The following is a 126,742-nucleotide window of genomic DNA, read 5'->3' as shown; positions in this document are numbered from 1 at the left end:
TGCGAGTCATGTCGTAGGTCATGCATAGGCATAACTTGGTGGGGGCAAGGGGGCACTCCCCCCATTTTCAGGTTTGTTTATTAAAATTTACAAGTTAGGGGACCTGAGGAGCAAAGTAAGAAAAAGTAATATTTGTGATTTCGCGAGCATCACAGTTATTTAGCCAATAATCCTGAATGCTGTTTTAATTGGATGGAAAACTTTTCGTTCAAGTCTCTTTCCACAAACTTAAGGCACAGTTTTGATTTTACCCCCTCAAAATTAGGCCCGGTTTGATTCTTCTCCCTCAAAATTATACCCCAGTTAATTCTGCCCCTTCAAAATTAGGCCTAAGTTTAATTCTGCCCCTCAAAATTAGGCCCAGTTTGATTCTGCCTCCCAAGTTACGCCCATGTGTAGGTGCAAGTGTTCAGACTGTTTTTCAGAGGAGCATAGGGTTGTGTAATGGAATATTGTCCAGGTGGTTTCTCGTGGGGAAAAATGTTCCAAATAGTGTTAACAAGTGCTTAGTGCACATTTTTTCAATAAAACTTTTTCATAATGACAGTGTGTGTATTAAAATGAAAATAATTTAGGGCTAAAAAAATTACCCCGCACAAGTCCTAACATAGGCCATGCATATGCAAGTGAATTGAATTCAAAATGTTGGGTACGTCAGCACTTAGGCTGTTTGCACCAATCACATGATATCTAAAATATAACTAATAACTAGAGCCCGGAAGTTCAGGCATTTATTTTCATTAAAATAGGCAGGCAAAAAGGCATTTATAATGTGGAAAATAGGCACTAAAAATGAAAAAAAGGCAAAATAAACCAAAAAAAGGCACATTTAGAAGTCGCTTACTTTTATCTATAATTTCTTGCAAAATGTTAAAAACTAAATTGGGAAGAGCATTTCAATTTTCTCCGTCTTGATTGCACATAACTACAAGGTGCTTTTTAAATTCTCAACATTCATTGATAGTTGTCTGTCAGAGAGAATGTTCTTCATAATAGAAAATGATCTTTCTACTTCGACAGAAGTTATTGGAGCATACATAAAACAAGCTAATGTAGCTGGACTCATTTCGGTAACAGCATTTTCACCTTTTAGAATATCACAAATTGTTTTCAATTGTTTCAAGTCCTCATTTGCACTCACTACCCATTTGCACTTTTCCGCAACAGCTGACCCCTTTTCTCCTGGCACTACCATCATCTGCTGCACAGATTCCTCGAAGATTTTCATGGATGCTATAATTGTAATTGTCTCTGGCAATGCACCATAATGTGCAAAAATAAACTTGAATAGCACAGGAGTTCTTTCACTTCACGAATTGAAGCCGCTTCATTTTCTGGAAGAGCATCGATCACCTCACTGATTTTTTCAAGGTTGTTAGCATAATATATAGCTGCTGATATCCAGGTTCCCCATCTCGTCAAGACTGGTTGCTGAGGTAAACTAAGCTCAATCGCAACTTCCTGAAATCTTCGGGTTCGAGAGGAAGATTTCAGAAATATCTTCTTTGTGTTCGAAATCAACCTGTCCACTTCAGCAGTCAATCATGTACAAGAAATGTTAACCGAAAGGCAATATCCTAACTCAGCATGAAATACTTTTTTCTCACACTTTTCTCCTTCAGCAATGTTGAAACATGCGTGAGTTCAATATTACTTAAATAAGGTAAAAATTATTCACATAATAAACGGAAGAAAAATAAATGCCAACAACGTTTTTTGGAAGAAAAATAATTTATATACACATTTTTTTTAAAAAAATTGTCAAATTTCATTGAAAAAGGCTAAAAAGGCATTATAATTAAAAATTGGCAGTGGGGTCCCAAATAGGCAAAATAGGCAAAATAAAAAGGCTTCCAAAACATTCGAAACAACATAAGAAATGTATATCCGGAAAAATTTTATCAATATATGCAGTAGATAAAAAGAGGCATTTTGCCAAACTTCCGGGCTATACTAATAACACAACTGTAATGTCGGAGACTAAAATATTCTGACTTCAATTAAAAACTGAGGCTATAAAGGGGCACTCAGCACAAACAAGGACAAGGATTATACTGGTCATAGTTGGTTGATTTTGTATTTTAAGTCCACTTTATGCACAGTAAGGCTAATCGGGACTGGACCTACAGTTTAAAGGGGGATCCGAACCACTATGTACCTCCACCAGGTATCAAACCCAGGACCCCTTGATTACAAGGCGGCGACGCTACCACCATGCCATCAGGGAGGCTATACTGGCCATAGGTCCAGATGCCAGACGTCTGCAAAATGCAGTCCAGGATGTACTATGTGGAAGTAAGGTTGACAATTTGGTGTACTACGTGGAAGGTCACCCCTTACACCCCTCAGGGTTAAAGAACAGAGAGTAATGTGATCTTATTGCCATAATTTGTTTACTTGCTCAATGTGGAAGAAAGTTCTGTACCAGAAAATGCACTACTGTGCCTTTATTTCCCAAACATAAATGAGTTACACTATTAGTTGATCCAGTCGGTATACAATTGTTGACTTTGAGTGCTTGACTCATTACCTTACCTCTGAAGGTTCTATGTTTGAATCTCTAGCAGAGCACAGGTATTCCAATGTATTCATTGCTCATTTAAACTAATCATCATCCATTGTTATTATCACACGCTAGAAAAGTAATCAAGAGGAAAAGCAATTTAAAACTTATGTTTGGCCCGTGCTTGTTGAACATTGACCTTTTTATCAGAAGCATCTCAGTGTTGTCAATACAGTTGAACCTGAGTTATACGTATGCCAAGGTGAAGACCAAATAATATATATAACTGAGAATTACTCACAAATCAGATTTAGATACCATGTCATATCATTATTACAATACAGTAACTGTATCTATTTTGAGGAACAGGTTAATTCTGTCATAAAGTTGTAAATTAACAAATCTGAAAGTTTGATTCTTAAATACACCACCTTTGTCAATTCATTACTGAAATACTTATAGTAGACACTATAATTTTCCTACCTACTTTTTAAAAACTCATTTAAAAAAGCATTTCTTTTACTAATAACTGTGCATAGAGTGAAATAAGCGATGCCTAAATCTGCAGCTATTTCAGTTTTAGTATTTTGTGGAATAGCGTCCACTAACCGTATAAATTTTACTTTCTGGTCAAGCATGTAACTTTTCCTCTTTCTGTTTTCCATGGCCGAACAGTAGCAACTGAAAACCATAACTTCTGTGACATTGTTGTATCTTGGTTACTTACGAATCAACTGTACTTTATGAACATTAGTACGTATAAAAACCAAATTACAAATAGATGCACTACGTACAAATAAGGTTTAATTAACACATTTTTAAATTATATTTTGCCGGGACCTACATTAATTTACATATAAAACAGAATTAGGCAGAACCGAGTTACGTATAAAGCAGTCTCAACTGTATCTGCTGTGTGGTGGCATGCCACATCACAGATAAGCTACATGGAAATGCAGAAATGTATGCACAGCACACTATAAAACAAGCTTGCTTCTTCGATAAAACATTAAAAAGTGAGAATTAACATAAAAAGTGGCAACAGCATGTGCATAAGTAATGCTTTCTTGGTTTCGATGCACCCATTGCTGGCAATTTACTCACAGAAACTGCTGAGTCATCACCAGAACGGGAAAGGTCACTGGTTGGACGAAAGGTGGTTTATAATTGTATGAAACATTTACGAACAATCACCCCACTTACCTTAACAAAGAACTAGGCAATGTAACTCCAATTTATAATAATTTACAGGAGAGAGGTAATAATGTATTAAAAAGAGCTAGTGAACTGGAGATGAATGACTCCACCTTACTACATATGTGTCATATCTGACTCCAAATACAAAACGGAAAATGCATTTTTGGAGTTATGTTCTTCTGGTTCTCACATAAAATTACTCCCTCAATGTTAGAGACATACATAAATATTTAAAAAATATATTTTTAGCATATATTGATAACTGATGCAACAAAAAAAACAATCAAACATTTAACAAATATATTTATTAGTGCATAACAAACTGTTTTTATCTCAAAGCACATTGCATCTCGCAGTTTAAAAGTGAAAAGCAATGGGACAAACACATTGACGAAAGGTACCACAGACATTTGAAAGCTTTAGGCATCATTTGAAGTTCTTCTGTGAATACTGGCATAGAATTCATGTAAAGAACAATGACTCAATGCAAGAAAACTCAAGCCAATGGATAGATTTTTGTGTAAGATTGTGATGCACATGTATACACATAAACGTTTTGCCGACATCAGTATAAAATTTACCAATACTGAAAGCCATTAGTTTACAGTTCGGACTAAGGTGTCGGAGAGTGCAAAGTGGTTGACTTTCGATCTCATCCTAGAAATTTCCTGGGTTCGAGTCCTGGAATGGCCATGAGTGTTCTTTCTGAGTGTTGCTTCATCAGTTCAGAAGTGGTAGAAATGAAACATAAAATAAAAAAATATGGCCAATATTTCATGAAAAATCTACTTAATGAATGTATCATGGGAAAGTATCACTTTTCCCTTGGGAAACAAAATTGTACATTAAAACATTTATTTTACAAAACCACAATATACACAAAGTATAACTATAAATCAAAAAGAACTACAGTAAAACCTCGTTAATCTGGACTAATGGGGGGGGGGGTAAGTTGACCGGTTAAACGAAAGTCCGGAATAACTGAAATAACCTAAAATAACAGTAGAAAGTGCATTAAAACTCTGTTTATAGCAACAAAACACATTTATTATGGTGTATTTAAAGGGCATAGGCCTAAATACACTATACAGTACAAAGTCTGCAGGAAACAGAATTTCATCAGAGGTTGACTGCATTTTCTTTGAGAAGTTCTCTTGTTGACTTCTAGCCACATTTAAAACCTTGCATTCTGCTTTTATTCTTTATTTCTTTGCCTTTTGCCTGTCTGAATTAAACATAGTCCGGTTTATCAGGGGGTCCGGATTAATGAGGTTTTACTGTATAACAAATTGACACAAAACTGTGTGCTCAAAATCAGGTGGGTTAAATTAGATGGAATTTAACAAAAAAAAAAAAAAAAAAAAAAAAAAAAAAAAAAAAAAAAGGTTTAATGACAAAATACTGATCAACTACCAGTTGAATTTGAAACTCTCGGTTTTTAAGGTCCTCACACACACTGCTCCAATAATAGTGAAGATGGTGTTTTTAAAAACCCAGTATGAACAATTTCTTCCACCATGATATTGTATGGCTACCACCATTTCATAATTATTTATGTTCTACTTGAATATGACTATCTTATTGCTGGTTTCAACCCATTTCTTCTCTGGAGAAAAGAAACGTGTGCATTCCTTTCTCAAGTTGGTAAAAACACGAGTGCATTCTGGAGGTTTCCCACCCCTATTATCTAGCACAGTGGTTTCCCAACCCTATTATCCTGAAGACTGACAACATAATATGGTAGCGCCAATATGTAACCCTTACCCATATACTTAGAACCATTTATTTGAATTTGAAACCGGAAATATTTACTTCATGGTAAGCTTTCCACATATTCCAACACAGATTGTGCCTGTAAAAGAAAAAAAAAGTTTTATCCCTTAAAGTTACCTCAGGATGCAACAACTTTACAATGCCACTTTATTATGCAAGATGTTGTTACTACTTGCACCTGTATGCATGTAATTTTTTTTTAGTTATTAATTGATAACATCATATTGCTTAAAGCTGATGATTTTCAAATAATGAATTTCCTCATTTCCTCAAGATCATCTCTGGTCTATGCTCATAGGCACAGTGATTAAAGGGTAATGGGTAGTCACTGCTCTCTTTTGGGCTCATTTTTCTCTTCCTCAGTTCGAATCCTGGCCTGGGGATGGATGTTTCTGAGTGTCCATTCGTCATTTTCATCATATCATCACTCATCCCCATCTTTGCAAATTAGTCAAAAGTGGCACAAAAGGTGAAGTAAAATAAATCAAATCAATCAATCAATATTTTTTTCTTGAAAAAAAAAAAAGAAATAGATACCTCTACTTAATTTCATAGCACAAACACAATTAAATTCTGTTTCATTCAATTTTTCGATTCTGGTGACTTCCTCCCTGCGGAATGCAAGCTAAGACACATCCAAGCATTAATCTACCCATTGTTCGACTATTGTGATAATGTTTACGGCCCTCAACTCTCGCAAAAACTCGGTAAAAGAATACAAATGGTGCAAAATGCGTGCTTCCGATACATTTTTCAAGCCAAAATATCCGATCATATTCTTCCATTCTTAAATAATAACCAGGTTCTTACCATGGCAAACAGAAGGAAGTTGCACTATCTCTGTTTCATATGCCGCATACTGACAGAAGGTAAACCGCAGTACCTGTTTGAGAAGATGCATTCCCGTAGGGAAATCCATCAGTATGTTACCCGTAAGCGGAACAACTTCAATTTACCCCATCACTCTACCAAAGCCTACAAATCATCTTTCTCCTTTTCAGCTTCCAAAGCATGGAATGCATTGCCTGCAAATATCGCAACCAATTAAATTTCAAAGGTAAAGTAAAAGATCTGCTGCTAATGGAACAATGGCAGAGTCGGGGCACATACTGAAGGTATCAAGTCACTCACTATATGGAATTGTATTATTATTACTATTGTCTTTTGTATTTCTAGTTACACTTTTTTTTGTATGCAAGTAATTCCTATGTATTCTTTTCTTTCTTCATTTTTTTGTATGTGTTTAGCTTACTGCTCCATATGCAGTTTATATCATCTCATATCTTATCATATTGACAAGGGTTAGGTGGCAGAGCAGCCCTTGGCTGAACCTCGCCCGCTGAATAAAGAAAATTTATTATTATTATTATTTATCATTCACAGAAGGTTGTCGATTCAATCCTGGTCTGCACAATGACATACTGGCAGCAAAGCTAATGTATCACTTGAATGTGAAATGGTGAAACTACAGTGCCACAATTAATTAATTAATCCCCTGGACGTGAACAATCTCCAGGTAAAGTGGAATGTAGCAGTTAGTGGATCCATCAAATGGCTGGACAGCAATTTTAATTCATAACTGGGAGAAGAGAGAAGACGTAGTAGATAAATACGGATAAACTAGTACTCACTTATCTGTGAAACTGTTTTTCTCCCCCTTTGTTCATTAATTTCAGTGGCCACTGCCACCATCCTCATTGGAACTTGTTGTACTGTTGCTTGGCGTGCTTCTATTGATCGTAGTTCTCTGGCTGCCACTAGGTGCGCTGCTGTTAATTGTACGTCTGCTATTTCCTGGTGCTAACTGTTGTAGTCCTACATGAGCAAAACATCGATAGCAGACAGGCACACCACACTTGGATTCCCCTACTACAACAGTTAGCGCCGGGAAATAGCAGACGACACGGATGCAGATGTACAGTTAACAGCAGCGCACCTAGTGGTAGCTGGAGAACTACGATCAATAGAAGCACACCAAGCAAAAGTACAAGTACTAACGAGGTTGGTGGCAGTGGGCACTGAAAGTAATAGAACAAAGGAAAAAAACAGTTTCACGGATAAAGTGAGTACTAGTTTCTCCGTATTTAGCAAATTTAAGTTACAAAACCATGAACATGGCTTTGTGAATTGTCTGCAGCGAACATGAAATAAAGTGACTTACTATCAATTTAAAGCCAGAACTGTAAATAGGTTTACTTGAGAAAGCAAGTAACATCAGGAAATGCACATTCGTGTATTCAGTTATGCTACATGCAACACCAGCACAGAGATTTTACACTGGTTCCATGCAAGGCTCGAAATGGAAATTTTCACGAAACGGAATGCTTTACTTTCATTAGCATAGTGTTGTATATATTTTTATTTATAATCTGAATTCGGTCTGCTCCGGTCCATTTTGAACCATGATTCCATGGATAAATTCACCTTCCACTGTTGTTACGTCATCACAAGAAAATAATCCATGTACCCAATCTCTTTCAAAAACAAAAAAAAAAACAAAAAAAAAACATTGTGCTGACTGAAATTCAATACCAGGGTTGCTACAATTTTTTGATTATGAAATTCCCTGACATTTCCAAGTTTTCCAGTCCAAAAATTAAATTTTCCAGACATGTTTTCATGATTTTTGCTTTTGAACCTTGTGTTTTTCAATTAAATATATAATCCGTTGATTATTATGAATATTCACTTTCACAACTTTTTTTTTAGCAAATTTCATTCTACGCACACACACAAGAACACGCAAAAATTCAAAGATTAAAATGTAAAATTACAATTGGCATCAAATATATTGTGTGCTACAATCACGTGCATCTAGCCTTCAGCCTAAGGTAACACAGGTACATTATTTCACCATAACAGATCTCCACAATATAAAAACAACAGAAAAAGTTCATAAACCATACACATTTTTTTTATTTTCTGGCAGAATTATAGTATCATAGAAAATGCAGCTTTTTTGTTGCTTATAGGAATTCTACACAAAATGCTAAGACTAAGATCTATAAAATAATAGACGATAACCTCATCTTCACCAACCTTTCCGATAATTATGATCATATTGTCAATGTATGTATATACTTTAGTTATCAATCAGATATCTGACCTGCAAATTTTACTTTGATATTCTTTCTAATATCTAGTATTATAAAAGTGAAAATTTATTAGAAATTCGAAGGAACCATAATTTTTCACAAGACTGAGAATCATAGGAATGAAAAAAACAAGTTTCTAAACTGAATCTTTTTTGGGAGTGGAATCACAAGAACTGAATCCAGAAGTGGATTGTGCCCTTTGCACTAAAAATGAATATTCATTAGATTAAACTATTCTGAGTGACATTTTGAAAAGTATGTTCAGCTTTGAAGAACAAAGCCATGGACATATAGTGAATAATGCAGGGAGGGGTAGTTCAGTCCACCTCCTCCTCAACATCATTCATTTGATGGGGGGAAGCAAAATATTTATGTTTGCAATGGTAGCCAAAAGGTATATTACAATTAATGAGTTAACTCCAAGAAATGAGTGTAAAACATATAAACCAAATCAGTGAGTGAGTGAGTTGTTGTTTTCAGTTCACTTTATGCACAGATAGGCTAATCGGGACTGGACCTACAGTTTAGTGGGATCCAAACCACTATGTGCCTCCACTGGGTATCAAACCCGGGACCCCTTGATTACAAGGCGATGATGCTACCACTGCACGATCGGGGAGGCCTATAAACCAAACCAGAACTTAATGTTTCAATATTTAATATTGTCTGATATGGAAATGTAAATTGATATTGGTTCATATACAGGGTGTACATATAAGAATATAGCAATTTCAACAATTTTCTATTTCTCAAAGTGATTGGGTATGAGAACCAATGACATTGGATGAAAGAAGAACTGTGAAAGGTTCTTTTAAAACATACATGCAAACTTGTACTTTCCCTCACTACATTACCGTCGAGAAGTGGTGACTCCCCAGCAGAAAGCATTCTGTATACTTGAGTTTGCAAAGTGTGATTAGGTGGTTACTGTGCAATTACAATTCAGAACAGACCCCCCATATAGCAACAACATCCGGCGATGGAATAAGCAGTTCCAGACGACGGGGTGCATCTGTAAAAGCAAAAGTTCACGATGTCCACGTGAGGCTGAGGAAAAGGTGGAAATACTAGAACATGTTATCAGCACAGTCCCTACGTGATTTCTTCCTTTGGGGATTTGTGCAAGACCATGTTTACGTGCCACCACCGACCAATCGGCCTCAATTGAGAAACACGAAATGGACTTCCGACTGGATGTATGGTGTGTCACCAAGGGATCACACATTGAACACTTGTAATCTAAGTTGCACAAACTTGGGCAGTTCTTCCTTCATCCAATGTAACATTTGTTCTCATTCCCCACTAAGAGTAATAAAAAAATGCTGAAACTGTTACATTCCATTATGTACACCCTGTATAATAACATTGCTTCTTTTGAGCTTCAAACAGATACTTACACTAACAAACCACATTGAATCAGGTCTGAAGATGAGTCTTCCAATAAATCCTATTTCTGAAGTTGGCGATATCGCATGAAGATGAAGATGTGAAACTGAATTGAATGGAGGCCAATGGAACCCAAATCTGTGTGAATAGAAAGTCATAATCAGATAGAAGTTACAACAGAAAAAGAAAAAAATATGCTTATGTATTGGGTTTATGTTATCCTCTCAGCTAGATCCGAGGGATCCGCTGACCAACGACAGGTGCGGTCCTCCATTGATATTGGGGGTTAGGCGTAGAGCTGACAACTCTGCACTGTAAAAAAGACATGTCAAGAATTGGCAACATGAGGCCATGGATGTTCCCAAGGTAAAATAGTCTCCCATTTGGATCTCCAGGTGGGGACTACTTTGGGAGGTCCCAGGAGCAAGGATAAGATCTACATTAGGAATAAGGATATTAAATTAGGCACCTGGAATGTTCTGAGCCTTTACCGGCCTGGGGCATTTCAGTGTACAGTTAATGAGATAGTTAAGTATAAATTAGATGTAGTAGCTGTCAGGAAGTTAGGCGGCCAGGAGAAGGGAATTGTAAAAGTGAATATTATACTTTTTTCTATGGTGGCACTGAAAATCATAATTTTGGAACAGGCTTCTTCATAAATAATAGAATTATCTCAGCTCTTAAAACAGTAGAATTTATTAATGATAGGATATCATATGCAGTTTTACAGGGTAGGTGGTGTAAAATTACAAGGGTTGGATAAAAAGTAATGGCAACACTGGTATAATTGCTACTTGACTGTATTGGCAGAGGAGCACGTGTTACATTCCTTCAATGTAATCGCCCCCCCCCCCATCTCTATGACCTTCTGCCACACGTATGGAAGGCATCGTACACCGTCAGCACGTCCATCTCTGTCGATGTCCCGCAGTGACCGCCCTATAGCACGTTATGATGGCTTCGCGCGTGTCGTAGTGCTTCCCGCCCAGTGGTTCCTTCATTTTGGCAAAAAGGTCTCATACCGGTGAATACGGCGGATGTTCCAGTACCTCCCACTACCAGTTATGCAGGAGCGCCGTCACAGTGTACGCAGTGTGACACTTTGCATTGTCAAGCAGGATGATTTGACACCGTACCAGAACGTGCCGTCGCTTCCTTCTTAATGCGAGACGAAGGTGGTGTTGCAAGAAGGTGCAGTAGTAGGCTGCGTTGACCGTCTGCCTAAGAGACGTTGTTCTTCTTGCCTAAACATATTGTTAGGGCGCTTGCACTCTCGTCCTCTGCTTCAGAGCACTGCTGTTTTTGACTGAAAAACATACAATCGCTCCCACTCACTATACTTCCTCGTCTGAAATTCCTTTATCAACCACGAAACGGTTGTGGCGATGTGACTCGCCCCTTTCACGGGACAGCAGTGTTGCCATTACTTTTTATCCAACCCTTGTATTTTAATAAACATACATGCACCAACGGAAGATAAAGATGATAATACTAAAGATGATTTTTATGCAGAGTTAGAACAGGTCCTTGATAAATTTTCTCAGTATGATATGAAAATTCTGTTAGGTGACTGTAATGCACAGATTGGCAAAGAAGAGACATTTAAACCTACGATTGGTAAAGAAAGTCTTCATGAATTAAGTAATGACAATGGTATCAGATTGATTACTTTTGCAATCTCGAAGAATTTAATTGTGAAAAGTACCACTTTTAAACATAAAGATATTCATAAATATACCTGGTCTTCTCCAGATGGTAAAACTCATAATCAGATGGATCATATTCTCATTGATAAGAGAAGGCACACTAGTATAATTGACGTTCATACACATAGAGGTGCTGACTGTGCCAGTGACCATTATTTAGTAATTGCTAAATTAAGAGAAAGACTCGCAGTGATAAATCATAAGCAACAAAATCTAAAAGTTCTAAAATTTAATACAGGAAAATTTACTGATGAAAGAATTAAGAAAGATTACCAAATTAAACTGTCAAATAGATTTGATGTTTTGCAGGATTTAAATGATGATGAAAATATAAATGAAACAGACGTAAATAAGAATTGGGAGCACATACGTAATGCAATAGAATCAGCAGCTAAAGAAAGTATAGGATACCACAAACCAAGAAAAAGTAAGCCATGGTTTGATAATGAATGTCATAATCTAATAGAAATATGAAATCAGGCTAGACTTAGGTGGTTAAATAACTCTGATGATACAAATCTAAGCAATTATAATAGAATAAAGCAAAAAGTTTACCGCATGTTTAAAAGTAAAAAAAAGAGTAATATAATTAAGCCTTGCTTCCATATTAAAAACACTAAGTTGCTGACCAAGGCAGTTTATTAAGATAAAAAACACTTAACGGGTAACGTTTCAACCCTGTATCAGGGTCTTCCTCAGAGGAAGAACTAATCTAAAATGAAGAAATATACTACACACAGAAAGATTACATACACATAGCAGGGTCACTAGCCACACAACAACAAATCAAGTTGACAGTTCTTATCTAGGAAGATTTCTCCAGAGGAATTAAACATATCACCTCCTGACAGTTGTTGACTAATGGGTCTACTACACTGACAGGTGATTGACAGGTCAAGATTAGTAAGAGTCTAGAACCACCTGTCTACAACTCACCCACCCTCCTGCCTTTTTGGATATGGATGAGCTCGAAATGGAACAGGAAGGAACATTAAATTTCTTGGATATTGATATGAAAAAGAAAAGAGGAATGTGGATTGTGGCTACGTGGTATCAAAAGAAGTGTTCGGCAGGAGTGTTCTGCCACAAAAGAAGTGATGTGGGTGATGGAACTAAACGTAATTTTATAAGGAACATGGAAGACCGAATAAAGAAGATATGCACAGACAAAGGGGAAGAAGAAACCAAGATTAATAGCCTGTGGTAACAACTAGAAGAGAATGGCTATGAAAAGAAAGACAGACACAACATCAACAGAAGAAGGAAAGAGATAAAAGAGAGAGGACAGGAAGAAAAGGAAGAAAAAAGAAAGAGAGAGATGGTTTGGTATAAGAAGTATGGGCGATGCCACAGAAAAGATATGCAAAGTGATGAGGAAAGATGGTATAAGAACTTACAGGAAGGGAGGATGCACTATTTTAAGTATAGCCAGCAAGAAGAAGGAAGAAAAGAGAGAGGAAGAAGAGGAAGGGGGTTATCTACGAGGTGAAGTGCAGAGGATATGAAAGTGTATATATAGGGGAGACTTAAAGACAGGTTAAAGCAACACATGGATGATGCGAGATTGAAGAGAGACAGGAATGCCATATTCAAACACACTAGAGAAACAGGACATGAAGTTGAATGGGATTCGGCTAGGCAAATAGGAAAAGAGAAGAGAGAACTAGTGAGAAAATGGAAGGAGGCCAAAGAAATAGAAAAGAAAGGAGAAGACATCATGAATTGGAATGGAGGACTCAAGATAAACAAGGAATGGAAGAGTGTGTTAGAGAAAGTTGAAAGGATGAAGAAAAGGAATGAAGGAAAAAGAAGTATGAACAAGGAAGAAAGAAGACCAGAGGAGGAGGTATTCATCCATATCCAAAAAGGCAGGAGGGGTGGGTGAGTGGTAGACAGGTGGTTCTAGACTCTTGCTAATCTTGACCTGTCAATCACCTGTCAGTGTAGTAGACCCATTAGTCAACAACTGTCAGGAGGTGATATGTATAATTCCTTTGCAGAAATCTTCCTAGATAAGGACTGTCAACTTGATTTGTTGTTGTGTGGCTAGTGACCCTGCTATGTGTATGTAATCTTTCTGTGTGTAGTATATTTCTTCATTTTAGATTAGTTCTTCCTCTGAGGAAGACCCTGATACAGGGTTGAAACGTTACCCATTAAGTGTTTTTTATCTTAATAAACTGCCTTGGTCAGCAACTTAGTGTTTTTAAAAAAAGAGATTACTTAAAAAGCAAAATTAACGAAATTGAAACAAACAGCAAAAACAAAAATATCAGAGATTTATATAAAGGTGTAAATTAATTTAGAAAGAGGTGGCAACCTAAAGTAAACTTGATAAACGATAAAAATCGTGATATTTTGGCTTACCCAAACGATATTCTAAATATATGGAAGAACTACTTTAATGACCTTTTAAATGTTCATGTAGGAGATAAATCAGAAGTAAATGAAGTACACACAGCAGAACCTTTAGTTCCAGAACCTAACTTCACTGAAGTTAAAGATGCTATTAAAAGGCTAAAGAATAACAAAGCACCTTGCATTGATTTAATACCAGCTGAGTTAATTAAATTTGGTGGAAATTCGTTAATATGTCAAATTCATAAATTAATTTGTTTAATATGGAATAAAGAAGAAATCCCTCAACAGTGGAACGAATCCATAATTGTTCCTGTGTTTAAAAAAGGTGATAAAATGAACTGCAATAATTACCGTGGAATTTCTCTACTCTCAACAACATATAAACTATTATCTAACTTCTTTTAACAAGAGTAACCCCATATGCTAATGAAATTATAGGTGATTATCAATGTGGATTTAAACATAACAGATCAACTACAGATCAAATTTTTCACATCAGACAGACACTTCAGGAAAAGTGGGAATATATTCAAAATGTCCATCAGCTATTCATTGATTTCAAAAAAGCATATGATTCGATCAAAAAAGATAAATTATATAATATATTAGTAGAGTTTGGAATACCTAAGAAGCCTGTTAATATGATAAAAGTATGCACCAGTAAAACAGAAAGTAAAATTCATGTGGGTGTTAATGTGTCTGATAAATTTACAATTCATGATGGGTTAAAACAAGGAGATGCATTATGTCCATTGCCCTTTAATTTTGCCTTAGAATATGCTGTTAGGGAGGTAAAAGAAACTAACGAAGGACTCAAATTAAATGGTATGACTCAGTAGTTAGCATATGCAGATGATGTAGACTTATTAGGAGATGATATAAATACAATTAAAAATAATGCTAAAATATTTTTCAAAGCAGCAAAAGAGATAGGTTTGGAAGTTAGCAAAGAGAAAACTAAATATATGCTCACAGGCAGAAACCAAGTGTTAGGTAATAATCAAAATCTAATTATTGATAACAACTCGTTTGAAACAGTTTCCAAATTCAAGTACTTAGGAGTAAAAATAATAAATGAAAATGATATTAAAGAAGAAATAAAAAGCAGGCTTAACTCAGGAAATGCATGTTACTTTTCTCTTCATAAACTTTAATCTTCTCCTTTAATATCTAAGAAACTAAAAGTTGAAATATACAAAACAGTAGTTTTGGCTGTAGTATTATATGGGTGTGAAACTTGGTCCCTTACATTGAAAGAGAAACATAAATTGAGAGTATTTGAAAATATGATCCTTAGGAAAATATTTGGACCTAAAAGGGATGAGGAGACAGGTGAGTGGAGAAGGTTACATAATTTAGAACTACATAATTTGTATTCATGTATTAGAATAATTAAATCAAGAAGACTTAAGTGGGCAGGCCATGTGGCACGAATGAAAGAGGAAAGAGGAGTTTACAGGATACTTGTTGGGAAACCTGATGGTAAGAGACATGTAGGAAGGCCAAGACGAACATGGAGGGACAACGTTGAGATGGACCTAAAGGAAATCGGTAGGGATGGAAAAGAGTATATGGATCTTGCTCAGGATAGGGGCAGATGGAAGATCTGCGTTGCTGCAGCTATGAACCTTTGGGTTTAAGAAGGCTAGAGAGTTAGTTGGTTATGTATTGGGTTTATACTTTTTTTTTACAATAATGCTCATTGCAATTATGGTCCTGAGGATTACTTAAAGACTAACTACAGGCACCACAAAATGACTTCGGACCTCATGTGAAATCTGGCATAGTAAGCAGTCCATCACTTTGTAGCCTTGTATCTAGTGTTGTTTTGTTTCGAACACAGAATTGTTTCTGCATGAACATATCTGGCAACAGTGTATTACTCCTGATAAGCGAGTTCATTTCATTTCGTATCGTTAGTTGACACAGGAAGAGTGACTTTCTGCTGTAGTGTGTGTGATAAATTGCTGTGTTTTCGTGTGGTGCACTTTGTGTTGGATATTTTCCTACTGTATTAGTGTTGGATATTTGGCCACTGTACAGGTGTATTTGAGATATGCCAGGAAAGTACTGTAGTAGTGTGGAAAAGGCCAGCCTTATTGCATGGCAAAGTGAAAATGTCCCGATAAAGACAATATGTACACAAACAGGTCGTGCAAAATAAACGATAAGGAAAGTACTGGCAGCTGCCGGAGGACTGCCTCCGACTGTCATTCCAAAGCACAAATTCGGTGGTGGGAGGCAAAGAAAAACAACCAAATCTACAGACGCTCTCCTAATGAGAGAAATATAGAAAAACCCTCAACTGACAGCATCAGAACTTAAAGAAATGCACCCGAGTCTGCTGGAAAACGTTACTGTTCACACGATCCAGCACCGTTTACAGAAAGACTTGGATTTGCCGTGTCATACTGCTGCTACGAAGCCACTACACACCACCTGCATGAAGAAAGACCATCTTGCTTATGCAAAGAAATATGCACACTGGACACCAGCACAGTGGAGGAAAATGATTTCAGATGAAAGCTCATTCCAGCTGTTCTGAATGGGAGCTGCTAAGGTTCGATGTCCATCATCTTCAGATCGATACGACCCAAAGTATACGGTTCCGACCGTTAGGCACTCCCAGTCTGTACTGGTGTAGGGGTATTTTTCAGGTGAAAAGGGTAGGGCAGATTTATATTTCTTACCGGAAAACGTGACGATGAACGTAGACTGATATATCAGTGATCTTAAGGACCATTTAGTGGATATGCTTCAGATCCACAAGTGTGATCTTTCCATGCATGATAACGCTCCTTGTCACACGGCCAAGAAGGTAAGGAAATGGCTTGAGGAACAACAGATAAAGATGTTAAAGTGGCCTGGGAAGAGCCCCGATCTCAACCCAATTGAAAATTGTTGGGATCGTATGAAGCAATTCCTGGGAAAGAAGAAGATTCAGAACCTACAGACCCTCCAAATAGAAATGAAGAAAATGTGGTGCATTGACATGGACTTAACTTACTTGCGAAGTCTTAGTGATTCCATGCCCAAGCGCATCCAAATGGTTCTCAAAAGTAAAGGCAACATGACTCCGTACTAATGTAAGTATTTTTTGCTGTATCTAATAGCTTAATAATAGCTTTTCACATGAATTTTCTGTACTTTTTGTGCTTTTGTTACGAGGTCTGAAGTCATTTTGCGGTGGGTGTACTTATATTTTTAGATTCTTTCTCTTTATGTGTCAGGATGTTTCAAACTAGAAATGCGATCAGACTTCATTAATGTATCAATTCTTACAGAATATTTAAAAGTTGATTATATTTAAAATAATACTCTTCCTTACGGATGCGACAGATTAATCGGTACTCTATCAGTATTGGCCGATATAGGCATATTGGTGTATCAGTTTATCGGTAAAATTACCAATTATTTTACCAATCCGATATATTTATAAATATCTTATTATTTAGTACAAAATTCTGCCATTTTGTTACAATTTTAATGGCTAATCTCCATGTTCTACTTTTTAAATAATTAAATTTGTAAACATGCAACTCCTTTTGCAGTGCAGTCACCTGGAAACAAACATTTATTAGGGAGGTAAATGAACCATTCAGGTTGTTCAAGGACCATTTCCAATTTTATATCACATCTGTAGAATATCGATTATTATCAGTATCGGTAAATTTTATACCTGTACTTTATTGGAATCAGCCAATATTTTTTTTTAAAAAAAAATCTGATATCATTGGGAAAGACAAGACATGTAGTGAATATTTTAATTTCAATATGTAAAATTGTTGTAATGTATTATGGATAGAACACATTATTGGCAGTCTAGTGATAATGGCTCATGTAGCCATATGCATTTGTCAGTAAAATTGCCCATAAACAAAACTAAAAGTAATTCAGGCACCACTCCTTTTTCTCAGGAGCCAGATTTTATTTTCAAATCAGGGCTAAGAAAGCCATGAATCCAACTAAGATAAAGCTATTTATTTTTAAACGTGACCTTACAACATTTAATTCATAAATATAATAATTATTCTGATTTAATGATACACAATACAGAAAACACTAACGGAAATTTACATAAGCAAACTCAAAATATTAAAAAAAAAATAATGTTTTGAACTGCTCAGTTCTTAGTCTGTTGAGGAATTATTTTATCCTTTTCCCAGCTCTCTTCCATCAAGCTTTGGGCATTACCCTAATCTCCTCCCTTGGGGCGTCGGCTGGAACCTGCCACCACTGGTAAATACAACAAAGTGCAGCCAAAAGGTGCTGCCACTGATGTAATCAAAACTTCCACAAAGGGGATCACAGTAATCCAACAAATCCAAGATTTGTTAGGTAACCCAAATTTATATCGGTACTTTCACTTCTTTAAACTTCGTATCTATTTACATATGAGTACATGTTTCATTTTATACATATGTTTATTAATTTATTATCTTTATATATTTTCATTATTATCTTATACCGTATTCTATTATTGTTCATCTTCCTAATTTACTTTGGCGCTAATTTACAGTGTCATTCAGGTATATTACAGCAATCTTCTGTCTTGCACGTCTTGTGCAGCCATCTCTGTTTAACATTCGTAATCACTCACACACATCAGACCCATGGGGTACGTAACAGCCTTCACGTCTGCGGGAGAAATGCCTATCCTTCCTTGAAGGTGACAGATAGGACTCATCAACCGTGTGCATAGTTACTCAATTATTTTTGTAACACATTTTATGGCACAGGGAAACTTATTTATTGAATGACCCTCGTACAAGTACTTTTCCCTAATTCACAAAATTGCAGTTTCAAAATATGCCAAAAAGTTTTACTAACTTAAGTACAAAATATTATTATTACATGTTAATTTATAAGTTTAACATGGTCCCTACCTTACATCATTCATATCTGCTCCTCGTTCTTCTAAAACTTTTTTCCCAAGTTCAATCATTTTCTCAACTGAAAAACCAAAGTTAAAACTGATTACAACAAACTGTCCATGGATTACACAAACATCATACCCTTCACTGTATTATACACAAAAATAAAAAGCCTCATGTTGACTGATGTTTCGGGGTATTGCATCCCCGTGGTCGGGTTACAGAAAAGGAAGAGATAAGAGGCCTGGCTGAATCTGGATTACCTGTTTTATCTTTACTCTTTTATTCTGACAATAAGGACGCAATACCATCCAAACAACAATCACACATTTGAAGTTATGCAAACAATAAGAATTTTCCACATGACTTGGTGGTGTGAGGTGATAGAATGGATGTCCTCAGATACATTACCAGAGCTCGAAAAATCCCGGTCGCCATGGCGACTAAAAATTTCAGCCTGGCGACTGTGATCTTTTGTTGTAATATGTACAAAATTTTGATGATTCTAAGTTCAAATTGCAGTACAGCGTAAGTTAGCAAATGATTTTTTTTTTTTATCAACGTGGTGAACATTCCAGAGAGTCAGTAATAATTTCTTACTCTTTGTCCCCCACCACCCCATTTCCTGTTTTCTCGAATGATTGAGCAATGTTTTGAATACCGTGATGCTCAGCTTCTTATACAGAGTGTTTCAAATGTTGCACAAACCAAACTTTGAAAATGTATATCATGAAAACTGTAAGAGATATTTACACCGGGTTTTCTGCATTATAAAGTCTCATCCATTGAGATATTATTCAATGCTTAAAATTATCAGTTTTCTCAATACAGAAAATTTAGATAAATTAATAACTGGCGGAAGGCAGCGTTAAAATTTTTCCACAAATGCACTTTTGAAAAAATTGAAGAAATTATTGAAGGGTCATAATTAGATGTCTGATGACTGATGCCATCTCAATCTGTCATTTGCGACCGATATTGGTCATGTGCAACATTTGATGGATTTTTTATTGGCGATTTTATGGGTTGAGTGAAAAAGTGTCATTTTTGGGACATATATGGCAATGCTAGCAGGTCGAAATATTTGATTGATTTATATTATTTTACTTCACGTTTTGTGCCTCTTTGCTAATTTGCGAAGATGGGGATGAGTGATGAAATTGATGAATGGACATTCACAAATTACCATGCCCAAGCAGGATTTGAACCCGGGACCCCTGGCATCGCAGCACGGTGTGCTAACCACTTAGCCACAGGGTCCGGCAGGTCGAAATATTGTCAACAGACGCACACCACATGTGCCTTAGTATTGGCTATACATTTACGTGAAAAATCATAAAGCAAGATTTTGTGCCGAAATTGGACTCTTGAGAGAATCCTAGTCTACCTCTGGCTACACTGAATTCTCTTCGCTCACTTTCGATGCTACTATAGGCCTGTTCTTTTAATTAATTCAGCATGGCATATTCTTTGGAGCAGCGCGTGTGCATTGCTGAAGAGTATTTTACTACTCACTCTTACACTCGAGTGCAAGAGGTTTTCCAAGAAAAAATCCCCGCTTCTGCTGTACCTCACAAAGCAACTGTTTTACAACTAGTCAAACACCAACAAATGATCCCACAAATTGTTAAGAGTTGGTATTATTATTGAAGAGTAGGCACACACAGAAGATGTACTACGTAGAAATGTTCAGCGAAAAATGCAGGCTCGACCAGGACTCGAACCTGGGTCCCTGGTATACCGTACGATTTCTCTAACCACTGAACTACTGAGCCGGCTGGGCCTCGCCTGATTTCTCGCTGTCGCTGATTTATGTGTGGAATCGTCTCTGTCAGTGCTACTGCAACGGGATCTGTTGCCTTTGAAACACAGTAGACTTCGACATTGCCTGGTTCCTCCCAGAGTAGAGATGTTAATGCATTTTTCGCATGCACGCAATGGCATGGTATATAAGAGACCCGTGTTCGAGTCCTGGTCGAATCTTCATTTTTCGCTGAAAATTTATGCGTTGGTATATATTGTTGAAAATCAATTCTCAGATGTTTTCAGCAAATTAACAATATTTTTTAAAATAATGTAATTTCTTTTATTTGGATACTTGCTAACATAAATTTATTAACCCAGTGATAGCGTACATGATTAGTTTAGTGCAGAAAACCTGGTGTAAATACCTCTTACGGTTTTCATGATATACATTGTGAAAGTTTGGGTTGTGCGAATTTTGAAACACTCTGTAGTATGCACAACTGCTAGTGGGTAGTTTCCTGGTGCCTGATTTGCAGAGGCACCTAGCTTTGAAAAAATTTTTTGGAGCACTGTACATTACACAATTAAAAATATGAATAAAGTGATTACATTTTATGAATAAAAACAGCAAGTTGTCCCGAAGCATATTCACGACTTTGTCAACTGCTCTTTCATATATATATATATATATATATATATATAGAGAGAGAGAGAGAGAGAGAGAGAGAGAGAGAGAGAGAGAGAGAGAGAGAGAGAGAGAGAGAGAGAGAGAGAGAGAGAGAGAGATAGAGAGAGAGAGAGAGAAAGAAAGAAAGAAAAAAGAAATCCCTCTCTCTATCTCTTTCTGAAAGAAAGAAGGAAAGAAAATTTCCATCTTTTCCAACTGTCTAGTAGGCACATCTCTATTTCTGTTCACTAATACCCTGCCCTCGTTCCGCACACACACACACATATACACAGGTTCGAATCCCAGCCTGGACATAGATCTTTGTGATTGTCTCGTCACTCACCTTCCCCATTGCAACTAGCTAAAAGTGGCACAAAAGGAACGCTAAATTATAAATATCCCAAACACATAATCACTATTTAATATTATAAACAGTCATATTTCACTGCATTTTAATTTTTCAAAATTTGTTTTTTTGTAGGCCTAATTCAAATGATCTGTTTATTTTATCCCTTAATCATTTTTGTTCCAAAATGTTTATTTCTTTTCATATAGCATATTATATCGTCGAAGCGAACAACTTTCAGTCCTAACAAAAAGTGCATGTTCCTCAAAACTGCCCTGAAAAACCCTCGGACTCTCTTACAAATCTCATATAATATGAAATCACTCAGACACATTTCGTATTTGTATTTATACATGACAAAAACATATAGGTATGAAAACTCACAAGAAACAGTATAGATTATTGACTAAATAATGGACAAATTTATATAAAATTTGTCGCAGGCAATCTCTGCACTCACTCGGACAACACACCTTCCATAGCAATGGTCTAGTTCTCAAACTGCAGTTTATATCACTAAAATGTGATCAGGTCACTCGTGACACACTAGAAGTCAGCTATGGAGCACCAAAGCTTAATATTTTAAGTACTGTTAAAATGGCACTTCATTAAAATTGAAATCAGCGTGGCGTTCAAATGCGACCAATCACAGGTTAAAAGAAAAAACATACTATGGATAAATTACATAATATGTTAAATCAGTTGTAATGCTTAATGTAGAAAAGAATCTTGTTTCTCTCCCACTGAAAATTTAAATACCTTACCAGAAGCTTTTAAATGTTAAAATGTGTAATCATGCATGATAGATATCACAGCAGACGATATAACTAGGGCTAAGATTTTGATGCCAATGCATCTTTTTTTTGGTAAGGCAGAAACATTGCATAAGTAGATAGGAAAGTGTTTTACAGGTAAGTTAATAAATTGGGATGTCTTTATTAGGGCATTTTTTGACCCTTTTTGGAGTAAAGGTCATTTGTTAAACTTTCAAGACCATTTAAGTCATTTTTCGGCCTTTTAAAAGACATATTATGCATTTTTCTATATTTTGGTGAAAGAAGGGGCATTTTACATGCAAATGTAATGCTTTGAAGGAGAGAGGTTCCCGACTCTCGTCTCATTGCCTTCAGCTCAGTTCTGAATGACTGTGTTTGAAGAAACAAAGAAATTCTGTGCAGTATTGTTGATACAAGTTGTTGTGTAACAATTCAGCTCAAACAATGTGATTTTCCCCTCTATCAGTAAATACATTGTCGCCAGATGGACTACTGTTAAAAAACAAGAGGTACAAAGTTTTGTGCTCTGTATTGGGCATTAGCACTCCATGAAATTGAAAGTGACTTAACAGCAAGTGTCTCAAGTGATATTGTTCATTTCAAGTACACTCCTCTTGTGTCGGTGGAAGTCGAGAGAAATTTTTCCATGTATGTACAAGGCTCTCTTGTCCGACAATCATTCACTTTTGAAAATTTGCATACGGTTTTCGTTGTGTACTGCAACTCAGTACTTAAAAGTGTAAAAGATGACTAAAAGTGAACTTTCTTACTTGTACGTACTACCATACGCAATGAACATGTGATAGATACTGTAACGTTAATTTGAATTTCTCTTCGTAGTTTATAAATTTGTGGTAACAGTTCGTTATATCGGAGACACATTTACATTGGCTATTTTGTGTTTCCCATGGTTCATACTTACCAATTGTGTATTACGGAACATAGTTCAAGATGCTATTATGATTTTTACACGAAAAAAACAAACACAATTTTTCACATACAGAGTGTTTTTTTTTATTTCTTTCATCGCTTCCGGAATACACAATATGGCGGGCACATCTTGACTCACGTTGTGGGTATGCAGTGTTTCAACCTTCTTCACCGAAAAATACCTACTATCGTGTTCGTCACCAGTGGAAATTATACATCATGCACGGGTAGCTGACGATAGCCCCACGAACCATTCACATATAGCCCCACAAACCATTATGTACGGTAGCTCACGGATTGCCCCACGAACCATTCACGGATAGCCCTACGAACCATTTCCATAAGGTTAGGTTAGGTTAGGTTAGGTTGGGTTAGGCAAGCATAGTAAAAAAAAAGAGTTTGAAACACTGACAGTGGTTTACGTCATCAAACGTGTGGAGCATGCAGTTCATGAACGGGAAGCATGGCAATTGTGTGTCGGTGGGATATTTCTCTTGAAAAATGTATGATTTGCCGGTCAAATAGATTCCACGATGAAAGAAAATACATCCACGAATGTTGGAAAGCTTGGAGAAACTCATTTCCGTAAGTAGTTTCTTCTGTAAAAATGAAGAAATGTGTCTCCGATATAACGAACTGTTACCAAATTTGTTCTACAAATCTTTCAGAATTTATAGGCCATTTTCTTGCATGTATTAGGTCATAAATGCATTTTTTAAAGGTCATTTTTTGTCAATTTTAAGGTCATCAAAATCCTAGCCCTAGATATAACTTTGGTGTGGATAATTAATACACGTGCTCTTACCTGTAGATTTCTGATCTTTTCTTAGTTGCTTGACATTTGGAATGTGTTCTTTTGTTATAATCAGGTAATGGTGTGTTGCTGCTGGCTTAATATCAGGAAACACAATAAAATCTTCATCCTGGTATAAAAAAAATATATATGTTTATAGCACAAAGAATTATTATGAATGAGCCAAATTTTAACTTCTTGCACATTACTATATCTACTGTTAAAAGTATTTTTTTCTAGCTATCTACCATAGTACATATTTATTGCAGTTTCATACAGACATAATTTATTATATGACCAATGATGTTATGGTAATCTCAGCCAGTAGGAAGAGTGATTAGCAGAATAATGGAACGCTTTCATTGGTTGAATTTCTTAGTTTTGTTTATTTGCTTGTTATTGATGTCTTCTGTGAAGTTTAAAAACACAATGAATATAAATTCACCAATAAAAGCTTTTTACTACTGTTAAGCAGTGCCTTAGGACTTGAATGTTAACTCCAGTAGCATATTTAAAGGAGATTGAAGGGACAGCAACTGGGTGAGTGAAAATTTAATGAATAGCATTCAAGCCTTGTCAAATAGTCACCCTTGGTTGAGGAGAATATGTGTGTGTGTGGGGGGGGGGGGAGACCTCTGAAGCAACTAATAAGCAAAAGGTTACTTTACATATGGATTCTAAATAAAATTTAACTGAAGGCCAAGTGGTTATTAATTGTGATTTTGCAGAAAAATATTTATTTATGCTGCAGGCTGAAGTTCAGTCATATCAATAGACTAGCATCCAAGCCATCCTGCACTCTTTTACTGTATAGCCAACTGTAAGTCCCCACCTAGTGGTTGCATGACCTTGTAGTTGGTGGTGGGGCTTGTGTACTCTGATGATCCACTAGGCTATACCAGCAGTAGCATAGCTACTGGTAGGGTCTCCCATGCTGGGCAGGCTAGTGCTAAGAGTCAGACTAAGAAGCAACCTACTGGTCAACGGCTCCAATGGCGGAAGAAGATGGATGGCCATCTCAACGGCGAAGGAGGCGGAAGAACCAGGAATCAGGAGGAGTAACACCTCTTTTTAAAAAAACCTTGGGCCAGCTGGCACCGGCTGGTAGTACCTTGTAAGGGCCCCTTGCCAGGGTTACGGTGAAGACCTCAACGGCAACTATGGCGGAGAAGGAGACCTTTGGAACGGCATAGCTGGCGGAAGAGGCACTCATTCTCATTGAGTATAAATATGAGAAAAAGCCACTGTCTTGTGGAGGAGGGATCCTAAAAGACTAGGGGAAAATACCCCGACAGAAAATTAGCCTGCTTGGAGGCTCAGGTGGCAGCCCCATCACCAAGATCGGGTGCTGTGGGCCAATAACCCGCACACTTTAAATCACACTATTAAAGAAACATCAACAAGAGGAAGCCGAACTGATTCTAAGACGACGACATTTGGCCTGAAAAGGACAACGAGAATTGGAATATGGAATGTAAGAACCCTGCGGGAGAGTGGAAAACTACGGCAGGCAGTGACCTGCATGAAGAGCTATTGTCTGAGCATCCTAGGTAGAAGTGAAGTCAGATGGCCAGAGTTTGGAGAGGTAAATACCCATGAAGGAGTTACATTCAGGATAATTGTGGCACATTTCAAAACCAATATCAGAAACATCGTTATGATACAGTGTTATACACCCACAGAAGTAGCAGAGCCTGAAGATAAACAAAAGTTTTATAGACAGTTCAATGAAACAATAAAGAAGCAAAAAAGGAAGGATATCATAATAATTGGAGGAAATTTAAATGCAAAGCTTGGGCAGGACAACGAAGGCCTTGAGCATGTCATGGGTAAACATGGTTTAGGAGAGCGAAATGAGAATGGACAACTTTTTGTGGACTTCTGTGCTAGCCACGAATTAGTTATTGGTGGTACTATATTTCCTCACAAGAAATGCCATAAGGTAATGTGGGTATCACCAGACCATAGAACAGAAAACCAGATAGACCACGTGGCAATTGGACGGAGGTGGCGACGTTCGCTACAGGATGTAAGAAACAAGAGAGGTGCGGACATTGGGAGTGATCATCATTTGGTAGTGGCTAACTTTAAATTGAAAATTCAAGCTCAGAAGAAGAGAATGGAACAGACAAGGAAGCGGTATGATGTTAGTAAGTTGAAGGATAAGAATCTCCAGGAAACCTTCAGGATTGAACTGAGAAATCAGTTCCAAGTATTGATCGATGAAAGTGAGCAGAATGAAACAATTGAAAGAGAATGGACAAAAATTCGATCTGCCTTCGCAGAAGTAAGTGAAAAGGTTCTGGGCTTTAAGGATAGGAGGAAAAAAGATTGGATGTCTCTGCAGACCTGGGAAAGGATTAATGAGCGAAAAGTAATTAAGGAGGCAATGAACTCAAGCAGGACAAGGGCAAGGAAGGCAGAATTGCAGACAAAGTATACAGAGAAGGATCGAGAAGTAAAGAGTAGTGTTCGTAGGGATCAAAGAAATTGGGTAGACAATCTGTCTCAGCAGGCGGAGGAAGCAGCAAAAAAGAGGAATCTTAAAGAACTATACAACATCACAAAAGTTCTGTCAAGGAAACAGATGCAGAGAAATCGACCAGTGAGAAGTAAAGATGGTACCCTCCTTACTAAATACTAAGGACAAACTGAAACGTTGGAAGGAGCACTTCTCTGCAACCCTTAATCGCTCTGTGGATGCTCAGATAGACCAGGATGAAGAGGAAGATGATAATGATGGTGATGTTGGCCCCAGTGTAAGAATTAGGACGGATGTTCCAACACTAAGAGAGATTAAACAGGCTCTGAAAGAGGTACGTAATTGTAAAGCAGCTGGTGTCGACAACATACCACCGGAAGTGATGAAAAATTATATAAACACCACAGCAAATATGTTGCAGCCCTTATTTGAGAAGATATGGATAGAGGGAGTGATGCCTAAGGACTGGAGGAGTGGCCTGTTGGTGAAGCTACCAAAAAAAGGGGATACATCAAAGTGTGACAACTGAGAGGTATAGCACTTCTCTCCATTCCGAGTAAGATCTTCACTAGAGTTATCCTAAACAGAATTAAGGAGCATGTTAACTTGAGACTCAGAAGAGAACAGGCAGGGTTTCGACCAAATTGCTCTTGTATTGATCAAATTAACAGCTTGCGGATAATTTTGGAGCAATGTATAGAATGGTCATCTCGCCTCTATGCAGTTTTCGTTGACTTCGAGAAAGCATTTGACTCGGTCAACAGAAATGCAATGTGGAAAGAAGTGAAACTATATGGAGTGCCCACAAAAATTCTTGATCTTATCCGAGAAACTTATCGTGATTATACATGAAGGCCGTGTATCTGAACCAATAGATGTGCAGTCTGGAGTGAGGCAAGGTTGTATATTAACACCTAAAATGTTCCTGATCGTGATCGATGCAGTGACGCGAAATGTAATAGGAGGGAAAAGACGTGGTATCCAATGGGGATTGAATAACAGACTAGAAGACCTTGATTTTGCAGACGATTTGTGCTTCTTATCTGAAGCACATGGTGATATGCAAACAAAACTAGCAGATCTGATAGAAAGTGCAAAAAAAGCAGGACTTGTGATTAACTACAAGAAGACCAAGGCACTGAGGATTAACTCCACAAAAACAGACCCGTTTAATATTGGCGAAGAGATTATTGAAAATGTGGATAGCTTTACTTACCTGGGTAGTGTGGTGGCAAAAGACGGAGGGGCTGCACAGGATGTTTCTCAACGAATCTAAAAAGCAAATGGTACCTTTGTGAGGCTCTATCCAGTATGGAAAAACAAGAAGATATCTATGAAGACCAAACTTCGTATTTTTCGAAGTAATGTTAAGTCTGTACTGTTATATGGGTCTGAGACATGGAAAGTAACAAAAACGATTACCTCTAAATTACAGACCTTCATCAATCACTGCCTGAGAAAAATTTTGAATATCTTTTGGCCAGAAGTGATTCAAAACCAAGAACTTTGGAGAAAATCTGGAGAAACCGAGGTGTCCATACAAATAAAGCGGCGAAAATGGAATTGGATAGGGCATACGTTGAGGAAGGAAAATGAGGCTGTCGAGAGAAAGGCACTAGATTGGAACCCGCAGGGAAGAAGGAAAAGAGGGAGGCCTAGACAGACATGAAGAAGATCTGTTCACGCTGAGGCCTTGGAGGAAGGAAAGAGTTGGAATGCAGTGAAGAGAATTGCCGCCAGTAGGATCAGGTGGAGATGCTTTGTTGATGCCCTATGTTCCACAGGAAACAACAGGAATTAAGTCAAGTAAGTCAACTGTAAGTGGGAGGGAAATCAAATGTCTATGCTATGTTTTCCTCTTAATAGGTCGTTCCTTAAGTCTTAACAAAACAAATGAATTCAACGAAGATAACTGAGCTTATGAACCTGGCAAAATCTTTTATTTTTACAAACTCAAGGAATACTCTCGGGAAAAGCTGAGCTGCAGTGTTTTGTTTATAGAAAGTTTCCACATGGTGTCTAGTGGAACGCATGTACTTTTGGCAGAAATAAACTCAGTAACAGTTTCATATACTGGAGACACATTTCTTCATTTTTACAGAAGAAACTACTTACGGAAATGAGTTTCTCTAAGGTTTCCAACGTTCGTGGAGGTATTTTGTTTCATCGTGGAATCTATTTGACTGGGAAATCATGTATTTTTCAAGAGAAATATCTCACCAATGCACAATTGCCATTGCTTTCCCTACGTGAACCGGATGCTGCATACGTTTGATGACGTAACCCCTGCCCATGTTTCCAACCCCTTTTTTTAAACTATGCTTGCCTTGCCTAACCTAACCTTATCGGAATGGTTCGTGGGGCTATCCGTCAGCTACCCGTGCATAATGCACGTGTGACGGACACGTGTAACATTTCAACCATTTCTGTCACTTTGAACCTTCAGTTCATTACACACTTCAAATTTGCTTTCACAATAATTTTTCATTCATTTAAGGAAGTGCACTTTAAAAAGTAGATTATTTGGGATAAAATCCTACATTAGGACATTTTATAAAAAAGCGGGACTGTCTCAGGAAAACCAGGATGAATGGGAACTCTAAGGGAGAATTCACACCGAAGAAGCCAACACTCAGTAATCAATGGAACCTTTCGAACCGAAGAGACACGGCAAGATGCACATGTCGCGTGTCGCTTACGTGCTTCTCGGACTGTGCCGTTTTCTCAATACCGTGCATCGTGTTGCTTCAGTTTGTTGTTCGCGCATGCGCACCGAATGCTTCATTCCAAGAGCTGTATTTAGACTCTAGAAGAGAGCCCAACCGGCATTATGTTTGATCATCTAATTTGTTGATATAATAAAGAATCGATATGTACAATGTTTTAAGTTTTAAACACAACGTTCATTTTGCTTTATCAAGTTTTTTGATGCAGTTATCTATCGGATGTAATTTGCCTTCAACATCGTGAAAAGAGGCCATGTTTTGGCCATTTACCTGACTGCTTTTATTTGAAAAAGTCAGCTTATGGAGGCACTTTAGTCCAAAATATATTAGTCAACATACTAAAGTACTGTAGTGCATTGATTTTCAACAGCCGGGTCGCGACCCGATACCATGCCCTCGTATCAACTATACTGAACACTGAAATGTTCTGCTGAAACTGGTTGACAACTATCATAATCCCAATATCATATTTAAGTTGTGAGTTTTCGTTTTTTAAGTCCATTTATGCACAAATAGACTAATCAGAACTGGATCTGCCCGGTGCCTCTCCGGTTATCGAACCCGGGATCATTTAATTACAAGGAGACGACGTTACTACTTTGTCTTCCATATTTTCATATTTGTCAACAATCCTACACACGTAATCAAACTATTATTACTCTTATGATTATGCTAGAATTTATTTATCAATATTTAATTTCATAGGTACACGTTAATTCATGCATAAAATCTTCAATACTGTAAAGATTTACGAGGAAAATTCTTCGGCTAAGGGCATTGAGTAAAAAAAAAATACTGTGACATGGTTTCACAAAGTTTGAGAACCATTTCTCTAGTGTTTAGGTATTCGCTTTATTCAGGCTGAAAAGTCTAGCGTATACAGTTTGAGGTCAGTGCATATTATTTCTCAGTTTTCTCGTGCACAACATGCCTCTCCCAAGTTTCACTAACTTGCACAAATTTTACAACGCAGTTTACAAGTAACAATGTCTCTTGTTACGTTATTTTCGGGTGACTAATAAACTCATTAATGCAATTATATCGGTACCATCCTGCAAACTGAGCAAAGAAACCTGTGTCGCTTGCCGCGTGCATCTTGTCTCTTCGGTGTGAAACACTCGTGTCGCGTGTTGCATGTAGCATGTTGCGGGTTTCTTCAGTGTGAATTCTCCTAACAGGGACCAGGCCACTAGATCCTATCTTGAGCCGCACCTGAACCATAAAAATGAGGAAATTACTATCCAGTAATCTAAAGTTGGGCCACAATGTCATAATTAATTTCAGCTACTTTCAATAATACTTTTGGTAAAAATCTGATATTCCCCGGACACCTATAACTTCTTCATTTTGTCAATTTTTGACATTTGTACTTACCTATCTGCTTCGCAGAACATTCTTTAAGGTGTCTTCACGTTTTTCGTCCTGGAATTTTTGTTTGAAATTTTTGAGTCCAAATTTCCCACCGATTCCGGGCTCCGCCCCTGGGGTAACTGACCTACCGCCCCCAACTGCTAATGCGGCCCTGCCTCCGCTCCGCTCCCTGGCTTTATCTATAGAGTCCCTGTTAAAGGCATGTTAGAAATTGGCCGGAGTCACCTGCCCCCAAATGAGCCCCAAACTTTTACATTTGAAGAAATCCGTTAAATCACACAAAACACCTTCCAGATGTTAGACAATGCTACAGGAACTTATTACCGTAAGTAATTTCTTCTGTAAAAATGAAGAAATCTGTCCGGGGAATATCAGATTAGTACCATAGTTTTTAATTTTGCCAAAAGGAGTAAGATAAGAACTTACTTTTGGTGAGTATAGTTAGGAAATTCTATGGACTGCAAACGTGATAGGACAGATTGTTTTTTTTTTAAAAAGCCACATATTTATTTTATGAATGACGCGTGTGATAATACTCCTTGATTAATTAACATGATATTAAAGTTATCGTAACCAGAACGCTCGGTAAAATTTTCGTATCCCCAAAACGTATTTCTTCAATTTTACAGGAGAAAGTACTTACCGAAATGGGTTTATTTATACTTTAGGAAGGTCTTGGAAGTTTGTTTTCACCTCGTTGAAATTTTTTTGCCGGTAAATCATGTAATTTTCGACATTAATGTCACTCCAATGCACGAAAGCTGTTCCCTTGATGTCCGTCTACTACATGAACCAAATATTTGCGAGCGTTTCATGACGTAACAACCGGTCAGTGTTTCCAAATACGCGGTTTTGTAACTGTGTAACAGTTCTAGAACGTAAATAAACGTGAGTTACTGTTCATCATTTCTGATTACGAACTTGCGACAACATGACGTGCACAGGATCAGTGGCGTGCTCAATGTGAGATTGATGGGGGCTATAACACCCCCTTTCGCCCAGTATCTCTAAGGCTATTTATGAATGGTTCGTGGGCTATTTATGTATGGTTCGTGGGGCTATCCGTGAATGGTTCGTGGGGCTATCCATGAATGGTTCGTGGGGCTATCCGTGAATGGTTTGTGGGGCTATTTATGAATGGTTCGTGGGGCTATCCGTGAATGGTTCGTGGGGCTATCCGTGAATCGTTCGTGGGGCTAGCGCCAATGGTTCGTGGGGCTATCCGAGAATGGTGTGTGGGGCTACGAATATTTTTTCGAAACCAATTTTTAACTATTGAAACCTTTGCGTGGCCCTACTAACCTATCCACGTGCCAATGGTTCGTGGGGCTAGCGCCAATGGTTTGTGGGGCTAGCGCCAATGGTTCGTGGGGCTATCTTTTTCACTATTGAAACCTTTGTGTGGCCCTACTAACCTATCCATGCGCCAATGGTTCGTGGGGCTATCTTTTTCACTATTGAAACCTTTGCGTGGCCCTACTAACCTATCCACGTGCCAATGGTTCGTGGGGCTAGCGCCAATGGTTCGTGGGGCTATCTTTTTCACTATTGAAACCTTTGCGTGGCCCTACTAACCTATCCACGTGCCAATGGTTCGTGGGGCTAGCGCCAATGGTTTGTGGGGCTAGCGCCAATGGTTCGTGGGGCTATCTTTTTCACTATTGAAACCTTTGCGTGGCCCTACTAACCTATCCACGTGCCAATGGTTCGTGGGGCTAGCACCAATGGTTCATTGGGCTATCTTTTTCACTATTGAAACCTTTGCGTGGCCGTACTAACCTATCCACGCGCCAATGGTTCGTGGGGCTATCTTTTTCACTATTGAAACCTTTGCGTGGCCCTACTAACCTATCCACGTGCCAATGGTTCGTGGGGCTAGCGCCAATGGTTCATGGGGCTATCTTTTTCACTATTGAAACCTTTGCGTGGCCCTACTAACCTATCCACGTGCCAATGGTTCGTGGGGCTAGCGCCAATGATTCGCAATTATTTCCAATTTCACACTTTGCACATTCCTTTCCTCTCTTCACCACCCCGTGTGCAACCAAAAACTCCACCGGATCCTCAACACCTGGCACCAATTTCACAACACACCCACCACACGACACCTATAACTTCCGAGTTTCGTCAATTTTTGACATTCGTACTTACGTATTCTCCATACTAGTACCTAGATATTTTGCTATGAAGAAGGTCGCAACACTGCATAACCACTGATCATGGACTACGCTAGTCAAGATTTCTCCGTCATATCGCGTGTAACACAAGCAAAAGCGAAGAAAATAAAAATACTCCATATTTCGAAAATTGAGATTATTTGCCTGCAAAAAACGAAACGCGAAATAGAAGAATCCTTACGAATGCAGAATATGTAAGTATCAATGTGAAAAATACGAAAATAAGGGAATTAGAGACGTTTGGTGGTTACCGAAATTTTAATGAACGCTCAAAACATCGGCTGATATAAACACTTGAATTATTCATATCCTTTGAATGTTTGCATTCGCGGGGGGGGGGGGGTTGCATTCTTGAATTAAGTGCAAAGCATTCACCTTATGCAGGATCGGATTCTCTTCTTTCCCGTCGTATATTCTGCAGAATACACACTTTTGTCTATCATGCTGCTTTCCATGTTTTGCTTTCGACACTTCACTTCCTTCGCACTTATCAACAGCTTCTGCCATTGGAATAAAAGAACGGTAACACTTGGTGCCGAAATCGTAAGTGAAAACAGAGTTCAATGCTGCTGCTGCTGGCTGTTTGAATATAGCTATTGCAAAAATTACGGATAAGACATTATAGTTCAACATTTATGGGTTGTTAATGTATATTACACACGGTGAATGCGTACAAATGAACAAATCAATTTCTTATCAACAACTTCACTAATCAATCACCAATAAAAAGAATTCTCCTTCACACAGTTTGCAAAAAAATGACGCACACGATATTCAATTGTTTCTTTTATCAGCTGTTTTTGAAATCACGCCGACAGTTGTTGTTTTGTTCGAGAACAAAAAGAAAAAACACCAGGCGTATAATAGGAAATGTTATTGATCTACAAAGCTTTGATTGAATGTTTGAATACATACATAGCGAATATTATACCTAATTTTTCATAATATTACGTGACAGCAGTGCAATCATCATGGCAGCTGAGGAGAGTGGTGAATATTATTTGGAATTATCATCTTCGCCAGTCAGATTTGAATCTGTTAGTAAAGTAACGAATGTGTTTTTCGATGACTGTAATGAACAGGTAATGCAGATTCTTATATAAGACGCATTTTTATATTCATAAAATTTTCATTAACAAATCATTATATAAAGATGACATTGATTAGTGAACCAGTCTGCGGACGTCGTGCCACTACAATCTTATTAAGTGTGTAAAATAGACATGCCGGCTGCGTCGTGAAATCCTCCACCCTTTATTTCTAGCACATTTCAATTTTTTTTTTTGTCCAAAAGGAAGTTTCTTCATTACTAATGTAGTATAGGGGTAACACCTCTGACTCGTTTATTTTGTTACTTTAAACGTTCCTACTTACCTATTCTGCATTGCGGAACATTCTAGAAGGTGTGAATAGGCTTTTCTCACGATATTTACAACAAATTTTGGTAACACTTTACTATACGAGACGGATTTCTTTAAATTTACAGGAGAAAGTACTTATGCAAATCATTTTCTGTAGCGTTGTTGATGTTCGGGAATGTAGTTTTGATCCATTTTAATGCGAATGCATGTGGTTTTCTACGAAAATCTATTTCCGACGCGCTATTGCTGCTGCTACAAGATGACGTGTCGAGGATGCATCGTGAAATTGTTGCCGGGTGTGGAAGATGGCATGGAATTTGTAATTCCGATGTTGTCCGTATATGCTAAATTGAACGAAAGGAGTGCTAATGGAACCTAACCTAACAGGCCTAACCTAACCTAGTAGGCATACCTCGTCCCCGTGACGGTTCGTGGGGCCATCGTATGTAAGAAATAGACATTATTTTCATTAGAAATCCATTATTTCACCTAAAGAAATGTTCCGCAATGCAGAATAGTACGTTAGCAATGTAAAAAATTGCGAAATAAATCATTGATAGGTGTCTCGGTATAGTAAAGTGTTACCCAAATTTTTGGTAACGGTGTGGTATAGTGAAAACACATTTCACTCGTTTATTTCCTAATTATTTACATTTGTACTTACCTGTTATGCATAGCGGAACATTTTTGGGTAACAGTTCGTTATATCGGAGACACTTTTCTTCAAATTTACAGGATAATCTACTTACGGAAATCAATTTCTGTAGCATTGTCGAAGTTCTTTGAGATATTTTCTTTCATCTTTCAATGTATTTCAGCCAGAAATCAATTTAAACGAAAACGTAATCACGCCGTTTTTTAACTATGTTTGCCTAACTTAACCTTCTGTGAATGGTCCGTGGGGCTCTTCGTGGATGGTTATACGATCCCAAATGGTTTTTGAGGCTATCCGTGAATGGTTTGTGGGGCTTGCACCATGACGTGCGTTCCGTAACACTTCGAGAAATGGCTTATTTTAGTGTAAAAAAATGTTTCTAATTGTGTGAAAACCTTAATGGCACCTTCAAATATGTTCCGCAATACACAATTGGTAAGTACGAACCATACAAAACACAAAATATTCGATTTTAAATTGTCTCCGATATAACGAACTGATACCCATTTCTGAACGTGGTATTTTGCTTTTTACACTGAAAAAAGCTTAATTTTTCACATTACAAGTATTTATTGTTTGATCGTTACACACAATATGGCAGGCAAATCTTGACTCATGTTGTCCAATCTCAGCTGATATGCAGTGTTTCCAAACTTATTAACCAAAAGAGCCGCACAAACTATTCACAGAAGGTTTTTAAGCGAACATTGATCCACAAACCATTCACGGAAGGTTAGATTAGGTTAAGCAAACAGAAAATTAAATTGAAAAAAAAAAAAAATCACATTGCAACCTTCACACGTCATCTTGTAAACCTACCGCGTGGTTGCTTCACTAACAGGGGGTTTCATAATGGAATGCACGGAACATTTGATTCACGTAGTCGACGTTAATGGTGGCAAGAGCTATCATCCATCGGAGATACATTTATGTCGAAAAATACATGATTTAATGGCCGAATAAGTTGAACAAAGGGAGAAAACACTTCCACGAGCTTCCAAAAGTCCACAGAAACTCAGTTCCGTAAGTAGTTTCTCCTGTAAATTTGAAGAAATGTGTTTTCACTATACCATACTGTTACCCAAATTTCCACATTATGAGTACTTCTTTCATGTCCTTGTTTGAGTTGCGTAACATACAATATGGCACGTACAGATTGACTACCGTAGTCGGTATGCAGTGTTTCCAACATTTCCAACCTACTTTACAGAAAAAATACCTACATTACTCGACGAACCATTCATGCATAGCCCCAAAAACCATTTCCGGTTAGGTTAGGGTAACACTTTCATATGGGTGTGACGGATTTCTTACTTTTTACAGGAGAAAGTACTTACGCAAATCATTTTCTGTAGTGTTGTGAAAGTTCGTGAATGTAGTTTTGTTCAATTTTAATGCGAATGCATGTTGTTTTCTGAGAAAATCTCTGTCCGACATGCTGTTGCTGCTACCGTCATTTGCTTTCCACGAGAGCACAATGTTCCGTGTGTTAGATGACGTAAACCCCATAGTCAGTGTTTCAAACCTCGCCATGTTTTCACTATAACATGACGTGTAGAGTATTTTTGATTTTTTTAAAAATTTCGATTCTGTAACACACATTATGGCGATAGCGTACTAGTTCATCGTGCATTGTGCGAGTGTTTTGTCGATTTATGCAGTGTTGCAAACTTGTTCACCAAAAAATACCTACTTTTGTGCCCGGATTTGAAATTATGCTAATACCTCGTAAACCATTGACGTTAGACTCACAAACAATTGACGTTAACCTCACAAACCATTCGTGTTAGCCCCACGAACCATTTCCGATAAGGTTAGGTTAGGCAAGCATAGTTAAAAGAAAGGGGTTGGAAACACTGACAGAGGGTTACGTCATCAAACGTATGCGGCATCTGGTTCACGTAGCGAAAGCAATGGCACTTGTGCATCGGTGAGATATTTCTCTTGAAAAATACATGATTTCCTGATCAAATAGATTCGACGATGAAAGAAAGTACCTTCACGAACGTTGGAAACCTTAGAGAAACTCATTTCCGTAAGTAGTTTCTTTTGTAAAAATGAAGAAATATGTGTCCAATGTACGGAACTGTTACCGAATTTTGTTACATTACAGCTTCAGAAGAGTCTCTGTATCTGTACACTAATGTTTTGTTTAGCAAATTGTGATTGCCAGGTTGTTTTGATAAAGTTGATTCAATTTTTTTTTCATAATACCAACACCACAAACAGATAAAAGTATTCAGGACATTATACTCTGTCCCAGGAATCTGTGGAGCAAGTCTGCACATAACGGTACAGAAGGAGAGAAAGTGAGTGGGCAGAGTAAACAGTGTGCGCTGCTGCAAACAGTTGTAGCTGTAGCCGTGTTTTCCTCTCTTAACATGTTTATTGGTTGAGCTCTCTTGAGTCACTACTTGCACAGACACTTGTTTGCATATGCATACTCCAGAGATTGCCGGCATAGAGTGTAGATTACCAGTTCCCTATGGGCACAACACCTGTTACTCGTTTATTTCATCATTTTTAACATTCGTACTTACCTATTCTGCATTGCGAAATATTCTTCAAGGTGGTATGCTTTCTTCACGAAAATAATTTCACATTAAGAGTAATTATTGTTCTTCCTTTTTTCCCTTCCGTAACATGCAAAAATGGCAGACACAGCTTGTGTAGCGTTGTGGAATTCAGTGTTTCCAACCTTCTTAACCAAAAAATGCCCCACATACCATTCATGCATAGTCCCAAACACCATTCACAGTAAGGTTAGGTTAGGTAAACATAGTTTTTCTTGTATGTACGCATTGCTTGCATTATAGAATTATTTTCCTGTAGTTTACGGTTATTACAAGCATAAGAAAACAGTTTTTCTTTGTGAAAAAAGGGTTTTAAAAAGATTAACGGGAAACACAGAGTTGAATGTCTGGGAAGCTTCGTTCATTTCAGAAGAACACTGGAATAAATTAAATAATGAAAATGGTAACATAGATCCAGTATGGAGTTTTCTCTTTCACAAATGGAGTAAGCCACCATCTTTAAAATTTAATGTAACTGAAAACATCAAGAGACTTTGTGAAAACAATGATGAATTTGAATTACCTGATGATATTTGGGATTCATAATTTTTAAAAAAATCTAAAATAAAAATAAAACAGACGGCTTTTTTCACAATTAAGTTGCTATATTACAACAATGTAACATTGACAACATCCATTATATAAAGGATTCTTTTTGTTTAAAAATTACGAGGGTCACTATTTATATTTTGAGTCTTGGCAACACTGATTGAAGTTAGGTGCGATTTGACGTTTGCACGGAATCGTCTGGCATTATTGACCATAACGTACTTCAAATGTTTTGTCAATAGCTTCATTTGTGTTGTTTATGTTGCCTTGGAGATTGCGCGACAACAATAAAATGGAATTAACTCGTGAACATTTTCGTGCGATGATTTTTTACGATTTTCGACATGGATTATCAAGACAAGAGTGCATCGATCAACTTACTTCCACATTTGGCGATGAAGCCCCATAATTTGCCACTGTGAAACGCTGGTATAACAAATTTAATCGTGGCCGCCATTCGCTCACCGACGAGATTTGCGAAGGTCTTCCAAAATCAGTTGTTGTTCAAGAAAACATTGATGCTGTGCAAAACCTAATACTGCAAGATCGTCATGTGACATACTGTGAGATTGAGGCAACCATAGGCATTAGTTCCACCAGCATATATAAAATATTACATGATCATTTAGCTGTGAGAAAGGTATGTTCTCGTTGGATCCCACACAATGTGACAAAAACTCAAAAAGACGCTCGCGTCAATTGGTGCAAACAAATGCTCAATAAATACAATCGTGGTGCTTCAAAAGACGTATATAAGATTGTAACAGGTGACGAATCATGGATATATGCATATGAACCAGAACGTAAACAGCAGTCGACTGTATGGGTGTTTCAAGATGAACCCAATCCAACAAAAGTTGTTCGCACTCGAAGCACATCGAAACAAATGGTTGCTTTTTTTTTTTTCAGGAAAACTGGTCATGTGGCAACTGTGCCTTTAGAGGAACGTAGAACGGTCAACTCTGAATGGTACACAACAATTTGTTTGCCAGAGGTCTTCGGTCAAATACGGAAAACAAACAAACGCCGTCCGATCATTCTTCATCAAGACAATGCCAGCTGTCACTCATCTCGTCTAACAACTGACTTTATGAACAGTCAAAATATCGAATTGATGGGTCATCCGCCGTTCAGTCCTGATTTGGCACCCAATGACTTCTTCTTGTTCCCGAATGTCAAGAATAAATTGCGTGGACAACGATTTTCGTCGGCGGAAGATGCCGTTGATGCGTTCAAAAACCATATTATGGAGGTGTCTCAAGAAGATTGGAAAAACTGCTTTGACAATTGGTTTGAATGAATGCAAAAGTGTATTGACCATAAAGGAGAATACTTCGAAAAACATTAAAGCAGTTTTCAATGCCAAATTCCTGTTTTTTCATTGTTAGGCTCAAAATATAAATAGTGACCCTCGTACTAACCATTGTTATAACTGTATCTTTAGTCAAAATGAAAATAAATGTCTCATGAAAGGAGCGTGTGTTCTCCTGAAACGTCACAAAGAAAAACTGTTTTCTTATGCTTGTAATAACCGTAAACTACAGGAAAATAATTAGGTAAACATAGTTATAAAAAAAGGGTTTGTAGTGGAACTCAACATCAGAAAATCACTGCATGATTGGAAACTCTGACAGGAGGTTACCTCATCAAACGTATAAAACGTCCGGTTCACGTAGAGGATGCATATAGAAGCAATGCCACAGAAACTCATTTCCATAAGTAGTTTCTTTGGTAGCAGTTTCGTAGATCGGAGACACATTAAAATCGGATATTTTTTGTTTTGCATGGTTCGTACTTGTCAATTGTGTATTGCGGAACATAGTTCAAGGTGCCATTATGCTTTTTACATGAAAAAAACAACACAATTTTTCACATAGAGAGTAATTTCTTTGACTCCTTTTTTCGCTTCCATATCACAGAATATGGCAGGCAAATCTTGACTACCGTAGTGGGCATCCTTCACCGAAAAATACCTACTATCATGTTCGTCACTTGTGCAAATTGTACATTATGCATGGGTAGCTGACGGATAGCCCCACGAACCATACACGGATAGCCCCATGAACCATTATGCACGGTAGCTGACCGATAGCCCACGAACCATTTCCGATAAGGTTAGGTTAGGTTTGGTTACGTTAGGAAAGTATAGTAAAACAAAGGGGGGGGGGAGGTTGAAACACTTGACAGGGGCTTACGTCATCAAACGTACGCAGCATCCAGTTGTCGTAGGGCAAGCAAATGAAAGGAATGGCAATTGTGCATTGGTGAGATATTTCTCTTGAAAAATACATGATTTCCCGGTTAAATATATTCCACGATGAAAGAAAATACCTCGACGAACGTTGTAAACCTTGGAAGAACTCATTTCCTTAAGTAGTTTCTTCTGTAAAATTGAAGAAATACGTTGTGCCCATATGGAACTGTTACCGAGTGTAGTATACCAGAACATTTTAAACTAAATATTTTGAAGACTAAAATCGCCCAGAATTTTATTCTTTAAAGTTGGCAAGCCTAGTGTAAAGGTATATTTTATTGTTTTTTGCAGCTGTTCTGTAGACTCGAAAAATGCTTTAACTTTTTTTAAAATAAGGCTGAGACTGGAGCAATGTGTAACTTGTTTAAAATAGATGTGACCATGGTAAAATGGAGAACTGAAACAACACTGTCACTAATTCAATATTTTTAAACAGATCACCATATGAATATGGTAGACCCAATTTTTGATTTTACATTTGCCCTTCAGATACCCATAAATTAAAACAACACAATTTTTTACCTCTATACATTCTTCAAAAACATATAATTGAGATTGGTTTTGTGAACCATTTGAGTGAGCATTAAACCTCCAAATTTCTCTGCTAATCATGTTGTTGTGTTCTCATGTCATTCTTTTTTTTTTGCTGGTGAATGAGATGGAAACAATAATGGTTGGGCACTATTAAGGAATTCATGTGCTGCGTATTTCAGGTTTTTGCTGTTCGATCTGGTGGGGCTACAGGAGTGGTTGTGAAAGGACCTACAGAGCATATGTCGACAAGTTTTCGTATGGATGATAAGGGACCTGTAATTTCCATTAAATTTTCTCCAGATCAGAGGGTGTTGGCCATTCAGAGATCAAAGACTTCCGTGGTAAGAAAGATTAGTCAATCTGTAAATAAAAAATGTGTTTTGAAATTCACCTATGGATGGTTCTTAGAGCTGTGTAAAACTATATTTGAAAGTATTTTGATTATACATTCTGTTCAAGTGGCTGGTGTATGAGGGATCACATTTTTTTAAATATAGTTCTTAATTTGAGAGGAATCAACCATCAAATTTGTTAGTGTATTAAAGTACATAACAAAACATAAAATGTAATTTCTTCAATCAATATTAATTTTTGTTAGTTATATTTTATACATGAAACCTTTCATTGACACTGAAATATATGTTTTTGCAGGAATTTGTTAATTTTTTAAATGAGTCAGATCCAGTGGAGTATTCACAAAGCTGTAAAGGCAAGAACACAGTAATCCTAGGCTTTGTGTGGACATCAGACAGTGAAATAGTTTTCATAACTGATCATGGAGTGGAGTTATTCCAGGTGAGTTGTAATGTAAATTTAGCTCATATGCATATATTATTGTTTTCGCAATACAATACCAAATTTTTTATATATTTTTTCTACATCCTTCTCATCTTCAGTATGGCTAGTAACACCGGAGTGCATGTATCACAGGAGTGAATTCCTGAAAAGATAGGCCATGTATTAAAGCTTAACATTTGTACTTGCTTTGCTGACAAAATCTTTACAGACAGATGAATCTAATACCAAAAATAAAATTGACATCCTTGAAAATCTTGTTCATTGAATTATATATTTACATTAGCTACAAAAAAGTGTGTCATTTTAAAATATTTTTCATAGTTTAAGTTTGAATTTTTTCATGTACTTGTATATAACACATTTCATTGATTGTGCACACAGATCATAATGTTAATCCCATTGTTAACAGTGGTTAATTGTTAACATGCCAATTGGCTCTAGTCACAGTCACATGAAGTCATCATTGCAATTAATCTGCAAAATTTGAAATGCACATACAAGTAAAAGAATTAAGATTAATAATTATGATAATCGAGTGGGTGCCTAATGAATTTTATTTCAAGAAAAGACAAAACATTTGTTTGCACAAATGTATTTAATTTCTCCACGTAGCTTAGTAGGTACATGGCCATAACACTGCCTGAAAACATAGCATGTCCTAGAATCTTACCTACAAGTAGAATAATTTTTTTTATCAAATTAAGAACTTAGATTTTAACATTGCATACCCACCTGTGAGTTAACAATTCACAAGACTTAGAACATCTTCATTGCTCTTTATTGATTTTATTTTGTGCAACAAAACTTTTTCTATCTATATTCATTATTACTAAGAGTTCATATTATACGAGGGGCGTACTACAGGGTGTCCCACGAATGGCGCAACTGGGAATTAAGAGTGGCGTTACTTTGTAACCGAAACCTGTACATACATAAGTCATGGTTGCCAGGAGTAGGTAAGTAACACTTTTTTCACCATAATTTTCATTTTCTTTTTTTCCTGTTTCCAGTATTTCCATGTCATAGACCATCACTAAACACACCTTTTGTTGCCTTCAAACATCAACAGTGTTGCCACTGTACCTCATAATTTTTTTAAAACACCCATTTGGACCGGTTCGCCTTTACGAGGCATTTCAGGATACGCGAAAACGATCGGTTTTCTTCTCTGAACTATAGATGGCGAAATAGTCCACCTACCCAAGGTGGAAATTGACGTGAAATTTCCGTACAAATGTTTGACATGCAATTTTCCATGCTTTGTGGAAAAAATACATTTACACTTTCACTTACATTTGGCAACACTGCACCCCGTTTGTTGTTTCTATGTTTAAAAATATCTACTTGGACAGGGCTAACATTTGGTGTATGACTTATGTATGTACAGGTTTCGGTTACAAAGTAACGCCACTCTTAATTCCCAGTTGTGCCGTTCGTGGGACACCCTGTATAATGATTTACACTTTTTTTTTTTCAGCTCCCATGGTCCACCATTCAAGAAGTGAGGACTGGCATATGAAGCTACGAGTCTAGTCTACAGATTGCAGGCAGCAGTGCCCAACAAGAATTTCCAGTGTTCACACAGCAGCACGTTCCATACATCATTGTCAACGGACTATTGGATAACATGGAAAGCGACTATAATGGTCAGCATTGGACAAGTTGGTTTCTATGGAGAGAGGGTGTGACCACAGCAGAGATTTACAGTCGAGAGTACGCGGGGTTTTGCAGGCCCTTGAACCCCATTTCAGCAATGGTCGTGGTAGATTCCCGACTGGTGTGGGAATGTGCGTTGTCGTGTTACAGGAGCACTCCTTTTGCCCATTTTCCTCGTCGTTTTTTCTGAACCCATCTGTCGAACACTTTCCCCATATTAAGGTGATCGTGCACGATTCGCTGCAGGGTGTTTCTGGACAGGTCCGTGGTTACCCCCATTTCAGAAAACGTGATTCACCTCTTCTCAAGAATGACTTGTTCAACTCGTGTAATGTTTCTTGGTGTTGTCACAGTCACTTTCCTTACAGAACTTGTCTCTTTTTCTGTTGACATGCATCCTGTTTTCCAGTCATCCACCCAATTGTAAACGGTTTTCCATGAAGGTGCATGTTCACCACACACTGCTGCCAATCGTCTGTAAATCTCTGCTGTGGTCACACCCTCTTTCCATAGAAACCAACTTGTCCAATGCTGGCCATTATAATCGCTTTCCATGTTGTCCAATAGTCCGCTGACAATGATGTACAGAACGTACTGCTGTGTGAACACCGGGAATCCTTTATGGGCACTGCTGCCTGCAATCGGTAGACTAGACTCGTAGCTTCTTACGCCAGTCCTCACTTCTCGAATGGTGGACCATGGGACGTGAAGAAAAAAAAAAGTGTAAATCATTATAGTATGCCCCTCGTATTTAGTGTCGCATTTCTGCCACTTTTAGATAATGATATGATGAAATTGATAAGGAACACTCAAAGAACACCCATATCTGGGATTCAAATCTGGGGCCCCTGGGGGTCGTAGCATGCTGTGCTAACCACTCTGCACTAACAGTTTATTACATTTACTATAGTTAGGAATTCAACATAAATTACTTTAACAAAAGTTTTAAAATTACCTTCTTCAATTTTCTATTCTAATACATTGTATAATTATAGGTCCTTCCAGAGAAAAGAATTCTTAAGGCTGTTAAAAACCACAGTATGGCACTAAATTGGTTTGTGTATTGTCCCCTGAGCAAGTTACTGTTACTTTCATCTGGAACACTAGGAAATGTAATGCAACCACTTCAATTTAAGCAAGGAAATTTCTATCGGTTATCAAAATTTGAGAGTAAGTATCAATTTTAAATTAATACAAAAGTGTACATACTTTGGGTGCATGTGAGACATGTTTACAGTTCAAGTTTGAATCTTATATGCCTTTTGCATAGTTATGGTATGATGATGGAAGCATTTGTATGGTGAGGAAGTCATGCCGGGTTCTATTCCTTGGAAATCCAGACAATTTAAATGTAGATCCAACATTATGAGAGAGCTGTTTGAGTAGTAGGTAGGGTCAGAAACTTTCGACCATGAATTTATGTGAGATTTCCAACTTTCGTCATTGAATTTATGGGAGATTCAGTTACGACAAATTTTACCTACTGTTAGTGGCATGGCATCAGTCCACCAAATATTTTTGGAATGGTTAATATTAAACAAAATAATTAATTTACATTTTATTTGGTATACGGATCAAAATCAAGAATTAAAATTTACAAATTTGCATGTTTCTTAGTCCTAATCCATGTGTATATATTCATTTCTGTTGCAAAACTACTGGTAAGCATCAATCATGTCCTGCAAAATATGATGTCACTTCCACCTGCCAAAGGTTAAACGTACAAGATCTTGAAGTTGACTTGAAGTTCTGTATGGCTTGCCGAACGTGGAATGAGTTGAAATTTCACGATCTTGGTTGTTAATGAAAAATTCGGAGAAATAGAATGTCTGGGAACCGGGAGGATCCAAAAAAATTAGCTCTAATACCCTATATACTGACCATGAATCTCACTGACAGGAAGCAGCTTAATTTTTTTTTTGCAAATAAACACCAAATTAACAGATGATGGTCCTTAATCCATTACATGCTGTATGATTAAACAATACATATCATAGTGTAAAAATTTAAAGATGGTAGGCAGAGTAGTATTTAAAGGGGCATGAGGGAGTATTCTCCCCTTCGGTGGTAATTTTGGGTACTTGAGGGGATACTATATAATATACGTATACCACATAATAGGAAATTTATTTCCTGACTTTCCTAATGCATTGTGTGACAAAAATTAATGCGAGTGGCAATAATGAATCTGAGCTGTATACATATGTCCTCTGCATGCTTTAAAGGCTTGTGCACACAGCAACTCCCTGTGTATATTGTTCTTATCAGTTACATTCATGAAGGAGTATACTAAATCTTAACCTGTATTGTCCTGAGCCTCGTTGAAGCTAACACCTTTTGAAGTGTGCACTTTTCAAACTTGCTTCAAAATACAAAAAAGATCGTAGCTCGAGAACTAATTGTCGTAGAGAGATGATATGGTTTTCTTTTCTTTCTTAAAGACAGGGCTTTTGGTGTAGGTAAAATACATACATTGTGCCTTCCAATAGTGCTAAGGGAAGAAGAAGAAGAAAATTGATTTTTTTTTAAGAAAATGGCATACTGCAATTTTTTAAATCTATCCCATATTATTACAGGGGATAACGAAGGGACTTTTTCAGACGGTGATTGTTAATAATAATAACAATGGATATATTGTTTTGTAATTTGTGTATGTCATACATTCATATGTATACTAAAGATCAAAATGGACAGAACTGAAATATAGTGTGAAGTTTTCAAGTAATGGTGTGTTAATTGGTGCCGTGCACTGTTTTGACCATCTGTCCTCAATGGGTATACAGGCTTGGTTGAAATGTTGGCCATCTGGCAATAGAAGGTTAATCAAGCAGATGATGAAATTTGTAACTAACTCACTATTATTTGTATCTGCAGTTGATTTGCCTGTAATTCCAAAACCTCCCAAACTATGTCTTCTGGAGAGAGATATCACATTATCTATCCTCTATGGACAGATTTGCATCATAGTGCTTCGTCATCAACCTCGAGGTGTAGGATCAACAGGGGCCGAAGTTGTAATTTATACACTGCAAAAGTAAGTATAGTATTATCGGCAGCGTGGGTGGGAAGTAAGAAGGCCTTTAAAAATCACTAAGTTTTGTAATTTTAATGCTATCATGATAAAATTTTGTATACTTGTACATCATGACATAGGTAAGGTAAAGTTCCCCCTGCATGTAGCACTGTGCCATGAAGGCACATTTAGGTGATGTGATCAACACTATGCTTTAATCTCCCCACCCCTCCCAGGGTTGCCCCCAGGTACCTATTGATTTAAGCCTGTGTGAGCCCCAGAGCCACTTTATGCAGGGACAAAGCCAGAAAAATTCCTACCTTAGTTCACCCCCTCCCTTTCCCCAGAAATCAAATTGGGGTTTTCTGCATGACAGTCAGATGCCCTACTGACAAGACCACTGTGGCTCTCTACATCATGACATAGGATTTGATAATTACCATATTTGCCGGTGTATAAGATACACTTTTTTGCCTTAAAAATAGGTCTGAAAAACAGGGTGCGTCTTATACACCGATACTCAGTTTCTGTATTACCTTCATTTTTGGAAATTTTCTACATTCTGAGTTACACCATTTTTTCTTTCTTCCTTGCGGTGTGTGACGAAGGAGTTTAAAATGTATTCTTTCCTAGTTAGATTAGGTAAGAAATTAAGAGTATCTGGTACGATTGTTTTGCTGCAAGTCAAAGTTTAAAAAAATATGCGTGGGTTCATTGACCCGAAACTCAAGCAGGGTTGCAGGTCGAAGTGAGGGTAAGAGCGAATCTATGTTTGTCTACTGATTGCCTCAGCGAGCAAGTTCCGGGCAAGTACTTTAAATCGCATTGTAAAGGGAAAACTTTGAATAGTCATGTGGGGGGCAGGGATGTGTAAACATATTTGTATTTGCGATGTACTTGTGATGAAATGCCGATTTCAATTGCAACAAAAACATTTAGGGGCAACGGGAAAACTAAATTTCCAACAGTGAGAAAAGTGGCTGCCGCAATTGATTGAGATCCTGATTCATAAGCACATCAACAATGAGGCGTATTTTGTACGACCTTGGTTTGTATCGACATAACGAAGCATTCGTAGACAACATTGTTACTTGGCTCCACCAATATATGTGCCAATAAAGCCATATCGCATTGCTGTGAAAGAAAAAACTTCAAGCATGTATTTAGCATCGGACCCCCACCCCCCGAAAGACTTAGCAAGTACTAAAATTAAATATTCAAAATATAATTGTTTAGCATTTGTTGTACAATCGATGGTTATACCCCGCTGAACTTATTGAAAGGCAATAATTTTACTCATACGGGTTCCAAAGATTCATACACACTACTACGTATGATAATATGCATGAAATGTTAATCACCAAATTTACTTCTCGTCAATTCCAATAGGCAATTAAAAGCGATCACAGTACAATTATTTTTGCCTATTACAATATGATCTAAGTCCTTTTTTTGGTATTCAATAAATATTCTATTCTCTGTCTATTTGGCATAAATTTCCTTGCCAAGGCTGTTGCTTTTACACAAATTTTGGCGATCTTATGTACACATAAGTTACATAATGGATAGATGTTGTTATATGTATATCTTTTACCATTTTTTACCTATTCATGTAATAACAACAATGCAATATTAATTAATTTACATATTCAATTAATATTATTTTAATTCAATATAATTATTCTAGTTATATTATTATTATTATTGAGAAACTTGGTTGCCCCCCCCTTCCCCATATGTATTTCTAGATACGAGCCTGTCACATTGGTATGCTTTTCATATAGGCTTAGAGTTCAGCTCTAATTGAAAAATGGAAGGTTTGTTCTTGTGTATGTAGGAAGCAAAGATGGTTTGTGGAAAGTTTTTGTTTGTTTTTTCATTCGAGAAAAGGCGTTGAGGCGGCGTTTTTAAACATGGTTTGTCGATATTCTACCCAAACTGCAACCAAATATCGTAATTGTCATGGATAATGGATTATCCGTTTCATTCTGTTCGCAATGAGAATGTATCAAACAATACTTCGAGAAAACAGTACATCAAGAGTGGCTTTCGTGGAAGACTGGCAAAGACAAAGTTTACTTTATGTCAGTATTTAGTTTATTAGACGTATTCAAAACATTAAAAGGCCATTAGTTTCTCAGTCCAAATACATTTTTAACTTTGTAATTTGTTTATCTTTTCGTGTTCGTATTTCGTTAGTGCCAAGCATTGACATTTCTCCGCATGACGATCAGCTGCACACAAGAACGTTCCACTTCTTCTATGTGCTTTCTCTGCGGACTCCGAGATGCAAATGTGATGGAGAAAATTTTTCATGCTTGGCACGGAGTGATACATCCAGTTGCAGTGCGGTCCGAGCTGACGTCACTGTCAAGATAGGTTGCACCAAGGTATAGTTTTCATGCAGGACTGTGCACTACTGTACTTTGCACTTACCGCACAGTCTTGGCTCAATCAGAAATTGACGATGATGAGGATCTCATGAATGGACTGCAAGAAGTCCAGACCCCATGCTGTGGGACTGGGTAAAAGATGAAGTGTGCTGGACAAAACCTTGTAGACTGGAAATATTGGAGGTATCGATTCGGGACACTACCACAAATGTCCCACAAGAATTCTTGCAGAAAACTGTGGCTTTCATCTCTGTTGGTTTGGGGAAGTTTGAGGATGCCACTGGTGACTACATTGAATAGTAATGAAAATCATGTCATGATGTACAAAATTTTATTATGATTGCATTAATATCACGAAACCTAGATCAATTCACCATATATTTTAATCAACATTGTACAGATTCCTTTCCAATCTCCTACATTTTGTTCAATTACTGTGGACAAATTACTAGGTAAAGCTCACTCTGCCATGGAGTCACATTTGGGGGATGTGATTGAACCTTTTCCAAACAGTTGATCTGTGAAGTAAATGTTACAAATTTTTGAAAATAGGGTTGTTCTCAGCTTAATATGAATCAACATGATTGAAAAATACCACTTTTACAGAAGGAATGACATGAGCTAATTGCCTAATAATAGCAACCATTCAAAAAATTGCCTCACTTGAAAGAGAGCTGTAAATTCATTTTTAGTGTTTACATTGCCTACATAGGCTATGTGAACTATAGGCCAATGTAATATATTCATAGATTACTTGTAGACAATAAATGCACACATGAACTGATAGTTTATGGTACAACATTGAGTGTCTTATAATATAGTATAAATTAAATTCATAATGATAGATTTATTCTTGTATTTGTTTTGTTCATGTTGTTCTAAACAGTTCTAAACTTCTCAGGTAAACATAAATGAGTTCATAAATCCTTGCAAGAATTAGACATGCATTGGAGTTATTTCGTAAGATTTTGTCAAGAGAGGGGAAAAATATGAGATGTGTGTTCTTTCATGAAAAAATGTATAGCTGTCCCTACAATTTCGGAGAATGCATTGATATCCAAGGGCAGTGAAATGGCAATGTTCATGTTTGTTAGGGATGGGACTGATTAATCGGTATCGGCCGATATAGTGATATTGGTAAAATTTCTGATTATTTTACCGATCCGATATATTGATAAATATCTGATAATTTAGTGCAAAATTCTGCCATTTTGTTGTAATTTTTATGGATAATCTTCATGCCCTAATTTCTAAAAAAGTAAATGTATATATATGCAATTTATTTTGCACTGCAGTCACCTTGAAACACACATTTATTAAGGAGGTCCATGAACCTTTCAGGTTCTTCAAGGACCATTTCTAAGTTTATATCGGATCGGTAAATTTTATATCAGTACTTTATCGGTATCGGCCAAAATTTCATATCGGCCCATCCCTAATGTTTATACATATGAAAGCATTTCTTTTAAGGTTTAAGTTTAAATCCTCAAATTTGGTCATAATTTCATTATTGTGTTCCACCTTTACAGAATGATGCATGCTAAGAAGAGCCACATATTGAGGTTAGATAAAAGTGGAAGATTTGCTGTAAATGTTGTGGATAATTTAGTCATTGTGCATCACCAGGCATCAAAGGTACATTTTTAACAAATTTTATTTCTTTATAATAATGAATCTTGCTTCAAACTTTGACGTGAATATAAGCATATCTTATACACAGTTTTTGGAAAGTAACTTTTTTTAACTCAGTTATGTACAGGGTAATTAAAAATGAATGGTGCAACTTTACACGGTTATTATGACTTTACTATTTATGATAGAAAATCAGACGAGGCATCAACATGAAGAAAAACTGTAAGTTTTACTCACATTACAAAGATTCAACATGGGAACCACGTGTAATGCGGTAAGCATCCAAACGATAATCAAGTACATGCTATGCATGAGACAGCAAGTCATGGTCCATGGTTTCGAAGACACTAACAATTCACAGTTGTAACTTTCGCAAATCTTTCGGAAGGGTGAAACATGTGCATTACTACCAAAACGCATGTGGAAATGTCTTTACACCATTGTGAGTGAATCAGTTCTTGATAACTCAAACACACATTACACCTTTTACTGGTCACTTGCCATTTTGCAACCCTGGCGATCCTGGTGGAACAGTGGCAAAGCAGCATAAGCCCACTTAGTGAGAAGAAAACTTGCAGAGTTTTTCTTTATATTGAGGCCTTGTTTGATTTTCTATCGCAAATAGTTACGTCATAGTAATTGTGTAAAGTTGCACCATTTATTTTGAATTACCCTGTATTATTACTTTAAAGAATGTATAAACAAAGTGTGTAGTAGGCAAATTTTGTCATTGGTAATATCTAAGGCTGAGCTGATACCACTTTGAGACAATACCCATACTGAATTTTGCAAATTGTAATAATTAAAAGTTGTTCTAAATATTAATTAATATTTGTGTATAAGTATTACACTCCAATTATGGGCATCAATTTACCAAGAAAATATATTTAAATACATGTAATAGGATAACTAGTCCCCATGAAAATGTCTTGCACAATTTATGCAGACCCAGAAAAAGTATCTGCTATTATCGGTAAATAAATTTCAGCCAAAACTTTCCAATACCAATACACCAGCATTGGCATACCTCGTGGCTCGGATTCCACTTTAAAACGGTAGGTTCATTACCGATTAGCCTTTCTGTACATAAATTGGACTTAAAACAGAACTCAAACATCGACATTGGTATCGGCTCAACATTAGTAACATTAACTTTGTTCAGTAGTAATAATTGCAGTGTAAAATAAAAGCATAGTCTGAAGTTGTTAACAATAACATTCAGTTGAAATGCATTTAATAAAGATTGTCTTAAAATAAAGACTTGAGACATTTTTCAATGAGTGAGTGAGTGAGTGGGTGGGTGGGTGGGTGGGTGAGTGAGTGAGTGAGTGAGTGAGTGAGTGAGTGAGTGAGTGAGTGAGTGAGAGAGAGAGAGAGAGAGAGAGAGAGAGAGAGGAAACCCTCCCTTCTCTGTTTTTCTTTGCTATCTTATTTCCTTTCTCTCTTTCTCTAGGGAAAGGGATAGAGAAGGAGAAGAGAGAATGTCCCCCTTCTTTTCTTTTCTTGGAACCTCCCCCTCCCACCTGTCCGAAAAGAGAGAGCGAGAAAGAGAGAGATAGAGATAACTCCTTTCTCTCTCTCTCCGTTATTGATTTTTTAACTGAATTGGAAGGTATTATATGTGCTTCTTTTGTCAAACACTTTTCATTTTTGAATTAATGGGAATGCTTTACATAATTCAAGAGTCCCTTGACTATAGCACTTGGCTTTTTGTTCTTTTTTCCAGACATCAATGATATTTGACATCAATATGTCTGGAGAATCAGATGGTTATGTGACCTACCACCAACCGGTGACCTCATCATCACCAATTAAACCATTTAAATTAAAATTGCCTCTTGTTCCAACACAGGTCATGACTGAACCAGCTGAAGTGAATTGTGAACTCTGTATCCTTTACATGTGGCTGAACTTTCCACTGTTATTCCAGTTCTGTATTTTGTGAATTTAAGAACTGAAACTTCTGGTTTCTTCATTGTATGCAACATTTGGTAATCTCATTAACTGTTTATTTTTAACTGAATTAAATCACATTTGATGATCATTAAAAAGTAATAAAATGGCAGATTTTTGTACTAAATTACATTCTTTTAATAGAAATATCAGAGCAGTTAAAATATAAGCAAGATTATCAATAAGCCTGATAAATATATATCAGATCATAACAATGGAGTGCCAGTTTGTCTGTCTCATCCCAAATAGATTCACTTATGAGGCAATTAACTATTTATGCTTCTGTCGTGATTGCTAAATCAACTTTTACTACACAATTATGGAGCAAAATTAATGAAAAAAAAATTCTGTGATAACCACTATTTTTGAACTCAGCAGAAGAGACAGAAATTTCTCATATTTCAACTTTACGTTTCTACTAATCAAAACTAACAATAGTTTTCCTTGTATGTACACATTGCTTGCATTGTAGAATTATTTTCCTGTAATTTACGATTATTACAAGCATAATAATATAATTACATATTACTTCACGTACAACAATGGAATATATATTTTTAATTTTTTTCCTGAGAGCACAAAGACTATGTTCTAATAATAAGGATATCAAAAATGAAGAAGAAAGGCTTTTTAATATAGTAAAATAAAATGGCTTTGACACGAACAGAATAAACCAAATAAAAAAACAAGTCGAAAGAAAACTAAAGGATAAGAGAAATACAGACAAAGATGAAAAATCTGTTAAAAATAAATTTGTGTGCATTCCATTCCACAAGGGATTCTCACATAAAATTGTTAGAAGATTTAATTTCAAAATTGTTTTTAGATCACCAAGAAGTTTGGAATGTACATTTAATGAATCCAAAATGAGAAACTCTCTACCAGATGTGGAAACCACAGGAATATATAATGTAAGTTCTTCATGTTCAAAGAATTATGTAGGACAAACAGCAAGGAAAATGGCAATAAGATGGCATGAACACGATTTGGACATTATAAATCTAAACCCAAGAACAGGTTTGTCAGCTCACATCATCGAAGAGAAGCATTGGATTAAAAAGAGAAGGGTTTTAAAAAGATTGACGGGAAACATAGAGTTGAATGTCTGGGAAGCTTCGTTCATTGCAGAAGAACACTGGAATAAATTAAATAATGAAAATGGAAAAGTTGAATCCAGTATGGAGTTTTCTTTTTCACAAATGGAGTAAGCCACCATCTTTAAAATTTAATGTAACAGAAAACATCAAGAGACTTTGTGAAATCAATGATGACTTTGAATTTCCTGATGATTTTTAGGATTCATAATTTTAAATAAAAAAAAACAATGTGATCAAAATTTTTTTTATCTAAAATAAAAATAAAACAGACTGCTTCTTTTCACAGTTAAGTTGCTATATTACAACAATGTAACATTGACAACATCCATTATATAAAGGATTCTTTTTGTTTAAAAAATTGCTAACCATTGTTATAATTGTATCTTTAGTGAAAATGAAAATAAATGTCTGATGAAGGGAGCGTGTGTTCTCCTGAAACGTCACAACGAAAAACTGTTATCTTATGCTTGTAATAACCGTAAAATACAGGAAAATAAGAAAACTCGCAATTATTATGTTTTTAAATGTAGTCTTTTCTCTACATGTATTTTATATTAGTTTCCTTAATAGCAGTAGATTCACCTAACTGGGTTGTATTTCAACCAAATATAATCATAGATGCCAAGTTAGGCTGCCTGTGGTATATTCAGCTCAAGTTGAAGCCACTAGTTGACCTTATAGCAGACAAATGTACCTTGGTAGATTTTCTTCTACAAAGGACAGAATCTAAACCAGTTGTAATCAAAGTTCTTCAACATATTCTTGAACCCAAGCAACAGCCTAACCTTGTTGTAATAGCCAATGTGTTTGATCGTTTAAATGATGTATATAGGAGTTTCTTGGAAGTTGAAATGCAAAGTCAGGTAAAGTGTTTCAATAATGCATATCTTACACCAGGTTTCAGCTTCAAAGATTTGTAATGTGAAAACTAGGGCTGGGCTAATACCGCTTAGAACCAATATCATTGCTCATAGAGTATCGATCAGTATTGATATGTGTAAATTGTAACAATTCAGAGTTGTTCAGAACATTCACAAATTTCAATATATACATGGGTCAGTCAAATATAAACCAGAATTTCTATCTAACTTTTTATTACACTTGAAATATTGCAAAAATAGAAATTGATATTTTTCTGTATACATTTCACTACAATGAAGGCACTTTTTTGCTACCGGATTGGTAATTTTTTAATATTCGTGGCATAGAGAGACTTGGTTGGTCCCGAAGTCACTCCTCATCACTCTCAAAACGTTGACCTAAAGCTTCCTTAAGTGACCCAAGCAAAGGATAATCACAGGGTGAGAAATCGGGGATATAGGGAGGATGTTCCAGCACAGCCCATTGCATTTTTTCCAATTTTTTCTTGAGTTAAAGCGTCAGTATGAGGTATCACATTGTGTACAGAAGTATGACATTAGAGATGGGGATGCCCCATGTTTTGGACTTGAGGCTGCCTTAACTTTGACCAAAAGCATACAGTAATATGCAGCATTTACTGTCTTCCGCACATGAAGAAAATCAATAAGCACCACCTCTTTGTGATCCTAGAAAACAGCTTGCCGTCAGGCTTGTCTTTGACTGCCATTTACGAATTATATTTTGCATGTGTTCACATCCACTCACAAACTTTTTATGCCATGTTTCACTACCGACTTGCTGCTTTAATCTTTGCCAAATTTCACTTGAACTTCTTTTTGCGATAAATTTAACAGTAATGCATTGTGCAACTGATAGTGGCACTGTTTGCTCACTCATCATGCATGCTACTGACTGAATATTTCGAAGGTGAAGTGCACGGTACAGAACGAGTCTCAGACACACCTGCTATGTTCTCCAATTGGACCTAAGCATATATATTTGCTTGTGTAGCTGTGCAGAACAAATTCCTGTTTATATTTGACTGAACCATGTAAATTGTCCATTGGAATTATACCATAGTGATCTATTAATGTTTTGTTTTAAAATATTCATAATTTCACATGAGAGAATCATTTAACTCAAACAATACATCCTGGAATTACTTACTAGATGTTTTATGTATACATTTTCATATTGCGGGAGAATTCCATATTAATTCTGTTATCCATTTTGCAGATGGCCATGCCTGCTTCTGGTTCGGCAACACCGAAACCTGGAGTGATAGTTCCTAAGGCTCAGGTTGTGATCGACCAATCGGACATGTACACTAATGTTTTTTCCCAGTTTGCTGATATGAAGAATACAAATGGGAAATTTGTAATAGCTGTCCTGATAGAGTACATTCGATCTCTGACTGACTTTCAGATACCAGTGCAGCATTACCTGTATGAACTTGTTATAAATGCATTAGTACATCATAAGATGTACTATCAACTGCACCAGTTCCTTCAGTACCATGTTGTGTGTGATTCAAAACCATTAGTAAGTTGGTGGACATCATCTACTATTGTTGTTAGTTTAATGTTTCTATGAGGGTTGTTCTGAAAGTTCGTGTACGGATATCACTATTCGGAGTCCAAGTCAGTACGAGGGTTGGTGAGAGTTTCCTTTTCGAAATAGCACCCTTCACACTCTATACACAGAAACCAGCGATGCACCAGCTTCTCAGATACATATTGCAGACCATTTTCTGAGACTCTGTGTACGTTAGTGGATGTGACAGCTTTCACTTCCTGGTCCGTGCTAAACTTCCTTCCGCGTAACTCTTTCTCAAGTGTTGGAAACACCCAGAAATCGTAGGGTGCGAGGTCTGGGTTGTATGGAGGATGGTCTAGAGACTGCCCACTAATTTTCTCCAAAGCTGCCATAGCTTGCCATGCCACATGTGGCTTAGCGTTATCCTACAGGAGAAACCATTCTTTATGAAGCAGTTCATGTCTTTTTTTCCGAGTTGCTCCCTTCAAATGCAATTGCTAAACATTAGCATAATAATCCCCATTTACAGTTTGATTACTTGGAACCCAATGCTGCAGTACTAATCCACGGATATCAAAACACAAAATCAACATTAACTTCTTTGAGGAACCAGAAACCTGATGTTGATCGATGCCCACTTCTTGCCTTATCCTGCACATTGCGTTGCCTTCCTTAAAATGCTTCCACCACTTGAATACGGCCGATCTGCCCATTGCTTCGTCACCGTAAGATTCTTTGATCATCTCAAACGTTTCCTGGCCACTTTTGCGTAACTTCACACAAAATATGGCGATCCTTTGTCTGGTAATTATCGATATGTCATTCTCATCTGCCATTGTAATACACTCTGCAGTTGAACTTTTATAGCAAGCAAACAAACAACAGCTGCACGTTGGTTCACTCGTACATTAACAAAACACACCACAGGCTATCTTTACGTGCAACAATCACAGACTTGGCGTACACAGAATCGGCGCAGTGTTGCCAATACATGAACTTTCTGAATAATTTCCCTCGTAATAGCAATATTCCAGTGTGAGTTTTCACAATGTCTGTGTGTATATACAGCATGTCCCAAAATTAATATCGGCATTTCATAGTTGTTTCGTGCCACGACACACATCCATCCGGTAGTCCAATGCTTCTTGACGGTTTCATTCGACACACTTGCACGTCCATAACTCTTCCAGTTTGAAACTTATTAAACCATCGACGTATGTTGTTATCGGAGAATCATTTCCAAATTGCCGTCGGAAAGCTCACTGAACTGAAACAGCAGAACCACACCTTGCAAATCCAATGACACGAAAAGACTTCTGCACAGGAGTCGCCATCTTGTAATACACCTATGCCTCTGTGACTGATGTGAAACAAATGATAAGTGCTCAGGGTAGCAAACTTCCACAGCTATTCTTATTGTACATGTACGATATAGATACAAATATTCGGAAACCCTGGGACACGGTGTATATATGGGGACATGGCTATTTAGTTTTTAATGGAAACTGAAAATATAAGATTGTAATATTCGTTTTTGGTGTTTTCAGATGATATGAAGTATATTCTCCTTTCATATATTGTCATTAAATAATGCAAAAATAAAGTATGAAACATAAAGTTTATACATTATAATTTGGCATGCACAGAAGATGTCCTATGTAGCAATTTAAGCAAGCAAAATATCCAACTCAACTATGATTCAGGTCTCTGGCATACCAGCTGAGCTTGATATGATTTTTCACTTTCTGCGGTTTACCAGTGTGAAATTGTGTATCAGTGACACCACACAGGTAAAACAGTGGAAGAAAAATATCAGGTAAAATGGCTCGGTAGCTCAGTTGGTAGAGCAGTACGATGAAATGTGTAGTTTATGTATTCTGGCAGAATTTTGAACTAAATTAAATTATTTAGAGAAGTATAGTATTGATAAAATTATCATTAATTTTACTGATCCGATACTGATAAAAGTAGTCATAAATCCCTCCCATCTCTAATTAATATGAATTGCAGAATGTTGAGTAACATAATCTAACATTGTTATCATTTTTATTGGAAGAAAGATAGTGTTAGAAAATGTGTACAAAGTAGGTGGAATGTTATTTTTATATAGTTTTGTTGTTCTTCCTTTTATCATTCAGGCTTGTCTTCTGCTTTCCTTGGAGAACTTATACCCAGCTGCTCACCAATTAGCATTGGATATGCTGAAGAGGCTATCAACAGCAAACGAGGAGATAATAGAAGTGCTTTTGTCGAAGCAACAAATCCTTTCAGCTCTCAGGTACATAAATGCAATGCTGGCAATGCCACTGGCAGTGTGCACCAAGGAAAAAAGATATCAGATTTCTATGGTCTGAAGGTGTGTCAGGGGCTTTCAGTACATCTGATGATGTCAGAATCATCTCTTCGGAAGATAGGTGACCGTCGGTTTGTCAGAATAATCTCTCGAGCTTGGTGCATCTTCCCGTCAGTGGTGGAGGTTGATGGGATCCTGCTTTGTGCTTCAAGCTTGTCTGGCCATTTTTAACCCTCCCTTGCTCACGCCAATTTTCCTAACACTGATGCTTGCATAGCATCTGGCAGACTCACGCAATGACCTGCATTGAAAACATATTTTTTTGAGGATTATTGTGGTTCAGATGAACCAAAGCGTAAACAGAATTTTTTCAAACCAATATGTTTACTAAAAAAATATGAAACCTACATCTTTAGTAAAAAATACAAGACTCGAGCAATACACAAGAAAGACTTACATTTTTAGTTAGATAAAACATGTTATTTGTTTTGGGCACAAATGCAACAGATATTCATTGAGTGTTCAAAAATACAAAACCTACATATTTAATAAAAATACAAAACTCGAGCAATACACAACAAAAACTTACATTTTTAGTTGGATAAAACACATTATTTGTTTTGGGTACAAATGAACTCGTGTTTTATAACAGATGTGTATGTACGATACGAATACTCGCGTGGCATCTAAGAGACCCTGGGCAGACAATATCACTAATAAGTTCTCACCGCACAAACTTGAACTGTCGTAATTCGTTCTGAATAATCATTTGCTCATACCAGAAAGGTACCAGGCTGGGGAATACCCAAGCTACCTTGTTTCAGAAGTTATTGTTACTGATAGACTCCCTGGCGTCTACGCGAGAAACGGAGGGTTAAACCTCTCAATCCAATCATACGCACTTCTATGCAGTAAAACGCTGTCTCTATGTGCTCCAAGCCTGCAATGAATATCATACCCTGACACACCTTCAGACCAGAGAAATTGGATCACTGATCTCTGTTCTTCCTTGGTGCACACTGTCAGTGGAGCGGACAGGTTTACTCTGTAACAAAATAAAGAAAAATGGGGCGATGAAGATCAATCCTCGATCACATGACCACAAAAAGTACCACCTTTTAGCAAGTGAGTCTGAAGGCAGTGCGGCCAAACTTAAGAATGTTATGACAATATTGCCGATAAATTTGACTTACCCTCATACATTCAAACAGATGTTCTCAGTTTACCAGCCAGGTTAAAACGGCATTAGCTTCCGTTACAAGTGCATACATTGCTCTCATCTTCAGGGAATGACATTGACAGCTAACGCCGGTTTAACCTGGCTGGTAACCCGAGAACATCTGTTCGAATCACGTCGCCAGGAAAGCTACAATTCATATTCTCATACATTCAATCTTGTTGGTCTCAAAATAGCAAAATGCTATAAAATTTCCGTGGATTTTTTATTTCCCTTCATTCTAAGATTTTTGGGCTTGGTTCCATGAAAAACAAAATCAACGTTTCACTGTATCTACACTGGATACTTGGTTTTACTTTTTTCAGGGGACCAAAGAAGAAAACTTAAAATACAGGAAATCCAGGAAAATTTTATAATATTTTGCTACATTAGGACCATGAAATGTTGAATATATGATGCAGAAAAATGTAAAATTTTGGTTCCACTGAATGTAATTATACAAAATTAATCATTTCTGTCATCTCAATTCTGCTCATCTAATTATTCCCTTATCCATAACAATTCTCAAAAGTTTTCCAACAGTTTTAAATCAGTATGCTGTTAATCCTCAGCCTATTTATTTTATAATTTTAAACATTTTACAATTATTTTTTAACCCATTTGTTGAGTCTTTTTGACTTTTTTGAACTCCTGAGAAAGCTATCACAAATGGAGCCAAATTTTAGGACAAGAACCATATGTAAGTACCCTTTTTATTTGTCTGCATTAATTGTCAATTTCCTTATAATTCAAGCCCTAAACAAATGAAACAAGCGTGGTGGCTCAGTCGGTAACATGTCTGACTACCATGCTCAAGGTCCCGGGTTCGATCCCCAGCAGGTTCAAAATTGGGAACTTTTCTAACATTGGAAGCGACCCCGGTGCCCACCCAGCGTCTAATGACATGGGTACATGGGGGAAACCCTGGGAGGTAAAGGCGGTCAGGGGCGTGATGCTGATCACATCACCCCACCCATGACCAGATCAAGAAAGTGTGGGGCGTTACACCCACACCCCCTATATGCCTTCATGGCGTGGTGCTAAGCACAGGGGAGCACTTTACCTTTTTTCACCTTTTTGTATTTCTTGTTGGCATTAAATTGGATTATACCAAATGTAGTGTGTCTTGTGTGTGTTGTTTTTATTTTTGTATTATTAATATTATTATTATTAATATTTTTTCAGAAGAAAGTGTACTTATGTTGTAAAACCAATTATTGCTTTGTTCGATTATAAGGTAAATTATTGAACGATTGATTGAGATTAAAGTTTTGGGTTCACCAGCACTTAGGCTATTGTACAGCTGTCACATTATACGGGGTCCAGCCCCTTACCATAACTATAATAAAACACGTTTCTGAGGATTTAAATATTCTTACCTTGGTTAAAATCCGAGGCTGTAAAGAGGCACTCAGCACACACACAGAACAACACACACACACAATCCTACAAAGATTATACTGGCCATAAGTCCAGACACCAGACCTTCGTTAGTCTGCAAAATGCAGTCCAGGGTGTACTATGTGAAAGTGAGGTTGACAATTGTGTGTACTATGTGGAAGCATCACCACTTACTCCCCAAATGATGATTAATGCCTGATGAAATTATATATGTAACTTAACTTAGCAGTCCTAAAAAATGCATATAAATTGATAGTCAGATTTTGCATGTCTTTTAATGTTACTTTAGTTTTACTTTGATAGCCTGAATTGCAATGAACTCATATCAGCTCGAGTCTAATGATGTATCTTGTGAATGAACAAATGATGATGGGTAAAATAAGCCAGCATTTTCACTTTCATTGAAGTAAACTTTTTTTTACTTAAATGTACTAGGTTCTATACCAATATTCTTTAATATACTAGGTTCGTAAGAAGTACTGGGTCTGTAGATCAAGTGTCAGCAAGGAAATTTCTAGACGCTGCCAAAAATACTGGTGATGCAGTAATTTTCTTTTCGGTCTTCAAATTCTTTGAACAAAGAAATATAAAGTTGAAAGGAAGTCCATCGTTTGTAAAAGGTATGTTTATATTTATGAATATTGTGAATTAATTTGTACTTTTAAATTTTACCATTTCCTATAGGTACGAAAGGCTCCAGGTTAAGCATCCTCCTCCCTAAATAAAATCACGGTTACTCTACTACAGGGTAGGATTCAAAAGTAATGAGCCTTCGTTCAAAAAGACATATTTATTGAGCTGATCGGTACAACTGACTAATAGTCTTCAAAATAGGCACCTCCTGCATCAATGCACTTCTGTAGGCGGCTTTTCCATGACTCAAAGGCGTCCCCGAAGTCCTGTTCTGGGATGGCTGCAAGGGCTGCTTTGACATTTGCTTTGATGTCCTCGATGGAGTCGAAACATTTTCCTTTCAGCACTGATTTTAAGCGTGGAAACAAGAAGAAGTCAGGAGGCGACAAGTCCAGACTGTAGGGAGGCTGGGGTACCACAGGAACGTTGACTCGGACCAGGTAGTCGTTGACGATGAAGCCGGTGTGGCTGGGGGCATTATCGTGGTGAAGCTTCCAGTTGTCCTTAATGTCCCTTCGCTTGCGCACGATGCTTCTTTTCAGCCTTTTCAGGACTTCCTGGTAGTAAGCAGCGTTCACGGTCTGTCCGGGCGGGACAAACTTGTAGTGGACGATCCCCGTCACTCCAAAAAGGCGATGAGCATGGTCTTCGTTTTCGATTTGCTCATCCGTGCTTTCTTGGGACAGGGTGAGTTTGAGGTGTGCCACTCAGCGCTTTGTCGTTTTGTTTCTGGATCGTACTGAAAAGTCCACGTTTCGTCACCGCTTATCACTGTTTCGAGAATGGCAGGATCGCCTTCGCACAATTGCAGCAGTTCTTCGCATCGGAGCACTCGGTTCTGTTTCTGTTCTGCAGTCAAAACTCGCGGCACAAGTTTCGCGCAGACTTTCCGCATGTGCAAGTCCTTGGTAACAATGCGTTGCACCGTTGTCTCCGATAAGTTCAGGGCTTCTGCTACTTGGTAGAGACTCAAACGCCGGTCCGTGTTCAAAAAATCACGCACTCGCTGCACATTCACGTCAATTCGGGCTGACGACGGGCGTCCAGACCGGGGTTCGTCAGTCACCTCTTCCCGGCCCTCACGAAAAGCCTTGTGCCACTTTTTGACTTGAGAAGAGGAGACACACTCAGTCCCAAATGCCTGTTGAGGCATTATGACCGTTTCGGTAGGAGACTTGCCCAACTGGATGCAAAATTTGATCGCGTAGCGTTGCTCTAACAAACTTTCCATATCGCCGTGTCACGCACCACCGTGTAGGGGCTACTGTTAAGGCCGATGCTACCGCTCCGAAAGCTGGGAGCCAACTGACACGCGTTGCGCTGCGAAGCCAACACCCACCACCACCGTTCATGTCAAGCGGAGTGCGCTGCAGGGTGCACACGCGTCAGTATAAAGTGAGGCTCATTAGTCATTACTTATGAATCCTACCCTGTATGTATAAATACATAGTACAAGGTCTGTTCAAGAAGTTTCCGACTTTTGGCTGGGATAAGTACAATTTCTCACCTGGAGGCCTGAGACTTAATCCCCTTCAAAGTAGTCTCCTTGGGACTGCACCGCACTTTTGCCAGTGGTCCGACCATTGTTGGAAACATTTCTGGAAGGCCTGTTTGGGAGTAACACTAGACCATTCCGTTCCACATAATGTCTTATGATTCAAATCGGGTCCATTTTAGTGGCATTTCAGCATGGTGAAAAGTCATGTAAGGAGAGTATGGAGGAATCTTATGTTTGGCCAAGAAAGTTGCTTCTGCTCCATCGTTAGCAGCTTTGGCATGAATTTCACAGACACACTCTGCATGGCCAAATCCTCCTTCAAAATGAAACATACCAATGCAATGCTTATCCTGACGTTGTCCGCAAGATGGTGACATGACAGTCCTGCATAACCAAAGTCTGAACTTGGTCAATCAGTCACTTCTCATTTTGGCTTGTTGAGGTTCTACTGGAACGTGGTTCGGATCATCGCTGAAATCCTGCTGAATCTTCTGAATGGTTTTCATGTGGGCATCACCAAGCTTTTGGCAAAATTTGATGCAATTCCAGCTTTTGATGCTTTCTGAGTGCAGGAAAAATTCATGCATGCTTCTATTGTTCCCACAGGAAAAAGTTGGATACTTTTTGAATAGACCTCATATTTTTTAATGAGAAAAAAATTGCAGTTAACTGTTTACATACCTTAATGAAATATATGAATAGTTCATTCACCTTAATTAAGCTAACCAGGTAACTACAGTGAGTTTTGCCCAGAAAATTTACTTTACAAAACCAAAATAAATGAACTGTACTTTTATATTCACACAAATAGTAAGTGAAAAGAGAATTCTTTATAGAAATATTGTTGTGCATACATTGGCCAGTAGTAATAGAGTACTGATTAATTTGTTCTGTTCTTAATTTTTTTAGTATTTCAGCTTGAAATTATAATATTTGGTACGGTCAATAAATAACCGGATTAATGCCGTGAAAAGCGAAATAAAGTGACAGACCGATGAAACTTACGGGATATGTAGGGCAGGCTGTGGTACGCAACATGTCTGTGAGACGAGTTCGAGACCACATTGCTAGGTGGCAGCACTGGCAGGGAAGGGAGGTTGTGTATGTGCCATTTGCCTCCAAGGCACCAGTCAGTCATTCAGTGAGGTGAGTCATGGTGTTCACAGTGTCAGGTGCCACAAAGGAGGTTCAGCGATCCATGATACAGTTTTTGATTGCAGAAGTCAACACCATAGTGAAGGTGTTCATGAACAATAGTGTATGCTGTACCATGACTAATGCCTAGTTCGGTTGCAATCTGGTTCAGACTAATCCACCGTCATCAACGACATAAATGGACTCATCCGTAATGGCATACTCCCCTGCGTTGTTGAGGCACCTGACACTGTGAACGCCATGACTCACCTCACTGAATGACTGACTGGCACCTTGGAGGCAAATTGCACATACACAACCTCCCTTTCCTGCCAGTGCTGCCACCTAGCGATGAGGTCTGGAACTCGTCTCGCAGACATGTGGCGTACCCCAGGCTGACCTACATATCCTGTAAGTTTCATTGCTCTGTCACTTCATTTCACTTTTTCATGGCATTAATCTGGTTATTTATTGACCGTACCAAATACTTATTATGGATGGGCCAGAATAATTGGACAATCATATTTTTTTTATAATTTTTATCCTTTGTATCGATTTTAACCTTTTCACAACACATTCTTTCCTCTTATTCCCGAAGGACCGTGTCTGGTCTGAAAATTTGGAAGAAAAATCAAAGTGTGTTTAATATGTGGACTACAAGTAATGTGAAATAACACTCTTCTTATAAGTGTGCGAATGTTTTTGATGGCTATGGTTTTCAAATGAAAAATTGATAATATTATATATTATTTCTTTTTCAGGTGAACATTGTGATGTTTATGTGGAGCATTTTCATTATTTATTTCCGAATGAGAAGCCACAGCCTAAAAAATCTTCATACGTTTAGCAATGACTGTGATGATTTTGTACTTGTTGCTCCAAATCATTTGAACAGAGCATACATGGTTGTAATTCCCCATGTGAAGAGGAAAACTTGAAACATTTATGTTTTGTGCAAGTTTGCAAATTGCAAATTTATACTCCTGAATGCTGCTTGTTCATTTATAGTTTCTCTTGTGTACGGTTTAATATGTCAAAATATGCAAATGAGCCAACATGTGTTTGCAAGGTCCATGATTAATGTGCTTCATTAATTGTGATTATTTATGGTGGGTGAGGTAAAGTTCCCCGTGCACATTGCATCATGCCATTCTCGATCTCAGCAATTTTTTTGAAGGTGATGTGATCAGTACCACACTCTTGTCACCTTTACCCTCAGGTACCCATTTATTTGAGAACCCCAGAGCTGTTTTGTACAGGAGCAAGGCTGGAACAATTCCTATCTCAGAGCAACTCTGGGAATTGAACCCGGGTCTCCTATGTGGCAGTCGGGTACTCCACCGACTATACCACCAAGGCTCCACAATGAGATTTGTGTACTTGGTTTAATTCAGTTCTGGAGTATTTTTTTTTTAATAAAATAGTTATGTAGATATCAAATTACTGAAACTTTCTAGTGTAGCATTACAATATTTGTAAGTAACGCATTACAGTAACTTTTCTGTACATTTGTTATGAGTAAATGTTTTCTGTAATGTAATTTCTTCAAGCATAAGAAGTTTACTTTGAATAACCTTACCTCTATATTTCCATAATTAAACAAGGTTTTGTTATACAGGGTGATTATAAAGTCTCTATACATTTTAGTGATATTGTGACAAAATACATTTCTTTTGCATGTTATGTGAAGCAATGGTAACCGTAGAAGAAAGAACAGTTTGTGCTCGGCTGCGTGGAATGACGTATGAACAGGTGCGGATGGACTTTGCCCGGGAAATCAGAAAATCATGTCCCACCAGAACCTGGTCAACAAATTCAAGCAAACTGGTAGTGTAGTGTCCTGGTAGGCCAGCCATAACATCACAAATTGTGCTAAGTGTACAGGACGTGATCGCATGTAGCCCCAGTGTCTGGACCAGGAGACTAGGCATCCATAAGTCTAAGGTATACGTGGTGAAAATCCACAGTGTTGCTCAGTTGAACAAAGCATTACGGCCACATTGCTTAGATTACACCAGCTATGTTGGAAAAGGTGTTTCAGGCTGTGTTGGATTGCTGGCATCTGTGCCTAGAGTTGAGGGGTGGTAACATTGAGTTATACTGATTTTGTGTCCTACTGTGATATATGTTTCAGTAGGTATTTTGTATAATAAATCCTGTTCATGCAGAAATTTATAGTGACTTTATAATCACCCTGTGATTGAATGAAAATTTATGTTAATTGTATTTGGTCATCGGTGAAGAACAACCAGCCCATTGTAGTTCATGTATACAAAATGTCTCATGAATTGTAGTTCCCCAGAATATATTAATTTTAAAAGTAACTTAGGAATCTTTCACGCCAAAACGACATGTGACACTTGTTGTTGTAACACTCAGACTGGACCATTTTCTCAATAGCGTCAATTGTATTGCCTGTGTCTGTTGATTGCATGGTGAATGCTTTCCTACAGACAGGAGGTGCCTACGTGGCTTGTTACTTCGATGTGAAACCCCCATGATTCTTGTCGCTTCTGTCTGAAAGCTGTTTTATAGTTGTTCTTTTGAGCAAGTAAAAGTAATTGTTCAGACTGGTTTTATTATAATTTCAAGGAAAATGATATATTTCGAACAATTGTATGTTTAACAGAGAGCCTAAATCAGATCTCATGTATGTTGTTAAGCTCTCTCTCTCTCTCTCTACGTGTGTGTGAATGTGTCTTGTTTTCATAGTAAATGTTTTCTAATGCGTTCATTTGAAAGAAGGTAAAAGATAAAGTTTTTTCCATTGCAGTGGGACACAGTGTGGAGGTAAGGCCCCGCACAATCTTGATCATATTGAAGGTGATGTGATCAGCACCATGCTCGGGCCAGCTTTACCTCCCAGGGACCCATATATTAGAGGCTGGGTTAGCCCCAGATCTGTTCTGTTCATGGATATTGTCAGAAAACTCCTGAGATCACTGACCCTGAGAATTGACCAACACTGAATTTGAAAGAAGTACTTTCTATAATTATTCTGTTCATTGCTAAACTGTTTAGTTTTTTTAGATTTTCTGCATCTATTATTACTCCATGTTCTATTCAGTACGTTGAAGTCGGAATGGGACATTTTAAATAGTACCGCATAGGTAAAATTACTGGTAACCTCATATAGCATGTAATTTAGTGCAAAATTCTTACTACTGTATTTTCTCTTATTTTTTAGAAGTAATTCTAGACCTTTTTTCAAGAAAGAAAATATTGATTCATGAAAAATAGTCTTACATTTTAATCTGAAGATTGTAACACGTGCCAACTTTTGGGTAGCTGGTGAATCCTCTGGCGATAGTGTGACAGTGGTTTAGATTGATTGAGTTTGTGTTTTAAGTTCACTTTATGCACAGGAAGGCTAATCAGGACTGGATCTACAGTTTAAAGTGGGATCTGAACCACTATGTGCCTCCACTGGGTATTGGACCTGGGCCCCCTTGATTACAAGGTGACGACATTGCTACTAGGCCCCAACAGTGGTTTAGAATCTATAAACTCAACAATGGTCTTTTCCACCTCTTGACGGTTTCTGAAGTGTGAATTCACTAGGTGGTGTTGCAGGGTGTGGAACTTGTGGTAGTCTGAAGAATACAAGTCATGGGCCGTTTAAGGCAGAACTTCCATCCCAAGTCTCCTTAGTTTCTTCTGCCATGTGAAGCCTGGCGTTGACATACAACAATATCACTTGCCTAGTCCCACTACCAACAAATGGTCTTTGCCTCTCAATTTCGCTCTTCAAAAAGATCAGTTGTTCCAATTTTTCATCCTCTACTTTCTGTGGCTATCCAGGATACTGTTTATCTTCCAGATTGAAATACCCCTTCAGGAATCGCTAATACCACTTATTGCAGATGCTGTATGATATGGCATCTTCACTCAAATCCAAACAAATAATTTCCTTTGCCTCAGCATCATTTTTCTTCAGTTGACATGCAAAGAAGCATACAGTGCCTGACGTGCTGCTTCTAGAATGACATCGTGCTCACTGCTGATTCTTCATGTTACGTCATCTGATAGTCTGGTATTTTATCTTTTTTAGGTTTGTTTTGTAGTGCCCAAACATGGCAGGGAAATTTTCAATTTGAACATTCACAGCTGTAAACTACAGTCAACTCTCGATACTACGACCTTTCATAGTTGCCGGGAAAAGGGTCGTTATTTCGAAGGGGTTGTTATTGGAATTTGCACCAATTTTGATCCACCCCCCCACCACCCACATGCAAAAAAAAGTGTTAATAATAAAGTGAAATTGAAATTATACTTTCGCTTGGGGGATGGGTGGGGAGGGGAACAGAAGTCAAGTGCTATTGAATATCACTCAAGCATGGTGTGCTGGTGTCTATTTTTAGATGGGACCCACTTGTGAGCGTTAGAGCACTCTTGAAAAGAATGGCAATGCATTGAATAAAATGAGTGAAAGAAACATATTTTTCAGCTGATTTCCTTCAATTTTTCACTTTTCCTGGGAAAAGTGTCGTTATATCCAGGGTCGTAGAATCGAGAGGCAACTATAAAGGTGAATTAATTTCGGGGTCGAGAATTAATTTGTACACCTAAACATATAAAAAGATTGACTTAGCTAAGTATTACTATGTTAATATTATATTTAATATATTATTATACTGTATAACTAAAAGTGAACGATTTATTTTTATTTTGTAATTATTCGTGTAGGCTGGAAAACAGCTGGTGGCAGTGAGGCTGCAAGGTTCAGACCACTGTTTTATAACAATTTTGTTATGCTCTGTATATGATATTCATGGAATATATGAAAGTTTCATTAATTTATATGACTGTAATCAGTTGATTTATATGTAAATAAAAGTTCATAATAATAAAGAACCCAGTCTTTTTATTTATAAATGGTTAGATATTTCCCATAGCAAAATTTGATCGATGGATAGGTTTTCTTTTAAGTAAACGTTTATGCACAGATAGGTTAATTGGTTTGATTGATTTGCTTTATTTTACTTTGCTTTTTGTGTCATTTTTGCCTAATTTGCAAAGATGGGAATGAGTGATGATATGACGAAATTGATGAATGGACACTCACAAACATCCATCAATGTGATAACCACTCCATCATGGTGGCCGGCAATAGGCTAATTGGGACTGGACCTACAGTTGTGATCTGAACCATTATGTGCCTCTGTGCCTCCACTGGTATCGAACCCGGGACCATGGCAAAATTTTAATGAAAACACGTACATGTACGCGTATGTAACAGGTTCCACCTGCAGAGAAACTGTAGTTTCGTTCACACTTCCGAGAAGCGCTAGCCACAACTCAAGGTGTTTTGTGATTTGGCACTTGCAGACTTGAAATCTGTACATGAGCATGTTACAGGAATACACTGTGCCTCAACTTCCAGCAAGATAGAGTCCAATTACATTTTTCCAAAGAAGTTTGACATTTCTTGATGACTACTTCAATGCAATGGATTGGAAGAGAATCTCACCAAATGTCACAGGACGTTACTGTTCTAGACTTTTTCTTGTTGAGTTTTAAGGACCAGGTGTATTCTGCATGTTATAAATGTTCGAGAACTGCCAGATGTAACGTGACAGAAGTTGTGCTACAATCAACAACGTGACACCACAAATGCTAGATAATGTATATGCTAAGGATGAATACCGTTTATACTAGGGATGGGCCGATACCGATAAAGTACCGATATAAAATTTACCGATACCGATATTCTACCAATCTGATACAAAATTAGAAATGGTCCTTGAAGAACCTGAAAGGTTAATTGACCTTAATAAATGTGTGTTTCAAGGTGACTGCAGTGCAAAAGAAATTGCATATTTAGACATTTACTTTTTTAGAAAGTAGGGCATGGAGATTATCCATAAAAATTACAACAAAATGGAATTTTTTACTAAATTATCAAATATTTATCGATATATTGGATCGGTAAAATAGTTGGTCATTTTACCGATATGCCTATATGTGTCTGGGCAGTAAACATTAATTTTGTAATGGAAGCATATATACGTATAGTGCATTGTTGGGTAGGATCGCACAGCCAAAGTGAAGTGGTAAGTCACACTAACTGCTCTAAAATTTTGATTTGAAATTTTTACAGCAAGCATGTACTTTTGATAACTGCGGAAGCGATATTTCATTATTATCACAATTCCTCTCATTGCAGAGATATACAACCTCTGTGGACCATATTAGTGTAACGTCACACTGCAAGATTAAGTCCAAACAAAGTAATCACATGATTTTAGCTATTTCTAAAGCATTGCATTTTCCATCGGAAGGGGCTAAAACCATGCAACTTCTTTGTTTGGACTCAAATCGTGCTGTTGTCTGCTGCTTCGTCACCACTAATATGGTTCATTGTTTGGTGGATGGGACATAACATTGGAGCAGGTTCTATGCCCATTTCGCCTTATGCCTTATCAGCACATGAAACCCACTGATCTCCAGTGGTCAATTTAAGGCGAAATGGGATGTCTTCTTTTGCTTCAACCGGAGAGATGGAAATAATACACTGGAAGGATATTCCAGAGATGAATTTTGGTGATTAATAAACACCAAGTAGAATCAAATATAACTATAATAATATGTTTATACGAGGGTCACTATTTATATTTTGAGCCTAACAATGAAAAAACAGGAATTTGGCATTGAAAACTGCTTTATTGTTTTTCGAAGTATTCTCCTTTATGGTCAATACACTTTTGCATTCGTTCGAACCATTTGTCAAAGCAGTTTTTCCAATCTTCTTGAGACACCTCCATAATATGTTTTTTGAACGCATCAACGGCGTCTTCCGCCGACGAAAATCGTTGTCCACGCAATTTATTCTTGACATTCGGGAACAAGAAGAAGTCATTGGGTGCCAAATCAGGACTGTACGGCGGATGACCCATCAATTCGATTTTTTGACTGTTCATAAAGTCGGTTGTTAGACGAGATGTGTGACAGCTGGCATTGTCTTGATGAAGAATGATCCGACGGCGTTTGTTTGTTTTCCGTATTTGACCGAAGACCTCTGGCAAACAAATTGTTGTGTACCATTCAGAGTTGACCGTTCTACGTTCCTCTAAAGGCACAGTTGCCACATGACCAGTTTTCCCGAAAAAACAGGCGACCATTTGTTTCGATGTGCTTCGAGCGCGAACAACTTTTGTTGGATTGGGTTCATCTTGAAACACCCATACAGTCGACTGCTGTTTGCATTCCGGCTCATATGCATATATCCATGATTCGTCACCTGTTACAATCTTATATACGTCTTTTGAAGCACCACGATTGTATTTATTGAGCATTTGTTTGCACCAATTGACGCGAGCGTCTTTTTGAGTTTTTGTCAAATTGTGTGGGATCCAACGAGAACATACCTTTCTCACGGCTAAATGATCATGTAATATTTTATATATGCTGGTGGAACTAATGCCTATGGTTGCCTCAATCTCACAGTATGTCACATGACGATCTTGCAGTATTAGGTTTTGCACAGCATCAATGTTTTCTTGAACAACAACTGATTTCGGACGACCTTCGCGAATCTCGTCGGTGAGCGAATGGCGGCCACGATTAAATTTGTTATACCAGCGTTTCACAGTGGCAAAGGATGGGGCTTCATCGCCAAATGTGGAAGTAAGTTGATCGATGCACTCTTGTCTTGATAATCCACGTCGAAAATCGTAAAAAATCATCGCACGAAAATGTTCACGAGTTAATTTCATTTTATTGTTGTCGCGCAATCTCCAAGGCAACATAAACAACACAAATCAAGCTATTGACAAAACATTTGAAGTACGTTATGGTCAATAATGCCAGACGATTCCGTGCAAACGTCAAATCGCGCCTAACTTCAATCAGCGTTGCCAAGGTTCAAAATATAAATAGTGACCCTCGTACTAAACATTATTTGGTAACTGACAGGCAAATGCAAATATAAAACACACACACACACACACATAATGTAACAAGTTACACATGAAGTTAGATAGATGAACACAACAGGGTACAGTATGAACATTTCAATGTTGAAATTAATAAGAGCACATTTGCAGATAGAAAACCAATGAACTAAACATTTCTATCTTGCCTAAAAATATATATATATATATATATATATATATATATATATATATATATATATATATATATATATATATATATATTAAACCAATTGTTTGTCGTCCTCCGTGGCGGTGTGGTCTAAGGAAGGTGCAGTGCTTTGAACTCCGACTGCGGGACGGCATGGGTTCAAGTTCACTTGAGTTTTCAGCCTGTATAGCAACCCACCATCGTGAGGAAATTGGGGAGCTACGAGAGAGTAGGGCAACCTAGTCACGGATATTTCATATAATGGCTGGAGGTTCGACTTGCTCACCCCACGTGAACCCATTATCGGTTGAAGATCTCCACACCTTTAGGTAGGAGACTGGCAGCCGGGAGCTAGGTGAAGGCCCTTCGAGGGCTGTTGTGCCATAGGTTGTTATTATTATTAAAACAATTGTTCTTGATCTGTGCATTTTTATTTGGTTCATTACTCCTTTGGTAACAATTCATACATCCTGTTGTTCATGTGTATACATTTGCAGTACTTTTCCACTTCCTGAATAACATAGACTTTGTACTCGTTAGATATCCAATACGAGCCCAGCATGTAAGCTGCCCACCGTAAGACTAGACATGAGCTCTAGTTGTAAGCAACCATTTTTTTCACTCACAGGTTTCCCTCAGGTGAATATTTCCCTCTCTCCGCTTTTAAGGCGAAACGAGACACCCCATTTTGCCTTAAATTGACCACTACAGATCAGCCGGTTTTTACGTGCTGGTAAGACATAAGGCAAAACGTGAAATCACATTTGAGCAGCAGTACTAACGGCGCCAGCCTGAAATAAGTAGGGGGGCTAAAGATTTCCGAGTCAAATTCTCGGGGGCTAACATATACCGGCTAAAATGTTATCATGTAATACTTTTACCAGTGACATATTTTATAGTCAGATCCAAAGATAAATCACTGTATTTTGTTCCATCTTACACAAGAGTACTTTTAGGCACGGATCTTTCATTTCAAGTAAAATGCAATAATCATATTGTTTTCTCTTCCAAAGCCATTTTTGTGTGGAATAATATAACAGACTCACTAATGGACATTTCCACTCAATTTTTTTACAACAATTTTAAAAACTACAACCTGGAAAAATGACCCCTGCAAGTTCTCGCTTTTCTCTGCGTCCAGTTTAAGGCAGAAATGAGACTTCCAAAGTTGCGAGGCTAGCGTTGCGCTGAAAACACGCCGCCGCCATGTTAATACGTCACTCCTTAGGGAGATATCGTTTGTCGTCTGCTTCGAGCGTCCAGTTCCGGATGGGTAGCCCACGGTGAGCGAACACGTGCAGCAGTTTTACAAATCTGTACCGATTTAAATAATGGAAGAAGGAGCGATAGGAGAAAGGAAAGCTATGCTTTGTAATGATCATTCTTCTATGAAATATCCGTGCTGCTCACGTGCAAGATAAATGAAAGGGTTCAGCTGCGTGTGTGTTCTCAGGCCATGCGAAAAATATTGCTTATAAAATTGGTTGCTGACCAGACACTCAAAAATATTTTTAAAACTTATATTTATCGATATTTACCGTAACCTATGTAGTGCAAAATAGGAATTTTCACATTCTTCACTTTACTTATAAAGCCTATTTAACTTTCTTTTCCATAAAGCAATTTTAGTTTGTGTTTCATTTCTGTTGCGCAAATTATGATCAAATATTTTTGTGCAGATGAGAAAATACACTGAGAAGATTACATTAATTCCACAGTACATATCTATACTTAGTTTATGTATAATTATTACAAGGAAATAGTGTGTATAACCATGGGCGTATTTAAGGGGGATTCAACGGGTCCAACCCCCCTCATTTTTTGGTTCACTAAAATTACCAGTTTCCTTGTTCTATCCGCTTGTTCATAAAAAATTCCTTCGGACTTATTTCATTCTCTTAAATTAGAGACGTATAGGACGGGATACGGATGGAAAGGAAATTTCGTAATTCCACACACCAGATGGGACTGCAGACCAATATCTGCAATTTCCTGATAGTTTCGGAATTTCTGCGATAAGAAACTGCATTGAGACTGTCAAATCAGTTATTTTTTCCCCCTCGAATCATATTCAAGAAATTTGGTTCTTAAAAACGTAGTGACACAAGATGAACAGAAAAGTATCAATACTTCGTGACTACAAACACACAACTTGGTCGGGTCCAACATCCCCTCGCCCCATGCTCCTCAACAAGTTTCCGGTCAGCAGTGTCCTGGATTTTTACTTACGAAATAAAGCAACCCTAATTATACCAAAAGTTGATCCATCCCTCCCCCCCCCCCCCCGTGAACTATATATACGCCCATGTGTATAACAATATCCCATAATGAAATGGTACGATATAATTATTTTGTACTGCGAAAAAAGCCGCCTCATCTCGTTACCCCGAACGCATTAATTGGTTGGTTCACAACTTCACCACTAAGGATCCTATCGAGACGAGACATGGCAGCCTTGGTCTCGTTCTCGTCGAGAGTTGTAAATGTCTGTCTCGTGTTTATTTGTAAATGTCTCATTGACAGTCTCGTCTCAATTTTAAAATCATCCGTCTCGGTTTGGGAGGGCAATTATCGTTCTCGTCTCAAGTCTAGAAAAATATAGAATTAACAACGTATGAAAAGGCTTATCATTATAAATACAAAAAAAAAACCTTTCTTAATACAGTAGAGCGTCGATTATCCGAAGTAATTGGGGGACATGGGTGTTCGGAAAACTGGTTTGTTCGGATAATCGAACTGTACATGTTTATTTGCCAAAAAGAAGTACTGTACAGTAAATTTATTCATAAAAACAGGCATCTCTTTAAGTATGTATTACAAAGTAACGTACAAAGGCAACTTTAGTAGGAATATATAGTATGAGGTACAGTTTATAAAACAAAAATATGTACATATTACATACGCATTTTGCATGAACAATACACACAGTACACAAAATTAACGTTTAAAAAAATCCCAAATACTGTATTTATAAGCTTAGAGGCAGGAACCTTTATTTTGGTCTGTCTAAGCAAGCCTACACGCTTACGAGCAGCTAAGTCACGTACTTTTTTCATTACAGATATCTGAAAGTGAGCGAGTACACAGTTCGGTTAAGCGGTCGTTCGGTTGACCGACGTTCGGATAATCGACGCTCTACTGTATATATATATTTTTTTTACTCATCTTTTCGACGGTACAGCCCTCGAAAACTGAATATTATCCTGCTTATATATGCAAACCAAACTGCAGATTCAGAATTACCAGGAATGAACTGGCGTTGTAATTATTATACACAAAATTCATGATTTATCTGAGGAAGTCGCATGTTCCAGGTTTGACTCTCGACCTGGGCATGACTGTTTCCTTGTGAGTGACATTTCATTGAACTGGAAATTGTTACATGGGAGGATGTTTGCTCGAGACTTTGGGGACAGCTAGGGGGATGCTTCTATTGTTAATGTTAGTGTTGCTCACGAGACGAGGCATGTTCCGTCTCGTCTCATAAAAGGAGATGGGACAAGTGAATGTTTTCGAAATGAGATGGGACAGAAGAAAAAGTTCGTCTCTTATCATGGCAGGTTGGGTGATACTTACATTGTGCAGTTGGTGGTAGTGTGTGTGTGTGTGGGGGGGGGGGGGGTGTACTCTTGCACCCCGACTTCGAATACTGCTTATAGTTATTCATCTTCATTGTAGCGATTAGCCAAAAGTGGGAAGAAATGTGATGTTAGAGATGATACATAATAAATTAACCATGCGTTCTCATCGTTGCGGTTAAACAAAGTGAACGGAAAAGCGACGTAAAAGTAGGCTAAATACAAAAATTTGCAATATATATAATAACTGAAGAAAACTGTCATTTACTTCAGGAAATTTAAAAACTAACCGTACCTTTTTATACCGTATCACCTCTTATATTGCAGAAATTGGCGTGTAAACCAGTGTGTTCTAAAAGTATTATCTTAAAATTTGTGAAGAAAATATTATGACGAAAATAATTGTAATTCCAGAAAAGGCATTCCTTTAACATTAAGTTCTTGCCAGTCAGAACTAACCTATGTATTCGCAATGAACAAGGCTGTTCACGTGTTCAGCCATTGACTGTTACAAAGTTTGCTTTGTCACCCTATTGGGAAAACCCTCTACCGAGTGGCTGAATTATAGTAAATACTACTATACTGCTAGGGCATAATTCATCTCCAAGAAATGGAGCACAGATTTTTGCACTGGAAGTTGTAAGATACTTGTTTTACACAGTAACAAGTGAATTTTCTGTCGCTTCCGCGGCTCATGCTAAGTTGACGGGACGAGCAGGAGCCCCGGCTGCACGCATTTCTAAGTGATGACGTCAGAGGACCTCCTGTCTGTGGAGAGGACGTTTTTAAATCCGTGACGTAGTAGGTGAATTTCAGCGGTGTTTGAAGGCGTGTTTCTCGAGAACCGAAACAAATATCGCCGAGATATTTTGCACATCTCATGTTTGTGTCATTATCTGTAAAATGAATGGATTTAAAACGTTTTTCATGTCAAAGTGGAAATGTCCATTACTATTCATATGAACAGTACAAAATATCAAGGTTATCATTAGAAGTATAGGTTGGGCCAATCCGTTGTTTACTCGTGATGACGAAACGACGGTAAGAGGTGAATTTATCCATGAAATGAATTCCAAATCTATGCGCTAGTGTTGCACTATGCAGATAGGAAACCATGCCAGAAACTGGACACACGAAATCGAGTACACAAATGAGCATTTCCACCCATTTACATTTTGTGTCTTCAAACAAATTGAAAATAAATATCGATGGCTACTTATTGTTATGCGGGACAGAATATTATTGATCGGAACGGTAATTGTTTTTAAATTGCGACATTCGGGACGGGAAATTTCCGAAATTTCCCGAGGCTCTGGAAATCTCAAATTCTACACGTCATTTTCACCTTAAGTGATTGTCTTTGCATATCTGAAATGAAAACTAACAATTTCCCATAAGATACAGACACTTGCAATGTAGAAAACGTCAAGAATTAATATCGTTTTAAAATGACCATTCGGTATTTCTCGACTGCTCGGGATCCAGAAAAGTAGGGAAGTCATTTGCTGAAGTCGGGATCGGTACGGAATTTTTCTTTCCGATCCCGGTCCCGACTTTTCGAGATACCGCACACCACTTGTTATTATTATTTATTTTAGTTCAGCACAAGATACATCTTCCAAGTACGTTGAACATAATATTCTGTGCATACCAGAAAAGAAAAGTTCAAATGAGCATTTATGTACTCTATATTTACACTATGCACTTGTATTTTTTCCTCGGTGCACAACATGTTTGTGCATGTTTATATTTTAACAAATGATGATACTTGCATTCCACTTATGTTTCTGACAAACTGTTAATTGTTATAAAATGTAAAATATATTCACATTCTCATCCTCTAATCATATATTTATGCCGTGCTTTAGTGGCTATCGTGTCTCCTTTTCCACAGCCTGTAGTACACATCCTCATCTAGACATTGTTCTTGTTCTGGTGTTTAATATCTGCATACTGCAGCACTGAAGTTCTGTCATTTCACGTGACTTCACATTGAAGTGATGCATTCACTTGGCCGGTTACACGTCATCGCACGCAAAAACTTCAACCGTTACCATGGTTTTGGGCCAGGGCTGCAAAATATGCCATAAAACCTACAGATAAATGTATAAATATACACAACCAGGCACTAAGCCAGGGGGAGGGCTAAAGGGGCTGAAGCCTCCCCGAAATCCTACAAATATCTAATTTAAATACTGTACAGTGGTAATTAAATTTACTTCCTTTGCAGGATTAAACATTAGATCGAAAGACGATTAGTGTATAACAAGGATATATTTGTATATTCTACCATTTAATCCAAACAATAAGAAGATTCCAAAATGTATAGTTTTCTTTGTGCCAGGTCACACAATATAAACTTTATGAGTAACATTTGCCCCTAACTTAGTCTTTTTTGAACGGAATGCGTAAAAGTTAATACCAAGATACAATAACTATGAATTTCAGTACCCTAACTGCACAAAATGTAAGAAAGATAATGAAGAAAAGTTTTGTTGGATATTCACTCATAGAAAAGTCTCTCAATTTATATAATAATAATAATAATAAATAATAATAATAAATTTGAATGAAAATATTTTAATGACTTATAATAGTTATTATTTTAAAATGACAATTATAACCCGTGCTGATTAGGAATGAGCCTCCCACCAAAATAAAATACTAGCTACGGGCCTGTACACAACACTATTTCTGAGTTTGAGTACTGAAGGGTCTTTGTTTTTAGGTCCTTTCTACCTCATAGTGTGCCATAACTGTAAATTGTTCAAATCACAACAACAAGAAGTGGCAAAAGATTGTAGCTTTTTGTGCTTCAGAAAAGTGGAACTAACTTAAAGCAGGCATGAAATAAACACCACCACATTTGAATAGAAAATGTGTTAATGCTACTATTATCTTTGCTGCCATGATAAAATATCTTACGTTTTCTTGTTCAATGACTGGAATTCAGAACTTAGAGCTAAAAATGGGGAGGATACGAGAAATACCGTCCACTTGACCGGTGCCACTCTCAAGAAACAAACATATTTTCACTACAAATTCACCTCCAGTACGAGACAAATATATTGACATAAAAGTAATTAATATAGTTGCAACCCTTGCACTGAGCATTTTGATTAGTAAAAATAACTGCTGAAGATTATAATTTTATTTCAGAATATATTGTGCATAAATACTGATCAGAATTGGATCAAAGATTGATTCTCCAGCACGGATACCACTATGACGGTACTTCAGAAATTGTTTTATAACCTCACAAATGATAGTTAATTAAGTTGTAGGACTAAAACTACGAGCAATAAAATTGCCCAAGCATGCTGATTTTCGCACCGTATTGCAATGATTAGTTGGTTGGATTTGTATTAAGGTCCACAATATGCACAGAGAGCTACATTATGGACGAGAGCTGCAGATTCTAGTGAAATCCGAACCACTCGATGAAATGTTACCTCCACCGGGGATGGAACGCGGGACCCCTTGATATCAGGTTTATCGCTAGAGTATTGGGGCTGGGAGCCCAATTTTAATCTTAGCATTCAAGAATCAGATAGTTTGTGTACTCTTTGATTCTTTATCTTTGTCCCTTTCGAATATCTGCAGGGATAAGAATAGATATAACGATGAAACCAATGAGAGAACATCGCTAGCCCTCACACAATTGTCGGTACTCGAATGAGGATCTAACAAACAGAAAAGAAACATGAAGCTTCTTTAGATTTTGAACGTCGTCCTACTACTCACATAAAACTCATTTATCACGCCTGCTAGACCTATTCGGAAATATAGTGATATGATTTATAGAGGCTAATAATTGTACACATTTAGCTGTATATGCCAACAATCAAAGAATAATCTTACAGCCACTGAATACTTCCACCTACCAGACAGGCAACAGATTTCGTAGCAAGTTTGGCAACTCCATTGGCCAATTACTTAGTATCAAATAAATAATTATCAGTGGCCACTGTTATCCAGGCATATCCGCAGCTGATCCCTTTGATTTTACAACACATCATAATTCAGGTAAACTTGCGATCTAACCGAAAATGTTGAATATTGTACTTGCCCCAATGAAAGTTTTATAATGAAAAATGTGAACTTCTACGTTTTAAGTTTTCGATCGAAATGCATCTACCGTATTACAAAAATCTAGGGGGCTACAGGGGGGCTGAGACCCGTCTTAGCCCCCCTGTAGCGCCATCCCTGTTGAGCAGTGAGGTATTCTCCAAGTTACCCAGCGATGTGTCGTACACTATAAATTTACGTCTACATGCGTTGTCTACACGTAATCTGCGCGTAGATTACATTGGGTTGTAGTTTACATAGACTACGTAGACAATCTAAAGTACATTAAGATTAATGTTCAAAGCTTTTATGAAAGGAAAGTGACATTTTCAACTATATTGGTTCCTAATGAACTGACAAGAATCCTATTTACAACAAAATTTCTCTCCTCTTCTACCATCAACTATCAAAGAAGATAAATCGTATGCAAAGAAAAAACAACAGATGGCAGTCGTGAGGCGGAAGTAGTCTTTTCCCCATAAAACACTAGAATATTTCCTATGTTAGGTTTTCTTTCCTAGGTGAGAAATTATTCGAATTTGCAAGGAAGAATATGATATGAAAGGTTCTTCTCACACATTACCAACTGATACGCTGCATAATTTTGTTTTATTTTCACATCACCTTTTGCTAAGTTATAACCTTTCGCCATGTTGTTTACATGGATTACGTCATCTACGTGTATAAAATAGTCTACGTGTAGAATGTAGACTATCGTTGTTTACGCGTAGACGTACATCACTGATGTTACCACGTTTACCGCCAGTTAACCAATATACAACACATTTAGCTTTAATGTATGGGAAATAGTTCATTATATATTATGCACATTATTGAAACATACTTTTGAACCCGAATTCAAGTATATAATTTAAATAACTTAATGTAAGCCACTGATCGGTTCTCCAACGCAAACTGTCCACGACCGGGTTTTCTCCCCTATTGTACGTGAGGAGGGCGATGGAGCCGACGAGAAAGTGTGGGAGTGGCAAAACATACACACCCTCCGTGCTGAGTTCTAATGCTGCTTACAACGTTGGTGAGAGAAAGCTACTTGTTGCTTCCAGTATCTGCGCCGCGCCTGGCACTCTGCTACATGAAGGAAAATTTCCCTGGTGAAGGGAAATCCAGGTGCAATTTTCCATGAGAAGGGAAAATTTATTAAAAATATCGAAATTGCCGGAAAATTTGAAGTTGTCGGATTCCTGTTTTTATTTCACTTTTTGCGACGCCAAGGGTCCTGGTTCGAATCCCGCTCAGGCTAGGTTGTTTGTGAATGTCCATTCATCAATTTCATCATTTCATCCCCATCTTCGCAAATTAGCCAAGAGGCACAAAACGCGAAGTAAAATAAACTAAATCAATCAATCAACCAATCAATTGTTTTACTTTCGTTTTGATTTCTACTTTATCTAGTTAATCTAGATATGAAAAGTATAATAAATATATACAATAAATGAGGTTGCTGTAAAAAAAAAAAAATAATTATAATAACCGGTGGCTCGACAGCCCTGTAAGGGCCTTGGCCTCCCAACTGCCAGTCTCCATCTCACAATCCTACCTAGAGGTGTGGAGATCTTCAACCGGTAATGGGGTGACGTGGGGTCAGCACAACCATCAGCCAGGGGTGTAACTTGGAACCTAATTTTGAGGGGTTAAAATCAAACCTGAGGCTTAATGTTGGGGGAAGAGACTCAAAGTTTTCCATCCCATAAAATGAACGTCCAGGATTATTTGCTAAATAACTGTGACGTTTGCGAAATCACAAATATTACTCTTTATTACTTCGCTTCTCATGTCCCCTAACTTGTAAATTTAATAAACCTGACAATCGTAGCTCCCCAATTTCCTCACGATGGTGGGTCGCCACCGGTTCCATACATAGGTCGAGAACTCAGAGACTGAACCCAGGCGGACTCGAACCCATGCCGTCCCGCAGTCGGAGTCCAAAGCACAGCGCCTTAGACCGCTCGGCCACGGAGGAGGACATTATTGCTGTAAACCAGATCAAATTTTCAGGATACGCCACTGTTCTTGAGTAACGAAAAATATTAGGTGTAATGTGCAAAAACATGGCGGTTCAGAGGGACAATGAGAACCAATCTTGTGCTCTGTAAGAATCTTTATGAAAGACCTCAGCGTACTTCTCTAGGTGTCTTAACTCATTAAGTATAGGAGAAATTGTCACTCTTATCATTTATCTCTAGGCGAATCCAGGAATTTATCTGTTGTTAGTTCATTGTACGATTAGCAAGTAAACGTTGCCCACCAACATTGTTTCACTGTTAAACGAATCATGCCAAGGACATGTCTTGTGACATATGAACATCTAAATTTAGACACACTCAGCTTTCTGCGGAAGTATTAATGTATGGATATATGTCTCAGATAGTGTCAAACTCAGGCATGTGTTTAGCTAAGATTACTCCTGTGTTTTTTTTTATCAGTGAGGCCTATTTTTTTGCTATCTTTCCTATATTTGTTGTTCTCTTAATTCTAGTCCAAAAGGTGGCTGTGGCCCTCAATAGGCTAAGCACCCCCGCCGGCAGCCATCAATGTGGCCGGTAAGACGCCAGTGGTCCCGGGTTCGAATCCAGTTGTGGTTATTCTTTCTGAGTGTCATTTTATCAATTCCATCATATCATCACTCATGCATCCGATCTCCGCACTCAATAAACACCCTCGCCGGCCTCCATGATTGTACAGTCAACGGCAAAGATAGGCAAATTGTCCACCACTATTTTGATTACTTTTTTATTCCACAGCCTGGGTTATTTATGAAATTAAACTATGTTAGTTCGAAGCAGTCATTGGTCTCTGCTTATTGACGTCAGTATTTCAATTCATTATCATCACATTGTGTAATGCAGACCGAATGAAAATGGTGATGGACAATTCGCCTACTGTTTCTTTTGCCGTTGGGCGTACATGGGAGGGCACAAATTTGTTACTTGACGATAATGTTACACCACTGGCTGAGAGTCTCTCATATCTTGACAAATAATTTGCACAGTTAGAATGAAATGCAACGAACATGGCTGCATTTATTTAACGATTGATTTCGTTTATTTTACTTCGCTTTTGTGCCACTTTTGGATAATTTGCGAAGATGAAGATGAGTGGTGATATGATGAAATTGATTCGAACCCGGGGCCCCTGGCGTCGTAGCGCGATGCGCCAACCACTGCGCCACGGAGGCCGGCATTTAAAGACACGTACAAGGGAGGATTGAAGTTGTCAGAGGTGGGTGAGCAACCACATTCCCCATCTAGGATCTTGAAGGGGCGCTGTTGGGCGACAGCCTGCGACGGCCTTGTCTTATTTTTCAGATGTTGATAAATGACCCTTGGGCAAAAAGGAGTGCTGTGAAGTAGGGGTGTGCGGGATCCCGAAATATCCGCCATAAAGTGGACTTAACACACACTTCTCAGTCGTCCAGGTCTACTAAACGCTTAGGATTAAAGATGCAAATGTTCAGTTACGTTTACATGGCCTCCTGATCATGTACCCGCAGCCTTTTGTTTCGGAACGACCTTCGCATAACTATTGAAAGAAAATATATATATATCTAACATTATTTCAAATTTTACATGTATTATCCAATAAGTTCATTTGCACATTGAACGTATATCTTCATCTTCAGATCCATGCTTCTCTTGGGATGTGTTGGCTTTGCTCACTCTGTGGTGTGTTTGGATACGATTCTCTGCCACGGAAGTCTCGGATTGGCTGAGTTTAAGGTGTTAACACGTGGAATTTTCCTCAAATAAAAACAAAACAAGAATTAGAAATATGCAATATGAATATTGAGGAAGATTTGGGGAAAGTATGGTCGACCTGCTTGCCTAGACCGTGTCCGAAAGGTGAAGGACTGCACTTGAAGCGAACATCCTTCGCTGTTTAGTCTTGAAGCCTTGTACAGGGTGATCCACAAGTAGATCCACCGACCCATCTGGCGCGGGAGCAATGTCACTAGTAAAAGTTAAGGGGAAGCCTGTAGTTCGCATATTTTCCGAGGTTTCAGAAATCTTTTTGGATCTATTGAAGTGTGACTGGGTCTAACAAGCTTGGGGTTCGTGGAGTCACAAGGGATGTAGCAAATTATGCAATACGGGAGGTCTCCATTTTACAAGTTGATTTGCCTATTCTGTCAAGGAGAAGAAAGAAGAGGTATGACAGAGCGAATTTCTCTCCACACTTACCTAGACCCGACCGTGTTGTAGATCCATGCAAAGTCCTTGGTTCGAGGTGCAATTACTGAAACGTCTCGCGCCTTACGTTATACGCCGCCTCGAACTTTCGCGATCCCGCGCCCACTGTACTCGACGAATTCTTATTACTAGGACTAGGATTTTGATGACCTTAAAATTGCCAAAAAATTGCCTTTAAAAATGCATTTATGACCTAATACATGCAAGAAAATGCCCTATAAACTTAGAAAAATGACCTAAAAATTCTGAAAGATTTGTAAAACAAATTTATAAACTACCAAAAGAAATTCAAATTACAAATTAACGTTACAGTATCTATCACATGTTCATTGTGTATGGAAGTACAAGTAAAAAAGTTCACTTTTTGTCATCTTTTACACTTGAAGTACTGAGTTGCAGTACACAATGAAAATCATATGCAAATTTTCAAAAATGAATGATTGTCGGTTGTCAGACAAGAGAGCCTTGTACATGGAAAAACTTCTCTCGACTTCCAATGAAGTTGACTTGAAATTAACAATATCACTTGCTGTTAAGTCACTTTCAATTCCGTGGAGTGCAAATTGTTTCCCTGACAAAATGTCCGATACAGAGTACAAAACTTTGTACCCCTTGTTTTTTAACAATAATCCGTTCGGCGACAATGTACATTTACTGATAAAAGTGGAAATCACATTGATGAGCTGAATTGTTACACAACAGCTTGTATCAACAATACTCCACAGAATTTCTTTGTTTCTTCAAACACAGTCGTTCAGAACTGCGCTGAAGGCAATGAGACGAGAGTCGGAAATCTCTCTCCTTCAAAGGGTTACATTTACATGTGGAATGCCCCTTCTTTCACCAATATGTAGAAAAATGTATGAGATGACTTTTAAAAGGCCGAAAGATAACCTAAACTGTTTAAAAAGTTTAAAAAATGACATTTACTCTAAAGAAAGGGTCAAAAAATGCTCTAACAAAGGCAGCCCAATTTATTCACTTACGTGTAAACACGTTCCTATCTACTTATGCAACGTTTCTGCCTTACAAAAAAAAAAAGATGCATTTGCATCAAAATCCTATCCCTACTTATTACCAACTGAGACTGAGTTTTTCCATGAGGGACGTTTTATAACGTTCTTAACATTCTTTGTTCTCACCTCTCAACGAGAGGTCAAAGGCTCTATTCTTGACGGAAAGTCCCCAGAGGATGCGAAACCAGAATTACATACGCAGCGATATGCAGCTTGAAGAATGAACCTATTCTCTGTGGAATGCCTCTTTGCAATGAATGGTCGGGTCGTTGGTCAGAAGTGGAGAGATGGAAAAGTAGAACTTTTACAGATTCTGCTCTGCATCACTCTTCACTACATCGCTCGGCAAATTGTCCATGACTACCGTCATTAATTTCTCTCTTGTCTCCTGTTAGATTTTAGGAAATGAATTTTTACTTATGCTGATAAACAGGTTGCCAGCAGTCTATTTACCGTCTTGTTCGAATTCTTGAAACTCTCATTACGTAAAATAATGAGAGTAAACTTGGTGATGGACAATTTGCTTGGCAATACTCACCGATCCTACTGTACTGGAAGATTAAATCTAATTATACTTCGACTGTAGCGCTACGATCACTACATTCTCTAAAACTAAGAACAGAGCTGTCTTTTATCCGTGTTTGTTTTTACTTTGTAACTTTTCCTACATAACGAATGCACATGCAGAGCATGATTTTCTTGTTTAATATTTAAAAAATATACACATAGGCAAAATGAATACCCAACGTAAGATTCATGTCTCTGTAGCTTTTTGAACAAAAGTGACGTACCTTCAAAGTCTTGGTTGTGTCACTTTTTGGACACCCTGTAGATAGGCAGAGGCAGTGCCCATCCCATCCAAGGGCAATGTCAATGTCAATGGCGTGACTCTCCGCCCCGATCATATCATCATCTCCAAGAAGTATTTAATTACGGCAGCGTGTCTACACTATTACTTAAAGTCACTACTTAACGTTTTACAGAACACTTTACTCGATCTTCCTTAAGGTTTTCCCTAATGTCATCCAACACCAGTGGCTTAGCGGCCGCCCCCGCAATGCGGGAGGCTCCGAGGTGTAGGGTCTCCGCCATGTGCTCCTGAAATTTTATATAATCGCAGAAATTTAACAGATAGTGTCGCTTATTAAGAAGATCGAATTACAAAACAGAAATCTGATTTCCAGCAACATCATATGACGACGTCTGCCATGTATTTTCTCAGCCTGAGGGGCCCGGGTAACTTGTCATAATTTACTTGCTCGCAGATGGCCATCTCATCTCATCTCACACCTTTATATCTACGCAGTTTGTCGTAAACTTAGCGTAGTGTGTCAATTGTCTACACTAATGGATTCACTCTATCTATCTCTATATCTGATATATACGTATAAAAATGGATGTATGTGTGTATGTTTGTTCCGGCATAACTCTCGACCGCCTGGAGCGATTTCAACCAAACTTGGAACACGTTTCACTTGCAATCTCGAAAGAAATACTGTGGGGGTAAGACACCCCTGGCACCCCCTAGGGGTGGGTGCGAAGGGGGTGACATGTAATGTAATCGAAAAGGACCAATATTGGTGTGGAATCCATAGTTTTCTGGGTTGATAAGATGAATAGGGACATTCCCAATGCTGTTCAACTCCAAGACACCCCTAGGGCTGGAGGTGGGGAGGGGGTGACATGTAAAACGAGCGATATTAGTGAGGAATCCATAGTTTTCAGAGTCGTTATGATGAATAGTGACACTCCCAATCCCGTTCAACTCCAAGACACCCCTGGCACCCCTAGGGGTGAGTGTGGGAAGTGGGTGACATGTAAAACGACCAATATTAGTGTGGAATCTATAGTTTACGGGGTCACTAAGATGAATAGTGACACTCCCAATGCCGTTCAACTCCAAGTTCATTTTACACTATAGTTTGAATTCATTATTTTCCTGTCTAACAGAAGATTGGTATAAATAAATACCCGGGCAATCAGCTAGTAGAAAGATAAAGTTTGCTCAAGAAGTCGATGCCTTATTGCTACACAATAATAAACAGTCAAACTTGGCAATTGGCCTCCCTAATGGCGCAGTGGTAGTGTCGTCGGCTTGTAATCAAGGAGTCCCGGTTTCGATTCCCGGTAGAGGCACATAGTGGTTCGGATCCCACTTTTAACTGTAGATCCAGTCCTGATTAACCTTTCTGTGCATAAAGTGGACTTGAACCACCAACACCAAACTTGGTAATTCATGACCTTTTACCACTAATACAAGTTTTACACGTGATATTTAAAATGTAACTTCACACTAAATATTTTGAAGGGGGCCCCAAGCCTCTTCATATTGAAATAAGAGCTGAAATGAATTTCCCAGATTGTCCACACCTATTTTGCTTTACTTCAAAGGGGCCCAAAACTCAATAGAATGTGGAGCTCAGGGGAAATTATCCCTTTGTCCAAAGCACATTTATCTCTTCCTGAGTTACGACTTCGTTAACTTTGGTCACTTCTTTAGTAACAAAAGTGTCATACTGAAAAAGAAGACGAGGAATATCTTTTTTGCATTATGTTCATTGGAGTAGGTGAAATATAATTTGAAAAGATTGTAAGAATCACTCCCCAATTCTTCGAAAGATTACGGGTTACATTGTATCATATATAACACATCATCTTTGATATTAAATGAGAGTTCGACACATGCATTACCTACTTCGATCAGCTGATCCATTTAATTGCAATAAATATAAACAAACAAAACACGATCGAAAACACAACTTTCTCCAGTTTCTGTTGCAAGGTGGTACGACAAGCAGGAGAAAGTTCCACATTACAAGGCGGAGGATATAAATGCTTGGTGCATCCGACCGCCGCCTAAATCCAGCACTTTGTTAAGTGGAGGTTTGAGTGGAGATGGTGCAACCGGCCCTTAACTTCTACTCTGCCATGAGTTCAATACACAGCGTGGCTCCCAGGTTGTTAACATAGGTCGGTTACATCAACGGATTCTTATCTGCTAAGCTATTACATTGTGTTCCAGTAATGCATCGTGAGGTGTAGACATAAGCTCCATATTCGTCACATGATTTTAAGCTATGAACACCAGTAGCGACAAAGCCTATGGGTGGCAAACTTCAGTTGAACATAAAGTCAAGAAGCAAGTAGGCAAGCTAGTAACTACCTAGCTCATAGGCAATGAGAAAATTTTAGGGGGTGTGTGGGACAGGATTTTTTTGGTCGGGACGGGATCGAGTCGGGAATTTTTTAAATCCCGACATTCAGGAAATTTCAGATTTTAAATTTCGCAATTTTCCGACAAAGTCGAGAATTTTCGGGACCTGAAATTTCCCGAAGCTCTGGAAATCTCGAATTCTAATCACCCTAAGTGATTGTTTTTGCATTTCTGGAATAAAAACTAACAATTTCCGAGAAGTTCCAGATACTTAAAATGCAGAAAACGTCGAGAATTAACGACTTTTTAAAATGACCATTCGGTATTTCCCGACTGCTCGGGATCGCGAAAAGTCGCGAAGTCATTTCCAGAAGTCGGGATTGGGACGGGAAATTTTTCCCGATCCCGGTCCCGATTTTTCGGGATCCCGTACACCTCTGGAAAACTTAATTACGTTGCCAAAAAACAGGCTGCAGTCTCTGAATTAACTTGGTTGTCTAAAAATCAGTTTAATACTCACAATACTTTCCAAATAAATGTATTATCTTCATTATTGATTCACACATATAATTATTTTACTATGGTTGATTTCTTACTATTTGGTGATTTTCTCTAAGACAGTTAAGTCACATTTTACTTCAACTAATTGGCAACACTGTTCACACTATCGTTCTTCAGTGCCATAACATACCAAACAATATGGCTGATCATTTCTCAACTTGTGGCCTAGAATGGTGTGAACGCTGTGCTGAGTGATTCACGCACAAGCAGGCAATGGTCACTGGTTCGTTTCTTCTCGTATTGTTGTTGGTGTAACGGAAGCTCATGTTAATTTTCAGTTCGGTGCATTTTCCAGACGTGTTACTGGAGCATCGAACATTCCCACACTTGCACTGGGCTCTCACAACCACCCTGGGCTCTCGATGTTCACATTCGTCCAAGATGTACCTCGTTGGGCACAGCTCGTAATATGAACTGTTGCTAACGAAATTCCAGTTTGGCCAATTAATTCGTCTTAAAGAAACATTCAGTTCGTTGCACTTATGGTCACTTAAAACACCAATAACCTTCAACGCTTCGCTGTTTCTTCCAGACGATGACAGATGGCAGGAGTTGTTGTTACTAACAGAAGTAGCCCATACTTTGAAAGTAGAAATGATCAAAATGGCAGTAACAACCGAACTTGGACGTAGCATTGTTATGCTAAGAAGGACTATTAATGAGTTTTAAGATCGACCACGTTCTACAGAAGTTAGAAAACGTATGTAAAACCACGACGATAGTATTCTCTATTTATAAAATTTAGTCTATTTATAGAGATTGAAGTTTTATTGCTTTTTATTAACTTTACAGAGATAAACATTGTATTCGATGTTAGAAGAGAGATATCTGCGAGAATTATCATTGTAAACATGGGATGGGCGTTATAAGTACAGGAGTTTCATTCTATGTAATGCTATATTATGTTAGGGATTAATATGCAGGACACGTTCCAATTACACTGCCGGACTGATGCAACTGGATGAAGGACGGAGAAGCAGAAAATACATATTCTTTGAAATGAACCGTTCTACAACTTTCATTAGAATCCTTCCTGAGAGAGATTTATACGAGATAACTCCGCCTACACCTTAGAAACTTTCCTGGTACAAAAGCTAGGTCAATTAACGCGGGAGTCACAAGGATGTAATATCGAGATTACACAGTAAATGGTTCAATATCTTGTGATACAGATAATACCCTCAAAGGCGACTTCTGTGGTGCGATGAGTGGTACAGTCACGGACACTTCTGGGTTGTAATGATTCCACTGAGAGTTAATGGGGGTGTTACAACCCAGAACTTTCCGTGACTGTACCGTCCCTGAATCTATGTGGTGGTTGTTGTTCATTCATCGACTTGATTCATTCATCATCATTGTCATCGCGATTAGCCTAAAAGCGCAGAAACGCGACTTAAAATAAATGAAGTGTAGGAGTCTCTTGAAACGGGGCCACTCAGTGGGGATTTTGATTGATTTAGTTTTTTGATTGATTTAGTTTATTTTACTTCGCGTTTTGTGCCTCTTGGCTAATTTGCGAAGATGGGGATGAGTGATGAAATGATGAAATTGATGATGGACATTCACAAACAACCAAGCCCGACCGGGATTCGAACCCGGGACCCTTGGCGTCGCAGCGCGATGTGCTAACCACTCGGCCACAGGGTCGGGCGTGGGGATTTTGAGAACAGTCTGTAGCCTTTTTGGTGATCTTAAGCTAGACTCTATAGTAAGATGAGCGCTTCATCCCGCCACAGAGCGGCGCTTTGTGGAGCCACTCACGCTCCATAAACGCTCGACGAACGAGTCACCCATGCTCGACGAACGAGATATTCACGCTCCATGCACGCTTAAAAAACTAGTTCCTCACGCTCTACAAACGCTCGACAAGCCAGTGATTCCCGCTCGACGAACGAGTCACTCACCCACCACAAACAAGTCACTCACCCGCCACAAACGAGTCACTCACTCGCCACAAACGAGTCACTCACCCGCCACAAACAAGTCACTCACCCGCCACAAACGAGTCACTCACCCGCCACAAACGAGTCACTCATCCGCCACAAACGAGTCACTCACCCGCCACAAATGAGTCACTCACTCGCCACAAACGAGTCACTCACTCGCCACAAACGAGTCACTCACCCGCCACAAACGAGTCACTCACCCGCCACAAACGAGTCACTCACCCGCCACAAACGAGTCACTCACCCACCACAAACGAGTCACTCACCCGCCACAAACGAGTCACTCACCCACCACAAACGAGTCACTCACCCGCCACAAACGAGTCACTCACTCGCCACAAACGAGTCACTCACGCTCCACAAACGCTCGAAAGCCAGTCACTCATGCTCGACGAACGAGTCACTCACGCTTCACAAACAAGTCCCTCATGCTTCACAAACGCTCGACAAGCCAGTCATTCACGTTCGACAAACGTCCACGCTCCGCAAACGCTGACAAACGTCCACGCTCCACAAACGCTCAACAATCGAACCACTCACGCTCCACAAACGCCCCACAATGGTGCCACTTGGGTGGGACTAACAAGGCACTGGTCCTCACTTGCACATATGGTTTCACATTTTAAGCATATACTGCATTTCCTTCTAATAATAATAAAGGAAGAAAATAATAAAATTTGACACACATTTTGCATTTGCATTTTTCAAGTTTTAAGTGACTTTTCAGGCACTTACGGTAAATCGCAACGATGGGAATGAGTTATGATTAGATGGAAGCGAGGAAGGGACACTCACAAAGAATACGGATGCCCAGGCCGCGACTCAAATCCGGGGACTTGGGTGATAAGATGGAGAGTAGACCACTTTACGGAGTCGGCAATGTAAGTGCTGTGTTGCTTTCTCCCGTGCATTTTCTTTGAATATTTTATCGCTGTAATAGCCACTTTCGCCGTTGCATATCGTAGCACGACTTAATTTCTATTATCAAGCCTTCTGGATTTAATTCCACTGTAGAATATAACAGCATTGAGAGAGACAATTTCTATATTTTCTCAACAAAGATCGACACATCTTTTCAGTAGCATCATGCGTGACCTTTCCACTATACAGTTTACTGGGAAAATAAAAAATAAAAATTTGTACGGGTATGAGTGAAAAGTCAACGAACAAGCTACGAACACATACATACATACATACATACATACATACATACATACATACATACATACATACATACATACATACATATATATCAAAATACAGGGTGAGTCAAAAGTCCCCTAACAGACCCATAAAATGAAATTGAATTATGCTACGTACAATTGGTTAAACTTTAACTGTGTTAATAAATACAAAGACTGTATATAGGGGCACAAACTGTTGCATTGTGGCTTCGAGCAGCCATGATTGAGGCCACTTCTTGTAAGCATACGGAATTCAAGCGGGCGGGCGGGAGATACGAACACAGAAATTCGTGAATTAATATAATAGTGCAGTTGTGCAGATGTAACGAATGGTACGCGGTGAATATTCCATTGCAAACGACAAATAAAATTGGCCCCAAATATGGCTTTTGTGCGCATCCTGACGTCACATGAAACCCACCTATAATGTTAACATTTCATCTTCATAAACCTAATAGTTTCTGTGAAATGGAACATGAAGTTACGGCAATTAGGCTAAAATTGTTCACATAGACAATTGAAAATCTTTATAAGGCCCCCCAAATAAATTTGTATGTGCACGCCTATGATCGTTGTATAATGATATCCATTCATTCCAAATAACAGTTTGGATCCTTGTACATGTTTACATGTGTACACATGTGAACCTTGTGTACAGACTACTTCTGTTTTATACTTAATCCGTTCCCAGACGAGACCACTATCTAATCTTCTGGGAAAGAAAAACATTTCATTCTCACGGTAGCCGAGGAAGATGTACTTTGTTTCAAGTGTTTTAAGCACTTGACGGTTGTTCTATAAGTTCTTAGAGATAATTACTTGTATGTTTGAGAAATTGTCCTTTCCTACTTCACAACAAGTGCACGTATGAAGTCCACAAACCACATGCTCTGATCATAGCGTGTCTCAAGCAAAGATATGAAACTAATTTAAGATTAAGTGCTGTGTCTTTTCAAATTCTTCGAGAGTCTTGTATTGTTGACTTTTTGGGAAGTTTTATCTAATAATGATCGCCAAAATGATTTCCTTGGGTGGCCGAAGGTAAAAAAAAACATGCAGCAGTATAGGAAACATGCACACGCTACAGAAAGAGCGAGGGAAAAAAAAAACACGTCGCCGGTGATGAGTTTGAAATCTTGTTTTAACCCTAGTTAACCCGAGAGGGGTGGGGGGGAACTACCAGGCCCACCACCTCTAGTTTTTCAATTTTTCAACTGTTAAAATTTTTATAAAAAAATTGAAAATAAATTACATTGTTTCCTATGGCGTTCCCAATATTTCTGTATTACCTTTGTTCATATAAACATAAATGTAATGAAAATAGGGGTAAAAAACACAGGGTTGCCATCTTTGAATGCTTCTTCTTCCAGTGACTGGATGCAATTGGTTGTTACTGATGGCAATTTTGTAATTATTATAATATAATTAAATAGATATATAATTATAACATTTTATAAATTATTAAAATAAAATATAAACAAATGCACGTATATTCAGAAAGAAGCATTAGTGAAAAATTATTATGAATTTTGTGAGTATAACTGTACATTAATAATCAACAACAGAAGCCGTGATTCATGACAAAACGCTTTGTTGAATTTTAGTGATACAAAAAGTAAGGGCCTGTGAGCCTTCCCCCCCCTCCCCACTCAGGCAAGTACGTTTCTCGTACGGCACGGGTAGGCCACGGTTAAGTCTACTTTATGCACATATTGACTAATCGCTACTAGGCCTACAGTTTAAAGTTGGATCTGAACCACTTTGTACTCCGGGTATCGAACCCTGGACCCCTTGATCACAAGGCGACGACATTTTCACCACGCCATCGGGGAGGCCTCATATCGCTGGTGATGAAACATACGCAGTTATGATTCGAAAGGAAACCCTGTATCAGTAGAGCTGTAGTTGAGTGGTCATGGACCTCCATGGCGGAGTGGTTATCTCAGAGTGTTACGACGCCAGGGCTTAAATCCTGGGCAAGACATGGATGTTTGTGTTTTTTCTCTCCTATTGACATTTGAAGAGTAACAATGAGACCACTTGATGAGGTGGAGCCTTGGCCATCGATAAATAATCGCCTGAGGCACTCACAGCTTGCACACACACACACACACAAAAGCCTGAAAGTGACTACTGACGGATTGATAGTTAGAGACAAATAACGAAATCTGACTACAGATACAGCACCAGCCTCTGAAACGTAGGTATATAGAAACTTAAAACCGTGGTCAAAAGTACAAAATATCAATGAGTAGCGGAAAACAAGAAAAATGCAAAATAAGATATGAAAAGAGCTTTTTATTAGTGGTTAATGTAATGGTCTCACGATCCAAAGGTTGTGTGTTGAAGTCTGCAAGCGTAATTTTTGTTATTATTCTTTTCAGAGTCCACTGCATGCTTCTACAGATGTGTGTTAGAAATCGCACGATGATAAAACAAATTTTTATTTATTTTTCGTAACTATAAACATTCCTCAATAATTAGGAAAAATACACGCCAAATATTTTCCCACTGATTGACAGAAACAAAATTGTGGGTGCATTAGCTGTTTGGTTATTTGGACCTGCACTTTACACAGTCACGTTCCTAACAATATTAGCACGCGTCTCCAAGAATCCCTCACCCAGTTTAAAAGCTGAAGCTGTAAAGGAGCGCTCAGTACATACAAAGACAAAATCACAGGACAACACACAACCCTACAGAGGATTATGCTGACTGCAGGTTCAAATGCCAGAGCCTCGTTAGCCAGCACGAATGCAGTTTACCGGGGTGTCAGAAGACTCCTTGCACCTCGTGAAGTGATTATGAAGAAGTGATTGATTTCACACGCATATCTTCCGAAAATAACTTACATTTCTCCTCAAAGGGAAGACCCTTCCTTATTGGAATATCTTCCTCACGTTAAAAGAAGCAAAAACGCGGAGATCTCGGACTAAGAGACTCGAAATTTGAGTCGAGACCGTGACAGTCTTGTGAGGATAGAAACGAGACTGAGGCACGATCCCTCGAGACTTCTCGAGACGAGATTTCGAGTTCGAGACTCCCTGTCTTGCTCGATACTCCCGGGAATCTGTAGAGCGAGCGAACGAGAAAAAAGTCTCCGGGAAAGTATTGAGTCGAGAGGGCTCGACCAACAAACAAGAGAAAGTGAAGGATGGAAAGCGACTACAGCCACCAGCCTTTCCAACAGCGTTTACTGCTTCGCTCCGCCTAATCGCTTTCTCCCCTTACTCTGCCTTTATGCGCGGCCTTACTCCACAAATTCCGAGATAGAGTACATAAAACATGATGCAAGGATTTCTTCTAATGGAAGACCAAGAGGTATACTCCGAGAACAACATGTCAACACTTGATAGGTCATTATATAGTGTGGGACGTACGTAGAAGAGATCTTTTCCTAATTTATAGTCTAGATCTTTTGTGTAAAATATATTACGTGTTGTGCATACAGATATTCGAGTTGAGTTGAGTTGGTGCACAGTAAGACTAATCGGGACTGGACCTACAGCTTAAAGTGGGATCTGAAACACTATGTGCCTCCACCAGGTAACAGGTATTCGAAAGTTCAATTTCTCAAGAAGTGTGTTGAAGCGGGTTTTGCTATTGACAATTTTGTAGAGATCATTGAAGTCATTCAGCAAACGGCGTTGATATGGAGTCTGTTAAGTTCAGACAAGATAAGATATGCGAAATTTATAAAAAAAAATGCGTAATGGGGAACCATGACAAAGTGAAAGACTGAATCGATTCTAGAGAGCTTAGTGGGCCACACCATCAACCAGATGGGGGAGCAGTATTCTATTATTAGGTAAATGAACGGCCTTAAGTATAAATTGAGGGCTGAGATATTACTGATTTTAGTATAACGGTACAGTAAACCTAAGATACGCATGGCTTTTTTGTGGTGCCTGTAATGTGAGCTTTTGGCCAAAAACAATGCCTAGGTCTTTGTGAGAGGATACTGATTTGACGTTATTACCAGAGATGTAGTAAGATGACTTTAACAGGTTCTTCTTGAGAGAGATGGTGAGAGTAGTACGCTATTCAGGATGTAATGTAAGATTCCATGTCAGACACCAGGAAGTAAATGTCATTCTGGAGGGGATTTGCATAATTGGAATGAGAGAATTTCTCTGAAAATGTTACAGTCATCTGCGAAAAGAAGGTAATTACTAGATGGAGCTGGGAGTTGATCGGCAAGGTCGTCGAATAATAATATGATTAAGAGAGGTCCTAGAACACTACCCTGTGGAACTCCAGAGAGGACAGGAAGAAAGTTAGAAACAGTTCCTGGAACAACGACTCGTTGTTTTGCGATCACTAAGATAATCTGTGAGCAGGGTTACAAATTTGCCATAGATGTTGAATCGATTACATAATTTGTGAATCAGAAGACGATACTTATAGTCTTTTCTACTCTTACGGCTGCCGGTCCTAGTTCTGGCAAGGGAAGTGGGGATCGGGGATTACGCCGCAGACCAACCAGACAACAGCGGTGGCGGCGAGAATTACGACGCGGCGGAAGAAAGTACTACGTGAACCTCGTTCTACTGGCTGCTGCGTTTCTTCGTGCTGGATTGGTCGCTTCCCTGCTCCCAACTTTCCTTGCCAGCGTTAGGATCGGCCGCCGTAACAGTAGAAAATACCTTTAACAGTATCGAAGCCTTTGGTCAGATCAAGTAATGTCTAATTGTGAATTACTTGAAATGAATTTCATTGTATTTGGAAAAAAGACAGTTTGTAAGGCAGGAGCTGCCAGAAAGAAAACCATGTTGATTTTAGTTTAAGTACGGCGAAGCAAATTTATATTTATTTATTTATTAATTTGCCTCCAACAGAGAGAATCTCCAATTACAGGAAAGCTTATTATATTCAAATAATAATACAAATAGTACATATAAATACACACACACAAACGCATTTATATAGCCTGTCCTTAGTGACGCATATGATGGACAGAGGAGAGAAGAAACAAGGTTTTTGTTACCATTGTAATGGATGGATGTGATGCCAGCTTTTTTCCAAGCGTGAGGAAAGATACCTTCTGAGAAACATCTGGTCAAGAGAATGCAGAAGGGATGACACAGGGATTCCGCTGTTTTCTTGAGGATAGTGTTGATATCGTTCAGTCCAGGGAAACGGTGAACTGGAAGAGATGAGAATAGATTTTTCACTTCATCAGGTGTAGTAGAGAGGAGGAACAGACTGACATTATGTTTGGCAACGTTGCAAGAGAGGAAGGCGGGAAGACGTTACCGTGGAAATAAGCGTTGAAACGTTCTACCCTTCGGTCACCATAATTAATTTTCTTAATTAATATCCAATATGTCTCGATATTTCTCTAAGTGACCTCATTTCCTAAAATGAGGTTCAAAATTGATCTACAAATATCTTAAATTTCCATTTCTCTCAAACGAGATTCACAATCGATCTCAAGATATACGAAACTGAATTAATTTAATTAAAATTGGTTTAAAAATCAGGAATACGAAAAGAGTACTAACGTCTGTAAGAATCACAATTCAAACTATGTTTTCTACCATGAGAATCTAAATTGATTAAAATAATGCATGCAGCTAAAGGGAGCTTCAACGAGCAAGATAATCTAACTTCCGGGACTATTTTAACTTTCTAAGAAAAGTTAATTTATATTTACACAGGTGAAGCAATATGAACACTTTTGACCGGTTTGTATTCGGTTATTATCCTGTCTTAGAAACAAGTTCTTCCCCGCCCGCCTCCATTCGAAAACGATCACAACTTCTGGAGATACAATTAAACAATGATCACGTGACGAATTCAATTCACGCTTCCGGTTTTACTTCTGGAAGCAAATATAAATACCGTTATAACCACGAAGCTTATCTAGAAAGCAAATTACGACATCCAATCTGAGACTTGAAAGCACCTAATGACAAAAATATCTCTCACGCGATTACATGTCACGTGATACTCTCGCAGTTCTATCTATCATATCTACATCTTCTTCTAGTACTGCTGACACTGAACACTCATTCCGTATTGGTTCAACAAGAGATTTACAATGGCATTGTAAACTTTACCCGAAGAAATGAAATGTTTTGTCTCTAGCTATGGGATCATTCTGAGAGCACGTGGTACGCGCGTGTGTGATACGGAAAATCACAATGATAGAAATGTTCGTATTTTTAAATCAATTTAGTTGCTATTGCTTTCTAAATCTAAGACTTATGCTATGTGTAAGCACTTACCAATACTCTTAATGAAGTTAAGCCCAGTTTTACAACCACAAATATACACCTGCTTCTCTAACTGAATTTGTAAGATGGTCACTTTAACGCAATGAAATGTTATCAATGTAATGCAATAATAAATTAAATATGGGTTTTTATATTGAAAAGTTTTATTTTTTGACTGTGGCTTCAAGACGGCTGTTGTTGCGTATTCATACAAATTAATAAATATGACATGTTCTTTTTGTTAAAAATGGATTCACCTGATTTTGTGAATTCATTTTCTAAAGTGTTCATTTTTATAATTTTAGCTTCTTGAGCTACTTCGTCACTTTAAACACTACATACTCACACACATACGTGCACACTCATTACTGTTACTATTACATAATTACAAATTTTCTTTGTAGATTTTTTTAATTTTCTTTTATAATTAAAAATTACAGAAACTGATAAAACACATTCGTTCTTTCTAAAACATTAAAATACTGAACAAGGCAGAATTTATTGTATAAAAACATATACACTAAAAAGGTAACTTTTCCACCCTCTAACAGGGTCTTCTTCAGATTAATATTCACACTAGAATGATGTTAGATATTCGTCTGAAGAAGACTCTGTTAGAGGGGTAGAAACGTTACCTTTTTATTGTATATGTTTTTATACAATAAATTCTGCCTTGTTCAGTATTTTAATGTTTTATTAACATGGAAGCAAGGCTTAACAGTGTTACCATCGTTGTTTCTCCGACAACCTCTATTCCAGCAAGTGTAATTTCTTCATTTATGTTTATCTTGAATTTTCTGATAATTAAACACACTATAATTTTTGACTTGTGCCTCTTCAATGGCGCAGGTGTAGCGTCGTCGCCTTGTAATCAAGGGGTCCCGGGTTCGATACCCGGTGGAGGCACATAGTGGTTCGGATCCCACTTTAAACTGTAGGTCCAGTCCCGATAAGCCTTACTGCGCATAAAGTGAACTTAAAACACCAAATCAATCAATCAATTTTTGACTTGAAACAGAAACCTTCTCTGAAGAGAACGTGATTCGTACACTTGACGTCATCGTCATAGTACATAATAGATTAGTTTAAATTCACTTTCGAGAGTTGGAGCATAAATATGCATTGTTAAATAGATAGATTGATTTGGTTTATTTTACTTCGCTTTTCTGCCACTTTTGGCTAATCATAGAAATAAGGATGAGTGATGATATGATGAAATTGATGAAGGGACACTCACAAAGAACACCAATGCATAGGCTTGGAATCAAACCCGGTTCCCCTGACGAATTGAATAGAATTTTGTAAGAATTATTACAATAGTTAAACCAGCTTTTCCCTTTAGTTTTAATTTTTAGATTTTCTGCTCGATGTAACTTTACTTTAGAAATTTGCTTAATGAACCTGATTTTCTTACACTAACATGTGGAGATGCACATTAGATGTAATCAACGTCCTTAGAATAATAACTCATCGTATGGATTTTGAAATAATATTAAATTAATTGTGAAAAGCATTAAATTGCAAAATTTTGTAAATCAAACATACAAAACATACAACTGTCAATTCTAGGAAAAGACATTCCTCTATCTCTGATCTTTATATTAGTAGCCATCTTTGTGGACTTCCGTCCTGCCACCGAAATTCCGGTTTCTAGTCTCGGCCCGATTGTGTGTCGCTCTTTGTGCGTTTCTCTTCATCTATTAATCACTTATCCTAATCGTGGCAGAAAAAGCGACATAAAATAACAGACATTCAAATTCAAATACATTTTGGCCTCTAGGATGGCTTAGTAGTAACGTAGTTGCCTTCCAATCAAGAGATCCCGGGATCGATACCCGGCGGAGGCACATAATCGGCAAGATATACAGTGCGTTCGTTTTGGCTCTGGGCCGAGATAGCGCGTGACATGGCGCAGATGCCGGCATTTTCGTCCCGTAACGTCTCGCTTATTTACGCACGTATCTTTAGCATGTAGACAATTTTATTTATATTGCATAAACGAGTACTAAGCAGCGTTATAAGAGTTGTTCAAAGTTGTTGACGCGCTATCTCGGCCCGGAGCCGCACTGTAGATTATGAAAAGTTACGTACATAATACGTATATTGGTTTAGAATCATTCATGGAGTTTAAACTATAAACTATAGTGGACTTCTAAAAACAAACTCAAACAATTATCTTTAGATTGCTGGTGTGGTGTGATAATCACACCTCATTCTCGTAGAAGCATGTTATCAAACTACTGATAATGTAAGTTATCTTGTAGTGTCCTTCCCTACCTTTATTTATACACAAAAGTTCTTTCACTGTACTTCAGTATGATGAGAACTAGGACATTCTTTCCATTTCTACAGAAAACCATAGTGCAATGACCTACCACGAAGACCGATAGCAGCTAAGCTATTCATCCTACTGGCTATGCAACCTAAACAACTTAATTGTATTACGGAGTAGCATAAGACCTAGGATATGGGAACGCGTCGATGCGAACTAAGGGATGGGATGAATCTCATATGTAGGGCTTACGCTACAGGACAAAACACGTTTTCTGCACAAGAAACGTGCTTGTCTATTCTGGGAATATGTAGAGGAAGCTCGCGCATAACGGCAGAGAAGAAGAGATAGATAAGAAAACGTATGGAAACTTTAGAAAAACCCTTGGGCTACAATTTGCTTCGCTTTTGTGCCACTTTTGTCTAATTTGCGAAGATGGGGATGACTGATGATATGATGAAATTGATGAATGGACACTCAAAAACATCCATGCCCAGGCCTGGATTCGAACCCGGAACGCCTGGAACTAGTTGTTTCAGAGAGGCAAGTTGAAATAGAGGCAAGCCACGAATGTTGTGATAACTCTGTGGTAAGTTGGGAACTTTGAACTCTTAAGAGATGCTCGATGCTTCAGACCACTGATTTGGCATTGATTTTGTATTAACTCGATTCAAGAAATTTCAAGTTAGCGAACGAAATTTGTGAATCTTCTGTAACTTGGGGGATGCTGGGTCGAATTTTTGCAAACAGCGGGATCGTTTGTATTCTTGATCAAGATTTGTGTTTTCGATCCACGTGTTTCAATATGGCGGACTTGAGGAATCTACCAATGTTGGAATATGCGCTTGGCGGAGTGGATGCATTGGAGAGATATTTGTATGTCAATGCTTCGGTGAAACATTATTAGTGTTCGATGTTTAGCTTCAATGAAAGGGACTTGATATTTAAACTCGACAAACATATCTTGAAAATAAGAGTTGTAATAGTAATTCAATGAAAAATATTTTTCTATTTCTCATTTGACCATTTTATGTCGCTTTTCTACCCCTTTGGATATTCGCAACGATATTAATGATTGATGAACTTGTAAAATGGCCAAACACAATAATACACCCAGAGTGTGGAACCTCTGGCTTCGTGGCAAATTACACTAGCCATCTCTGTCTGTCTTCTATTTGCTTCCTTATCCACACATCTTCACGTACGTACACACACTGCTAGAAAATTTGTGGCTTTATTAATATCCACTAAAATGTTCCCTTTGCTTCCAATGTCTCATTAACAGTGGATTCGCAATAACGTAGGTGCAAAGGTTTCATCAACTGTGTTCGATTCTCGATTAGGGAACTATTAGAGGAGGAAAGATAACAATCTTACAACAACAATTCAGTAATTGTACAATAATTCTTATTACAGCCTACGACAATAAATCATTGTACTCGTAGTTCTAGTACAGAGGTGAGTATCTGCACATAAATTGAACTTAAAATAAATTTAGGTAAGTTTTAAAACTATACATATAAAATGGATATGTGTCTGTGTGTATGTGTGTGTGTGTGTTTGTTCCTCCATAACTCTCGAGCGCCTGGAGCGATTTCAACCAAAGTTTGTACACATATCATTGTAATATGGGAAGAAACACTGTGGGAGTAAGCCACCCCTGGCACCACTTGGGGTGGGGGTGGGGTAACATGTAAAAATAATCGACAACGACCGATATTAGTGTGGAATCCATAGTTTTCGGGATCTCTAAGATGAATTGTGACACTCCCAATCCCTTTTGCAACGTGCCACCACTCCTTGCTCCGGCTGGTCAGTTGGGAGCACCAGTTCTCACCCAGGGATCGGGATTAAGACGATCCGCCCTTCCTCCAGGAAGGTAACCACCGAATTGCGACACGTGACAGTAAATAAAATTCCAAATACTTTATATTAAAAATATCCAAAATCTTTAATCACGAATCGCGCGCGTACATACTGATTCGCACAAGCCAAAAATATAATGTGTTGGGTCCTGCTCGCTTGCAGTGATGAGTAACTTATTTATCACGACAGAATCCGCGCACCGCCTTCACCGTTAATAGCAAGACCTCAACTGCTACCTCAAGCGCGCGGCGCAGCATAACAGATTGTTCTAACTTACAATACAAACTCATAACATAAAATAGCACAAGAAAAACTGATAATTTATATAACAGATCAATGTTAATTAGCGATAGTAAGCTAAATTTCAGGTTGGCAACAATTAAAAATGCCAACGTGGAAGTTTTTACATCGCCAAGAACACGAAGCGTGGTTCCCCCACTCCTAACATAAACAGCCAAAAGGAATACGATATTTTATTGAAAACGAGGGAGAAATACTTTGCTATAATATTACAATATTAAACTATATAGAAATAACTAAACTGATGTTATCAAAAAAATCATATTTGCCCTTGCACATAAAAATGATTAAATAAAGATTTAGTTTATAACGAAGACAAATTACTTCAATCTTGTACATTGTTGAACAAAAATCGATATTAAGAAGAGATGTATTTAACTTGTGCTTAAACAATGAAAACGTTGCATATATTATTTGGGATAATTATTAGCTTATAAATTCTGAATGTTGCAAAAATACGCGAATAATATAAGATAAAACGTAAATATATACATGAATTATAAAAACAATTAAGTATAAATAATTTAATGCAAGTTCTTAACTTGAAAGTATACGAATAAGATAAATGACAATATACAACTTAAATCTGCCTAACATAGCGGTCGTTACACTTTCAACTCCAAGACACCCCTGGCACCCCTAGGGGTGGGGGTGGGAAGGGGGTGGCATGTAAAAATAATCGAAAACGACTGATATTAGTGTGGAATGCATAGTTTTAGGTGTCGCTAAGACAACTTCAAGACAGCTCTGGTACTCCTAGGGGTGCGGGTGGGAAGGGGGTGACATGTAACAATAATCGAAAACGACCTACATCAGTGTGTAATCCATAGTTTTCGGGGTCGCTAAGATGAATAGTAACACTCCCCATTCCGTTAAACTCCAAAACACCCCTGGCACCCTTAGAGGTAGGGTGGAAGGGGGTGACGTAAACATAATCGAAAACGACCGATATTAGTGTGGAGTCCGTAGTTTTCGGGGTCGCTAAGATGAATAGTGACACTCCCAATGCCGTTCAATTCTTAGGAATCTCTGGCACTCCTAGGGGTTGGGGTTGGGTAGGGGGTGACATGTAAAACGACCGATATTAGTATGGAATTCATAGTTTTCTTGGTCGCTAAGATGAATAGTGACACTCCTAATCCCGTTCAACTGCAAGACAACTCTGGCACACCTAGAAGTGTGGGTGGGAAGGGGGTGGCATGTAATGATAATCGAAAACGACCGATATTAATGTGGAATCCATAGTTTTCGGGGTCGCTGAGATGAATAGTGAAACTCCCAATCACGTTCAACTCCAAGGCACCCCTGGCCCCTCTAGGGGTGAGGGTGGGAAGGGGATGACATATAAAAATAATCGAATCTGACCGATATTAGTGTGGAATCCATAATGTTTGGGGTCGCTAAGATGAATAGTGACACTTCCAATGCCGTTCAACTCCAAGTTCATTTTACACTATAGTTAGAATTCATTATTTTCCTGTCTAATAGAAGATTGGGATAAATAAATACCCGTGCAAAGCCGGGCAATCAGCTGGTCTTGTGTAAAGAACAGATTAACCGTAGTTAAGAATTCGAATAAGAATAAATGTATAACTCTTGCTATCAAAACTTGATAAAACCTTATCCATCGATTGTTTTAGGAAGTGAAATGAGGTGCAAAAGGCGAATGACTACCATGGGAAAACAAATATTGTCAAGCCATTCAAGAATAATCCAGGTAGATTGTAAGTGTAAGCAAGTAGCAAGTATAAGTGTAAGTCTTTTTTTATCTCTTCTTGCAGTTGACAGAGGAAAATGTTTAATTAGCAGCGCTGGGGGAATGAATGAAAGGCCTCAATAACAGAGATAACAAGAGATAAGAATTCGAATTATGAATGAAGCTGTCTTAAAATTAGAAAATAAACACACAGATTGTAGAGAAGGTGCGGCGGCTTTGCAAGCACGTGATTTTTTGGCATATATAAAACCTCTCTGATAGAAAAATTGACACATTGCAAGAGTCATCTCGGTGAAACCTTGTAGAACAACGAATCGTCGGCATGTTGTGTTTTAGTCAGTTCACTCTTCTGGTGTTGCTAATGCCTTTCATGGATTCTGTATCTTCGATTAGCCTTGGAAAAGATTTGACCAGGGTCTACCCCGAGCCAGCACTGGATCAAGAACAGTCTAGGATAATTTCTAGCAACTTGTACCCATTGCGTCTACAGAAACGTAAAGCTCCGTCCAGATCAGGAGGAAACTCGCGGCTTCAGAGAGCAATACAGATCATCAAAGCGTACGAGAAACTGATCAACGCACTGAATCGGACCGAACTGTTTAAGAATCCGCTGATGAAAGTTCCGAACGTTCATCCTTTGAACAACAAATCATACACAAATATCACCATCACCAAGGTGAAGTTCGACCAACGAAACATGACACTTAAGTGCTTAAAAAGAGAAAATAGAAATGAAATATGTCCGAATCTTATTAAGAATACTGTGTACATTCAGGTACAACTTTACTGGAAGAACAAGTTTCCTATTGCTTGTATATGTGCGGTTTCCAAAGCCGAAAATTCCGCTTCCAATCTCCCAGAACTCGTATAAACTCTACATTGGTAGCAACTTATTTGTGGGAAATGCTGGTGTGACGTCAGCGAATAAGAGGAAATTGTTCAAGCTTCAAGTAAAATCTAATCAGTTGTAACGCCTGAATATTACTCTACAGTTTCATGTTTTATCTTTCGTGTGTAAAGTGATTTCAACATGTTTTGCTTCGAAGTTGATATCTCACAGACATTCAGGGGCGGTTTAAGGGCCCTGGACGCCGCCCACGGAGGGGCCAAATCCTCATTTCTGATTATGTAAGTGTGAACATTTGTATGAAAAGAAGAATTGGTTTTGTGTATATGAAAATTAATTGAAGGTAGTTGTAAAGTGCTTGTGACATAGCTCATCTACTTTTAACTGTTAAGAGATTACTATTATTTTTAAATCATTATATATAGGTATTAAATGAATACATACCTACAGCGAACGTGTTCTTTAACAATTACACTTAAACGTGTTTAAAACAAGGCTATTTTTTCGTCATGAAAACCATATAGACATAATATGGTCATGTTTTATTATTGAGAGAGGTGGGAAGTTGGTGGAGGGGGGAGGGTTAAAAGTAGGGAGCGCAAATAGTCTACTTCGTCCAGGTGAAAATATTATCTTGAGCTGCCTCTGTAGACATCGTTATCTACAAAGAAATATTGTTGTTTAAGCAAGCTTTAAATCAGGCTTCAAATTGCATCAGAACCTTTTTTGTTGATGACGTCATATTTCCTACTTATATTGGATATAGATGTCTAATGATGTAGACAAATACTACACTTTCTATGCTTAGAATTCGTTTTAGGCATTCCCAGTGACTTTTCGTGTGGTTTGCTTTCCTTGTTACCTAGATATCCGTGACAGAAAAGGGGTTTACGGAGCAACAAAACTATTACTGGTATCCAGACATCAAAACAAATTGCACGAATTTTCACTTCAGCGTTCTAGAAGGAATGTAATTTTTCAGAATCTGGAAAATCATGTGTGTTTGCCGACATGAGAGAAATTTTCGAAAAAAGGCGTATCTGAGTCAGGCCAAACGCTCGACACCTTACAAAGTGTCGAGCGATAAGCAGGGAATGCTAGCAGTTGATGTTACTGATAAGCAGGGAACGGTTTTATAGGCCTATGTAGTAAAAATGTGCTAAATATGTAAATACATATTTAGTTATTTTCACCAAAATATGGAGTTAAAGATGGACTTAAAATTGTAAATAATGTAAGATACTACACGAGTTACATAAAGTACAGTACGCTTACATTGACATTAATTGTAAAACAACATTAAATCTAGAATTTTCAGCGAAAAGTGCAGGCTCGACCAGGACTGGAACCTCTCTCTGGCCATTGGCTCGGTTGCTCAGTGGTACTGTATATCAATTGCACGATATGCATTTTTCGCTGAAAATTCTCCTATGTACATCTCCTGTGTGCGCCTAATTTAATGAAACATTAAATGTGTTTTGATTTTCTGTTTCGAAAACAATGATTGTTTTATTTTGTTTATTTGACTTCGCCTTTTGTGCCACTTTTGGATAATTTGAAAAGATGGAGATGAGTGGTGATATGATGAAACTGATGAATACACACTCACAAACATCCACTCCCAAGCCAGGATTCGAACTCGGCACTCCTGGCGTCTTAGCGCGATGTGCTAACCACTCCACCATGGGAGTTTGCTCCAAAACAACGAATAACGAAACTTTGTTGTAAGTGTTCGAACGTGAATTTTTTCTTGTTGTCTCTTAACATGGATTTATATTGACTAAAACTGTGTTCAATATCAATAAGTAATGGGAATGTATTTCAAATTCACAATGCCTTCTGGAGTTTGCGTTGCCAAAATAAAGTTTGTAACAACCAGAAGTCAAACGGGGACATGTAATTATTGCGCTACTGTGGAGTATATGTTAAGAAAAGTTCTGAAACATTGAAATAATATGTAAAAATAACTGAAATATGTAAAATTTGAGCCAAAACCTAATGTATGTACAAATATGGAAATTAAAGACAGAATGTTTCGAGTCTACATGCCATGATACACAAAGGTAACACAAAATAGAACTGATTTCAGCTGCATACATAAATATGTATTTACATATAATTCCGTTCCCTGCTGACAAGCGACAGTGGCTTTTGTGTACATACTCGGGAAATTTCCCAGGAAATTCTTCCTCCCATCCAGAAATTACCGATATAGAAGCAAGCGTGCACCTATTATGAGTGTGTGTATGAAACGAGGGAAGTGGTGCACGAATGACGGAACATTAATATGAACTTACCGATGTAACCCAAAATTTTCGCACTTAATTTTGGTGAGTTTCTTTCAAATAAGATCTTCCGGTGGGATATATTACCGGAAGATTGTAACAGTGGTTGTTATAGGCAAGGAGTTTTAGCAACAACACAATAAAGAAAAATACGTTCAAAACTCAAAATTACGTCATGAGCTCCGAAAACGTATTCGTTTCAATAACTATTTTCTTCTTGCCGCGGTAGCTCAGTCGTTAGGGCGTCTGACTACCATACGAGAGACCCGTGTTCGATCCCCGGCGGGGGAGAACTGGGATTTTTCTCATCTGTTCAAGCGTATAAAGTGTACCTGGAGGAAACTCTGGGGGGGTAAAGGCGGGCAGGGACGTGGTGCTGATCACATCACCCCCACCCTCGGCCGTGATCAAGAAAGTGTGGGACCCTAACTTCACACCCCCTATACGCCTTCATGGCGTGGTGCAAAGCACAGGGGAGCATTTTACCTGTTTTTGCCACACGAACAATAACAAAGTATAAAGCTGTGACTCAGTGACTCCATGAAATGTACCACTTTTAGTGGTACCCATTTTGCAGAAAAAAAGTTATTTTGACCACACGGGAAATTGAACCTAGGATTTCAGCTTAGGAACTGACACAATCCGCGGTGAGGAAAATATGTTACTCGGGTAATTTCTCCGTAATATTGCATCTTTATCTGTCCAGCTCCAAACTTTCAATGTCCCTTTCTCTCTAATTACATTCATTTCAAAGCAATGCGGTTCATCATATAGTGTCTGTACGCTGTACACACATTGCTCACAGATTATATGTAAAGTTTGTGTGCGTAAATTAATGAAGACGACTGAACTTCGAGCTTTTGTGCAAGGTTAATGTTTCCAACCATAAATTATCATCGTTCTCTAGCTTCCGTCAACATAGCGGATTCTGCTGTGCGACGACGAATATTACTAGTCAACGGCGAATATATCATTATACCTTTAAACTATATATTTCACGAAGAAGAGTCATTGAAGTCAGTAAAGAAATTTAGATTTTTTTTTCATTTTCTTAGATTATTTATGTTATACTGGGTTTTTCGAAAAAAATCTGAAATTTTCCCCTGCCGTTTGAATGTAAAATTGTACACTGCATTGCATGAATAATTACAATGTAATGCTTTCCTGTAACCGTTTTCTTTCACTCGGAAAGTCAGAAAATTTCCTGTATGCGGTGTAAAATTATAATGGTAAGCAACACTGCAGGATATCTTTTTTCTATCATTTACTTTGGGTGTACTTCCTCACTCCAAAAGCTCCGAAACTGTACTGAAACGAACTGAAACGAGTGTGCCACTTTCTGTGAACAAAAGGTACAAACAAGAGATAGAGGTTGCCACCTCACAAACCTTTACAGCGTATAGAGAACACTAAGGCAGACAAGTTTTCTTAATTATGTTTTTCTGTTATGACTCCTCGTTTCGAAGTTACCAACCCTCAAAAATTGGATTTTATCCTGAATGTGCAAACATGCTACACATGTTTACAGATGCCACTAGTAGAGTGACCTTGTAGTTACAGTGAACAAAAGATATGTAGTCTCACAGAGAAGAAAATTTGATTTAGATAAAGGTTTTCAACTCTCATAGCAAAATCTCGTTCTAATTTTCGTCATCTGTCTTCCTTTCGGTCTTGTCTCGACAAGTTGGTCTCGTGATCCTCTCGATTTTTACAAGGCTGTCCCGGTCTCGGTATTGCTTTAGCGCGTCTTAACATACTGTATTTGACCGCCTATACCCGTACCAGCTAACTGTAGACCAGGCGAACGAGAACAAGTCTCTGCGCAAGTAGTGACGTGAGACGGCTCCACCAATGAACAGTGAGAGAAACCGGATTGCGTAATGGACCACTGGAGTTACCCGCTTCGCGTGCTTCGCTATGCAGCGTTGCGAACTTTTGAAAATACCGTACGCACATGGCAAACGTACCGTATTTTTGTCTCCACGTCCGTACGCTTGGTTTAAGAATTTCTTAGGGAAATATTAGGGTTAAAACAGCAAGCGCAAATTTTAACAAGCCGTGCATTGAGCGTACGGACTAAGGTCTGGAGTGTGTGGTGGGACCATTGTGTGAAGCTTTTATTTTTTAAGAAAGTGGTGCCGGTAATACCGGTACTTAAAAATCATTCATTACTAAGTAAACTATATTTGATGAAAAATTATGATGCATGGAATACTAGTGAATATACCTTAAGATTGAATAGTCCAAATCGACGCACATCATTTCTTCGTGACAGTTTATCGAATATTTTTCAGGTGTGAAAAAAAGTTAACACATTAATTGGTGCATTATAGTGGAAATATTACACTTGAGAAAATTTACTTGTGTTACGAAGTAAATATTATCTATATTCGAAGTACCACTATCACTGGTTTTGTTATCTGACGCACCGATGCGAAGATAACGTGAACAGTCCTTGCCCAATTTCTGGACTGCAAATACAGGGTACGACGATTACACGGTGAGAGAAGGTCACGCGGACAGGCTTAACATCTAGAGGTTTCTAAGAGGCAGCCCTCCTCCGTGGCCGTGTGCTCTAAGGCACTGTGCTTTGGACTGCGGGACGGCATGGCTTCGAGTCCGCCTGGGTTCAGTCTGTGGGCTTTGTATAGGTCCGTTGGCAACCCACCATCGTGAGGAAATTGGAGAGCTACGAGTGAGTAGCGTATCCCGGTTTTGGAAATCTCTTATAACGGCTGAGGGTTCGACGTGCTGTCCCCACGTCACCCCATTACCGGTTGAAGATCTCTACACCTCTAGGTAGGATTTTTGAGGGAGACTTGCAGTCGGGAGATAGGCCAAGGCCCTTCGAGGGCTGTCGCGCCATGGGTTATTATTATTATCATCGATAATGACAAAATTTTATCAACAAATTATGCTGTAAAAGTTCTGAAATAAAACGCTTCTGGTTAGTTTTAATAGCAATACTACTTTCTATGACATAACCTATCTGCGGTATAATCAGAGAGCAACCTCCTATATATGTGCACCAAAACAATTTACACTCCTTAGTAGCTAGCATGCAGGTCCGGCAATGACGATTCACGGAGATAGCTTTATTTCCTTTTCTGTATAAACGAACTTCCGGTACATGATAATCTATGTTGCCTCTTACTAGATTAAGAGAAAGGCACTTTTACATGGCGTTGTCCTACGAACGTACGAGAAATATACTCACTTCAGAAAGCTCGTGCTATTTATCATAGCACTAACCCGCTCCCATAGTTTATCACGGGTAAGGGCGAGCCGTGGGGGTGAGGGTGCGTGAGGGTGAAAGGCGAGTCATAAAAGTGAGGGCATGAGAGGGTGAGGGCAAAAATGAGCCGTGCGGGTGAGGGAGGTTTAACGAAAATGACCACCCCTGTGCGGGAGTCCCTATACACGACACTCATAAACAAATCCTAGTCACCCTCTCCAACTGTATGCTGATCTCAACTCTCTCTTTACGTCGAGACCGGTATTCCATGCCAACATCCCACTGGAGCAAAGGCCCTTTTGTGAGTTAATATATATATATATACACAGGGTGTCATTTTAATGGCGCCCACGGACCACGGAAACGTTAGAGGACATCAAAACAAACAACTTTTCTCAGTAACATTTTTCTCGTTGGAGCGTCGTTTCGGCGCTACAGTCGTTCAAAAAAGCCCGTTTTGCCGCCTGAATGCTGGCAACACAACAGAACATTTGATAGCATTTGTGACGTCATATCCCGTCGTGAAGCGATGCGTTCCAGGGTTGCCAGGAATCATATACTCTGTGAAAAATGACAGCTACAATCAGCCACATTATGTACCGTAAAACAAAACGAGAAAACACGGTCTGTAACTTAACAGGAAGTAAACAAACGATAAGAAAAATGGTAGAAAGAATATAGAAATCAAGTGGAAGTGGTCATATCGAATTTTGTCTCAACTTGCATGTCAAATATTTGCAAATCTAGTTACCAAGTTGGCATCTACAATGCAAGGTAGTCTATCCACTTCGTTCTTCTGATACTAGTTGTCTGCGACACACTGAACACATGACAAAATAGAAATGAAATAACTCAAAATTCCAAAGGCAAGAAGCACATAATATAATGTATATTCATGGCATTATGAGGCAAGTGGCAAAAATGGTTGAAAATACAGGGATATAAGTAGTTGTAATACAAGCTCTCCGACGACTGTGTTTATCTACGAGGGTCACTATTTATACTTTGAGCCTTGGCAACACTGATTGAAGTTAGGCGCCATTTGACGTTTGCACGGAATCGTCTGGCATTATTGACCATAACGTACTTCAAATGTTTTGTCAATAGCTTCATTTGTGTTGTTTATGTTGCCTTGGAGATTGCGCGACAACAATAAAATGGAATTAACTCGTGAACATTTTCGTGCGATGATTTTTTACGATTTTCGACGTGGATTATCAAGACAAGAGTGCATCGATCAACTTACTTCCACATTTGGCGATGAAGCCTCATCCTTTGCCACTGTAAAACGCTGGTATGACGAATTTAATCGTGGCCGCCATTCGCTCACCGACGAGATTCGCGAAGGTCGTCCAAAATCAGTTGTTGTTCAAGAAAACATTGATGCTGTGCAAAACCTAATACTGCAAGATCGTCATGTGACATACTGTGAGATTGAGGCAACCATAGGTATTAGTTCCACCAGCATATATAAAATATTACATTATCATTTAGCTGTGAGAAAGGTATGTTCTCGTTGGATCCCACACAATTTGACAAAAACTCATAAAGACGCTCGCGTCAATTGGTGCAAACAAATGCTCAATACATACAATCGTGGTGCTTCAAAAGACGTATATAAGATTGTAACAGGTGACGAATCATGGATATATGCATACGAGCCGGAACGTAAACAGCAGTCGACTGTATGGGTGTTTCAAGATGAACCCAATCCAACAAAAGTTGTTCGCACTCGAAGCACATCGAAACAAATGGTCGCCTGTTTTTTTCGGGAAAACTGGTCATGTGGCAACTCTGCCTTTAGAGGAACGTAGAACGGTCAACTCTGAATGGTACACAACAATTTGTTTGCCAGAGTTCTTCGGTCAAATACGGAAAACAAACAAACGCCGTCGGATCATTCTTCATCAAGACAATGCCAGCTGTCACACATCTCGTCTAACAACCGACTTTATGAACAGTCAAAAAATCGAATTGATGGGTCATCCACCGTACAGTCCTGATTTGGCACCCAATGACTTCTTCTTGTTTCCGAATGTCAAGAATAAATTGCGTGGACAACGATTTTCGTCGGCGGAAAACGCCGTTGATGCGTTCAAAAACCATGTTATGGAGGTGTCTCAAGAAGATTGGAAAAACTGCTTTGACAAATAGTTCGAACGAATGCAAAAGTGTATTGACCATAAAGGAGAATACTTCGAAAAACAATAAAGCAGTTTTCAATGCCAAATTCCTGTTTTTCCATTGTTAGGCTCAAGATATAAATAGTGACCCTCGTATGCACCGGATACACATGTAATAGTTTGGAACTGTGAACAGCGCAGTATATTTGCTACTGATTCATCATTAGATTGTTACTGTGGTTGTACTTGTTTTAGCCGTAATGTAACAACGTGAACCTCGGATACTTCCTTTATCAGCACAAAAGTACCACAAGGCAAATATATCAACCTTTCAACGAGATTTACAAATATTTGACATGTTGCTGGGCGTAAACAACCACATGTAAGCTGCAAGTCCAATAAAATTTATTGTTGTTGATCTTTGACATGTAGGCTCAGACAAAATCCGATATTGACACTTCATTTTAAATACGTTTTTTTACCGTTTTTCATATCGTTGGTTCACTTCCCCCTTCCCCTGAGATGACTGCTGATCTTCTGGCTGGTAGGCTATGATGTTCGGTCTTCTGGACGCGTTTTTTGTTTCTTTTTACAGCTTATAATGTGGTTGGTAGTTTGTCATTTTTCATAAAATTTGTGCGTTTCTTGCAATCCTGCTGTGCGCTGTTTCGCTGCAGGAAATGACGTCACAGATACGATCAAATGTTGTGTTGGGTTGCCAGCATCCAGGCGGCAAAACGGTCTTTTTTGAACGGCTGTAGCGTCGAATCGACGCACCAACGAGAAAAATGTTACTGAAAAAAGTTGTTTGTTTTGATTTCCTCTATACGAATCTGTGGTCCGTGGGCGCCATTAAAATGACACCCTATATATATATATATATATATATATATATATATATATATATATATATATATATATATTGCAATTTCACAGCTGTGTTAAAAACCACACAGGAGTCTCGTCTCAATTTCCAGACGAGAACGAGCTTGTCTCGAATCGGTGCCATCCATCCCTGCCTACGATCATGTACGAGTTTGACGAAAATAACAAGTTACAACCACAGAACTAAAGAAAATCCAGACCTGGAGTCATATTTACCCCCACTCTCGTTCATTCCATCAAGATTGGACTATAATTGGACCAATTTAGACACCAATGTATGAATCCTCACGAACAATGTGATGACCCAATCAGAACTATTGGAAACAAAACAACATTACTGACCTGTAGTGTTACCATGGTAACCATACATTTCAACTCACCTGACCGCGCAAACACACCAGTCCGACTCCGGTATCAAAGCAAGACACGACTCTAACACTATCCTTTTATATGAATATTTTATCAAGGAAACGTCACTGAAGTATCTGTCCGGTGTTGAAAATTCCAGTAACTGCGTATCAGGTTCTGTTATCAAAGTTTCATTGTTAGTCGCGTAATAGAGGCTTGTCTTCGCACTCCATCAATGATCGACACATCAATCACTTAGGTCGTAAGGGACTTTCGATGTGGCAAAATATGACGTAGATCTCAAGGATTCTTTACGTTGAAGTATGAATCATTGAAGGTAATTCTGAAGCAATGTTTATATTTGGATATCAGGCCTCCTGTTTACAGACGCAATTACTGGTCGACACGAACTCATCAAAAGTTTTTGAGACGAATTCAAGAAGTTCGAGAAGAATGCATATTATAGTTTCTCAGTTCTGAAGCATCCATCTTTCATAAACAATGTAATGATTAATACACAATTATTCATATCTCACCATTTTCTTTAATTCCACAATAAACAGGAAGTATGAAAATCATCACCAAATCTATGAAAATTTCAATTTTTTTCTTTCAATTCCATATCAATATATAACTAAAACAGATTTCAATATCAATTTTTTTAATTTTATCTACCATATTGGAAATTTATAATAATATTAATTCCTTGTTTCTGTAACTATTCCGTGCTTATTTCCATAACTACTGTTACACATTTTAATACAAACTTACATTATGCCACTAACTATACGCATTGGCAAATAGTATCTAGGAAAAACTTGAGACTGATATTAGGAGTATATCAAAAGCTGGGCTTTTCAGATGGTGTAGTGATAACGTCGTCGCCTTGAAATCAAGGAGTTCTGGGTTCAATACCAGGTGGAGGCACATGGTATAGTGGTTCGGATACCACTTCAAACGGTAGGTCCAGTCCCGATTAGCCTTTCTGTGCATAAAGTGGACTTGAAACAACAACAATTCAAATGTGTTTCTGCATGAAGGACCTTATTCGTCTCCACTAGAATGCGCAGGATTTTTTTCGGAATTGTAAAGATGAATATTACATAGCTAAATCCTAGAGGGGAGTGGGTACATAATAAAATATTTTGTAATTACTATTTCAGCTTTCGCTTTAAAAGTTGTTCAGAGGCAAATACGGTAATCGGGTGGTCTTTTTAAGGGGTTTGCATTTTGATTTTTCCCAAGTTTTTTACTTCTATCAATTGGAAATGCTGATTTTCTTATAATTTCTGGAGGGGTTGTAGCTCCATCAGCTCCCCTGATAGATTGAATTGTGTCAAATAGCTCATCTTTATTTTTTTTAAAAAAATACTATATTTCTTCCACTGAAAATGCACTATGAAATATATTCTGGCCTTGCACGCGGCTCTCCGAATCTCAAGATGTTTAAAGAATAAATGTGTATGTATTTTTGGCTGGCTATTGTTTGTCTTTCATAGACATACATGCTGATCGATAGGTGTTATCTTAAAGAAAGATAGGTTTCTTAGTTGACTAAATTTTTCTTCGTGTAGTTAGTATTTGCTGAGTGCAGAAGTATAGCTCAGGATAAACTTAAGAAACTTGGGTCTTTTCTTGCTCACAATGTTGACGAGGCGTGAAGCGGCGTGTGGCTACCATATTTCCTTACAAGATTTGACAACATTGAAGGCGCATGTGGTGGCTACGCGCTTCTTCCAACATTATTAGGAAGATAAGGTCCGAGTGTCTTTAAGTTTGTCCTGAACTTTATGAAAAGGTTTCGAATGTTTAATTGAAAAGCAAACGAATATCCGAAAAAATTGGTAATTCAGCGTTCATATAAGTCATCAAAGTTCATATCTGTAGCCTGATATCAAAGGATATCATCACATTAAAATATAATTTAAGTTGCCTTGTGCTGTTACCTAGTTCGTCTATTAGTCCTCAAAGTTCTAATCAACAAAGACCGATAAACATCATCCATCGCATAACGGGACTTTTTAAAAGTTTAGTACTCTAAAATACCGCACGAACAAAGGTTCATAGATTATCGCTGATTTTGTAATTTCGTGATAAATTTCGTTCATATAAAGAAGATATTGTCAGAAAAATATTCCAACATCCATCATTGATCATTAGGATTCCCCGTTATGTCAGAATGGTATGCTTGAAGCTAAAGAACGACCTTGACATTTTCATCGGACATTCATTTGTCAGATTAGATTAGGGAGGAAGTATTAGAACATTATCAAGTCCCAAAAAATTTAGTAAATGCAATAAAGAGATTTTATGAAGCTACATTAGTGAAAATCATAATAGATCATGGAAGAACGATGGAAAGCTTTGAAATAAATCAAGGACTAAGACAAGGATCTGGTCTTGCTCCATTATTATTTATTTATTCAAATTTCAGACACAGCACTTGTAAGGCCATTTTACACTGAAAATTCTAATAAATCAACAAGAACATGGTTTTAGGTAAAAACAAAAAGAGATACATATAAACAGATAAGACATAAACAAGGAAACAAACAAAAGATTTACATATTCGTTCTTAGAGAAGATCGGAAAATACTTTCTGGGGCAAAAATGTCGATGTTTGTAGGTAGTTTATTATAGAACTGTGGCAGCCTGTCGATCAGAGAGCGCTGTATAAGGGAAAGCCTAGCGGTAGAGTTGTGGAACAATTAAGTGTTTCGGGTCGATCGAGAGGGAACTCTGAAGTTGAATTCTGTAAGCAGAAATTCAGATCTTAATTTTCCATTGATGATGTTATAGAAAAATTTCCTATCGGCCATATTGCGTCGGGTCTGCAGTAACTGGATGTTCAAAGTAGTCAGGATGTCAGGTTTCCTAAGATGCCGCAGAGAAGGAATTCTATGACGAACAATGGCGGTAAAGAAGCTGAGGACGGAATCCATTCTAGAAAGATTTGTATTGGAAGCCATGGCCCAGACTGGAGAGCAGTATTCACGAATCGGAGAAATGAATGACTTGAAAAACAGGCTAAGAGATGTTGGAGTATCAATTTCAGTGAATCTGTAGAGGAGGCCTAAGAGGTGCATTGCACTTTTAGTTGTAGCTGCGATGTGTTCCTTAAAGTTCAGTTTTTCATCTATGATAACACCTAGATCTTTTTGGGTCGCAACTGCGTTAATATAATTGTTTTCAAGAACATAATGAGAAGTATCTTGTTCTTTTTTAAAGAGACTGTGAGGGGAGGAACATTTCTGCGGGTTAGTTGTAGATTCCGCTGCTTACACCATGTGACAAGTTCGGAAAGAGCATTCTGGAGAATCACAGCATCTTGTGTGGTTGACATTTCTTTGAAACGTTTACAGTCGTCAGCAAAAATGAGTATATTGACAGGAAGTGAGGAAAGTCTTTAAGGGAGATCGTCCATGTATAGGATGAACAATAGAGGGCCCAAGACGCTCCCTTGTGGCACCCCAGACAAGACAGGATTAAAATCAGAAGAGGCGCCTGAAAGGGTGACACGCTGTATCCGTGAGTGTAGATAATCCTGGATTAAGGAGAGAAATTTGCCATGTATGTTAAATCTAGTTCGTAATTTGTAAGAAGAGCATGGTTTATTTTATGGTATCTTGATAAAATAATTCAGGAATGGACATCTTTAAATCCCTCAGGAAAATGTATTGATTGAAATACAATACTACAAACCAGATATTAATGGCAGCAAGTGGAGAAAATATACAAGAGTCTGTTTTCAAACTTCAATCATTTCTTATAAATTATAAGATAAACATTTCAGAGGATAAAACAAAATCATTGGCAACAAATGGTAAAAAATACTGCCTAGGGTGACAATAGTGATAAAAGATAAAATAAATGAACAGGTAACATACTTTGAATATTTGGGAAGCCATATTTCACAGTTCGAGCACCAAAAATATGTTGAGAAAAATTTAATTAAATGGAATTTTGATAAAATTGGAAAACAAATGAGAAAATATGTTCACATTAGATACCATAACATAATTTCAAAACGGCCTCTTCTATATGTTGGACTCCTCGTCAAAATGATAAAACTAGAATAAATTGTTCATTTTTGCGGTCTTTAAGTGGAGTGTGGAGTGACCTTACGAGACAAAATTAGAAGCGAAGAAATCCGAAATAAATGGAAGGTCGAAGTGATGGTGAAAGAAATTGACAAAATATCAGTTAAACTTGAAACAGCATGTTCTGAGCATGTTCATTTTTCTAGAAAATTATTAAACTACTGACCAAAAGGAAAAATGAACTTAGAAATACCATATCGCGGATGGAATGATCATTGTTATAATTGCAGAACGGACTTTGGTTACCCAGACCTACGAGAGGAAGAAGAAGATTACGGGAGATGAACAGTGGAGGGGGAGACAGAAGGTAAGGAATTGGCAGGAGTTGAAGACACGATATCAACATTTGCACGGAGTTACTTAGGAAGAACAAGGTAAAAGCGTCAGTGAAGATAACGGTCCTTCTCCAATCCTCTTACATTGCTTTGGTAACTATTTTGCACTAATTGTGTAATCAAATAAGCAAATATCAAAATTGGTCATAACACTACATTGGTCGAAAAGGCTTAGAAATAAAAGCTTAATTCTACAATGGTAAAATGTAAAAGATAATATTGCTAGGTTTGTTATACTAATTAATATACATCAAGTCAAAATTTGGATCCAAATTGTGTATAGAAAATTATATTGGTTATAATTTAGGTATATGTGGGGTGACTAACTTTCAGCCATGAATTTAAGGGGAATTTCCAATTTTCGGAAATTGGAGTTACGGGAGATTATGGGAGATTTAGTTGCCACAAATTTTTCGCATTTTTAGCGGCGCGATATCACTACAGCATATGTTCATGGAGTGGATAATATTAAACAAAACAATTAATTTGCATTTTATATAATGTACAGATCAAAATAGAGAATAAAAATTTACAAATTTGCATGTTCCTTAGTCCTAACTCATATGTATTTGTCTACTGTGCTGCAGAACTAAGCATCAACGAACTAATGAAAGATATTACGTCACTTCCGCCCGCCGATGGCTAAACGTGTATGGTTCGCAGAACTCTGAATGAGTTGAAATTTTGCAATCTTGGTTGTTAATGAAATATACAGGAGAAATAGAATGTCATTACGGGAGCCGGGAGGATACAAAAAAAATAGCTCTAATATAGGAACTAACAATAAATGAATAGTAACAATTAAATTTTAACTATGAAATTTGTACTATCCTTGATCTTCTATACGTTGAATGCCACCCATTATTGCTGTACCTCGGTATATATACCCGGTCACACGTTCTAATTTTTATCAAAAGCTGCCTACAAACGCTGACGAAAGACCATTTCAGAAATATTAAATGTACTCACCAATCTGAATTAACTAGATTTTTCCAAAGCGCAGAATCATCTAAAAATAATGAAATATAATATATTAAAGAATAGTTGAAAGAAAATTGTGCATGTGCAATATGAAAAATGTTCTAAGACCAGGAAATTATGAATTTAAACGTACCTGACCCATAACAAAACATTTATCTTTAACAATAGAAATCAAATAGACATCAAGAGTGTTGTCATAGATAACTAACAGCATTCCTGTAAGATATAATCTAATATACGATAATGGTATTGATCTCAAAGCAGACACTACATTACGTTGACTGTTACTTTGACAATACCTTATCATAATTAATTACTTAAATGACACAATACTATTTGATAATATAAAATCTAAATTCGAAAATGATATAAGTAGCAGATCAGCCGATTGAGCCTTTAGAAAAATATGCGAGACTCGTGCTCATGGATTTAAATCCAAAATATTTCTAATCAGATATTGTTGAACTCTTCTCTACTGTCAATATTGAATAAGTACTTTATGATTACAATGGACGAGGAAATAGTTTAATGATTAAAATTGGAAATCAAGTAGGCCTATATTGTCGAGGAACTAGAGAATGATCAAGGGTATTTTCTTCCCAGTGGCCTCGATAGGGAATTTGATCTTAGTTCGTATCAGATTTCACCCTCTATCCTGCAGGGCCAGTTTCTTCTACTGTTGACCGGCGAGTTCATGACAAAGCAATGTACAGTCAGGACAAAGTTGCCGCTGAAAACTCACTTGAATTTTTACAATCTATCTTGTATCATTGTATCATACATTGTCTCTTCATTTTGACCATTGTTTAGCTTGTTGTTTAAAAACGACTATACATTTTAGGGCTTGCCAAAAAAGAATATACATTTTCGAAATTTTATACCTTGTCAAAAAAATAATATAAATTTTGTAGTTTTATGGTTTCTTGTCAAAAAAGAATATCCATTTTTGGAGTTTTGTGGGTTATTGACACAAGATAATATAAATTGTAGTAGTTTTATAGGTTTTTGAAAGAAGATTATTACATTTTAGTAGCTTTTTTGTTTATTGACAGAAAATTATATAAATTGTAGTAGTTTTATAGGTTTTTGAAAGAAGATAATTATATTTTAGTAGTTTTGTGGGTTATTGACACAACATAATATAAATTGTAGTAGTTTTATGGGTTTTGGAAAGAAGATAATTAAATTTTAGTAGTTTTTTTGTTTATTGACAGAAGATAATATAAATTGTAGTAGTTTTATGGGTTTTGGAAAGAAGATAATTAAATTTTAGTAGTTTTTTTGTTTATTGACAGAAAATTATATAAATTGTAGTAGTTTTATAGGTTTTTGAAAAAGATTATTACATTTTAGTAGCTTTTTTGGTACTGATAGAAAATAATATAAATTGTAAGAGTTTTATGTCTTGTTGTCAAAAAATAATATAAATGTTAGGAGTTTTATAGCTTTTTGATAAAAAAGATATAAATGTTGGCAGTTTTATGGCTTATTTACAAAAAAAAATAGTATAAATTTTAGGAGCTCTGTGGCTTACTGACAAAAATGAGTATACATTTTTTAAGTTTTATGGCTTACTGACAAATTACATAGGAGTTTTAGGGCTTGTTGTCAAAAATGAATATAAATTCTAATATTCCATAATCAAAGAACATTGAGGGTAAGCATTCAAACGAAGCTAATGAGTCAGACGGATCGAACCTCGGAGGGATGAGCACAGATTCTGTTGGCTGCCTCGATGTGGAGTGCTCGGAGTTTATTGGTCTTAGTGACCGAAATCGGTTCTTCTCCCTTCCCTCCTGGCAGCACCCACACTGCGACCTGGTGCTCTCAGATGTTGAGCAATAACTTAAATTCGTTCTAGCCTCATCTTAAGGTGACGTTAAACCTTTGGTCTGTATTATCAACGATTTTTCGAAAACTTCTCTCCTTTGGAAAACAATTGCTACAGTATTCAAAATTCTGAAATATTATATGTGTTTGTAATTCCTTCTAGAACTTTCAAGTGATTCTTCGAGTTGGTTGCCGCCACTGTTGGCTAGATATCTGTTACATAGAATAGGCGTACAGTACCGCGAAACTTTTGTGAATATTGTAATGACCCCGAGTTGACCATTACTTCGTTGTTATATTATTATGTAACGAATATTATTATATAATGGCTAGTATATTATCTCATGTCTATTATGGTTTCACTTATTTTGCAGTTAAGAATTCATATATAAGTTCATAAATATTATATTAATGTCTTCAACCAAATTTCCCAATATGGCCGCGTTAACTTTATACACCGATATATCTAGAAGTATAAATAGCAGTGGCGTAGCGTTATAGTACGCCCGTACGCCCGGCGTACCCAGATTTAAAATTTCAAAAATGCTAAAATGCTGTGATTATAAAGTAAAACGTGACTAATTTCAAATATGTTTGACCTTCATGGCATTATAATAGCTATTTTTCGCGATCCGCTTGCAACGCTCCACTCTCAACACTCGTTCTAGCATCTCTTTTCAATGCCTTTCCCGGCCGGACGCCGAGCAAGTTCGGCGTACAGGACTCCTATATTCCTTGCTGCCTTTATGGAGGGAAAGCTTCCATTTCTACAGCACGCGCGTAAATGGGCTCTCTTACGCTGGCGTACGAGATGTCTACCGTGATTGGTTCATGTGACCCTTCCTGCCTTCTGAAGCAGACGACAGCGGTAGAATTCCTACCCGGTTCTTCGCTCTCATGCAACTTGTGCTATGTGATGCTACAATACGCAATATTGACTGACGTAACTTTACCAATCTCAAATATACTGCTTCTTAATGGTCACTGCATTGTATGATTTATCGCACGAACAGCGATGTGCATTAGAAACTAAAAGATCAACACAGTTTTTGTGAAGTAAGTTGGTGAAGTCCTCGTGGTAGAAATTCAGCGTGTTGCTGCTCTACCACTTAACCCGCAAAACTATTAATTTTTTTTATTGTATTTTTTCGTTATTATCTAACTGCTTAATATTGTGTCAATGGAAATGTTAAGCATCCATTTGAAAACTCTTAACATCGAATGGTCTCTGGACAAAATTATTTTAAAATGTTAAAATGTTTATCAGCATTCTCAAGATGTAATAAACAGTGGTCTGAATTACTAATCGGCACTGTTACGTCAGTAGAGTGTACGATATTTGGATCATCCACTCTGCTTTGCACAGTGCACCAAGACGACAGAGGTCCCTGGTTCAAATCCCAGCGTGAGCACGGGTGTTCTTTGTCAGTGTCCCTTCATCAATATCATCACTCATATTCATATTCGCGATTAACCAAAAGTGGTAGAAAAGCGAAGTAAAATAAACCAAATCAATGAGTAGTTGGATCATCCACAACAATGACGTCTGCTGTTGTTCAAAGGCGCTTGTGATTCAGGTAAGTTTTCTAATGACTTGCGTTATGCAGAAAGGTATAAAACATCAGAGTTCAAAACATTTGTGGCATAGTGAGGCATCTAATTGTCTAGCTAAAACATGCATGGATGATGTTTTATTGAAAACCCAGCTGACTTCAGACAAATAAACAATACCTGTGGCGACTAATACCATAAGTAAGTTATTAAGCAAGAAAGGGCCGACCCTTCCTTCGCACTTGGTGTTCCCACCCGAAATGTCCATGCTACGGCACTGATAAATAGCGGCACGTTTTATATACACAACACCAATAGTTTGATTTGCTTTTAAGCGTTCTTAAGATTGTCGTAAGTTTCATTTCTATCAGTTTAGTGAAGTCTAAGTTATTAATTTCTGAGTTAAGTTTCTAATATTTATTCGTAGTTTCATGGTTTGGCAGACGCCATTCTTTTCTCTCAATATTTCGAAAGATATTGTTTATTGTTTAAATTTTTGTGGAGTAGATCACGCGTTGCCGTTTGCATTGTTGCCACCACATATCAAAAGTCACTGTACCAGTTGAATGTACCTTCCATTATATTACTGTTCAAACCTATACAATATTTTATTCACTTTCTGGTATGGAAAATTTATAGTAGCTGGTACCACTGAGTCAGTGGAGAGGAGTAACCGTTTTCCTGAGAACCGTTAGCAGTGTTCGGTAAGATTTTCGGAAGCAAGATGCAAGAAGCAAGCGAGAAATTAGGCTTATGCATCTCTTGTTGTAACCGGTCGAAATTGTTTTGTTTTTATTTTGTATTACGCGACATACGTGCGTGAGTAATTCAAATAAATTCTAATTAGAATATATTGCTTTTTTTTTATTTTGAAAGTGTTAATACTTGTGGAATACTAGAATCGCGGGAGGACAACAACGTGGACATCAACGGACTTCACAAATGGATAAAAGGGGAAGGAACTCAGTGTTTCTGCCCGAACCCTTGGATGTTACCATCATTCTCTGCTGAGCTAGTAAGGTAAGTTGTACCAGTGAAGTGCAGCGCTACGAGGATCGCAGCAATATCTAGAGTAGGGAACAAATAAAGCAAACCACACAAGAATTCCCCATTTCTAAAGTTGGAATATTGTAGCGATTTTGGGGAAAATTCTTTGCTGAAACACACGAGAGGTACAACAACACCTTAAGACCGGTAAAGGTAAAGTTGAGGAGTTACCTAATATGAAACAATTTTTATCTATGTCTTCTTAACATACAAGTACGATTTCTGTTTTACTTGATGCAATATCATGTGTATTGATCCTTAAGAAAATGAATTTTGTCCTCAACATATTCATATTTTTGAAGTACACACAAAATGTATTTAACAATTTCATAGGTACATGATATCTGTGAAAAAAACTTGCTTGTAAATAAACTTACAGGTGAAAGTTTTATTGTTTTGGTTCCTCGCTAGTGAACTTTGGAAACAAACAAGTGATGCAAGCCAGACAAGCAATGTTATCAATGAAGGCGAAGAAGCACTTCTGAACACTGAATCATGGGACTTCGGAATGCGATCCCCCAACCAACGTCGAAACTGCATGTAAAAAGCTATCAATCAAGGTGAAGAGATAGGAAATTCCTACTCCAAGATAGAAACCACGTGCATCATAGCGTTTTCTATATCTCTATTGCGTGGAGACCGGTAGAATGGAATTTTAAATATGTTAGATCTTCCGAGATGGAATGAGATGACACAAAGAGTAAGGAAAAGTCGGATGTTTCTTTGTGTACCACGAATGTGATAATTAAGTTTAGATGACAGATTAAATGAGGATCTAAAGAATGCGATAACTGATGGTTAATTTTCCTTAATTTCTTGTATATAATGTCTTCCGATCAGTAAATCTTTAGTAGACTCTTGCAGCAGCAGCAGTCATCTTGACTTGCAAACAATACACAAGAAGCATGGTACTAGTCCTGAGGTATGGTGCGGCTTTGCTGACACTTCTAGCTGTCTCCCAATCGGTTCCTCTGAAGATGCTTGGAAAGAAGAACATCGTCACCATCCTTTCATCTTTGTCCGAAGATACTTTAGGAGATGCAGCGGAAACTGTGGATCTGATCTTAGACAATAAGGAGGATGAAGAAGATGCTCTCCAACAATGGGAAGAAATGGTCAACGGTAGTTCCAGAGGGAAAAGAAGCACAACAATTACAACAGAGGAGAAGCTTCACAGAGCGAAGGAAATTATTCTCATGTTCGAGTTGCTGATCAACAACCTCTACAAGTACCAGAAATCCCAATTGTTTCCAAGTCCCCTGAAAGACGTGAAACATATTGGCATCGCTCCCGTTCACTTCGACAACAATACCTTCGAGATCACCTGCAAGAATAGTGAATCGTCCCAGAGGTGTAACGACACTGGATCATTTTTTCCGACTCAAGTTACATATCTTTCGAAAGGACACAAGAATCCCATAGGTTGCGTTTGTGCTTCAAAGTCAGCATTGAGTTCAAACTCTCATCGTGCTCCATTATCGTGACAGTGCATTTCCAGTAGGTGATGATCAAGATAGAACAGTTCTCGAATGGAAGCTCAAGAATCTCTACATCCCGAAATATCTTCCTTAAATATTCAAAGCTGAGGATGAATATCACATGTATCAAGTGCAATAATTGTAAATAATAAGGAAACTTGTACAAGTACTGCATTTGTCTTGCTAGAATAACAATCTTAGTACATTGCATAAGTTGTACCTGGATGATGTACAAAGGTAATCCTTTTGAAAATATTAATTTTAATTTCTCTTTTTCGATTTATGTACATTTGTAAATAATACATTCTTTAGTTAAAACAAAGAAATCACTGATGTGTTCATTATAATTGTAGGTCCAGTCCCCGCCTGGGTATAGGTGTGAGAGTCTCTTCATCAAGTTCTTCATATCATCACTCATCCTCGAGATTATTCAAAGTGGCAGACAAGCGAAGTGAAATCAATCATTATTTGGTGATTTAATGTTTGCTTCTTTAGGGTAAGCGAGAGACCCGGGTTCGATCACCGGGATTTGTTTCCCACCTGTTCAAGCTGCTCCGGCGCCCACCCAGCGTCGTATAAAGTGGTTACCTGGAGGTAACTCGGAGGGGGTAAAGGCGGCCAGGAGCGTTGTGCTGATCACATCACCCCCACCTTCGGCCGTGATCAAGAAAGTGGGGGCTCTAACTCCACTATACTTTTTTCATATACTCTTTAGGGTAAGTGCAACCCTCACCCTCCCACCAACACTACCATATTGAACCACTTAAACCATTAACTGTTCTAGATTTCAGAATGGTTGTCATACCTATTTATAACATACCCAAAATAACAACAGTTAGATAACTAAAACTAACCGCAAACTAAAAAAGAAAACTCAACATTAAACTACATTACTAATAGTGTAAGTAATTACCAAATAAACTTAAATCCTTAAATAAATAAACAATACATTGCCAAAGACCTGTTCCGGTCAACAGAATCGGTCAATACAATAATACATATACATTTAAAGTTACCAATATATGTATAGAATTCTATACTTTTTCTTATTTTTTCGTTTTGTATTTATGTATTAAATTAAAAAGAAAGATGCAAAGAAAGATAATAAAAAGGCGGGGAACCGTTAAATTCAGGAAACTTACGTCCTGGTTTATTTAAAAGTACCCTCGAATGTATGCGGGGGGAGGCGGCCTTACTTCTGGGGTTCGCCCCTTTTGTCTGCTTTTTATACTAATACTTCTTTTTTTTCTTTTTTAAAAAAAGTTCAACAACTAATATTAATGATGATCACGTTACATAGACAAAATAGCAAACACCGATTACATCCACAGGCCTGTATATTTGAAAACATTCTAAATACATGATTGATTGATTAAATTAGAATTGGTGGATGCATCGACACATATGGCCATTTGCACCCTTCAATTCTTCAGTGGCGTAGCGTTATAATACGCCCGTACGCCCGGCGTTCCCAGATTTAAAATTTCAAAAATTCGTAAATGTTGTGAATATAAAGTAAAACTTGACTAATTTCATATATGTTTGACCTTCATGGCATTATAATGGCTATTTTTC

The 126,742-nt window shown here is 37.9% G+C and overlaps 2 protein-coding genes across 2 annotated transcripts; one reads left to right on the top strand and one right to left on the bottom strand.

Moving 5' to 3' along the window:
* Positions 1 to 5,072: 5,072 nt before the first annotated feature.
* On the bottom strand, positions 5,073 to 33,683 carry LOC145980438 (adenosine 5'-monophosphoramidase HINT3-like). Its single transcript, XM_083113531.1, has 5 exons — positions 33,285 to 33,683; positions 24,166 to 24,283; positions 18,908 to 18,974; positions 9,966 to 10,092; positions 5,073 to 5,552 (listed from the first exon to the last, which is right to left on the bottom strand). The coding sequence occupies exons 1-5, from the start codon at positions 33,540 to 33,542 to the stop codon at positions 5,514 to 5,516; spliced, it is 609 nt and encodes a 202-aa protein (XP_082969657.1). The 5' UTR covers positions 33,543 to 33,683; the 3' UTR covers positions 5,073 to 5,513.
* Positions 33,684 to 33,761: 78 nt separating this feature from the next.
* Positions 33,762 to 61,336, top strand: Bulli (regulator of MON1-CCZ1 complex protein bulli). The gene is made up of 11 exons (XM_083113238.1): positions 33,762 to 33,991; positions 41,015 to 41,176; positions 41,487 to 41,630; positions 44,285 to 44,459; positions 46,164 to 46,323; positions 50,225 to 50,330; positions 52,054 to 52,216; positions 53,954 to 54,240; positions 55,475 to 55,780; positions 57,913 to 58,052; positions 61,150 to 61,336. Exons 1-11 carry the CDS (start codon positions 33,881 to 33,883, stop codon positions 61,334 to 61,336), a joined length of 1,941 nt encoding a protein of 646 aa, XP_082969364.1. The 5' UTR covers positions 33,762 to 33,880.
* The last annotated feature ends 65,406 nt before the right edge of the window (positions 61,337 to 126,742 follow it).

The sequence above is a fragment of the Lepisma saccharinum genome, chromosome 27 (genome assembly GCF_977018435.1).
Source record: "Lepisma saccharinum chromosome 27, izLepSacc3.1, whole genome shotgun sequence".
Taxonomy (NCBI): domain Eukaryota; kingdom Metazoa; phylum Arthropoda; class Insecta; order Zygentoma; family Lepismatidae; genus Lepisma; species Lepisma saccharinum.
The sequence above is the reverse complement of the archived record's forward strand: the minus strand, read 5'-3'. Positions and strand labels throughout refer to the sequence as shown.

Coding starts and splice junctions, on each gene's coding strand:
- LOC145980438 (XM_083113531.1), bottom strand. CDS start 33,542: ATGTTGAACTATAATGTCTTATCCGTAATTTTTGCAATAGCTATATTC. Junction 24,284..33,284: donor AGAATCCGATCCTGCATAAG/GTGAATGCTTTG, acceptor TTTTTATACCAG/GATGAAGATTTTATTGTGTT. Junction 18,975..24,165: donor AAAAGATCAGAAATCTACAG/GTAAGAGCACGT, acceptor TTGGTTTTTCAG/TTGAGAAAATGATTGAACTT.
- Bulli (XM_083113238.1), top strand. CDS start 33,881: ATGGCAGCTGAGGAGAGTGGTGAATATTATTTGGAATTATCATCTTCG. Junction 41,177..41,486: donor AGAGATCAAAGACTTCCGTG/GTAAGAAAGATT, acceptor ATGTTTTTGCAG/GAATTTGTTAATTTTTTAAA. Junction 50,331..52,053: donor TGCATCACCAGGCATCAAAG/GTACATTTTTAA, acceptor TCTTTTTTCCAG/ACATCAATGATATTTGACAT.